At 36.4% G+C, this 136343-nt stretch overlaps 5 protein-coding genes across 8 annotated transcripts in view; 3 read left to right on the top strand and 2 right to left on the bottom strand.

Annotated features, from left to right (window-relative positions):
- Nucleotides 1-10936: 10936 nt before the first annotated feature.
- LOC127871432 (thialysine N-epsilon-acetyltransferase-like) lies at nt 10937-12182 on the bottom strand. Its single transcript, XM_052414348.1, has 2 exons — nt 12031-12182; nt 10937-11453 (listed from the first exon to the last, which is right to left on the bottom strand). Exons 1-2 carry the CDS (start codon nt 12106-12108, stop codon nt 11034-11036), a joined length of 498 nt encoding a protein of 165 aa, XP_052270308.1. The 5' UTR covers nt 12109-12182; the 3' UTR covers nt 10937-11033.
- Nucleotides 12183-14840: 2658 nt separating this feature from the next.
- Nucleotides 14841-76765, top strand: LOC127871431 (replication protein A 70 kDa DNA-binding subunit-like). The gene is made up of 15 exons (XM_052414347.1): nt 14841-14977; nt 21421-21468; nt 23895-23976; nt 33313-33421; nt 44742-44902; nt 47172-47307; nt 49668-49839; nt 50917-51109; nt 51821-51957; nt 55423-55636; nt 58721-58845; nt 60168-60281; nt 72512-72619; nt 73886-73972; nt 75986-76765. The coding sequence occupies exons 1-15, from the start codon at nt 14945-14947 to the stop codon at nt 76085-76087; spliced, it is 1821 nt and encodes a 606-aa protein (XP_052270307.1). The 5' UTR covers nt 14841-14944; the 3' UTR covers nt 76088-76765.
- A 6004-nt stretch (nt 76766-82769) lies between these two features.
- On the top strand, nt 82770-84702 carry LOC127871430 (turripeptide Lol9.1-like). The gene is made up of 3 exons (XM_052414345.1): nt 82770-82912; nt 83333-83474; nt 84547-84702. The coding sequence occupies exons 1-3, from the start codon at nt 82873-82875 to the stop codon at nt 84614-84616; spliced, it is 252 nt and encodes an 83-aa protein (XP_052270305.1). The 5' UTR covers nt 82770-82872; the 3' UTR covers nt 84617-84702.
- LOC127871429 (GPN-loop GTPase 1-like) lies at nt 84520-107916 on the bottom strand. Its single transcript, XM_052414344.1, has 11 exons — nt 107746-107916; nt 102665-102758; nt 100986-101025; nt 100590-100697; nt 98780-98858; nt 97858-97998; nt 90257-90403; nt 86932-87014; nt 86410-86531; nt 85686-85784; nt 84520-85299 (listed from the first exon to the last, which is right to left on the bottom strand). The coding sequence occupies exons 1-11, from the start codon at nt 107899-107901 to the stop codon at nt 85196-85198; spliced, it is 1173 nt and encodes a 390-aa protein (XP_052270304.1). The 5' UTR covers nt 107902-107916; the 3' UTR covers nt 84520-85195.
- Nucleotides 107917-128978: 21062 nt separating this feature from the next.
- Nucleotides 128979-136343, top strand: part of LOC127871421 (uncharacterized) — an 18708-nt gene continuing 11343 nt past the window's right edge. Inside the window, exon 1 of one of the 4 annotated variants that reach the window (XM_052414338.1) lies at nt 128979-129007. In XM_052414338.1, coding sequence (XP_052270298.1) covers nt 129002-129007 — 6 coding nt within the window. In that variant the 5' untranslated portion in view covers nt 128979-129001. Of the gene's footprint in view, nt 129008-132981; nt 133062-136343 lie in introns of those variants that run through there. The other 3 variants (XM_052414339.1, XM_052414341.1, XM_052414340.1) reach the window with 3 other exon arrangements.

Here is a 136343-nt window from a genome sequence, read left to right as displayed (position 1 = left end):
TAATTTTATTCATAAAATTACTAAATTAGTTGTATGGTGTATTTTGAATGTGTTATGACATAAATAATATAGACGTTTTTAATTGCAACATGTTTACGTAATTCTTAATTAAGGAATAATTGAACGTGAAACAAACATGTTTAGTTATTGTTTGACGATGTACATTGAACACATTTAAAAACATACTTTTCAATCAAATCTATTAAGTACTTTTCATATGAAAAATTCAACTCCCGATTTGGATGCTTTGATATGTAGATATTTAAAATCCATATTCCAGATTATAATTGTAATATGCGGTTGTCATCACGTAGGAATAATGGACCTCTGTTCGTTAAAGGCTTTCATGATCACGATACCACTTGTATATTTCAGTTTGTTCCAGTTCTTCAAATTACTAGAGTTTTTATTGCGTCCGAATTGTATATAAAATGAAATCATTTTGTACAGATCAAAATATATATGCACATTCAAAATTGCATACGTAATATAATAAGCATGCCGTTTTATTTAAGTTTAAGCACCTATGTGTTCTGTCTATATACACAAATAGTATTCATTAATAATTTAAAACATAATCTTTTCTAAACATAGATATTCATGTTTGCTATGACGACATTTTAAAATGGTTTCTTTTTAACGAATTCAAAAGGAAAAAATAGAATCATTGTCAATATGTTTATAAATTAATTTAACACATATTCCTTCCAAACATTCTAGCATACTTTTATTTAATGCATGTTTTTTCTTCAATTTATGTCGATGTATTAATCGCGATAAGCATGTACTGTTTAATCGACAATAACATTATTTTTCTATTATATTATGCTCTTATCTTTGTATATTTATCTTTGTTAACAAAGTAAAATATGTGAGCGCGAATTTCGCGAATAGTTGAAACTACTTTTTCGTGTTGAGTCGGCAACTTAATTGACTCTTCGGTAAACATTCACCCAACAATAAAATAAATTGTAATTTAATACAGATTTATGTGAACGAAACGGAGATTTCTCCCGCATTTTATGACTACCTTGTGGCTCTTAAGGCCCATATATCAATGTTTGGCAGGTTCGCAGCAGACATTACCAGGGTAGTCTGAACAGGTTTATTGATATTGCATAAGGGCTGGCGGTGTCTGTTTCTCGAAAGCAATACATAATTATGATCGTGATGATAGATATTTTATTACCGGTATTACAAAAATATTTTGTGGTTTTCTGTAACCAAGCTTTATTTATTTGACATTGTATAATAATTAAAGCAAAATTATGATTCAATTCAAAGGCAAATTTAAATAACGCTGCATGTATGTAAATGGGTAAAATATATATTAGCAAGGTGCACGAATAAATTGTAACGTGTAGTTACTGGTGACAGTCAGACAAAACGTTCGATTGGCCAATATTTATTTAATATGTTTGCAACTGAAATTAAAATAACAATAATATGCACATGGTAATCAAATATTGGTATAATCGATTCAGAAAATAATTTCGGTATCACCACTTGGCCGATAAATAACTCTAAAGCAATCATTTCTTGTATAATTCATAATTAATCTGATTATAATAATTTACTACACACATTATCGGATATGAATTTAAAATGTATATACCCAAAAAGCTTTGTATATGTGATACGTGTTTTAAAATGCTAGCCCTCTAATCTATAACAAAATCCATGTTTCTAGTCATGCGCCTTTTCACATTATCTTAATTTAATAAGATTCCCAATACTGTTTGAGTCATTCTTCATACAAGAAACCGGACGATAGGATTAATATATTTCTGCCTTTGGAATTATAGTCCAAAACATTATAAAGATATTACATTCATTAAAACATTTCCACACGCTAAACGCTGTTTTATGTGTCAAAATATCGTATTTTTCTGGGTTATCTGTGAAACAAAAATAGTATATTGTATATAGTTATATATAACATAACAATTCTAGTGTTATATTTTTCGTGTCAAATAATATTTTTCAAACAATACAAAGCTATATGCATATATTTAAGGTTATACATAAATTTAACCTGACTTAATTTAAAAGACATTCAATATGCAAATCACGCGAAATAAAGTCTGTACTAGTCGGAAGATATAGACCATATGAATTTATATAATAATCATACAAATACCAGATTCACTGATTCAATCTCGGTATGGATTTATCTTTCGGAATTGGTGGTGTTTAGCCTCAAAGCGGTGTTCTGACCGGTCCTTCATATTCGCGGATATGAATTGGGAGTTACTGATATTAAAAAGCCAATGAAAAACGCTTTAAAATACCTCCGATCTGAACATTACACATGCTCGGAATGTATTTTTGTTCATGGAACGATTTGCATATCACAAAATAAAGGAAAACAACATTTAAAAGCAATTATGTGTTCATATCCGCACTTTTCAGTCATATCCGCGGATATGAGTCATATACGCACTTTAGTCGTACCCGTATAATAGTTTATATTTATTGACATGTGACAGTCAAATAGCAGATCATTCGAGATCCTTCGGCTTTTATTGTTTAAGAGTGTCATTGGACATTACGTAATGAGCGCCGAAAGCAAAACTAATTCGAAATCATGGAGGATTTACACATTACAAATGCAATTCCTAATGGCAATAAGTAAGTTTTCAATCCTTATTGTCTTTCTGAGTTGTATTAAAAACAACGGTAGTTGATCCAGTGTGGCTGGAATGTTATTCAGGTAAATTTTGCATAATTTCGCGACCTGTCAAATTGTGTTCCTGCATAATGTTTCGTCTTGAAAGCTTATTTCGTCATGTATACTAAGTTTAAATGCTATCTTGTGATGCAAGGAACCACAGTGCCCAGTGAGAGAATCTTCTCCACAGCAGGAGACCTCGTCAGTGCTCATAGGGCTTGCCTGGACCCGGATAATGTTGAAAACAAACATCAAACTGTACGAACAGTGAAAAGTGTATATTAACGAGCAAACTATTAAGTGAAAAAGTGTTAAGGTTTTGTTTTATTTTGACATTGCTACAATGTTAAACAAGACATTTGTTATGTTTTTTGTTAATAAATGTTTAATGTTTTTTAGTCAAATTATACTTCTAAAACATTGATTTCTTTAATGTAGACAGCAAATTTTAATGTTCTCTTATCTGAGGGTTCCGGATCCGAAAAACTGCAAGAAACCATATTTGATTCGGATTCGGATCCGAACATTTTTTTTGGATTCGTTGAAGCCCTAATATATATACTCATACCAAGTTTCAATGAAATCCACCAAAGCACTTCCAAGATATGGCTCCGGACACAAAAGTGCCGGACGGACGGACGGAAGGACGGACGGACAACGCCAAAACAATATCCCTTCGCCTATGGCACAAGATATGGCTCCGGACACACAAAAAAGCTTTTTTTTCTTCAAAAATGACGTCATTATTTCAGCGAAATTCTTTAGTTAAACTCGTAAACAATGTATATAAACTATGAAAAAAAAAGCATAAAATAAAAAGAAAATTTGTTGGATTCGGTGGAATATCGATTTTAATCACTCCTGATCATAGAAAATATGTATTTTCACTCGTGGCTGCGTCACTCGTGACAATATTATTTTCTATGATCACTCGTGAATTAAAATCGATAATCCACCGAATCCAACAAATATGTCTATTTTATCTCGAATGTGTATTGTCCTTCAACATACGTTTTTTGCGTGCGCCAATCCTTATAAGAACCGCTGGTTAGTTTTGCTAAGTTATGTGCACATCCTTCTTGTTCTCAACACTATGTTTCACATTTTTACCTTCAATTTTGGTGTACCGCGACGCTTCGTTTAACAATCCCGTCTCTTCTCCCAATATGTTTCAAACTACCTCTGTGCTGTCAAAGTTACGCTGAAAACAAAGTTTATGTTTCCTATATTTGACATATGACCTTGAACTGTGACTTTGACTTTGGAGCTAGGGACCTAGTTCGTGCGCTTGTCAAGCTGAAGCACCATGCCTGTCACTTCTTCTAAGAAATAATATTAATTAATGCTTGACTATGATATGTGTTGCATCGAGTGTTGATAGTTCACCTTGAGCTTTGACCTTTGACATTGATCTAGGACCATTAGATTCGACCCCGTGTGTGATATACAAATGTGCAATTCTCGTAACCTGTGTTAATTTTTGAAGCAATTCAAGATGTAACAATTATGTTCCAAACAGTGTTTTGGTGATTACTTGTATAATTGAACTTGACTTGTGACCTAAGTTACTTATTCCAATTCATTTTCAAACTCAATCCATGCCAAATGAAGTCTTATGGGTGGATTGTTATTGTTTGACCTTGATCTGAGAGGTGAACTTCACCTTTAACAAAGGAGCCTGACTTTTTGCGTAGGACCCTCCGACTCATTATGTTCATCACTATATATGTGTATTTCATGTTTGACCTAGAACCAATTTTGAGCACGGTTCTTTCGCGCGACTTTTCATCCCAAAATTCTCATCATTTGTTCAAGTTATGTGTCCGTTATGCTAGAGTCAAAGTACCGGTATGATACATTTGTAGTATTGGTTTTGAATTGTTGCCGTTATATTGGACCCAGGAACATATGGTCGTGTGCAAGATACACAGAACCATTTCCTCACTTCTGTCGTATTATTATACAAATGCTTAGAACACATTGTTGAGGACTGATTTCTTATTTAAATGTTGACCCTTCATTATCAGCAGATCTTCGATCTAGTGACTTGATTAAAATTTGCCTTTATTTCACAGACACAGAGTAGTGTAATACAAAATTAATCAACTCCTTTTCCGTCTGTATTTGAAAAGTGTTGGCGTAATGAACTTATCTTAGTTAAGGCTTTTAAACATAAAAGTGACGCAGATTGTTCAAACGGTGTATTTTATTTTACTTTACGCTTCAATAAAACCAGAGTTTTCTTTTTTAATTGTATCCCAAATTGGAAATATGCTCATGACTTGAACTTTGAAAGAGAGACAATTTATTCTTAGTGGGAATTGCTCTATTTATTAATCGAATATGGCTACAGAAATAATTATTCAATATTTTATTTTTCAACCTTTTTTGTTCACCAATCTTTGACAAGTGTGAAAGACAGATAAATTACAGAAACAGCTACAATTGCAAAACGAAAAGTGCATTAATACTGAAGAAATTTAGTATTCTGTTTTTAAGGGACGTTAAAAACAAAAAAGAATAATGTAGGGTTTTTTATTAACACCATGTAACATGTTTAGTATAACTTAATATATCCTTATTTTTTATATTGGATGGTTTTATGGCGCGCTGTAATGCTTTCAATCGTTTATTGTTCTTGTTATTCAGTTAATTGTTATCCGTTCCATTTTGTGTCTAGCAATCTATGATCGGCATTCTGACTTGTAACCTGCAGAGTATAGAATGAGTTCCTTCAGGCACGAATTGTGCACTCTGCTGGCTTTCAGCAACAGTCTAATCTTTTGGTAACGTTGTCGAAAGAGACACAGACCGGACAAAAGAATTGTCCTCTCGAACAATTAGTCTCAAAACAATTAACAAACCGGAAAAGGCGGTTATGTACGAGCGGATACAACGGAGAAGAAAAAACATCGACGTATTTCTTATGAACCATTACATTTTTACTTCATGATTTATACTTGCCTGACAGAAATATACATAAGGATATTATTCCCGATTAAACATCAACAATCCGCTAAAAATAACCATCACGTGATCTATTCTCATCATCACGTGATCGGAACCTCCTTTATATACCATGCGTAAACCCCGTTAGTCAGTTTTATTTCCGGCGCCGTGTTAACATCAACATGCTCTTTTAGTAATTTGTTATGTGGAAATTTGACTTATTTTTACCGTTTATAGTGATTTACGGATTTATTTTCTTGAATTTTTTCAATATTATTCTTTCGGGAATAATTGGCATTATGGCTAATGCAGCTTTGTTGCGGGTAGAAGCTGAATTATCAAGAGGAGAACATGAAGATAACAGGTCAGTACGGTCAGTACGTAGCGACTCGAGTGAGAAAGGGAAATCTCGTACTCCTAGAGCCAGCCAGGCTGATTTTGAGAATTTGCGCAGAAATGTCAGCGAAATGGACAAGCGGTTTTGTTCTCTTGACTCGAAACTTGATAAATTGATGTCAGTTGTGTTGGATACTGCTGGTTCAGCCAGGCAGAGACCAAGTAACTTGAACTCTGTGCCGGGGGTGTCCAGAGCTGATACAGTGGTTCGCATACCTACAAATAGCATTCCGCCAGATATTTTGGGGCAGGAAGAAGACACTTTGTCTATTCAGCCTAGTAGACAGGAGAGATCGGACTTACTGGGCGATGACGATGATTCTAGCCATACGTTGTTGAATGGCAGTGATGATAGCGATGAAGAGAATAATGCACGGTTTACAAAATACTCTAGCAAGACACAGCAAGTTTGTTGCGGGATATGTTTGGAGAAGACGCAACAACAAAATCAGATAAATTTAAAGAAGGAATTTCTCTAGACAAAGCGCAGTGTGACGTCTTGAAAGAATCGTGGCGAGCTGAAAAACCAGTGCGTATTTCGGCTTTCAAAGATGCTTATCGCACTTCATTCCCAGTGGCAGAGTCAGCAGAGGAAATGTTGAGTGTGCCTAGCCTAGATACAATTGTTAGCAGTCTGTTGCTTAAGAGATTTGGTTCTAAAGCCACAATTAAGTCACAACATTTAGTGTCACAACCTTTGCGTGATATTGAGAAGTTGGCATTCCAAGGGCAGCATGCAGCTAGGATGGGCATTATTGTGAATTTGTACATGCAACAAGCCTTAGGAAATTTGTTGCAAACATTATCTAGTAAAGAAGCAAATCTTGACAGTGCTGTACAATGTGTACGTGATATTTTTGCCATGAACACTAAATCATTGGACCAATTGGGTCGAACAGGAGCTATTCATCATCTCATAAGGAGGAAATGTGCTATGGCAGATACTGGCCTTAATGAATCAAAGGACATAAGGAATCAAATATGGAACTCGTCCTTATCCCATGAAGGCGTTTTTTGGTCCGGGTTTAGAACAAACATTAAAGGATCGAGTTGAAATCAACAAACAAATTGCAGACCTTTTGCCCGAGGTTGATAGGAGGGGAAAGCGTAGGTCATTATCCACACCTGAACAGCCGTGGAAACGTGCACGGTTTGGAGATGAACATAGGAACCAGAACTACCGTTCCTTCAACAATTATGGTGGTGCTGTTAAGCAGCAGTACAAGCCGGCTACAGCAACTGCGTCTTACCCGCGGTTTCCAAAGACCTCGATGAAATCCACCTCTACGGTAGGTAGCAATTTTCGAGGTAAATATACAAAAAAATGATATGCTTTTGATCAATCCCGAGATACCGGTAGGGGGCAGGCTGAAAAATTTTGTAAACAACTGGGAACAGATAACAACAGATCAATGGGTTTTGTCAATCATTCGAGATGGTTACAAAATGGAGTTTCAAAACATTCCAAAATTCAACGGCATTATCCAAACAAAATTATCTCAAAACAATATGTCTATTCTGCAACAGGAGATAGACTCTTTATTAAAAAGAGGCAATAGAACCAGTATATCAAAAACTGAATCAAGGTTTTTACAGCACATTTTTCCTTGTTCCCAAGAAAACGGTGGGAATGAGACCAGTTATCAATTTAAAACCCCTCAACCGGTATCTACGGACAATACACTTCAAAATGGAAACACTAAAGTCAGTTCTCAATTTGGTTCAAAAAGGCGATTATGCAATATCTCTCGATCTGATGGATGCCTATCTACATTTGCCTATATTTCCAAAGCACAGAATGTTTCTCAGATTTTGTGTACAGAATCAAGTCTATCAATTTCGAGCTATGGCTTTTGGGCCTTAAGTTGCACCAAGAACATTTACAAAATGTGCGACAGTAATTGCAGCATATCTACGGCAACAAAGTCTAAGGTTGGCAGTGTATCTGAACGATTGGCTAGGTCTAAATGCAACCAGATTAGGCATTCTCCAGGATCGAGAGAAATTGATAAATCTGCTTGTAAATTTGGGTTTTATAATAAACATAAAAAAATCTCAGTTGGATCCAAAACAAAAAATTACATATATAGGCAGTGTGTTAGATCTCAAACAAGGCATGGTGTACCCTACACAGGAAAGGAAAAACAAAATAATGATAGCAGTAAAGAACATCCTTTCCTAAGAATTGTCAACTGCCAAAGAGTATCTACATCTCCTAGGCCTGTTGGCGTCGTGTGTAGAAATAATTCAGTTTGCACGCATTCATATGAGGCCAATCCAACTGTATCTATTGTTCTTTTGGAAACCAAGTTCCAAAGATCTAACATATCAGATCCCTTTAAAATGTCATTTAGTTCCACATCTGAATTGGTGGTTACTCCCAGCCAACATTTCAAGGGGCAGGTCTTTTCAGTCCCCAGTAGTAACAAAGACATTGCAAACAGATGCAAGCACATATGCTTGGGGTGCTTGTTTGGGAAATTTGATAACACAAGGTCGTTGGTCCCCATTAGAGAAACAGAGACATATCAATTGCCTAGAAATGGAAGCGGTTTTTCGAGCAATGTCTCATTTTCTTCCACAATTGAGAAATAAAGTTGTTCTAATTCGATCAGACAATACAACGGTAGTTCAATATCTGAACAAACAAAGGGGAACACGTTCAACATATCTATGTATGATAACATGGAAAATTTGGCAGTTAGCAATAAAAGAGAATATTTAAATCAAAGCAGCTCATATTGCGGGGAAACTGAATGTTCTACCCGATCAGTTATCAAGAATTCAAATTCAACCAACAGAATGGACTTTGAACAAATATGTAGTACATCAACTTTTTCAAATTTGGGGGTTTCCGTTAATAGACCTGTTTGCATCACATCTGAACAAACAGACACAGATATTTTGTTCATGGATTCCTCATCCAACAGCTTTGGCATTGCATGCGTTGACAATTTCATGGGAAGGGATGTTCGCCTATGCATTTCCCCCGATTTGCCTTATTCCGAGAGTGCTACAGTACATACAACAATTCAAATGCACAATAATTCTAATAGCCCCTTTTTGGCCCAGACGCCATTGGTATCCACAATTATTACAACTAGCCATAGCTCATCCAATAAAATTACCAGAAAATCCCAACCTGTTGTGCCAACCTCAATCTCAAATTCTTCATCCGAATCCAGGGGTGTTCCAATTAGTGGCATGGTTGTTATCGACAGACACCTTGCAACAACAGGGTTTTCAGAAAAAGCTAGAAAATTACTTAGATCCAGTTGGCGGTCAGGCACACAAGCTGATTATAATGCCAAGTATAAACGATTCTGTAGCTGGTGTGCACAAGGGAAAATTAATCCATTTGAAGCAACTATAATCCAGTGTGCGGACTTTTTAGCAGACTTATTTCATGATGGATTGCAATATCGTACAATTTCTGGCTATAGGTCAATGCTGCCTGCAATTTTACCACCTGTGGGAGAAAGACCCATAGGGCAACATCCACATATAATAAGAATATTAAAGGGTGTATTTAATGAGCGTCCTCCTGTATGTAGATTAGCTCCAGAATGGGACCTCCATGTTGTTCTTAAAGCTTTACAAAAATATCCCTTTGAACCAATGGCTAAAACAACACTTAAATATGTTACTTACAAGACAATTTTTCTTGTAGCAATCACAACGTTTCGCAGGGTCGGAGACCTACAAGCGTTAAAATTGGGAGAAGGTGCAGTTACAGTTCAGAAACAGGGCATAACTTTCTTACGTCAAGGTTTGGCTAAACAAGATCGACCTTCTCATCTAGCTCCAAAGATTTTGTGCCATGTTTTAAAGATAATAAGTTACTTGATCCAAAGCGGGCAATAACATGGTATTTAAAGAAAACAGAACCTTTTCGAGTTAAAGACAATAAGGATGAAACAGCATTGTTTTTGAGTATCAACAGTCCTCATAGGAAGGTGTCGAAACAAACTTTAAGTTCCTGGATTGTCAAGGTCATACGCCTGGCTTATGAAGATAAAAGTATGAAAATTAAAGCCCATTCAACTAGAGCAATTGGCCCTTCTTGGGCACTTTTTAATGGTGCTTCAATGAATTCCATTCTGGAGGCAGCAGATTGGTCTAGAGAAAGCACATTTATGAAATTTTATCTCAGAGATGTAAATACGTCAGTGTTACAATGATGGTTATAATGGGATAAAGAAATCCTTTTAAAAAAAAAAAATTGAACAATGATCATGGAATAAGAGTTCCAAGGAATAAATTGAAGAAACAGTTTATTTCCGACGGATTGTGTTGGAGAGACATTGAATTTTACTGAAATTCATATATTTGTATTGTTACCAAGTAGGTAAATTCATTGGATGTAAATACTTCATTTGGTGTTATGAAGAACAGTATCCAGTAGATACTTTTTAGTCTTCTAAGAAGAATTTAGAAGACGTGACAGATACTGAGGATATACACCGAAAATACAACCACAACCGAGGTAAGTATTGCTTGGTAATCTATCCTTATGTATATTTCTGTCAGGCAAGTATAAATCATGAAGTAAAATTATTAAATTTTGACAAGAATTTGAATTTTAAGAATGGATTTATACTTGCCTTACATATTACCACCCACCTCCCCTATATGTATTTTCGGTGATGATTTGTCGCCGAAATAAAACTGACTAACGGGGTTTACGCATGGTATATAAAGGAGGTTCCGATCACGTGATGATGAGATTAGATCACGTGATGGTTATTTTTAGCGGATTGTTGATGTTTAATCGGGAATAATATCCTTATGTATATTTCTGTCAGGCAAGTATAAATCCATTCTTAAAATTCAAATTCTTGTCAAAATTTAATAATTTCTAATATATGTTGTTGAAATTAAAAAAAGAAGTTAGGTGAACAATTAAATAATTAAGTCGCATTCTATAGCCCGTTATATTTTCCCGTACATACGATGTTACAATAAGACAAACAATTTGGTTAGAAAAAATTACTGGATGGTTCTTGTTTGCCTCGAATTACTGTATAAAAGCCCTTAATTTGTCTCCCTTGAGTCTAAAAAGATTCCAATCCTCCGTCTGTGTAAGATTTATGGCGCCTTTCGATTCATAAAAGTGAATGGACGGTGTGTTCCATCCGAGGACTACCCAGTCCAGACGATTGCATTTCCGGTCAACTGCAACGCGAGCCACTTCTTTCCAAAGGCCAATTCCAATTCCCTGCTGTCGATATGACGGTGTCACATACAGATCCTCCAGGTAAACGCTAACTCCTTCCCATGTCGAATAGTTGAAGAAATACAACGCATAGCCGACTATTTTCTTTTCAGCTTCAGCAACTAAACAACGAAACATACGCTCCTTTCCAAAACCATCTTGTCGCAAAGTTTCGGCCCCAATTTTGGGTCCATGTGGCATTTTTTCGTACTCAGCCAATTCCTGGATTAAAAAATCACAAGGCATAATTATTGATATTTAAAATATGAAAAACTGCGTAGCAAAACTTACTAATTATGGGATCAAGGATGACTTATTTCTGAATGTCTTAATGTGTTTTGACACATTAAAAACCCTTCTCAGTTGGAAGAAAATTACCGATAGAGCACCAAATATATCGTCGGATCTTTGCACGACACTCAAATATTTGTTTGCGGACGAAACATATCGAGGCCAAAATTGAGTCTTTCAAAAACTTAATAATTTTGAAAACTTCGAATATCAACAAGAACGCCATGGACTTTAAATGTCTAGTTAAATCATCCTTAATTTTAAACCCATCTTCTATAGTATTTAATTCTCACGCACTCATTAAGCCACAGTGAAACCCCGGACTCTTATCAGCTGCAATAATAAACTGACACAATGCCCCAAACCATTGCTCAGTCTAATTAGAGCGAAGATAAGTTAGATAACATGTCATTATTATACATACGATATAAGATAAAGACCCATAACGGAATGCCGCGTGGTTGACTTGCCAATCCTTAAACTTGGCATTAAACTCACGCTCAATTACCTTAATAAGAACTGCAATTCCTTCACAGTCATCTTCCTTAGCTTCTCTTATAACAACGTTGTCGCACGTGGTCGCCATTTTAAATGGTTCAGGCTAAAACGTGCATAAATCTACGCACAATATGAATCATATGCGATATTTTTATGTGGAGATCGCATGTATACATGGCTATGTTAAAATGCAAGACTGTGTACGTAATTAGCCGGGAACTTTTATTTACTGTACTACAGTAAATGATTTTGTCCACTAATGATCGATATTGAACAAATAATAAACAAAATTTATTTAGTTATTTTAAAGCAAGAGTAATATGTTTGTTTATCTTATTTCGTAAAGAATACTATTTATGTATTTGCTTAGACAGGTTACATGCTGACCGTAAATTTATATTCAATCGATCAAAGAGAGCTCACGGGGAGCTTTTAGGATACAGTGCTGTCCGTCGGTCGTAAGTCCTTGTCTTGCGACCGTAAACTGTTATAACAGCTTCTCCAGCACTGGACATATTGTAATGAAGCTTTACAGGCATTATCGTTAGGTGCCTCTTTTTGAAAAGTATTCAAATCCTTCCAATTACAGGACCTAAAAATACTTTTTAATGAAAACTTCAACATATTTTTCTCTGAATTCGTCTAGCTGTCTTCTACTAAGCATGTACAAAACATACCCTTTGTTGCAAAACCGGCCACGTCCCGAGGGTCACATGATTTTACAGACTTTCATTATACAGTAATTTAAATATATTTTATGCAAGGGTTCATATTTTGTGTGTAAAATCATATGTTTGCACGATAAAACTGCTGACTCTGGATCGGGTTGGACAGAAACAAAACGTTTATTGTGATGAGTGATAGAAACTTCATGATGGATAATTATGTTCTGCGTGTTTCAATAGTGTTTAAATTGAGCGAGTCTCTCATATTAGTTACTGAGCTTGTACTGCGAGATCGGTTTGTTACGAATCTGGCTGCGAGTCTTTGTACTTTTTCCATTTGCTTAGCATTAACTTGTGTATGTTGGTCCCAGACAGTGGAGGAGTATTCTAATTGAGGCCTGACTATTGCTTTGTAAGCATGATCTTTAACTTTTGATGAATTATTGTGAGGTTGCTATAAATTAATCCTGAAGCCTAGTTTGCATTATTTGTAAATGAATTTATGTGTTTATCCCATAAAGGTTACTTTTGAGTGAAAGACTTGATTTACCTTTTCAAGAATGTGGTTATGTAGTTTGTGGGCGAAGGTGATGTGATGTCTTGTATGAGTAATGCTAAAATGTTACATGTTTTATGATGAAATTGCATTAACTAGTCCTCCTCTAATCGACCAGCAGCTTAAATATCTAACTGGAGCTTTTGGGCGTCGGAGAGGTTTTTGATAGTTTTGTAAATAATGTTGTCATCTGCAGAAAAGTCTTAGAGTACTTTGATTGATGTAATTAGAAAAGTCGTTGATGAAGATCAGAAACAGGATGGGCCCCAAGACCGGTGGGACCTCAGAGGCTGCAGGTTCCTTGTCTGGCATGGTTTCCTCCAGGACGACAGTCTGCGTTCTATCTGTTCAGAAGTCAGAAATCAAGAAGAAACATTTTGATTAATTCCATAGTTTTTAAGTTTGTATAAAAGGTGCATGTGAGGTATTTTATCAAATTCTTTAGCTAAGTCCATAATGATGATGTCAGTTACGTACATTAAATAATAAAACTTATATTCCTTTGTAATGGTTTTAAATCTGTCAGCCGATTACGATAAAAAAAAAATGATTTGACTAAAACCGATGTTCATATTACATTTGTAGCCGATATTGTGTAGTTATAACACAATTAATTGGGTTATAGTCCAGTTGATTTTGATATTATAAATTATGGTCAGTGATCAGATCTAGAAAATCTATAATGAATGGTAAGTTACGAGGCAAATTGAAAATGTGTGCAACCCTTACAATGTCTAATAAAGAGCTGATTCAATGTTTATGAATAATTAAAAATCATATGGATGATTCGGAAAATATCTCACATTAAAAGCATGCACTGTTAAAACATCTCACCACTTATACACTCGTGCATACCACTTTCACACAGACTATCTTTCATCCGTCACTATTGGGTATTATTTAATAGTAGTAAATACCCTGCTACATATTCATTAAAAAAAAGAAATTTGCACACACGAAGACACATGGTAAAAATAACATTTATATATTCGATGGTGAATTTATACGATATTGCGCTTTGCTTGACACCCGATAACGTCATGGTTGTTAAACGATATGCATTGTAAAGCTGTGTAACAGTTCATCATACCAAAATAAAATATGTTCAATCTAAACGGAAAATCGGAAATATAAGGATTGTGTTTAATTGATATTCACTATTAAATTATGTATATATACTCACCACAATGAACACGTTACGAGCACATGACTTTATACTATGCTATGAATATTCTTTTAACAATTTTTGCATATTAATTTATTATTATTATTTAAATATTGTATCTGTCTATAGAATATGATCATGACGTTAAATGATGTCAGTAAATAGATTGTTCCAAGGACAAGGCTTCTAACTTACACCGCACAGTGTGGTGTGTGAAACACGGCAGTAAATGTATCTTTGGCTAAGCTACACTAATGCCCAATATTAACTTAATGACCCTTTTTAACCGTACACGGTCAGTTAAACCCCTTTGCAAATTATCAACGATGCTACTTATATGTTAAGTTGTATTATTATAATTATTGTTTTTCAAATAAATTGACATTTCTCAGTGGTTCGTCGTTCTCTATCTCAGCAGATTCCGCGACAACTTAATTCGATAAGAGATTTATATAACTTGACGCATGCGCATACGCATACACAACAATAAATAGCGGGAGTTGCATTTTCCGCGAAACAGATCGTAAAAGAATTAAAAATGTCTGTTGATCTAACCGAAGGTGCAGTTGAAGTACGTAAGCCGTCTGAAATGGAATGATTTTGTGTAAATAAATAATCAATCGCGTCTAAATACAATGTTTATGTATGGATAAATGATTGTATACATGATGATCACAGTTGTCGAGTTGACATTACTTTTCACTCAATTTTAAGCATTACCAGGCTTCCTGAAAAGTCCCAAACAGTGCCTGTAAACCGGACTGGCTGATGGAAAAGTTAGCCTGTCCGGACAAAAATTCACCTGACCGAACAGCGCGAGTTTATAACTGAACAATGAAGTAAAATTTAACTTGTATTTATTGCAATGTACTGCCTGTGTGTATCGTGTAAGTACCTGTTATCGAACAGCACCTAATATCGGACGTTTTGTTTTGGTTCTGTATGCACATGCGCAAAAGTGCGCATGACGTCACATTGATAACCTACTTGCCTACTTAGCTTGAAACAAATGCGCCAAAAACAGGTTAAAGGAATGCATTTATTGTTATTTACACCGTTTTGTGTGTTTTTTGCTATTACTTTTTGAATGCATTTATCAAAACGTGCATTTACACACCAAAAATCATATTTCCGTTTGCAATTTTTATTTCAGCAGACGCAGATTTTTTTTCGCCGAGTCCGGGTCACGTGATAGTCATGTGACTTTGTATATACTGGAGTAGTATTTATGAAGTGTCGGGTATTAGGTCATGTTTACATCGGCCGCCATTTTGTTTTGTCTGCTAGAGGTGACAATAATCAGGAAATCATTGTTATGAATTCTTGAAGGTAGTTTGCTGGAAAACTTTACAGATAAATCATTCAATGATTGAACTGTTAGTCATTAGTTAAAACAAAATGTTTTTGTCATTTTAAGTGTTGCAATTTTAAGGTAATTGAACGTAATTTCTTAGGTGTTCGATAACTGGTTCGTCCACCATAAGTACACTGGATAAAGTAAAACAAAACACTTGTTAGTGCTACTGAGAACAGTGTATGATGGACAACAGCTTTAAATTCTAGTTAGACTCAAAACAAAATCACATAACACGATTACAAATAGATTAGTAGACTTGCACCGTAAAGGATCATTTCCACATACGTCACAAAACATCTTGACATGGACTCGTCATACTGCAACCAACTTCTGTCAGACTTCCACTTACTTTGAAAAGTTCTTTTTTGCTTCATATTCTTTTGATTTTTGTTTTTTTCCTCATCGCTTATCTTTCTTTTCTGGCCTGGTCTATCGCCATTGAAGAAATTTAGCAACAACCTTTTTTCACTGCGACCATCTCGCGATTAAGATCAGCTGTTGAATCATCGCAAAACACAGCGAATCGCCGTGATTGGCGTTGACTACTATATTTAAATTTCAACTTATTAACTAATGTCATCAGGGCTTTCCTTTGACCCGAGCTCCCGGGTTTTGACGCTTGAAAATTACAGAATACCCTAGTTTGACTCTTGAGAAAATTACGTCATGCGTCACATTTGACCCGGGGGAATGTACCAACTTGCGTCAAAGAGATCAAAAGTTGTTAAGAGTATTCGATAATTGGCTTGGGGCGGAGTATCTTTTGGTAGACGCTAACCGTTATCGACCGTTTCCAATCATTGAAGCACAATTCCGCCCAGTAGGCGGAGTTTTACCCATTGAGAAATCTAGAAATGACCAATTAAAACACTGCTGGTTCGATGACGCGTGTATCAACGTTCCATTATTTATCTGAGCGTTTATTATCAGCTGTTTGCAGAAACGACATGTATTAAACCCACTTAAACAGAATGGACTCACCCGCGTCAGTTTTAATAATATCCAATGTATAATTATAACATCCATATCCACAATATTTTGAGAAATACTTCCACAATATGTCAGAATGTATTTTCAATGCTGAATACAGTGTACCCAACCCTGTTTTATTCCATGTTTGCTCCGTTCAAAGACGCGCGAAAGTTATGCTGGCATATGTACTGTCTACAATGTCAATTTACACGCTTTGCATCAGAGTTGCTAAAAATAACCATAGAACTGGTATAACTGACCGTGTGGCAAAGTGACAAATTTGGATGCTGCATGGGCTAATTGATTACAACATAGGTGTAATAATTGACCATTTGAGACGGCATAGAAAATCGGCGTGTTTGTCGCACGTCTTCGGTAAAGATGGCACATGAAATAATTAAATCAGGATTTGAGCCGTCCAGGGTCGATTTTGAGATAAATGTAAAATCGATTAGTAAGTTTAAAGAGGTATTTTGATGGTAAACGGCTGGCACTGACATGAGCAGTAACTGACGAAACATCTTCGCTACTTTCCGAAAACCGTACCATTCTACGAACGTTGCAAATGTCCGCCAACTATAAATTATCTATTAGCAAAGTAAAGCACTGCAATATCATACTTAAAACAATATGTCAACCGAATTATATATTAATTGCGTATTTGCTAGGTTACTTATTAGTTATTACTGGCTTTCATTTTCTGCAGACAAACAAAACACATTTTATTTCATTCGCAGACGACGTATCTCTACCTGTTTTCGGACAGTCGTTTTCGGATACAGTATGGTTCGTCGCTTTTAATTTATTTCCAACGATCTTGATAACATTTTTTATAGAATGACGAATACACATGCGGTGTTACAGATGGTCTGATTGATAAAATTTCGCATTGTACTCACAAAAAATTGCACATAGAAAGAAAATAAAGAATAACAATAAGCAGGGGCTCGAGGGGCTCTGTCCTCTATTCCCTTTATCCTACGGTCTCTGAATCTCTGCTTAATTTTCCGTATGTCGAATTTGGGACAATTGACACCCCTGATATATATTATGTCACTACAAGTGCGAGTGTTTTTTTCGTTTTGATTTCACTATGCTCACAATGTTGGTCACAATGTATGTTTACATTATCTCTTTTATTGACTGGAATATAAGAAATAAATGTTAAGATATTTGTAAATGTGTTGCTTTTTATATTATATCTCAGTAATTTGCTTAAAGTACAAAAGATCATTGACTCTCCTGCGTTAAAATTATGACTCATACAAATTTGATTTTGACTTGAAAATTTGGTCCTAAGAGTCATTGACTCTTGAAATTTGAGGTCTAAGGAAAGCCCTGGTCATTATTATTGACGATCACATTATATCGCAAAAATGTATTCCAATATGAAAGTAAACACCGTACTTGCTGAATGTCGAATCCTGATTTCCAAACAATATCTTTATTTGTTGAAATAACAATTGTACAGTACGGCTCACGCAAAGCCAACAAAGTTCGCGGCTACAGATTCTTTTGTTCTCGAAGTTTCTCCGCAGCCACAACGAGTATTCACTCCATATCACGCTGAGGCACTCCGCGATAATTCGCGGTTATAAGAAACAGGTACAGATAATAACCTGATATTTTTACTTCTACGCGATTGTTTCGTCAGCTTCTCTGCATACTTCATACAATTACCATCGGATGTCATCTGTCAATGATTTTGTAGGTCAGTAACCATATCGAAGAAATTTACATAGTTTAATCTCGGAAACGAGACTTGCTTTAAACGTTGAAATAAACGATATATATTTGCATAAAACTTGCTAAAATACACAGACGACACAAATATAAAAAATGTCGACCATTTGAATAAAATCAAATGGTTTATTTGTAAAATGAATACTTTCACTTCGTCCCTATTTTCAGAAAATGACTTTTACATGTGCATCTAAATTTAAATTTACACATTGCTTCAGATGATGTACACGTCTCCAATCCCGATTGGGCTGCTAGATCTATTTAATAAAATAGTAGCGTGTAAATTTCATGTGATGGAACAATAGTAAACGTTTGTCTTTACTATTTCTCGAGCAATGTTGAACGGCATATACTTTTGAAAATGGCAGCCGTGATCATTCGGAATTATTGTTATTTTACATGTTTCAAACATAGTTTGTTACACTTAAAATTAGGCGGTGAATCGTTTGATTTGGTGGCATTCTGTTTCATTTCGGACCTCGTGCAATTTTTCAGATCATAATCTCTGTGCTTTATTACTCGAACTTGTTAGTTTCTGACCACGTGTGCTACTGAAAGTAACCATAGGGCTGTGTGTTATGGTCCGTGGAAGTTGCTAGGACCCGTGTTGATAATCCCTAAATGTAAGATAAGCATGTGCACTATCGATTAAGTTGGTAAGTACAAAAGTTCTACTGAAAACCGCCGACTGCGTCTTTGTTTTATTATCCAATCAAGCCCCAAACATCCAATATCCTGTGTATTACCAGAAACAAACTTAAGATAAGCACGTGTCGTCTGTCAAAACAATGATTGTATAGCTGTTAACATATTGAAGTAGCTCACACAGTTAATTCCCATGTATGCTCTCGGAAACAGACTTGCATAAAACATTTAAAATAACGATATTTATTTTCATAAGAATTGCTAATATATATATAAGTTTGACAATTTCAATAAACAGATATTGGTTTATTTTCACAATATTAACTCCCTTTCTCGATTCCCAGAAAATGACGAGTGCATGTTGCATTAAATCTAAACTTAAATTAATTTGTTTATTGGTCGTTGAAGAATATTATGAACTGTACACGACATTTGTGTGTAGTCAGTACACAATGCAATAATTGTTTCAATAACAAAGGAACTGAAACAGCGTAACGGTTACAATACAGCGTGTTTTTATTATATTTTATTTAGAGGAAATGTCAATGCCAAGTATTTCGAGAGGTACCCCGATAATTAAGTTGAAATTCACAACGAAACTTTTAATGGAAATTAAAATTAATGATACCAATGTTTTACCCACTATGAAATGTTTATTTACAAATAAATACACACACGCCAATTTTCACGCGCTTTTTATCAGAACAAAGAAATTAATTTAATTCATTTGCACTATGTATTTGTGGCTAGAATTTGTTACCGAAAATAGCTGTACACGACGCGTGCAAACCGTGTCAGGTGATTTACGCATGTACAATACACCTGATCTGATTGGGCTCTTATTTCATCAAATCTTTAAATAGAAAGTTTGAAACATATGCCGAAATTCATTTGATAATTTCGAACGTTTGTGTATGACATTCTTTGGGACTCTTATTGTCAATATTAACCAGAATTCGCTTTTAAAATGGAAATCGGGCATATGGGGGATTATCGAGTAATGGATAAAGACGGAAGAAGTTGCATGTATGTGATTGAGACAGTTGAAACGTATGTATCCGGGAATCGAGAGACTCGGAAAAATACGACGATTACATTACAATTAGTTATGAGTTCTCCATGGCTTCAAACTGTTAATTGCATAATCAAAAATGCAATTATCACTCCTCCAGGTGCGGTATCATACAGCTAGGTGCGAACACTGTTTTGTTTTATACGCAGCATTTAAAAAGACAAAAAAAAACCTGTCAGGGACATGGGTGTGAAGTACATGTTGACGTTTTAAAAAGGATACTCAATTATATCTGCCAACAATGCTAATAATCCCATATTGCTATAATCTCTGTGAAGATTATATATGTACATGTAATGTAGGAAAATCGTTCTTCACCACGTTGACCGGGAACGCGGTGAATCACCGCGGAGATTATATTTATCGCATTCGCGGTGATCATGCTCGACCTAGCGTGATGAAACGCGTGAGATTGCGGTGATTTTTCACCCAAAATAAATAATGACCACCGCGTGTCAGTGATTTAGGCAAAAATCGCGGGCCGCGTAGTGTAGTCATAATTTGTTTGGTCTGTCACAAGGACCAGCGATATTACGGTAGAAACTTTGCCGGACCGTAAAGAATTTAGCTGGACAAGACCGGTGGTCCAGCCATTTCTGGAAGCCTGCATTACCAAAATTAAAAAAACAAAAAACCAAGAATTTTTACTGTAGTAATAACAAAAAACTTCACACTGTAATTCTCATCTATTACTACAACTGGCATTTCAGAGTTAAATAGTATAGATAAGATAATATTGTCCAGTCACCAGTTTAAGTTGGTCACCTTTTATAGTCTATCTTAGAATGAGCTCTATTTGAAATGACATAAGTTGCAATAATCCAACTCACAGCTATTGAACATTTGGGTCACTGGGAGTTTCAACTAATGATGTCTTTTTTCATGTTAAGTTCCATGAATGCAGGAGGCACTTAATTTAAATTGGTTGAACCAGCCACATAAATTGGCAGAAATAAACATGAAGCTAAAATTAACATAATCACTAATACTGAACTATTTTCTAGTATTGATAAACACATAAAGATAACTGACAGCGCAGCTCCTGACCAGACAAGCCTGAAGGCTTTGGCTATGCCGTAGCTAGCAAAACCCCTCTCATTTGAGGGCAATATACTTATTACTTCAAAGATATAATCAATTTTTGCAATGTGTATTTCATTTACTTTTGTAGTACAAGGTTAACAATTAGTGAATTATTATTAAGCTGTTTATGTTTTATTTTAAGTCTATGGTTGGAGGAGGACAGTGTGACTGCCCTGTGCTACAAATTCTTGTAAGTATTATTAAATTATAATAAACAATATTGTCATGCATTTATTCACATGTGTACATAAATATTTATCCTGAACCTTTGTATGCATGCATTATTGATAAAACAGGGGGTTTTTTGGCTCGAATCTATAGCCGAAATTCGGCTATATTCCCAATCGCAAAAAGTATACTTTTTTCCCAAAATTTACTAAGAAATTCCCAATTGGGAAAAAATCTTTAATGACATCGACTGTTTGGCTTTTAAACAAAGCGTAGTCTGATCCGGTCTCGTACGGGTTCTAGACTATACCTTGATTTGGATAACGTTGGCATTATTCATGTGCATGCAGGGGTTTTTTTACTAAGAAAGTGACGCCGATAATCGGCGTCTTCCCCTACCAGAGTTTTTCCCCTAAAACTACCATTTCCCCTCCAAAAATATAATTTTTCACCAAAATATAATATTTTACCCTCAAAGAAATGTTTTTTTCTTTCTTTTGGGAAGTCGACACTTATCCTATTTGTACCATGTACAACGATCTCGCTCTGTCTCTCTCCCGACGAACACTCAAATCTGGGAATCCCAGTGATTCTATATATAGCTCTTAAATTACGTCATGGAAACCGGGCAACTAATCGTATTAATCACGTGACTATTTTACTGGATTCCGGTCTTGCGCGAGAAGGGTGATTCGTCAATTAATTACCGGAAACCAGTCGAGTTTTCATCCGGGTTATGTGAAAGCCAAGATGGGTATAAACGTTAAAACAGAAAAAAAGTCTCACAATTGGTGTTCATACACGAACAATTTTAAAATAAAACGTTCGGACTCGTAAAATATTAATTGCGTTGACGCATTTCTTAAGAATCAATCATCAAAAACCGTTGAAACCCAGCAGGATTCGGAGGTACATGTAATCAACATCGATTAATACTGTCGGATTATTGTGAAAGTGAAAGTAGACAATCGGCAGCTGTCGCACCTTTCCCTTCCAATACTGTAGCAGATCTAGATCGTCAACCCATTCATCATGAAATTGAAATCACAATATTGAAATCGTTCCCCGGCCACATTTGCAAATATTTCCCATTATTAGATCTACCCCTGCAACCTCATTTAGGACTTTGACTTTAATATCATACTTGTTCATGTGTTTAAGAACAAAAAGGTCAGAGACATGTCTCTTTTTCTAAAAAAAAACCTGAAGTCTGTAGGCGAGTTATAGACATTGAAATGAACAGTTTTTATTTTTTCCCCAAATATGTCTTTTTCGCGCTCAATTTTCCCCTTTTACCCAGCGTCCAGCGTCTTCCCCTTTTTCTAAAAAAAACCCTGGCATGATATTCTCCATGTTGTTCAGGCGCTTATTATAATTGCAATGAAATTCAAGCGTTTTGTGATTCGGCTGAATGGAAACCAAACATGTAGCGCAATTAAAAATATTACGTGAAAAAGATTCCTAAGCAAAACACTGGCGGCAAAACAAAAACTGTTGATTTTTTTAAGCAAGCGCCATTAAATTAACAAACATCGTCAAGAAGTACAAGTCTTCCCATTGAAACTCCTTCCATTGTTAATGATAGTAATTTAATAACAAGTGATTCTTTTGCATCGTCAGCGTTGATTTCTGAAAGCAAAGTGCTGACTGATATTCAACATGTTGAAAGCAGTAGTTCTTCAGAAGAAGATGAAGTGCCACCTAATAAAATGCAGCCTGATGTGACTGAAGACTTTGATTGAGCTTATTATGTGGAAAACTGTTGATCATGGTGGTGTTTGTGATTAAAGATGCTGAACTCATTCATTTAGTTTTGAATCCCAATTGATTTTCCCAATTTCTTGAAAATGCCGATAAAATTCCCAATTTCAAAGCCATGGGCTATCTTCCCCAAAAGCTGAAAAAAAAAGCCCTGTAAAAATAGGTAATAACCAGAATTTCTTAAAAATGTATGATCAGTGTTCTTTTTCACCATCATAGGAATGGGGCTGGGTCCCTTTGCATAGCGAAAATTTGCGTCATTTTGAATCAATTTGGAAAATTATTATTAGTATTGCTCACTTTTAATTTTTTTGTTAACAAATACTGTCAATTGAGAATAAAAGTGATCTTAATATTTTTTGTTCTAAGGTTTAGCTGATATACATGTAGTGGGATGTGAGATTAATTAAATGTTGAGACTTATTTAAACAAAAATATTTTTTGGGAAATCGTTTGTCATGAGTTTTCTAGTCCCATTTGTGAAAAATATATACTTTTTTCCATTGAAAATGAAACCCTTCTATAGGACACTCATTTGAACGAAAAAAATACACTAAAGATGCTGCGTATCTAATAAATAAAGTGCTATTTTTTGCAGCAATATAAGTTTATTTAAAACATGCACACGTTTTTAATTGGTTTGTATTATTTTTGCTCTAACAATGTTTTCTTGTTACCAAAACTCAGAGTTCAAAGTTAATATCATCCGGCGGCAGTGGTACAGAAAGATACAGGCTCCTTGTTTCTGATGGCGTGCACAGTTATTCGCGTAAGTTGAGTTTTCAATTTCTGTTAGGGGTTAGATTTACAATCCATTCTTGTATTGTTCAGGACATTTGGTCTGAATGTTGAGAATTTTCTGTCAGACCAAAGAAAACTTGTGAAATAAAAAAGAGAAAACATCAGAAAGCGGAATCGTGTTTTATCATTTTATTTAAAGTCATTGTTTGGAGGAGCACATTATTATGTCAACATTGAATCCTCATCATTAAAATCACTAGAATTATTAATAGTAGCTATTTAAAAGGTGAATGTAATCGTCCACAGGTTTAACGACATCTTTATCTTTCTATCCAGACTTGGGCTTGTTTTTCACGTGGCATATCCTAAGGAAAGGAAAGATAAAATGTGCTTCTCATGTGATAAGAAACTATTAAAGCGGGTATAATAGGTCGCTGTGGTGTAATGGATATGGTGTCCGCCTAGCGACCGGGAGGTCACGGGTTCGATCCCCACCGTGGGAGCGTTCTTTAGATCTTCCCCAAAGACACCAAGTACTGGTTCTAGGCCCAGGAAACGGACTCGAGAGCATTTATATAAGCCTTAGGCTTTCGATGCAATCGAGCTAAAATAAATAGGTTTAAACTAAACTAAAGCGGGTATATACGATTTTGTCAAATATTTATGAATTTATATAAAATGTGTAAAAAACTTATTATATATATATTTCAATATAAATTAAAATAAAAGTTAAGAAGAACATGTGTCGAAAAATGCGAAATAAACCGGATATTTAATTCTGAAATTGAAAACGGCTGTACAGCCGAATTCGCCAGCATGTATACCATACATGTATGATGTGAATCTAAACTTAGTTTAACGGTTTATTTGAGTTCCTGCAATGATATCTATTCATACGACACACGAACACTTACTCCAATCCTAATACAAAGACGAATGCTTCAGTTATTGTAGGAAAATATGTACGTCACAATCGGCTCGGGGTGCTAATTTGTCTTTGCTGCATTTTATGAAATTCGGCTTTAATGTATTTTTTTTTGCCTATTTTGTGTTATGGTAACATATTTTATCAATATATTACAATTAAACACATATAAAAAATCGTATATACCCGCTTTAAACAAACTAACTGAAACAAAAGTTTTTACATTTTTTAAGTCAACATGGTTAGAATCTAACTGAGATCCCCCACCTCATACTATTCAGACAGACCATGTGTGTCATTTTGCCAGTTTCTGGAGTAAATGACAACCATGGTCTTTTTGTCTACAAAGACTCAATAAATTTACGAAGGGGCCCTTATCCTTGTATGTCTTCCTTTTGCTTACAGGCGTTTATACATTATTGTCTGCATGCCGTTTGGAATTTTCAGGCTTGTGAGATGGTAAAATATTTCCAAATTATGGATATATAGAGGATATTTGTTCATGTCAGTGTAAGATCGTTTGTTATTTCACAAGAGATTATAGAAAATATCGTGTCGCAGCCACGAGTGAAAATATATTTTTTAGCTCCACTGGCCAGAGGCCAGCGGGGCTTATGTCATGGTCCTCAGGGGTGGCGAAATCAAATGTCCGAGTTGCCCGAGTCGTACATTTGCTTGTCTGGGCAACTGATTTTTTTCAATTAAGTTGTCCGTGGACAACAAGTTTTTAAAAGTCGGGTCCAGGTATACAAAAATATACATTGTATTACAGCGATTTTCCTTGTCCAATTGGGAAAAGTACCCGTACCGGTCCAATTGGGAAAAATTGAGTCGTGAAAACCTCAAAATTGGGAAAAAATCGAGTCGTGAAATCCTTAAATTGGGAAAATCGTGTCGTGAAGTTTGGGTCTTATTGAATACATCATACAGTTCATACTTAATTGAACATACCCATTAAAAGAATCATTTGCAGGCATGCCTTAATGACCATTAAGTAATTAAGTTGAAATAAATAACAAAATATTATAAAGAACACACAAAATCAATTACAAGTTGTTTTAATCTCTTGTTAAGCAATGTCTCTGTCTTTCATTTTTTTGAAAATTTCAACAATCTTTGATGTTTGATCATCTATCAGTTGCTGGCATACCTCTCTGCACAGCATCATTAGTGCTGTCAATGTGTTGTGTGATAGACGGTCCCGATTGTTTGTGCAAAGATGGTTCATTAGACTGAACACCCTTTCCACAGAGGCAAGGTTACAAACCGACATAAAACAGTACGCTGGCTGCCTGACAAAAGAACCGGAAACAGTAACGACACTATTGATTGCACGCGCTGAATAATAAAACCCCAAATTAATCGAGCGCGTGGTTACACACAACTATACGATTTTCTTTGTTCGCTCGCCGAAAGTTGGGTTTTGTTACGAAAATTTCGGTCGTTTTGAGAAAAAATTCGGACGTCGATTGGGATTTTTTCAGATGCCGATTTGGGAATTTGGGAATTTTTGCTTGATTGGGAAAGTACCGTTTACCGGTACTTTATAAAGAAGGAGGAAAATCGCTGTATTAAAGCCGTAATTAATTTTACAACCGGATGTTGACACGCGATTACATTGTCAGTGCTATTTGCGGAGCAATCAAGCTAAAATACGGGCACTCTCCTGCGCAGTGATCCCTTATTCTATAAGAGACCGGAAGCATGCCGCATTTTCAACATTCGGCCCGACTGTTAGACAGTGTACAGACTGGTTTCTTTACTTTTACAATCAGACGGAAATAAAAAGTATCAAACTAAGATAACAAAACACGGTCTACCTTGTTATTTATGACGACTTTAATGGTAAAGATGGAACATTTTGTTTTTTTAAATCTTCAATAACGGAGCAGAAACCCGAAGCTTTGAGCAGTCCACCTCCCAAAAAAACTAACAAAGATTATTATAAAAAATAATATTAAGTAAACGCACCAGAACTTTTCAAGAAACTTGGCTAACAGATTTTCAATGGTTACCAGTTGATGATAATCAAATTACTACCAGTAGCGGTGCAGAGCCTCAGTCTGATGAGGTCCACATATTGGACTAGTTTAATTTGTTAAGATTACGATGTACTTATGTTCAACACATGTTTTAATAACACTAGCTTTGCAAGATTAAATGTTTGAGGAAGTCTTTATATTGTTTATAATATATTGCTATAATGAAGGTACCATTGAAATACAACGATAAACAAAACAAACAAATCATACTCATTTTGATATATTCCGAATTATTTTACATTAATCAATAAATGCGTTTATAATTTATATTAACACGGACAAGTGTAGTTCAGTAACGGAAAAGTTAAATTTCCTAAATGGTTGTCCATGGACAAGTATAGTTTTTTGAGATTTCGCCACCCCTGGTCCTGTGTCCGTCCTGCGTGCGTGCATGCGTCCGTGCGTTAACTTTTTCTTTAAACATCTTCTTCTCCTAAAGTACTGGTCCAATTCTGATGAAATTTCTCATGAATGAACCTTGGGTGAACCTCTTTCAAATTTGTTCAAATTATGCCCCTGGGGTCAAATTTGACCCCCGCCCCGGGGTCACAAAATTGAAAATTTGCTGTATAAGGCCTATTTTGTAAAAACTTTCAAAATCTTCTCGTCCATAACCATTGGGCCTAGGGTAATCAAATTGGGTATGTAGAGACATCTAATAGTCCTCTACCAAATTTCTTCAAATTATGCCCCTGGGGTCAAATTTGACCCTGCCCCGGGGGTCACAAAATTTAACAAATGCTTATATGAAGCCTATTTTGTGCAAACTTTAAAATTCTTCTTGTCCATTACCGTAGGGCCTAGGGCTACCAAATTCGGTATGTAGTGATATCTAATAGTTCTCTACTTAGTTTGTTCAAATTATGCCCCTGGGGTCAAATTTGACCCTGCCCCGGGGGTCGCAAAAATGAACATATGCTTAATATATCCGGGGCCCGCGAAATCTCTCCGCATTTTACACTGGTAGATTCTGCCTTAGCATTTTTAAAACGAGCGATATAATTGGCTGTCGTTTCCCAATCTTCCAATTAAAATCGGTTTCATAAAATGTGTTTGGTATTTCGTATGCAAATGGCGCCGTTGTGAAGCGAAAATTAAGATTATTGAAATGACAAATATCAATCGAATTAACGACTGACATCATATAGTTTGATAGGAATAATGAAATGTGTTTGTCTGTCACGGAAACCAGTGTTTCTGTTTGCAAATTGGGAGTTCAGTCTACTCGCGAAGTAAAACAATTTAGAAGAGGATCTTTCGAACATGGAAATAGACAAACATGATTTGATTTATATGATAGTGGATCTGTGTATAATCAGATTCATATGCATATTCTCATTATTCTGCTTTATTATGTTTGTCACGCTGTTCAGTTAATTGAAATAGCATTGAACTAAAGATGTGAAATGCAAGATATTGAAAGGTAAAAAAATTATATATATTAATTTAACTCAGTTTAATACATCATTAACACAAGAAGAACATCAGGGTTGGCATAAAACCCGGGTTTTATAGTATTGACTGGCCCAGGCGGGTAATACTGGGAAAACCCGGGTTTTACTGGGCAATAGTGGGCAATACTGGGTAATAAAGATATTGCATTTATATTGTATAACTTATACGATAATAATGAGTTTGTACATATTAAAAGAACATATCTATTAAAAAAAAAATAACTATTAGTTACATTGTCAACTTCTAATTCATGTGAAAACATATTCATAATTCCTTCTCATTTTCATGAAAATGGAAATTCTTTTTCTTTGTCTGTTTGGATGGGCATTACTTGGATATCGAAGATATTACACAATTATACAACAGCACAACTTGCATAATGATAATAATGATTTAGTACATAACAGAAAATAACTATTAATTTTAGCAATTCTATTCTATTATTTACACTGTTAACTTCTACTTCATGTGGATGCATATTAATAATTACTTTTTTTCTGCAAAAAAAGTGCAATTCATTTTGTGTTTGTTTTGAATGGTTTGGATGGGCTTTACTGGGTAATAAAGATATTACACAATTATATAACTTCTATAAGTATTAGTCTCTTTAAAAACATATCCATTAATTGTTAATAATTAGAAACTATTTGTTACTTTTTAACCAACTACATCATGTGGAAAGTTTGGAATCCTAATAATACTTTCTTATTTTTACATAAATGAAATTCAATTTAATGGTCTTTATGGACAATACTGGGTATAACTTAGTACAGTACAGCCAAAGCGGAACAAACGTATTTCGCGATCCGCGGCGGCAAGGCGAAACGAGTCGATGCCGCGTCAGTCGTTCAAGCCGCGTCAGTATGCGGCGGCAAGTCGCATTTCGCCGCGAAACTTCGCATCTGTCCGCCGAGGCATGCCGCGGTCCGCGACATGATGCCGAGTCGATGCGATCATGAAATAATTTTTTTTTAATTATTAGTTACATGTAGTTAACAAATTTTGAAAGAACAATTATAATAATAATTAAAATCATAATAAATTTTTTGTGCGCGGATTGTATTAGCATATACATGTAAGCATAGTAAATGTGTCTGGCCAATTATTAAGTTTGTTTCCCGCCCGTAGCGTATGTATTTCACACATAAACAAGGTTACGTAATTATGTTTTCGCACATACAAGTGGTCAAGGCTCCAGCATATGGTGGATTTATAAATTAATTGCATGTTGATTCCGCTATTATATTTTAGCTGAGAAAATTAGCAGTTTGAAGCCACATCAATAATCAAGACGGTGACGACGTATTTGTAGTTTTGTTAATTCTCAGCTTATTATAACTATTGTTTGAATATGCGTATATAAACACGTTTTATTTTGTTCATATCATACAGTTAATATCGCTACTTATTACCCGATAATCCTGTATATTCCAGTGTTAAAGCAAATGCTGGTAAATATTTACGATACACAAACATTCTCGATATTTCCTTAAGTATCAAATACATTTTGACATTTGTTACTATTTATAGAGATGATGAAATAACGTCTAATCGGGGCGTTTTTTTTCTCCACTGAACACACGATTTACGCCTGACGTGATGTTCATGTATTTATACAACACAAAATACACCCAAACTTTCCAAACGACGTTCTACATGTCTGCATAATTTTCGCGCGCTTTTTATGAAACAAAGGATATTTTAGCACTGTTTATTTGACGCTAGAATTTGCCAAAGGACGCGTTAGCATTAAAATTCGGAAGTGTGTTTCGGATTACAAATTTAATAATGATAATCGAACAAAACATAAACAGTTGCGCGTAATTAATTCTACGCTACACATACATGTATGTACATGTAGGTGGATATCTTTTCACTCGATCCGCCGCGTGCGTATGCGGCGGATTTACTCCGCGAAAGTACGCGAGGTTAATACAGACTCGGCGTCGTTGCGCGGATCGATGCCAAGTGCCACGGCGATACGCCGCGTGAACACACGATTCGGCCGCCGCGGACTAATAATCTGGCCGTGGCGTAGCCGCGGATTATGTTTGTGCCGCTTTGGCTGTACTGTATCTGTGTTTTTTCTGATTTACATTTTATTAACTCACTTAAATTTTTTTCTACAAATATGATATGATATGTAACAGAATGGTATTTATGAAGGAAAAGGGAAATGGGTAGAGACATGAGGGATTATACATGTAATATATCTTTTTGTTATCATTAAAATAATTTAGTTGATCTCATGTTGCATTAAGACTCATGCCCCAATTTAGTGTTTTAAATTATTGACACAGTTTTGTGTCATCATTGATGACCCTCACACAGTTTGTACAACTAACAATAACACTGGGCCACTTAGATAAACATTGGACCTATTTGGGCCACATAAGGGCCCTATTAGGGCCAGACAAAGGCCCTCTAACTGTTTATTAGGGGCCATAAAAGATACGCAGACTAGTGCCAATTAGGGCCCTCCCATTAACTGTGAAAACATGCTTTGATTGCTACAGTAAGTGACAGATCCCTGTTAATTGTGTTTCAATATAAAAAAGTATTTCTTCAATGATCCCTTATTATCAATTCTGACTTTAAAGTTTAATGACTGTTATTGTAATTATTTCTTCAATGATCCCTTATTATCAATTCTGACTTTAAAGTTTAATGACTGTTATTGTAATTCTTTTGTAATCTGCACAAACATGAAACCTAGAAATATTATTTGGGGATTTTATGATAAAGTCACAGAAGGAAATAAGGCTAAAACCAAGTGTATTGTAATTAATAAAACAACAGTCACTTTGAAGTCTGCAGTAAAATTTTATATGTCATACAGTGACAATATGTTACTTCTATTTCAATATTATTGCAAACAATTCTACAGCATTTGCTGACCTTTTTTTCTTTACAATAGAGGCTAGCAGAGTAGTAAGGATGATAAAAAACAATTACAACTGCATGTTTAATGAAGAAAAAATAGTATTGCCCAGTATTGCCCACTTTCAGAGTATTGCCCGGGGTGGGAAAAACCGGGTTTTCCCGGCGGGTTTTCCCAGGGGCGGGTTTTTCGTGCCATCCCTGCTCAAGTGTGTTTGTTTATATTTAGTCCATTAACCTTGTTTGTATACCGGTATAACATTTTATAAAAAAAAATTATTGTTTTGTTTGTTTTCACCAAATGGTTAGTATTATTCTTTTATGTTAACATTCTCAAAATTCTTGTTTTATTATAGGCCCTATTTATCAAAAAAAAAATTGAATGACATCATTTTATGATTTATAAACAGATTGCAAAAAATATTTGTTCAAGATAAACTTAACAACAAAGTAATTTTAATATTCAGTAGCAAAAAAGTAAGGAGTATCCAACTTAAAAAAGATGTATCTATTAAAAGTATATTCTACCAATGCCGTGAACAATCCCCTTGTTTATAACATGACTGCCGCTAAGTCTATTACTAGCAATCTATCAGAGAATAGGTCAGATACCTTATTTCAATATATGGCAATCCTTGTATTTTTCAAATACAAACATGACAGGTAACCAATGTCAGATGGAAAAAGTAAAGGAAAGTTAGGTCAAGCTAATTGTTTGTCATGATATCTCTTTAAACCTCACGCCATATGCAAGTAGTGTTGCCATGATCGCAACATCTTGATGAATTATAATTCAATTTTTTGTCTCATAAACATTTACTTTGTTTAACAAACAACCTCTACAAAGTTATCATTCCTACTGCCTTTCGGCACCCCATGAACCTGAAAAACTCGTAACTTTATGTTTCCTCAGGCAAATATCTTCTTTTTACAATAAACAATTTCTTCACCACGTTAACAATCCTGCTACACTCACTAATGCCTCAAGAATAAAGTAAAGTTCAGGTGATCTACGTCATTTGGTATTTTGCATATGTCATGAACTATATAATTAACAGAAACTTTGAAACCTACAAACACTTTTTGGAATTTTGGAAAAAGATTCATGATTGAATGAAGGAACTTTCATTAATCTTGTAGAACATGCGTAGATTTGATCTTCAGCATCTAAAAATATGTGAAATAGAAAGGACGACAAAATCTTTTGGAGAGGTAAATGTACCTACGCTATAAGCAAAGGACCTGTGCAACAATTCCCGGACTTTTTAGTCTGTTTAGTTAACACCGTAGTAACGTTTTCCATATATAAAAAATGCTCACCCTTCCAACTTTATGCGCCCAGTGGGACGAGGGATAGAAAGAGAAAGTCACATGCTTGAGTACATTTCAACCCATGCGCATTGCACGCTTTTTTCGCATAAAAAAACAGTGGAGCGATACAGGGCCACCATGGCCCTCTTGTTTATGAACACGAGTGAAATAACAAACGATCTTACACTGACATGAACAAATTTTCTGTTTCCTTTATGCATCTTTTTCAAGAAAATAATTAACGGCTGTTTCCCTTTTGCTGAAAAGTTACCCTTTCTCCCGTGGCGTGCCTCAATACATTTCAATACACAAAATGACGTCATTATTCCAGTGAAATTCTCCAGTTAAACTCTTACAATGTAAATAAATGGTGAAAACTGAAAAAAGCATGAAATAAAAAGAAAATTTGTTTGAATCAGTGGAATACCGATTTTAATTCACTCGTTATCATAAAAAATATGATAATCTTGATATGATAATCTAAAAATAGAAAAAGTAGTTCAGAGAATTTGTTATTTTCACCGGTGAAAGTAACAAATTGTTTATTTTCACTGCTGTTATTTCAATGCAGAAATGACATATTTTATCTTTACAGAAAATTTCTTGTTCCCGAGAAGAAAAATGAAACAAAATGGCCATAACGCTCTGTGGGAGTTTGTTTATATCTTGGGATTTTTACTGCTTTGAGCTAGATTATTAAGTTTCAATAAAGAAACATATTGAGTTTTCTGTGTCACTTACTTTTGTGCAGATGTCATGTTGGCCACACAGTTAAACAGTATGATGTCGGGTGGGGAAATGGACAACCACTGCGTCGTCAGAGTTAAACAGTATATATGCAATACACTTCAAGGGGACAGGTGAGTTAACATGAATATTTAGTCCTGATGGAGATCTTACTGAGGAATGCTTATATTTTCTCCAAAGGCTGTAGTCCAGGTGGTTTAAGCACAAGGGCACCGCGGTGCCATAACTTCTTAAGCATTGTACCAACAATGCTTGATTTTCCTATAAAATATATTTATATAAAATATAAATATAAAATATAAATATATATAAAATATATTCAATTTCACAAGGGCTTGAAGGCTGTGATCTGACTGTTGTTTGCATTCGAAGGATTCTGCTTATGACCAATCAAATCACAATAGGGGCCCTTAATTGGCTGTTTAATTATAGGCACCAACACGTTTGAGATTGATGGGTTGTTTTATAACTAAATCCTGTTTGGTCCAAATTTTCATGCTTTTATTGTGCCATTTTTATGCCCCCCCCCCCAAATTTATTTTGGGGGGAAGCATATAGTCGCCGCTTCTTCTGTCCGTGCATGTGTCCGCCCGTGCACAATTTTTGTCCGGGCTATTTCTCAGCAACTAATGACCGGAATTCAATGAAACTTTATGCAGGGTTCGCACAGACCTTGAAAAGTGCTTGAAAATCAAGGTTTATCTTGAAAAGTGCTTAAAAACGATATGGAGTGCTTAAAAGTGCTTATTTTCAACCATAGCCTTGAAAAGTGCTTAAAAAGTGCTTGAATTTGGCTGGAAAAGTGCTTGAAAAACGGATAAAAATATTTAATTTCCATGAGTCGGAAGTCGTAGTTTTTTCACGATTTATGACGGTTCCGATCTGTTCATACAGGCAGGTACTGGATCGGTACGGGTTGGTACGGGTTTTAGAACGCAAGGGAGGCAATTACTACTAATCTTCCGCCAATTGGTCTACTTCGGGGTTTTTTGTACGCTTTATGCCATTACGGTGCTGACAAGTTGAAATATGCCAGCGAATAAGTGCATTTTTCGGAAAGGGTGGCTTTTGAAGTACCCTTGGGTTGTTGACAATGCCGATTCTAAAGTCAAAGCATCTTGTAAAGAACGCAGAACAGGTATAGAGATCGACAGTATGGGGGAATCGGCGTTGAAAAGGCACCTAAAATGCAGTTTGTCTGTGAAGCAAATTGAAATTCATTCGGTTAACCCAATTCATTCAGACGTACTGCAAAAGACAAAAAAGTTGCACTTGACTGATTGTCAAGTAAATTAGATGATACCGTGAAGAAACTGCAATCTGTTTACATGAGTGCAGACTCTCAGTCTGAACATACACAGTATACATCTATTACAGATTTTACATGTACACGTGTAGCCTCAGGGTACCAATTCTCGAACGATTTTTTGCCGATTGTATTTAATTTGTCAAACTGTTACATGTTTTTAAAATAAATTTAAGCTGATATTTCAGGTAAAAGACTACTCTTTCTGAAACTATAAAATGTAAAGAAAACAAGCGTTAATAACTCGACCTTACCGTTGGTCAAATGAAGTTGGTTCTGTTTACATTTTGCAACCCATTTGGAACCAATTATCGAACGTTCACTAAAGCAAGCCATCAGACATTTGCAACACAAACATACACTGGTAAAATAAATGTATTTACATAGCAAATTACGTGGATAATAATTACTAATATATTTTGTTCATTTAATCGAAAGATACATATTGACTTTGGACAAACACTTTCCTTTTTTGACTTCTCTAACTGCTGCTAGTAGAGCACTGAGTATTTATTTGATTTTCTTCGTGTCATTTGTGGAAAAGAAATAAAAAGAAAATCTAAATAGATGTATTATATTTATGAATAAAATGATTCTTCAAAAATGTGGTTGAAAGCAGAATGTTACCAAGTTACGAGTTGGCTTTAGTACGAATTGACCATAAAACAACTTAGTTGTTTGCAACCTAATCCATCAAAATAAAAATAGAAAACAGGGCAAGGTCAAGGATGTAATCGCTTATTTTGACAGTTGTAAACAAAGTGAAAGGTAGTAAAAAGCCTTAAAGGGGAAAAAAACATCGCTCATATTGTTAGAATCTTATAAAACAAAACATTTTAATGACTTATAATGATCTAACTGAATTAACAACTCATTTATCTGGTCAAATATTAAAATTGTACTTGGTTCAATGAATCTTCGTCTGCAGTTGCATTTACGAAGAAGAGGCTGTCAAGTGGGAAGTTTGCCAATAGAATGTATTCATATTGGACTTACTTAGAATGGGACCTGATTTCAAATTGAACAATTCCACCAAAAGTAAATTTTATAATTTATAAAAATCGTTCGAGAATTGGTTCCGTTCGAGAATTGGTACCCTGAGGCTACCTGCTGTAGAAAATTACTTAATAAGTATAATTTTTACAAGCCTCAATTAATACATGGCATTTTATATTGCCGTTGCGAGATTCTGTACATTTGTAGTTTTCTATTTTTACTTCAGAATTAATTTGTATCAGTTGCATAATTGTCCTTAACATTTTGTAGCAGCTATATTATACCACTGGAATATCTGTTATGAACATTTAGATTACATAATGATATTCAATACAAATAACAGGTTTTTTTTGGTATGTGTAATGCCTTGGTCAATTACTATATCATAATGAAATATCTTACTTTTGATGAAACAGTTGTTACTGTAGCAGGGTAGTGCAGACTGTTGAAATTCACATAGAATGTTGGGCAAGAAGAGACCAATTTAGCGAAAATATTGTCAGTATTGGCCACAGAATAATATACAGTTTTCAGTAGGTCGGACTAAAAAAGTGCTTGAATTTGGATTTTTTCCCTTGAAAAGTGCTTAAAAAGTGCTTGAATTTCATTGGAGAAAATCTGTATGAACCCTGTTATGGGAAGCTTCACTACCAAGAGGAGATGTGCATATTATCAGCGGGTTCTGGTCGGATGATATTTCACAGAGTTATGGCCCTTTGAAATTTTCTATTAAAAAATTATTTCCCCCCCAACTACTGTGCCCTCAAGACATTTCCTTTTATCTGAATATATAGTGCAATGTTGTGACAAAAAAACTTTTGGGGAGCATCACCTGTCTCAGACGGTTTCTTGTTGGATATAATATTATTTCATATTTAATGTATTCACCTTTCAATATCTTCCTTCATACATAAATGCCATTACAGTAAACTGTGGAGAGTGACTTATAAAGCAGAATATGCATGATAATCTCATTATACACAGATCCACTTATGGATAAATCACATCATGTCGTTTTTTAGCTCGGCTGTTTTCGGAGAAAACCCGAGGTATTGTCATAGCCTCCTTGTCAAAGGCTCTAAAATTAAAGTTCTTCCACCTACAACTTTGAAACCTCATATGTACATGCACCTTGATGAGTTCTACATGCCACACCCATTTTTGGGTCACGAGGTTAAAGGTCAAGGTCACTGTGACCAGTAATATAAAACTAACTTTGCCTCTAAGTCATAGTCACTAACATCATAGTGCTTCCACCTACATAGTCACTAACATCATAACATCATAGTGCTTCCACCTACAACTTTGAAACTTCGTATGTACATGCACCTTGATGACTTCTACATGCCACACCCATTTTTGGGTCACTAGGTTAAAGTTCAAGGTCACTTTAACCTCTAATATCAGGGCTCGAAATTAACACTCCAACATTCGCAAAATGCGAGTGAAAAATACCGATTGCGAGTTAAGTTTTAAGCAACTAGTATTTTTTGCGAGTAAAGAAATAGTGAAACAAACGAGTAATATTGCTAAATGCGCACAACGTCGTGAACGCTAAATCGTAGGTCAATTTATAGAACGTTCGAATACCCGTATGCGGAAGCGCGCACCTTGTATTTAGACTGGTATACCTATAGTACAGATACAATGTATTGATACAAAGAACGTGAAACAGTCGACTATTCACACGTGTTCATTATAAAGACATTAAACTTGAACAGACTTGGCGTCGAAGCGAAAAATAACTAGTTTCTTTTTGCCCACAGACAGAAATACCAATACGAAAGATAAAGCAAAGTTAACTGTTGAGTTAGAAAAAAAAACGGAAATTTAATTCTTCTTCGAAAACATTGAAAAAGTGGGAAAAAGAACTTAACATAAAACTTAAACTTGTTGTTAATGTCATATTTTATTTTGTTTTAATAGTACTAAACTTATGTCCGAACTTGCTTTTATTTATGTTTCCAGCAAAATTTGCGAGAATGTTTTTGATTTTGCGAGTTGGTATTAAAGCTGCAATGTTTTGCAAGTAGAAACAAAAGTTAAATTCGAGCCCTGAATATAAAACTTTCACTTTGCCTCTAACATCACAGTGCTTCCACCTACAACTTTGAAACTTCATATGTACATGCACCTTGATGAGTTCTACACACCACACCCATTTTTGGGTCACTAGGTCAAAGGTCAAGGTCACTGTGACCTCTAATATTAAACTTTAACTTTGCCTCTAACATCATAGTGCTTCCATCTACAACTTTGAAACTTCATATGTACATGCACCTTGATGACTTCTACACGCCACACCCATTTTTGGGTCACTAGGTCAAAGGTCAAGGTCACTGTGACCTCTAATATAAAACTTTAACTTTGCCTCTAACATCACAGTGCTTCTACCTACAACTTTGAAACTTCATATGTAGATGCACCTTGATGAGTTCTACACGCCACACCCATTTTGGGTCACTAGGTCAAAGGTCAAGGTCACTGTAACCTCTAAAAAAAAAAAAATCTGACAAGCTTTCGCAGCCGAGCGTGGCACCCGTTTTTAATATCATAAATACATACCTGTTATCTCTAGCTAATCCCTTTCCAGGGAGTTAATTATCTGGAAAACTTTAAGCGCTGGGAATCATCCACCTCTAACAAAGAAAACCTAGTCAGGTTAAACATAGTACAATGTAACCTAACCGGTTTTCAAGAACAACAACTCATCTTTCCTTTCCGGACAACCACGAGTGCACGCCTATTTTGGCTCAGGACTTTTTCGTTCTTTTAATCGTGTTTATTGTCGGAGTTTGAAGGATAAATTTTATTTATCTTTTCTGTATATTATTTGGTTTACTTTTTTATACTTTTTATTGCAGTTTTTGTTATAATTCTACTTTTGCTGGGTATCTTTGTTTATAGTGCTCATGTACATGAGCACGTGCACCACGAGGTTTTCGTTCCATTTCCTTCTATAGGTAATCCACGAGGACTTCGTGCCTTTTTCCTCAATAAATAATTGAGGGCATTTGTACAGCGTTTGTTTATTTACATTGTGGTTTAAATTTAACAATTTTTTTTGTCTGTTGTATGATCTTTCTGTTTCATTTGTATTCAGAAATGAACTTACAAAAGAGAGGTTCGTGTGGTCACGTCAAAGCCAGGTGGGATTCTCACGACACTTGCCTGGCATGTACCGGTTGTACTCTGCTTAAAAAATGTGCGGTGTGCGATTTATGGTCTTACGACACATGGACACAAGCTGGTCGCCGTCAGACGTCGATCAGCCGCAAACGCCACGAACCTCTAACGGACGTTGATGATCCGGTGACTTCACTGGTCACGGATGACCAGCTGACATTTCAGTCACCGGATACCGGGCACGATGGTGGTGTTGTCTGTCGGTCATCATCTGACAGTATGACTCCCACCATACATACCGGCGACATTGATCGTGGACCTAAGGATCGATCAATGTCTGACCAAATGGCAGCCGCCATTCTACGGTCTTTGGCCAGTGACGTAACCGGTCATGATATGACCGGCCGGTCACCGGTCCGGTCATGATATGACCGGCCGGTCACCGGTCCGGTCATGATGTGACCGGCCGGTCACCGGTCCGGTCATGATATGCCCGGCCGGTCCAGTCATGATATGACCGTCCAGTCCGGTCATAATATGACAGGCCGGTCACCGGTCCGGTCATCAGTGACTGGTCCGGTCACCTTCACCGGTCCGGTCACTGGTCAACAGTCGGAAGAAGGCATCGATCTTCATCATCGGATGACTTCTTCCTACTCATTATCGACGAATGAATCTTCGTCATCAAGGAGTAGACATCGGATACGCTCATCTTCGTCGAGAGATTCTCATCGCCGCTACGCGCGTAAGCGATCACGTTGTTGTTCACGGAGACGCTATTCCAGAAGATCCCAGTCTCATCGCAGCCGATCTACATCTCGACATCGCAGCCGATCCAGATCGCGACATCGCAGGAAACGAGGACGTCGACAAACCTCACGTAGACATTGTACCTACCATTCGGTTAGTCGATCACCGTCTTATTCCTTTATGGAATCACATGTTTCCTCACCACATGTGTCGGCTCCCATGATGACAGCCACACATGTTGGAACTTCAGGAGCGCAGCTTACAACTACTGCTACATTATCAGCACCACGGGTGTCTTCGACCGTATCTAGACGTGTACCCCCTAATGCTACCCATTCGAATTCTGATGTTCTATGGGTACAGAATGCGTCTGGTCATTTTGTACCGGTCAATACTGATAAGCATTATCAAATTGCTGACGTCGTGGATGGTAATTCATCTTTACCAGACAATCTGGCACAAGATAGTTTCATTCCTGTTCCTGCTGTTTCTCTACACACCTCTGTTCCTGTAGAGAGTGAAGCTGAATAGGATGCGGACATTGATACGGATAAATTTTTGGCCTCCAGTAATTAAATTTACGAGCTGATATTCCAGACTCTGGGTGAAGAATTGTGTTCACAACCTGTGGAGACTTCTTCTTATTCAACGATCTCGATCACTGAACAACTCGTTCTTATGTTTGATCCCACCATGGTTACTAAAGCGCGTTCTTGCTTGGATACACGCCTTCCGATTGGAACTACTGTCTTATCTGTTTTTCAATCGTTGTAATCAGTGAATAAAACGATTCCTAAACGAGGAGATATGTGGAAAGTACCGAAGGATTTTGCGGAGTCTAAACTTCAGGAACGTAACTACAAACCACCAGTACCCAATCCGATTTCCGGTTTAGATTTTTCTAAATAACCATCGCAGGATCCAGACATCAATAAGCTTTTGCTTACGATGCCTAGTTCATCTACTTCAGTGTCTGTCCCTTTTTCCATGATAGAACATTTGGAAAGTAGAGAGCAAAGATCTTTAGGTCTATCCAACCAGGTAGACTTAATGCTAGCAACCTTGTTACACTTGGTTTGTGATTGGTCTGATTTTGTTCCGGAAGAACTTCGGGATTTATTGATCCACCTATCACGAACAGCATTATCCCTTTCACATAATGCTGCTTCTTTAATGTCTGAGATGTTAAGGATTCGTAGAGATCTTATCCTTTCATCTTTACCTAAAGATTTTCTCTTAGAACCAGGTATGAACTCGCTCAGAACGGCTCCACTCACATCAGGTTTCCTTTTTGGTGGAAGGATACAAGAAGCAATAACAGCTGACAAGGATGACCAACTTCATGCTTCTTTAGCTAGAAACAATTCTGAACAACGCCAAGGAGCCTTTAAGCAGCCTTCTTCTAGGCCACCAGCAGTTCCAGCACCCAAGAAGGCTAAGAGAAACGAATCTTTTCTCTAAAAGACCTGCTGTTAATCCACGGTCGGGTCCTAACAGACCTTCTTTTTCTAAGAAGTTTTCTGGTAGAGATTCTGGTAAAAAGAACAAACCCAAGCCGGATCAGAGGAATTTCAAACCTTCTGCTGGCAAGGGCGTACCACCTCCTTATCAGCCCTAGGTCCCTACCCTTTCTACCTCCACAACCTCCGATGCCGGAAATACCAGTCGGGGCCAGACTTTTCCACTTTTCAGACCGATGGCTTCAAATTACTTCGGACGCATGGGTTCATTCTCTGGTTACAAAAGGCCTGACTTTTCAATTCAAAAAAAGGCCTTCACTTTCTCGCGTTCCGATAGAACTGGTATCTCAGCATCCACATATTCCGCAGTCAATTCTCAGGCTCTTGGAAAAACAGGCGGTAGAAAGGGTTCAAGATCCTTATTCTCCACGATTCTACAGTCGTCTTTTTCTTGTTCAAAAGAAAAATGGTTCCTGGAGACCAGTAATAGATTTAAAAGTGTTCAACATATACCTTCTCAAACCAACTTTCAAAATGGAGACTCCTTCCTTCATACGGAACTCCATCAAACCCCTGCACTGGGGGGTGTCTTTGGATCTGGAAGATGCGTACTTCCATGTTCCTATACATCCCAACTTCCGGAAGTACCTTCGATTCGCCTTTCATGGCCAAGTCTACCAGTTCCGACCATGCCATTTGGTTTGGCGACCGCCCCACGAGTTTTTACCAAACTAATGGCTGCAGTCGGAGCTCACCTCCGAGTTCACGGGATTGTTCTTCTTCAGTATTTCGACGACTGGCTCTTACACCAGCTCGATCGTCATTTACTTCTGACCAACCTAGAATTCTCTTGGAAGGAACTCCTCTCTTTAGGACTCCTCAATGCAGACAAATCAGACCTCATTCCTTCTCAGGACTTCACTTTCGTGGGAATGAATTTCTTGACACACATCAATCGGGTCAGAGTGTCTTGTCAACGTATATCAGACCTTCTGGTAAAGGTCAACTGGGTTTTGTCCCAATCTCATATAACAGCTCAAGAGTTCCTCTCTCTCAACAGTATCCTGAGCTCAGTAGCAGACTTTGTGCAGTTGGGACGTCTATTCCTACGTCCTCTTCAGCATTATCTCTCAGCTTGTTGGAAATGGTCTCCGGGCAATCTGTTAAAACAGATTCCAATCCATCCTTCCCTAGTGTCTCATCTTCAGTGGTGGCTAGACGAGGAGACTCTCTTAGCAGGAGTACCACTTCTTCCTCAGCAACCGTCACTACATCTAATCACGGATGCGAGCAAGGAAGGATGGGGTGCTCACCTGGAACCTCTCAGTCTAATAGTTTCAGGGTTGTGGTCTCATCAGGAATCCTACCTTCATATCAACAATCTAGAAATGCGAGCAGTATTTCTAGCTGTATCTCATTTCCAGTCACATCTTCAAGACTCTTGTGTGATGGTGTCAACAGACAACACATCGGTGGTGGCTTACATCCAGGCACAGGGGGGAACACATTCTCAATCCCTGTATCTGGAAACCAGGAAATTACTTGTTCTTTGCAAAAGACTCAACATTTACATTCTGGCCAAATACATACCAGGTCGCCTCAACGCCCTGGCGGATGGGTTGTCTCGCAAACACCAGATACTTCCATCGGAATGGACACTTCATCAAGAAGTGACCATCCAGATCTTTTTCAAGTTCGGTTATCCCCTGGTCGATCTAGTTGCGACCAGACACAACTACAGACTACCTCTGTATGTGAGTCCAGTTTACGATCCAGCAGCGTGGGCAATAGACGCGCTTTCATTCACTTGGGACCAACTGGAAGCTTACGCCTATCCCCCACCCATTCTAATTCCCCAAATATTGGCGAAAATCAGGGTGAGCTCATGCCGGATACTCCTGATTGCCCCTTGGTGGCCCAGGAGATCTTGGTTCAACGATCTTCTCAGTCTCCTGTATGATTATCCCAGGAAACTTCCTCACAGGTCAGGTCTTCTATCTCAAAGAGGCAGACTACATGCGGATCCAGTAATGTTCCACTTACACGTCTGGCCGTTATCAGGCAATCTCTGCAGAAGAAACGTTTTTCTGTCAGGGGTTCAACCCTCGTTGCTTCTGCAAGGAGAAATCCACCAGAGCAGTCTATGATGCTCGCTGGAAACTCTTCTCTAATTGGTGTATTCGAGGGAAAATTGATCCCCTAAATCCCTCTGCTAGACGCATAGCGGATTTTCTCATCTATCTTTTTTATGATAAGAAACTTTCTCTTAGCTCTATCAAAGGATACAGATCTATGATTTTGCATACATTGGCTTTTACTAAGTCATCACAAATCTGTGCTGATCCAGCGATTTCGGAACTGATTAGAGCTATGGAACTTAAACGTCCTGTATCACGAACACTGGCTCCTAAATGGGATTTAGCTTGTGTGCTTAGTTCGCTTACTAAGGCTCCTTATGAACCTCTTGATCAGGCTTCTTTACAGTTCCTAACCTGAAAGACCGTTTATCTTCTAACTATGGCTTCATCCAAACGGAGAAGTGAATTTCATGCTCTTTCTATAGAAGATAACCATCTTCGTTTTGATGCTGTCGATGGATCTGTTACATTATTATGTCAGCCAGGATTTCTTGCTTAAAATCAACTTCCCTCTATGGCTTCCAAACCCTTCAAAGTTCCAAGTCTTTCTAGAACTTGTGGACAAGAAGATGATGATAGACTCCTTTGCTTGGTAAGGGCTTTGAAGTTCTACCTTAAGAGAGTAAAGTTTATTCGAGGTTCTCGTAAAAGACTTTTCATTCCATTAAAAGGGGGGGGGGGCGATGTGTCTGCGGCTTCTATTTCCCGTTGGATAGCCTTGACAATTAAGAAGGCTTATTCTTCTCTTTCATTCAGTGATTTATCCCTGTTTAAGATAAGACCGCATGAATTAAGAGCTCTTTCGGCTTCGTGGGCTTATATTAATTATACCCCACTGTCTGAAGTGCTTCAAGCTGCTTTCTGGAGGAATCCTACCACCTTCTCCTCTTTTTATCTTCGTTCTCTTGAGTGCCAACAAGACAATTTGTATATGTTGGGTCCTCTTGTTGTGGCTCAAACTGTAATTTCTTCTATGGCGTAAGTACTCTAGGCCATCCGAGAATTAAGTACGTACAATATGGTACTAACGAAGATAATCTGAGGACATGATCTACTATCTCTGGCTGAAAACCCTAAATATGGGTTCTGCTGTGATGGGAAAAAATATGCGAACCTTCCCGCCGCAGCTGCAAAATCAGCTAGAGATAAAAGGTATGTATTTATGATATTAAAACAAATTTTTAAAGTAAAATTCATTTTAATTATTAAATACTTACCTGTTATCGGTAAGTCCCACCTCCCACCCCGCTCATCGACATTTTATGTTTTTGTAAAGGAAAGATGAGTTGTTGTTCTTGATTTCCGGTTAGGTTACATTGTACTATGTTTAACCTGACCTGGTTTTCTTTGTTAGAGGTGGATGATTCCCAGCGCTTAAAGTTTTCCGGATAATTAACTCCCTGGAAAGTGATAAGCTAGAGATAACAGGTAAGTATTTAATAATTAAAATGAATTTTACTTAAAAAATTTGTATTCGGTGCTCTTGTTATCATTAAAGACAATCTTGTAAAATGTATTTTTCTTTAAGAGAAGACTGAAAAATCGACAACCACTTGTTCTCGTGAAATACATTCACTGTGCAATTTTTTAATAAAGATTAGTTGTAAGGCCCAGAATATCGCATATCATTGCAAGATATTTATGTTTTCTTCAACAGACGGGTCATGATACTGCTTGAAGTGGAAGTGCTTGCCAAGGGTGCAGATGTTGGTGGTCGTCTAGGCAACCCCCAGCCCTTGAAACCAGGACAGCCATCAGAGTCTGCTGTCCCTCAGACCAGCAGTGTGCTTAAAAACACCTCAAATAATTTAAATACTGGTACTTACTATAAAAGTTCTTTTGAATGCTAAGTTTGACATGTCATGATCTTGGATCTCTCTATTCCTCAAAGGAGATAAGAATAGATTATTGGTACTGATACACAAACTATGCAACCTCTTGCAGTATTTTTATGCCCCCAAAGGAGGGCATATAGTGATCGCACTGTCCGTCAGTCTGTCCATTACACTTTTGCGCTAAAGTTTCGAAAAATACTCCTAACTTCTATGTCGCTTCAGATGTAACCTTCATATTTGGAATGCATGTGTAAATGGACAAGGCCTTTCCATATGCACAGAAATTTTGACCTCTTTGACCTTGATCTTGAACTTAGGGTCCGCGTTTAGGTTTCGAAATCTGCGTTTAGGTTTCGAAAAAGTGTTTTTCGCTAGCATATGTCTTCCGATGGAGACAGCTCTTGTTTGATGACCTATTTTGTAGGACTTTTTGCGGCTCCAATCATGACTTTAAAATCCTCCCCTTATGTAAGATTTATAAGGAAACAAGATAGACTAAATTTGAACAACTCTTTATAATGTTTAAGGCATTTTTATCCAGGTTTTCTGAAGGAAAAAACTGGTTTTTAGATTGGCGAATGTCGGCGGGCGGAACAAACTTGTCCAGGCCATAACTATGTTGTTCATTGTGAGATTTTAAAGTCATTTGGCACATTTGTTCACCATCATTGGGCGGTGTGTCGCGCGAAAGAATTGCGTCGATATCTCCAAGGTTAAGTTCACACTTTGAGTTCAAAGGTCAAAAATGGCCATAAATGAGCTTGTCTGGGCAATAACTATGTCGTTCATTGTGAGATTTTAAAATCATTTAGCACATTTGTTCACCATCATTGGACAGTGTGTCGCGCAAAAGAATAACGTCAATATCTCCAAGGTCAAGGTGTCACTTTGAGTTCAAATGTCAAAAATGGCCATAAATGAGCTTGTCGGGGCCATAAATACGTTGATCATTGTGAGATTTTACAATCATTTGGCACATTTGTTCACCATTATTTGACGGTGTGTCATGTGAAAGAATTACATCGATATCTCCAAGGTCACACTGAGTTCAAAGGTGATAAATGGCCATAAATGATCTTGTCTGGGCCATAACTATGTCATTCATTGTGAGATTTTAAAATTACTCTGTACATTTGTTCACAAACATTGGACTGTGTGTCATGCGAAAGAATTACGTTGATATCTCCAAGGTCAAGGTCACACTTTTAGTTCAAAAGTGAAAAATGGCCATAAATGAGCTTGTCCGGGCAATAACTATGTCATTGATTGGGAGATTTTAAAATGGCTCTGTACATGAATTTTGTTCACAGTCATTGGACGGCGTGTCATGCAAAGAATTCAACAGTTCAAAGGTCAAAATGGCCATTAATGATAATGGCATAATAATTCTTAAAAATCGCCATAAATTAGCTTCTCTTGTTTTGTGAAGACAGCATGAAAAATATTTTGTGTCTATGCAGTATGTGGGGTTATACGCCACGTCTGTGACAAAGCTCTAGTTATTAATATATTTTTTGGAAAACCTGGTTTTGTGACAATTTTGTCCCTTGTTGTTTATGTTCCCAGCTATTGAAAACAGTTGAGTTACTGATTTTGTTTACCTTCACACTCTGCTTCAAGGACAAGGTTATATTACAGCTGATGCAAAGTTGTGTGGGTTTTCAAGGAAAGTGCATTTTGTAAGAAATATGTCTTATAAATAAAGGTTTTGTGTACAATTATAGGTTAACTATATCACACCAGACTTGCAAGTTACTCGCAGACTGTTCTGGTTTTATGCTGGTTGCAAAAGCAATTTTCTCTTAGCTTCTTGGAGGAAAGGGATAAAGAAAGAAACAGTGCTAGTTTGTGCCTAATTGAGTGTTATATAATTGTTACAAAGTGATTGATTAATGTTTCAAAAAAATGGAATATAGACATTTAATAATTCTTATGAGCATAAATAAAATCCCCCTTTTGTTCTAATTATCCCCCATCTAAAGTGCCATGCCATCTTACTCTCATAAAGTGAAAACATCTCTGTCTAGGATCAAAATTATTTGTCTTGCCATTTTCAAAGTAGCAGTGATTTTTGGAAGTTCTATTGTGATTTTTGTTACGACAAAGAAGTTTTTAACAAATGGAACCATTTGAGTCAAATTTTGAAATGTGTAGCAATTGGAGCAAATCTGATTCACGGCAGACTTAATTTCTGATTTTGGTTGTTAATTATTTGATCTTTTCTTGATGCCAGTTTCAATCTGCTCTGCTAGCTCCTGTGGTGAATGGGAATGCTCACAGCCCGCCATCGCGCAAGCCTTTCAACGTGCAGTCCAAGCCAGCCACACCGGGTACACCAGGCAGCAACCGCATACACAGCATTGTCAGTCTCACTCCGTATCAGAACAGGTAGGCCTTTAGGAACCGGTGAACAGCTTCATTATATGCCCAGGGGTCGACAAATGTTATTTCCGCAACTTGCCCTGCAGGGCGAGTAGTTAAGAATTTTCACTTGCCCTGCTGAAATATGTACTTGCCCTGCAATTTATTTTTTAAAAATGCAATAAATCAGTAACTTATATGTTTTATTGTGATTTTCTTTCGGTTATCATATAGAACTGTAAACTCATGAACTTCAATAATGTTTATAAACTGTTCTAACACACTTTTAACTTGTTTGTTTTTCATTTTGTCCTCATGGTCACAATTATTATGATTACACTTAAGGAGCATTGGAGAGTCCGAAAGGCATTTTGTTAAACTCAAACTCAAACAAGCCTCTGTGTGTACACAAGGCAGTTTTATCTTTGTCATTTTCGTCCATTAAAACTTGCCAATAGCTTTTCTCTAAATCTAAAGATGTGAAGAATTTAGACGATTTTTTAGCAGTATCAAAAGACCGTACTGTATACCATACTGTATAGGATACATTCACGGAACATACCGTTTTTCGGCGCGTAAAGGGAACAGGACTAAATATAGCGCAGTGTGCAATAATTAACATCTGGTAAATTGGCGGTTAATTTTTAATCGCCAATTAAACGTTGTTTTGTTTGGTAAAGATGTGTTAAAACTTGAAATTGTAATCTTTTCGGCCAGAAATGCCACTCGCCCTGCAGGACGAGCGCTGCCGGAATATTCACTCGTCCGGAGCTGATTTTTACTCGTAATTACGAGCGGGCGAGTGGATTTGTCGAGCCCTGATGCCCACTGTGTAGATTAGTTAGCTTCTTCTGAGGGTCAGTCCAATGGATGCAGGTCCATCAAGCACTGTTCAGCGTTTCATGGCCAAAGTGGCCGTTGTCCACAAGTTATATAAAGATTTTCGTTTGGGGGGAGATCCAGACTGATCGTTGTCTGCAGTTGACTGTTATTCTTAAGGTCAGTTTTGACTGTATTTTACAAAAAAGCTTTGTAAAATTATTTAAAAAGGCTATGAATAAGAAAACAAGAAAACACTAATAATACTCCAGATTTTTCTTATTAGAACTGGTATCATTTCCAATAAATAATATTATGGAATATAATTATTCCCTACAGGTGCCAATGTATATTGTTTCCTCTGGTCTTTTCATGTGTAATCTGTTCACCCCATTCTGGTGTTGTTATATCACAAAAGGTTAATAAGATATGTAGATATTTTGATCAAACTCCGGTTGATGATAGATGGCTATATGTGGAATATGATGTAATTTCAGTACTTTAGTCAGGTCCAATTTGGTTTGCTATGTTACAGAAATACAAACGATATAAAGGGCATTTAAGCAAGGTTGATACAACTTGGAATATACATGTAGATGAAAAGAATTTTGGGAAATATGTACATTATTTTAATTTTATCGGTTCACATGTCCATAAATCCAAAAAAAAATTGTATGTTGACATAAATCTAAAATACTTAAGCTAATTTGATGAAGCTCGATCGTTATTTCATTTGTTATGACAAGAAGGTGTCTATGATTACATAAATAAATTAAAATTTTGATATTACGTCAGCTCTAAACGTTGAGCTAGATTGATAAAACGCAGTAAGAAGATTGGTGACAGTATGGTGAAAAAGCATATTGCATGTTTTTCAGTTTTTTAATCAGACCAAAATTGTGTTTGCTATGATGACATAAATAGTATTACTTTAAAGTAGTTTATTGAAAAAATGTTTGTCAAGATCTTGTTCTTACCAGGATATAATAAACATATAAGGGATTGCTGTTGTGTCTGTGACAAAGCCCATGTAATAAATGAGCCGCGTTCTGAGAAAACTGGGCATAATGCATGTGCGTTAAGTGTCATCCCAGATTAGCCTGTGCAGTCTGCACAGGCTAATCAGGGACGACACTTTCCGCCTAAACTTAATTTTCGGCAAGGAGGGACTTCCTTGAAACTGAAAATACCATAAAAGCGGAAAGTGTTGTCCCTGATTAGCCTGTGCGGACTGCAAAGGCTAATCTGGGACGACACTTTACGCACATGCATAAAGCCCAATTTTCTCAGAACAAGACACAAATGATGATTATCATAGAGTATGTTCTGTAACACATGTATAATGTGAAATTTGTGCAGATAAATCTTGAAAAGCATTTCACTGAAATTTCAAATTTTGAGCAACATTTCTTCCAATTAGTTTGTTTAAGACTCATTTGATTCAAAGTGGAAGCTTCTAATTGGTTGTTTGCTTAGTATAACTAGTTTCTATTGCTAATAGTTACAAGTATAATACATTTGATTTTGGTACTATTTGGTTTTAGCATAGGAACGTTGTTTATCCTTAGATGGCGTATCCGTGCCCGTGTTACACAAAAGAGCAACATCCGAACCTGGAGCAATTCTCGGGGAGAAGGAAAATTGTTCAGTGTGAATCTGATTGATGAGAGTGGAGAAATCAGGGCCACAGGCTTCACGGATACTGTTGACAAGTACTATGAGATGCTGGAGGTCAATAAGGTAAAACATGAACGCTTACTTGTCAGGGCCCTAGTTTTGCACTTTTTACCGCCGAATATCGGCGGCTTCCCCCATGAAAAAAGTATACTTTTTTCCCCTTTTTCAGCTAAAAATTACCCCTCAAAAAAAGAATTTTTTTTTTTATATACTTTAATACCTATGTTGCCAGCTGGTATCGTGCTACTAACCTTTGATTAAATGTATGTTTATGTAAATCACATTAAAATATAGCAATTTTAGGTGTTGAATGGTTGGTGAAAAGATCTTCTAAAATTCCCCTTTTCGCCCTAAACAACGCAAAATTCCCCCTCACCAGTGATGTGGGAGCTTCCCCTAGCGGCAAGAGAGGGCCCTGCTTGTTGCTGTTGAGACTATTTCTAATATCAATTTTGTCTATTGGTAATATTTTAACAAAAGTTTGATTTTTTTTAATTCCATTTATTTTAAATAACATAATGCCTATTTTGTCTTGTATTGATCATACACACTTTTTTAGCCTCACAATTTTGGACATAACTGTATGCCATTTAACATATTGGCATACATTTAATTTTTATGCTCCCCCAAAATTTGTTTAGTGGGAACATATAGTCGCCGCTTCGTCTGTCTGTGCGTGTGTGTGTCCGTCCGTCTGTGCACAATTTTTGTCTGGGCTATTTCTCAGCAATTAATGACTGAAATTAAATTTAACTTTATGGGAAGCTTCACTACCAAGAGGAGATGTGCATATTATCAGCCTGTTCTGGTCGGATGATTTTTCACAGAGTTATGGCCCTTTGAAATTTTCAATTAACTGTACATGTAGTGCAATTCTTGTCCCCCCAACTACTGACTGGAATTCAATGAAGCTTTATGGGATCCATCGTATTATTTTGTCCAAAGTTATGCCCCTCAAGACGTTTCCTTTTATCTGAATATATAGTGCAATATTGTGGAAAAAAAACAACTTTGGGGAGCATCACCCGTCTCCGACGGTTTCTTGTTCATTCTGGCCTCTTTACGCTGTAGCCTGTATGGTATGCCTGCATTCTCAGTGTTTTCAAATATGTAATAGTTCCAATAAACATGTTTGCAAAGGTGTACTACATCAGCAAGGCTACCCTGAAGACTGCCAACAAACAGTACACGTCTGTAAAGAACGATTATGAGATGACGTTTAACCAAGACACGCTTATAGAGCCATGCAGTGAAGAGACTGACCTGCCAACAATAACTTTTGATTTTGTGCCCATCAATTCCCTCGATTCAAAGCAACCTCAGGCTGTTATTGGTATAGTATTTGTTTTTGAGTTGAATGAACTTAAAAACTTTCTCAGAACATCAGATCAGATTTTGTCTTCAGTACAGATGAGACATCGATTTTTAGATTTCTTTAGTTCAAGGCATTAATGTTAAAGGAAAAAGTAATGCAATGAAACTTACTGTCTTATTTTTAGCGAGGCTGTTTTAGGAGAAAACCCGAGGTATTGTCATAGCCTGCTCGTCGTCCGCCGTCAGCTGTCCGCCGGCGTCGTGCTAAAACCTTTACATTGGCTCTAAAATCAAAGTGCTTCCACCTACAACTTTGAAACTTCATATGTAGATGCACCTTGATGAGTTCTACACGCCACACCCATTTTGGGTCACTAGGTCAAAGGTCAAGGTCACTGACCTCTAAAAAAAAAAAATCTGACAAGCTTTAGCAGCCAAGCGTGGCACCCGTTATGCGGTGTTCTTGTTAAAACTGAATGGATCAAATGATTTAACAAATGGTAATAAGTCTTAGTTGAAACCCAATTATATAGGCTCTTGTGCATAAAAACCATCTGGCTGTTAAAGTTATAGACATTAAGAGTTGTCTTACAAACTAATTTTGAGGTGTCCTTAGAACGCCTTCTCAAATTACTGAGCACCTCCTGGTAACAAGTTGGTGGACCTCTCCTTTTCACTGTAGTGAACTCTGAATATTGTATAATTGTATAGAACTTTGTGGATGTTTCAGATGTGATCGGAGTGGTGAAGAGCATGTCTGACGTGACATCGATCACCACAAAGCAGAATAAGGAGCTAACTAAGAGAGAAGTGCAGCTCGCTGACCAGTCTGGCATGGTGGTCAACCTGACCCTCTGGGGCAATGATGTGTGTATTAATGTATTAAGAGTCGTGTTCTGAGAAAACTGGGCATAATTCATGTGCGTAAAGCAGTCTGCACAGGCTAATCAGGGACGACACGTTCCGCCTAAGTTGGATTTTTGCTCAAAAAGACTTCATTTAAACAAAAATATAATGAAAGCGTAAAGTGTTGTCCCTGATAAGCCTGTGCGGAAATCTGGGACGGCACTTTACGCACAAGCATAAAGCCCAGTTTTCTCAGAATGCAGCTCTTATTCTAAAATGGACTTGATATCTCAGTTGGTAGCTTGATATCTCAGTTGGTAGCTTGATATCTCAGTTGGTAGCGTGTAACACTACAAATCTGGAGATGGCTGGCTTGATATCTCAGTTGGTAGCGTGTTAAAGGCTTGATATCTCAGTTGGTAGCGGGTTAGACTACAAATCTGGAGATGGCTGGTTTGATTCTGGGCCCAGCTGGAGATGGCTTGTTCGACTCTGGGTCCAGCAACATAACTATTGTGGGATTGACAGAGAAATTTATTCATCACCTGATTAAAAAAAGAGTAGCTGTCAGTTGCTTCATGAAATCCAGCGTTTTCATTAGGATTTTTTGTAGCAGGCTTTTGAGTTATTTGAGGGGGCCAACTTGTGTGAGCACTGAAGGGGCATGCTCCCCCTGAATTTTTTTTAAATGAAGGTGCCAAATCATGGCCTCTGAGCGATTTTGAGCACATAATGAACATGATTTTGCTCATTTAAACTAGAGGATATTTATGTGAATGGGAAAGAAAAAATAAAGTCCTCAGTTTACATCAACTCTGCAATTATCAAGATTTTAATAAAAACATATATTAATGTATAAAAAAAAACATTAAAAAAGTAACACCTATTCGACTTTTAATAATTAATTTTACAAATAAAAGAGAGTTTAATGTGATTCTAATCTAGTTGCCACAAAAATCATCATCCGATGATTCACTATCTGAATCTGGGTCATATTCCTTTGATGCCAGGTTAAGTTTTTGTATGGCTATATCTTTATCCGGCTCAGCCCATCATTCCCCTCAGTAACATCGGTTTGGACCCCAGCATCCACAAGTATAAGAACTGGTGCTGATGCTGAGGCCCTCGGCTGCTTCGGGCGAATCTTCCGCCTCTATTTTATGTCAAGCCACAGCTTGACTGCTGGAATAATCAATATGGAAATGTAGCATGTACTTTTTAGATTGAATTTTACTTTTGAACTTCAATTCAGATTAAATTTTACTTTTGATCTTTATTTGTTTTTAAAGAAGAGTATAAATGGCCCAATAAATATAGAAGACAATTTGCAAGACCATGGATGACATTAATATTTTGTCAGAGGCCCCCTGGAAAAGATGCATAAAATTTGGGCATAGGTTTTCCTAGCATAGCAATTTTAAGAAAGATTTGGCAGTTTGGCATTGCAGATTTTCCAAAAAAAAATCGAGCATATATGTTTGCCCCAGCTTAGGCAATCGTAGGATTTAAATATGTTGCCGAGGAAGCTTCTTTTGGTCAATATTTTCCAATACAAATTTGGACATAGCTAAACATTTCAGTGCCAATTCAATATATTTAGCAAACTCAAGCCTTAATCATGACAATATCAGGAGAGTTTGGGGCTCGAGATTTTCATTTATCCTAATGAAAGACTCTTCTCCTGTAAAATGTGGTTATGAATAAATCCACTTACCATTCGGAGGTTCAAAACTCCGCGGAGAAACCAAACATCGGCATGATCGGAACCATCAACGAAATTTGTCGGAAATAAAACCGAAATGTAACAGGAAAGTGCATTCATCCGGATGTGCCGGTAAATGATAAACGTTAACAAAACTGGAACAAAATAACTTCAACAGAGAACTATTGTTCTTACTTGAACTACAAAAGAAAAAATCATATTTTTTTGTTTTTTTAGACATGTTGACATTGTCAGTTCGTGACCTGTAATCAAAGTCGTACACTCATGTTTCCCACTTCGCGATTTGACAATTATACCAAAACGATCGAGAAAACAGTTAACATATATATCGGTTACGGTTGTTTACTTCGTTTCAGACAGTTAGTTTATAAACGAATACTAAATATCTCGTCAACGTCGTGAGCATTTGCAGATTTTTTTTTCTGAATTTGAGCCGGCCCAAATAACCTTTGAGGCGGTCAAATCGGCCGCCGCCCGCCTCCTAATGAAAACGCTGGAAATCCATCATCCTATTATTTGATTTAAATAGAGTAGCTGTCAGTTACCAGTATAAAGTGTACTTTATAACCAGCTAACCCCAGTCCTGCAGATATGCATTAACAGGAGGCGACTTAAGGTTAAACACCAGTCTGTCTTGCATCAGTTAAAAATAACACTTGCTCTTGCGATAACTCAAGAACGACTGAAGTTTGGTTTATTTACCATGGCAGTTTGTGTTTTATAATTGTAAGACAATCATTGATGATGCTTGGTTACAGAAATCACTGAAAAACCATATCTGGATTTTGTGGAGACTCGTGAAGTCCTGAATCTAGGTTAATGAAACTTGGTACATTGTTGTATTTTGCTAGTTGGCTATATGGGGCATATGCACATTACTTCAGTTTTACATCAGACATAAATTTGGATTACTAGTTACAGAATAAATTGAAACCTAAAGTCTTGTTTCTACTCAACAAGTAATAAAGCTAGTTTCATGATAATTTTAATGAAGGGCCATATGAATGACATGCATATTATGTAAGTTTTTCGTCATATACATACACATATTCATCATAAACATTATGGTTGCTGTTGGTACATTTATCTTGTGTAAGTAAAATATGATTCATGTGATATAAATAAGAAATTATTTAGTTAGGTTCATCAAATTTGGTACATAGATAGAGGGACATGCAGGGAATATTCATGTAATTGCAGTCTTTTTACATGTGTCTGAAAAGTCTGAATTCTTTGATAATTCATAAGAACTTAAGCTACACTGATTAAACTCAGTATGTGGATTAAGCATGTCATTTCACTTGTTGTTTTTTTCGAACCCAAATTTTGCTTATAATTGTTACAGAAATATTTAAAAACTAAAATCTGGATCAGGTTTTAACATAACAGTTTTTGAACATGAAGATTCTGTTTTTACCTGACATAACCAAGTATGGGACGGCTGTTTTGTCTGTGACAAAGAACAAGTATTTCTTTATTAGTTTAATGATTAGACACGCTTTTTTTATGAAAATGTTGAAATGAACTTGTATCCATGAACTGCAAAAATAGAAAAATATGTGTTATGTATGGTATTCATGAACTGTAAAAATAGAAAAATATGTTTTATGTATGAAACAAAAAAGATTATTTTATCCAGGTGTGAGATGTTCTTAATAGAATTCATATTGAAAGGTTGATGCGACAAGTGATCACTGTCCTGACAGGCGGAGATTTCAAAGATAATCTGATATTCTACATAGAAATGAAAAATTATCCGACAGGCGGAGAATTTCAAAGGTGAGGACAACCCAGTGCTTGCCTGCAAAGGTTGCCGCCTGTCTGACTGGGGTGGGAGATCCCTGTCCCTGCTGGGCAGCAGTCAGATGTTGGTGAACCCGGACATGAGGGAGGCAGCGCTGCTGAAGGGCTGGTGGAAACGGGAGGGGCAAAACCTTGACTTCCAGGGGTACCGCTCTGAAGGGGGTGGAGGGGCAGGTAGGGAGTTGATCAATGACAATAAGCTAGGCATACTCATCAGTTTTTATGCCCCCCTTCGAAGAAGAGGGGGTATATTGCTTTGCTCATGTTGGTCGGTCGGTAGGTACGTCCGTCCACCAGGTGGTTGTCAGGCAATAACTCAAGAACGCTTGGGCCTAGGATCATGAAACTTCATAGGTACATTGATCATGATTTGCAGATGACCCCTATTGATTTTGAGGTCACAAGGTCAAAGGTGACGGTGACCCGAAATAGTAAAATGGTTTCCGGATGATAACTCAAGAACGCATACGCCTAGGATCATGAAACTTCATGGGTAGATTGATCATGACTCGCAGATGACCCCTATTGATTTTGAGGTCACTAGGTCAAAGGTCAAGGTCACGGTGACCCGAAATAGTAAAATGGTTTCCGGATGATAACTCAAGAACGCATACTCCTAGGATCATGAAACTTCATGGTTAGATTGATCATGACTCGCAGATGACCCCTATTGATTTTGAGGTCACTAGGTCAAAGGTCAAGGTCACGGTGACTCGAAATAGTAAAATGATTTTCGGATGATAATTCAAGAACGCATATGCCTAGGATCATGAAACTTTATAGGTAGATTGATCATGACTCGCAGATGACCCCTATTGATGTTCAGGTCACTAGGTCAAAGGTCAAGGTCACAGTGACCCGAAATAGTAAAATGATTTTCGGATGATAACTCAAGAACGCATAAGCCAAGGATCATGAAACTTCATAGGTAGATTGATCATGACTCGCAGATGAACCCTATTGATTTTGAGGTCCAAGGTCACGGTGACCCGAAATAGTAGAATGATTTTCGGATGATAACTCAAGAACGCTTTTGCCTTGGATCATGACACTTCATAGGTAAATTGATCGTGACTTGCAGATGACCCCTATTGATTTTCAGGTCACTAGGTCAAAGGTCAAGGTCACAGTGACAAAAGTCGTATTCACACAATGGCTGCCAGTACAACGGACAGCCCATATGGGGGGCATGCATGTTTTACAAACAGCCCTTGTTTAGAAAAGACTCAGATTTTCATATTGCTTTGTACAGGTCAAGTACATTTTTTGCTCAAAATGAAATATCAATGATCACATTTTGATTAGAAAAGCCGCTAATTAGTCCCCTTATGGTGAAACAGGAGTGGGACTTAAGGTTTGCGCTCTGTGTGTCTGTCAGTCTGTCGCACTTTTCTGGATCCTGCAATAACTTAAAAAGTTCTTATTATGCCCCCCCTTCGAAGAAGAGTGGGTATATTGTTTTGCTCATGTCGGTCCGTCCGTATGTATGTCCGTATGTCCGTCCACCAGATGGTTTCTGGATGATAACTCAAGAACACTTAGGCCCAGGATCATGAAACTTCATAGGTACATTGATCATGACTCGCAGATGACCCTTATAGATTTTGAGGTCACTAGGTCAAAGGTCAAGGTCACAGTGACCCGAAATAGTAAAATGGTTTCCGGATGATAACTCAAGAACACTTATGCAACTAGGATCATGAAACTTCATAGGTAGATTGATCATGACTGGCAGATGACCCCTATTGATTTTCAGGTCACAAGGTCAAAGGTCAAGGTCACAGTGACCGGAAAAAGTAAAATGGTTTCCGGATGATAACTCAAGAACGCTTATGCCTAGGATTATGAAACTTCATAGGTACATTGATCATGACTCGCAGATGACCCCTATTGATTTTCAGGTCACTAGGTCAAAGGTCAAGGTCACGGTGACCCGAAATAGTAAAATGGTTTCCAGATGATAACTCAAGAACGCTTATGCCTAGGATCATGAACTTGATAGGTAGATTGATCATGACTCGCAGTTGACCCCTATTGATTTTCAGGTCGCTTGGTCAAAGGTCAAGGTCACGGTGACCCGAAATAGTAAAATGGTTTCTGGATGATAACTCAAGAACGCTTATGGCTACGATCATGAAACTTCATAGGTACATTGATCATGACTCGCAGATGACCCCAATTGATTTTGAGGTCGCTAGGTCAAAGGTCAAGGTCACGGTGACCCAAAAAATTAAAATGGTTTCCGGATGAAAACTCAAGAACGCTTATGCCTAGGATCATGAAACTTGATAGGTACATTGATCATGACTGGCAGATGACCCCTATTAATTTTCAGGTCGCTTGGTCAAAGGTCAAGGTAACGGTGACCTGAAATAGTTAAATGGTTTCCATATGATAACTGAAGAACGTTTATGCCTAGGATCATGAAACTTGATAGGTAGATTGATCATGACTCGCAGATGACCCCTATTGATTTTCAGGTCACTAGGTCAAAGGTCAAGGTCACAGTGACAAAAAACATATTCACACAATGGCTGTCACTACAACGGAAAGCCCATATGGGGGCATGCATGTTTTACAAACAGCCCTTGTTTGTTCATGAAATTTGAAATGTGGACAGATGCCAATATGGAGATTATGCATGTTATTTCGTTTTGTTATAAGTCAAGAATTCTGGTTGCTATGGCAACACATAGACTAGAAATATTGCTGAAAATGGTGGATCCTGCGATAACTTCAAAAGTTCTTCTTATTTTTTCATGAAACTTGAAACATGGATAGATGGTAATATGGCGATTGTGCACGTCATTTCATTTTGTTTATTTTGTTCCTCTCTCTAAAATAGCTACCAGTAGGAGACTTATTGCTTGGCAATAATCTTGTTTTTTATGCCCCGGGATCGAATGATGGGGGGCATATGTTTTTGGCCACCCTCTGTCTGTTATTGTATGTCTCTGTCTGTCATTGCATGTGTGTGTCTGTCCCAAAACTTGAACCTTGGTCATAACTTTTGCAATATTGATGATAGCAACTTGATATTTGGCATGCATGTGTATGGAGCTGCACATTTTGAGTGGTGAAAAGTCAATGTCATCCCTCAAGGTCAAAGGTCAAATAAATGGCTTCAAAACGGGCTAGTAGGGGGCATTGTGTTTCACAAACACGGCTCTTGTTTATAACTTTGCTGAGACAATTTAACCCAATTATGAGCACAATATCATGGTACATGTAGTTAAGTATATTTTTGCATCCCCACAGGAGCTGGCACGAACTGGAAGTTGTTTTCTCAGCTGAAGAACGAGAACATAGGCAATGAGAAACCAGACTACTTCACATCCAAGGGCACAGTAGTGTTTATGAGGAAGGAAAATTCCATGTACCAGGTTAGACCAGCAGTGTACTATTGGGGGTCACGTGTGTCATGCTTAGAGCATGTATATATCCTGTATGTGGTGATAGTATAATAGGGTGAGGTTTTTCATAGCAAATAAAAAAAAAAATTAACCATTTTAATAATTGTGTCGAGGGTTTAAATTTGAAATGTATCTTTTCATAGAGCTTTCAATAACTATTAAAGTTCATAGCCATAAAATACTTAAACATGTATGAATAAACATTATTTATAACATTTAAATGTTAGTTTTTCCAAAATATGATTGCAAATGCTTTATGTAAAAAGTTGTTTTAGCTTATTCTACATGACGAAGTTTATTTAAATCTAATTTAGCCCCTATCACTAACTTACTTACTTCTGTTATTGAAGATGTTCACTAAAAAATTAGTACATACATTATTTAGTTTCAGTACAATAAGCACATTCCAGTTACTGCAGGGGTATTTTGAAGTGCAAAATACTACTTAAACAATCAGTTTTCTGTTAATATATACAATTGAGGATCGTTGATTATAAACATTTGAGATCAGCAAAAGATTGATGGTGCTAAAACTTTTTACAAGGCCTTAAATAGATATTAAGCTTCATTGCAGTTGTGAGATAAGCACTTATTGTATGTGAAAATGTAGGTGTGACTAGAATTTTAAGTCCTGATCAAAACAAATTTGAAATAGCTTTGAAAAAGCTTATTAGACAGATATTAGTCCCCTACCGTAGAAACCGGAGGGGACTTATGGTTTTCCTTTAAGTCCGTCACATTTTTCTGGATCCTGTGTTAACTTTGAAAGTTCTTCATATTTTTGCATGAAACTTGAAACATGGATAGATGGCAATATGGACATTATGCACATCATTTCATTTTGTTCCTACATCAAGAATTCTGGTTGCTATGGCAACAAATAGATTAGAAATATTGCTGAAAATGGTGTAGTTTCACCGGTTGGTGACTTTTATTGCTTGGCAATAATCTTGTTATTTCTATTAAACATTGTTCAAATTAGCAGTGTTCAACTGTATTTCCGCTTGATGTTTTTATGCCCCCACATCGAATGATACTTTTTGGCCTGTCTGTCTGTCGTATGTGTGTGTCCCAAAACTTAACCCTTGGTCATAACTTTTGCAATATTGAAGATAGCAACTTGATATTTGGCGTGCATGTGTATCTCATAGAGCTGCACATTTCGAGTGGTGAAAGGTCAAGGTCATTCTTCAAGGTCAAAGATCAAATATATGGCTTCAAAGTGCAGTAGGGGGCAGTGTGTTTCACAAACACAGCTCTTGTTTTAATGGATGATGTAATGTGTTTGGCAGGCTTGTCCATCAGAGAGCTGCAACAAGAAGGTTGTGGACCAGGGGAACGGCATGTACCGCTGTGAGAAGTGTCAGACAGAGTTTCCAAAGTTCAAATGGAGGATGATCCTCTCGGTAAGTTATGGAACACAATTTAATATCAGGACTGTACTAATACTGGTCTGGTCTTGCTAGCTCACCTGTGTCTATTATGGCTCAATTGGTCATCGTCGGCTCTGGTTCTACTTACATGTAACCCGGGTTCTTTTAAGTACACTTACATGGAACCCTTGTATGGTAATTGTACTAAAACGTACAGGGAAATGTTATGCTAAATCGGTCATTATTGGCTTAAAAAAAAAAAAATTATATTCACATATATGTCAATTTGCTGTTAAATTGCCTCTATATTATCGAAGTTCATACTAAAAAAGCATGTTATGAAGTTGATTTTCAGGGCTCGTGCTGTCGTTTGCCATTTGAGCCATTTGCGAAAATATTGAGAATTTGACTCAAGAAAGTTCTGATTTGCAAAAATGCTAAAATCTCATAAAATTTCATAAAAAATATCTGGCATTTAAATCCAGACTGATTTTCTATATTTTTCTCATTGTCTCTCTTTGTTTGAAAGTGTTCGCAATTTGAACAATAAACGAAAACTGGTCTGCACCAGAACATAAGACATCGCTTGACCTTATTGTTATTGAAGCTCACGTGGTAGCTGGCCAATCATCATTGAGTTTGCTCACACATACTATTTGGTCATAATGCGCAGACACTGTATACTGGGAATACACAGTTAATACTCAGTTGATATTGTCGTCTGCCAAAAATATAGCAGCAGATGGCGAATGTCGTATTAAAAGATAAACACATGAAAAAAGAAGCGCAACAATCATTAATTTGTAAGCTGATCACTTTACACCTTTCTACTGACTAACGATATGAATTAAAGGATGATAATTAGTTCTATGTTGATGATGTTAAACCTTTCTGCCGATTATCGTTTGAAATTAAATGGTGATAATTAAGTTGTTTTTTACCCACAAACTATGCTATTGTAAAGCAATATGTCATCCAAATTGTATATTAATAACATTTTTGCTAGGTTACTGGTTTTCATTTTCTGCAATCAAACGATATGCTCATCTTATTTCAAGTTCAAAACGAAAACAATTTTTCGGACTGTCATTTTCGGATACATTATTTTTCGTCAATTATAATTTATTTTCGAAGTTCTTTATAGAAGAAATAGAATGACGAATACACATGCAGTGATACAAATGATGTGGTTTATATTATTTTGAATTGTATTCACCTGAAATTGCAATTGAATAGAACAATTAGTAAGGGCTCTGGGTGGGGTGGGGGGCTCTTAGTGCTGCAACAATACGCCAAAAACCGTATTGCAATATATTGTCAGTTCAAAAACCCGTATTGCAATATATCGCAATATATTGCTAACTTGTACCAAAATTATAACTTGCCAATTACCCGATAATCCCATAAATTCCAATTTTAAAGCAAATTCTGGTAAATATTTACTATAAATGTGCTCAAGAATAATAAGAAACACAAACATTCGCAAATTTTCTTAAGTATCAAATACATTTTTGCAATTGTTACTATTTAAAGATGTGATGAAATAACGTCCAACCGGGGCGTTTTTCCCACTGAACACGCGTAATTCTGAATCTGAATCTGAATCTGAATGGATACGTTGAAGTGACCAAGTTTGGCTTTTATTCAATTCAGCTGACGTGATGTTCCCGTTTGTATACAACACAAAATACACCCATACTTTCCATGCGACGTTCTACATGTCTGTATAATTTTCGCGCGCTTTGAGACAAAGGATAAAGCACTTTTTATTTGACGCTATAATTTTTTATTGTCGCGTTAGCATTTAAATTTGGAAGCGTGTTTCCGAAATTCGGATTACAAATAATGCTCAAATCAGAATCGAACGAAACATTTACAGCTGTGCGAAGTTAATTCAACGATAATCTGTTCAAAAGCATCGAATGAATGCTCCCATGTAACAACGCTACTCCGTATAATACACTTTTTATAATGCTATTTTTACGTAAAAAATAATTTACACTGCTTTGTTTTGTTTACCTTTTTATCATTATTTCGGATGGCTTTTCTGGACGAAATGTGAATGAATTTTTGTAAAATTTTCGTACCGGTATGATGAAAATCATATCGCAATACAATATGCGGATTGCGTATTGCGATATATACCGATATACCGGTATATTGTTGCAGCCCTAGGGGCTCTACCCTTGGGTTCCTACGGCTTGGGTTCTAAGACCCCTGGCCTAATTTTCAGGATTTCAAATTTGGGACAATCGACAGCACTGTTAAATGAACATGTATAAAGTAACATGTTTGTACTTTGACAAGTGCCTTAATAATTATTTCTATATTAAAAAACTGCATGTTATATTATGATATTTGATATGCCCTAGTTGTCATTAAAAGAAATATAAACAAGTTGATATTATTATTTGAAAACCAGTTTTCGCGCTTCGAAGAAAACTGGTTGGCTCAAAGAAATATTGGTCAGCGCTAGCCCTGTTTTTAAAAAAAGTTTGTTTAAGATCAACAATATCGTTTTACAACATTGGATTTTGGGCAGGAATTTGACTTTGGTACAGTGTAATATGAATCCAGTATCTTTAAGTATATTTACCATACCCGGGGTACATGTAAGTATACTTAAAGAGTACCTGGGGTACATGTAAGTATTTTTAGAGCTGACAACGACCAATCAAGCCCTATTATGATGATTTTGAGCTGTTGGGATACCATTAAGTCTGCCATATAGTGTGTGCGTGTGTGATTCAGTCATTTTTATGCCCCCAGTAGGGTGGCATTTAGCAGTTGAACTGTCCATCAGTGTGTCAGTCAGTATGTCAGTCTGTCCGTCTGTCTGAAAACTTTAATGGCCATAACTTTTTCAATAATGAATATAGCAACTTGATATTTGGCATGCATGTGCATCTCAGGGAGCTGCACATTTTTGGTGGTGAAAGGTGAAGGTCAAATGTCATATATATGGCGTCTGTCCGTCCGAAAACTTTAACATTGGCCTTTTTCTTTAATGGCCATAACTTTTTCAATATTGAATATAGCAACTTGATATTTGGCATGCATGTGCATCTCAGGGAGCTGCACATTTTGGGTTGTGAAAGGTGAAGGTCAAGGTCATCCTTCAAGGTCAAATGTCTAATATATGGCGTCTGTCTGTCCGTCCAAAAACTTAAACATTGGCCATAACTTTTTCACTTTTGAAGATAGCAACTTGATATTTGACATGCATGTGTATCTCATGGAGCTGAACATTTTGGGTGGTGAAAGGTCAAGGTCATCCTTCAAGGTCAAATGTCAAATATATGGCGTCTGTCTGTCCGAAAACTTTAACATTGGCCTTAACTTTTTATGCCCCCGGATCGAAAGATCGGGGGTATATTGTTTTTGGCCTGTCTGTCATTGTATGTGTGTGTGTGTCCCAAAACTTTAACCTTGGTCATAACTTTTTCAATATTCAAGATTAGTGCTGCAACAATACGCCAAAAACCGTATTGCAATATGTTGTCAGTTCAAAAAAACGTATTGCAATATATCGCAATATATTGCTTACTTGTTCCAAAATTATAACTTGCCAATTACCTGAAGGCTGATAATCCTGTATATTCCAGTTTTAAAGCAAATTCTGGTATACAGGCTGTCAAGCGGTCATACTTTTTCCTACTTTTTCCTACTATTTCCTACTTTTTCATCAGGATCCTACTTTTTCCTATTTTTTTACCAAATCTTCCTACTATTCCTACTTTTTATACGCCCGTATAAAATACGGGACGTATTATGTGAAACCCCTTGGCGGCGGGCGGGCGGGCGGCGGGCGGGCGGGCGGCGGGCGGCGGGCGGAAGGCATCACTTTGTCCGGACTCTAATTCAAATTGTATTCATCCGATCTTCACCAAACTTGGTCAGCAGTTGCATCTAGTTGATATCTAGGCCAAGTTCGAATATGGGTCATGCCGGGTCAAAAACTAGGTCATAGGGTCAATAAGTGCATTTTCAAAGGGGCCACTTTGTCCGGACTCTATTTCAAATTGTATTCATCCGATCTTCACCAAACTTGGTCAGCAGTTGCATCTAGTTGATATCTAGGCCAAGTTCGAATATGGGTCATGCCGGGTCAAAAACTAGGTCATAGGGTCAATAAGTGCATTTTCAAAGGGGCCACTTTGTCCGGACTCTATTTCAAATTGTATTCATCCGATCTTCACCAAACTTGGTCAGCAGTTGCATCTAGTTGATATATAGGCCAAGTTCGAATATGGGTCATGCCGGGTCAAAAACTAGGTCATAGGGTCAATTAGTGCATTTTCAACGGCGCCACTTTGTCCGGACTCTAATTCAAATTGTATTCATCCGATCTTCACCAAATTTGGTCAGAAGTTGTGTCTAGATGATATGTAGGTCAAGTTCAAATATGGGTCATGCCGGGTCAAAAACTAGGTCACGAGGTTACTTAGTGCATTTCAAGCATTTAGCATGGTGTCCGCTCTCTAATTGAAGTAGTTTTCATCTGATCTTCACCTAATTTGGTCAGAAGTTGTGTCTAGATGATATGTAGGTCAAGTTCGAACATGGGTCATGCCGGGTCAAAAACGAGGTCACATAGTGCATTTCAAGCATTAAGCATGTTGTCCGCTCTTTAATTGAAGTAGTTTTCATCTGATCTTCACCAAATTTAGTCAGATGTTACATCTAAGTGATATCTAGGTCAAGTTCAAATATGGGTCATGCCGGGTCAATAACTAGGTCTTGAGGACACTTTCAAGCATTGAGCATGGTGTCCAAAACCTTCGAACGGGCGTATCTTGTGACAGTTTGGCACTCTTGTTCATTTTCAATTAAGAATATTTTTTTTAAGAGTTTATTTAGTAAACTTGCAGGATGAATGAATCAATGGCATGACTGTATCCCTGGTAATGTGCATTCATCTAGATGAGACCTGACAATTAACCCATGCTGACTGTCTTCTAGCACCTCTTCAGGAAGCATAAATATTTATTTCTTATGTAACTTTTGAAAATATTGACAATTTTTTTAAAGTAACAATAGTGCCTTGTTTACTTCCTTAGCATTTGTACACTGCAGACTTCACATACCTTTAATACACAGTTCCCAGTGATGCAAGAGCTGAGGGCACCCATTGTTTATTCCAGTTTTATTTTGTCTCTATTGACAACAATTTGACAAAACCTTATGCATATTTACATGATATTGCTGTTTGGAATGTAGAGATATAGAGATACCATGTATTGTATGAGTGGTTATGAAATATGGAATTTATTACACAAGTTATTGGAAAAAGATAAAACTGATGCTTTGCTGAGTTTTCATCATTTAAAAATATAATGTAATAAATTCTGTATTACATGACAACAGATATGATGTTCTATTGATATCATAGGCACATCATGTTTAGTAATTAAAAATAAATGCACAGAGCCTAAATGTCCCGATACATTTTTATGCTCCCGGTAGGGTGGCATATAGCAGTTGTACTGTCAGTCCGTTTGTCTGTCTGTCTGTCTGTCTGTCTGTGTGTCTGTCAGCAAACTTTAATATGGGCCATAACTTTTGCAATATTGAAGATAGCAACTTGATATTTGGCATGCATGTGTATATCATGGAGCTGAACATTTTGAGTGGTGAAAGGTGAAGGTCATCCTTCAAGGTCAAAAGTAAAAAAGTACAATCCAAGGGAGGTAATAAGCTTTAAAAGGGAGATATTTTCTAAACCTGCCAAATGATATATTGAAATTTTATTTCAAAGCGGCGCAATAGTGGGCATTGTGTTTCTGACAAACACAGTTCTTGTCTAATGATGCCATAGTTAGTGAGGTAACTTCAAGGTGTTACAGCGTAGTATTAAAATTATTTAACGGCATTATTACACTCCGGCGAAGTAATCAATACCGTAATGAAAAAACCATTATTTGAAACTGGAATAAACAATGTAGTGCAACTGTTCCAATCAATGATGTCATAAAAGATGTCAGGTGATAAGGTCCTATCTCCAGTTGCGTAATCTGCTCTGCAATGACCAGTGAGTTTGAATGTAACTTAAGTTATTATAACTGCACCCTATTGTCAATTTAAAGGTTTCACAATGTAGCTGTAGCAGAGCATTGACACTGCTTTATATACTAGTATTAATCTTGTTCAACAAGTTGGTGTATCACTAAATAAATTTGGTCTTCTGCTTAAGGATATAACATGCACACTATATTACCATTTTTATTGCACAATATATTACCATTTTTATATCGATACACAGAAGACCTCTAACCACTTATTGGATGATACACCAAAATGAACAGCATCTACTTATACTTCTTTAACAGGGTAGCTTTGCTTGAAACTTAATTATCATAGATGCACTATAAGTGCTAAAATGCCTAGTGGGAAAACAAAGTTTAACCCTTCATGGATGGAGAAGTTGGACAACAGTGGAAAAACACTTGGATCATGGTGCAAGAGAGATACCGGCAATGAGTTTGCAAGATATTGTACTGTCTGAATGAAGTCCATCTTGTTGTAATTCTGGTGCTAATCAACTGATAAGTCATGCAGATGGATAAAAACACAAGGAAAACATGAAATACATGCATGATAATTCACAAAAGCGTGGAAGTGCCCCAAAGCCAAGCAGCTCTCAGGGTGGTGGGGATAAATATATCTGTATGCAAGTACAACCATCACACAAGAAACAGATACAAAAGGCTGAAATCCTCTCGGCCCTTAAGGTAGCTTCAAGTGGGTATCCATAAAGAACATGTGATGGCACTCCTGCTCTGTTTCAAGCTATGTTTCATGGACCTGTGTCTAAAAAATTAGTATTATGTATTCCTACTTTTGAGGGAAAAGTTCCTACTATTTCCTACTTTTTTCCTACTTTTCTTGCAAAAGTAGTTCCTATTTTTTCCTACTTTTTGAAAAAAGGTCACTTGACAGCCTGGGTATATATTTACTATAAATGTGCTCAAGAATAACAAGAAACACAAACATTCGCAAATTTTCTTAAGTATCAAATACATTTTGGCATTCGTTACTATTTAAAGATGTGATGAAATAACGTCCAACCGGGGTGTTTTTTTCCACTGAACACGCGTAATTCACCTGACGTGATGTTCCCGTTTTTATACAACACAAAATACACCTGTACTTTCCATGCCACGTTCTACATGTCTGTATAATTTTCGCGCGCTTTTTATTGAGACAAAGGATCAAGCTCTTTTTATTTGACGATATAATTTTTTATTGTCGCATTAGCATTTAAATTTGGAAGCGTAATTCCGAAGTTCGGAATACAAATTTAATAATGCTCAATTCAGAATTGAACAAAACATTTACAGCTGTGCGCAATTAATTCAACGATAATCTGTTCAAAAGCATCGAACGAATGCTCCGATGTAACAACGCTACTCCGTATAATACACTTTCAGAATGCTATTTTTACAGAATTTTTTTTTTACACTGCTTCGTTTTGTTTACCTTGTTATCATTATTTCGAATGGCTTTTCTGGACGGAATGTGAATGATTTTTTTTTAAATGTTCGTACCGGTATGATGAAAATCGTATTGCAATACAATATGCAAATTGCGTATTGCGATATATACCGATAAACCGGTATATTGTTGCAGCACTATTCAAGATAGCAATTTGATATTTGGCATACATGTGTATCTCATGGAGCTGCACATTTTGAGTGGTTAAAGGTCAAGGTCATCCTTTAAGGTCAAAGGTAAAAAAAACAAATTCAAAAACTTAAACCAAAACTTTAACCTTCTTCATAACTTTTGCAATATTGAAGATAGCAACTTGATATTTGGCATGCATGTGTATCTCATGGAGCTGCAAATTTTGAGATGTGAAAGGTCAAGGGCATCCTTCAAGGTCAAAGGTCAAATTTATGGCTTCAAAGCAACGCAAAAGGGGTCATTGTGTTTCTGACAAACACATCTCTTGTTCAATATTGAAGATAGCAACTTGATATTTGGCATGCATGTGTATCTCGTGAAGCTGCACATTTTGAGTGGTGGAAGTTCAAGGTCAAGGTAATCCTTCAAGGTCAAAGGTAAAAATTTTTTAATCAAAGCAGCGTTCTCATGAAGCTTCACATTTTGAGTGGTGGAAGTTCAAGGTCAAGGTCATCCTTCAAGGTCAAAGGTAAAAAAAAACCATTCAAAGCGATGTTCTCATGAAGCTGCACATTTTGAGTGGTGGAAGTTCAAGGTCAAGGTCACCCTGCAAGGTCAAAGGTCAAAATAATAATAATAAAAAAAATTCAAAGCGACGCAATAGGGGGTATTGTGTTTCTGACGAACACATCTCTTGTTTATCTTTAAAAAAATATCTCTTCAGTTTTGTAGAATTAAGGAAAGTTTTAAGCAGTAGTCCTTGTGTGGTCCTCTATGAAGATTGTTTAAATTGTTCGAAGATTGTTTAAATTGTAAGGGTGTAACGGTACTCCGTGGGACAGTATATCTTAATAGTCTCCCTCGGTACGGTTCATGATGCGCCCCAAGTCCGAACGGTAAGGCATTTTCCATGACGCATTTCAAAGGAAGTAACTGTAATACGCCCAAAAAAATGGCGGAAGTTGTATTGAAATCAACTCCAGCGAGCTTCAAATAAACAATATGAAAGCATTTTGTGTTATCAGTAAGAAAGTGGTAGGCGTTTAACATTTGCTTTATATCAAGACTTTAGTTGCTACGAATTTCCTAAGCAGGAGCTGTAATTTTGTGATTCCGCTGAGAATTTCGCAAATTCTTTGAAACCATTAAAATTAAATTTCAACCACTCAAAAATGTCGCCTTTGTCACGAAACAAGCTGCAATATTTGACTGGTTCTAAGAATTGCGCTTAGAGTTTTTACGGCACAAGCAAAGATAGCCAGTTTGACTAGTTGGTAAACACGTTTAATTTTATGTTAAATAATCTATCAAAGTAAAAGAAACATTAAGCAGTCTGTATTTGTAAAACATATTAATAGTTTCATGTTTAATCAAAGTTTTAGATTTGTAAATAATAATAACTAATTGTTAATGTGTGTACTTTCATGACATTATATGGTATTTTGTATATTGTATGACACATATGTAGAGGTCTTAAAAAAAATTAAAAAATGGTTTCAAATGGTTTGTATGTTGTTTTCATCTGACAATACGTATCGCAATACGTATTGTATCGTTCACACTCTACCGCGCTACGTATCATATCGTAAGGTGAGCAGATCGTGACACCCTTATTCAATTGTTCTGATCCCTTGATTTATGACATGATTGGGCTCAAAAAACTTGTTTTATGCTCCCGGAAAATTTTGCCAGTTTGTCCTTACTTCCTTCTATCACACTTTTGTTACAGTTTCTCATAGCGCCTTCAATATTTTACCGATCTCTTACATACAAATGTATTTGGCATGGACCTCTACCTTTTGATGAGGTTTAAAGTCACTGGGGTCAAGGTCAAGGCAACTGAGACTAATAATAGTTTTTTCGTCACACTTGTGACAGTTTGTCATAGGGCCTTCAATATTTTTCTGATCTCTTACATATTTGGCATGTAGGTATTTTGCATTGACCTCTACCTTTTGATGAGGTTTTAAATCACTAGGGTCAAGGTCATGAGGCTCATAATAGATTTTCTCAAGATCAAACATGGGGAGCATCCATCGTTTTCAACGATACTTGTTTTGTGTATGTTTTTTATTACAATAAGATATTGCAAGGGCAAAAGGTTTTATGCATGGTATTTGGCATGGTATTTTGGTCCTCTACAAAGTTTATTATCCCCCGCCAGAGGCGAAGGGATATTGTTTTGGCGTTGTCCGGCCCTCCGTCCGTCGGGCACTTTTGTGTCCGGAGCCATATCTTGGAAGTGCTTTGGCGGATTTCATTGAAACTTCGTATGAGTTTATATATATGCATAAGAGGATGATGCACGCCAAATGGCATTGTACACCATCTGTTAAAATCAGAGTTATGGCCCTTTGTATCTTGAAAAAATGCTTTTTACTATAGGCACTTTTGTGTCCGGAGCCATATCTTGGAAGTGCTTTGGCGGATTTCATTGAAACTTGGTATGAGTATATATATGGATAAGAGAATGATGCAAGAGTTATGGCCCCTTTTATCTTGAAAAAATGCTTTTTACTATAGGCACTTTTGTGTCCGGAGCCATATCTTGGAAGTGCTTTGGCGGATTTCATTGAAACTTGGTATGAGTTTATACCCCGCCAGAGGTGGAGGGATATTGTTTTGGCGTTGTCCGGCTGTCCGTCCATCACTTTTGTGTCGGAGCCATATCTTGGAAGTGCTTTGGCGTATTTCATTGAAGCTTCGTATGAGTATATATATGCATAAGAGGATGATTCACGCCAAATGGCATTGTACACCATCTGTTAAAAACAGAGTTATGGCCCTTTGTATCTTGAAAAAATGCTTTTTACTATAGGCACTTTTGTGTCTGGAGCCATATCTTGAAAGTGCTTTAGCGGATTTAATTGAATATTGGTATGAGTATATATCCCCCGCCAGAGGCGGAGGGATATTGTTTTGGCGTAGTCTGGCTGTCCATCCGTCACCTTTGTGTCCAGAGCCATATCTTGGAAGTGCTTTGGCGGATTTCATTGAAACTTCGTATGAGTATATATATGGATAAGAGGATGATGCACGCCAAATGGCATTGTACACCATCTGTAAATAACGGAGTTATGGCCCTTGGTATCTTGAAAAAATGCTTTTTACTATAAGGTTATAGCATCTCCATTAACCCATTCAGCCATAGCGTCGTATAAATGCGTCCAATTTATCTACAGTGGAGTTCCTAGCGTCGTATATAAATGCGTCCAATAATCTATACTCTACAACACTCTGAAATTGAGTGTATATAAACATTGAATGTTTTTTGTGGAAAACACACGACTTATAAATTCACCTAAATAAATTTTGAAGGCTCAAGAACCTTCCTCTGTCATAGTTTTGAGTAATTGTCCTCCGTCCGGCCATCTGTCAGAATGTTCATCTGTCCGAATTGCACCCATCCTCAAACAAAGCATATGTTGCGGGGTATATCAATTCTACGAATTTGCTTGTTCTAATTGCCTTGGGGTCACTAGTTTTAGATTTATAAATAATACATTGGAGAAACCTCTTATATTCCTCTTGTCTGAAACCGCATAGCCTGGGGCTTTGATATTTTCGTATCAAGAATCATCTTGAGGTCTTTTTCTCAGATACACGTTCATAGAATATTCTGAAGGACCTCTTATGTTTTGAGGGATACAGTTGAATTCTCAATTGTTGTAAACTAATGTCTATGGGAGTTTATTTGTATTGCATGTTCACAAAATGCTTGAAAATATTTTGTTATTATCAAACATCAAGTTTTTTTTAAGAAATCGTTGTTCATTGTTTTTAATTAACTAGGATGATGTAATATTAGGATAGTTGTGTTTTTTTTGGTGTCTCTCAATTCTGATCATTATTGTTAGCTCATCTATTTATTTATTTTTAAATGAGCTATTGTCATTACCTGAGCGTCTGCTTCGGTGCTGGTTAAGTTTTGTGTTTAGGTCCCCTTTTCTTATAAAAAATCAAAGCTATTGCATTCAAACATGGCACACTTACTTACTATCATGAGGGGACTTGGCAGGGAAAGTTATATAACTCTGGCTGGCATTTTGACAGCATTATGTGCCCTTTTTATACTTAGAAAATTGAAAATTCGGTTAAGTTTTGTGTTTAGGACCACTAAATTCCTAAGGTATCATACTTGCAACAATTACCAACAATCATAAGGGAACTGTGCAGGCAAAGTTATGTAACTCTGACTGGCGTTTTGACAGAATTTTGTGCCCTTTTTATTCTTAGAAAATTGAAAATTTTGTTAAGTTTGGTGTTTAGGTCAACTTTATTCCTAAAGTATCAAAGCTTTCATACTTGCAACACTTACTAACTATCATAAGGGGACTGTGCATGCAAAGTAATGTAACTCTTACTGGCATTTTCACAGAATTATGACCCCTTTAATACTTAGAAAATTGAAAGTTTATTCCTAAAGTATCAAAGCTATTGCTTTCATACTTGCAACACTTACTAACTATCATAAGGGGACTGTGCAGGCAAAGTAATTTAGCTCTGACTGGAATTTTGACAGAATTATGGCCCTTTTTTTACTTAGTAACTTTGAATATTTGGTTAAATTTTGTGTTGAGATACCATGTACAATAGTGGTTTTCTTTGTAATGTCGTGGGCGTTGATCTGTCTGCAGGTGAACCTTGCTGATCACACGTCTACACAGTGGGTGACCTGCTTCCAGGAGTCAGCCGAGTGTATCTTAGGAGTCAACGCTGACGAACTGGGCAACATGAAGGAAACCGTACGTAGTGGATTAGTGTGGATCTCTTACAATATTTGATTGTCTTCCTTTTCACAGTGGAACATATTCTTCCCTTTGAAACAATATTTTAAATAATGTGCTTTCCTGTTATTAGACTTAAATATTTGAAATTTACACCCCTGAACATAACACGCATACAATTTACCAATACTTCAGCATGATACTTAAGATAGTGTGTGGCAAATTAAATGACGTGATTGTTTTGAACACAAATTGAAGGACGCTCTTAATTATTAATGATTTGGTCGTATGCCAGTGTTTATTTACCCAGCCTATAAAGCTCACCTAGAGCACTGCAATATGTAACAAAAATTTAAAATCTGCTGGTTTCCAATATTTGTATTTTCAAAGAGCTTGTTTATTTCCCTATGTTGTAAATGTTCTTCATAAATATTTCAATTTTGTGTCAGAAATAATTTTTGAAATCAGTTTTTCTTTGGTATGAGATGAACTGTGTGAACATTGTTTAAATATATGGTTTATATGTTTTCAGAATGAAGTGGCCTATGATGTAGTTTATATGTATTCAAAATGAAGAGGCCTATGATGGTGTTTATACGTTTTTATGCTCCCCGAAATTTTCGGGGAGCATATAGTTGCCAGTTTGGGGTTCCTTACTTCTGTCACACTCTTGTTATAGTTTTTCATAGCGCCTTCAATATTTTTTTCCAATCTCTTACATATTTGGAATGTAGGTACCTTGCATGGACCTCTACCTTTCGATGATGTTTGGGGTCACTGGGGTTAAGGTAAAGGTCACAAGGGCTAAAAATAGATTTTTCTGTCACAATTTTGTTATAGTTTCTCATAGCGCCTTCAATATTTTTTCGATCTCTTACATATGTGGCATGTAGGTACCTTGCATGGACCTCTACCTTTTGATGAGGTTTGAGGTCACTGGTGTCAAGGTCAAGGTCTTCGAGGCTAAAAATAGATTTTTCTGTCACAATTTTGTTACAGTTTCTCATTCGGCCTTCAATATGTTACCGTTCTCTTTCATATTTGACATGTAGGTACCTTGCATGGACCTCTACCTTTTGATGAGGTTTAAGGTCACTGTGGTCAAGGTCATCGAGGCTAATAATAGATTTTTTGAGGTGGTTATTAACTCATCGATTGACAAAGCACATCATCGGGGAGCATCCATCAGTTTCACTGATATTCTTGTCAAAATGAAGTGGCCTTTGATGGTGTTTATATGTTTTCAAAATGAAGTGGCCTATGATGGTGTTTATATGTTTTCAGAATGAAATGGCCTATGATGGTGTTTTTGAAGCAGCAACTCACAAGACATACATATTCAAACTGAGAGCAAAGGTGGAAACCTACAATGTAAGTGCAAATAATCAATGAATGATTTTCTTTTTTAAAGTAACATAAATAATCAAAAGTAACGAATATTTTCACAAAATATTTTGTAAAATAAAATTAACCAAAAAAAAGAGTTTTCTTTTTAGCAATAGCTTTAATTAAAGCAATGTGATATGCTCTTTGTTATTTGTTTGTGGCACAATATATTCCATTAAAATTTCCCACAACTATATCTTTTCATACGCCACACGTTCACTAACTTGGTACATGAACATTTGTTGAATATATTGTCCCACAATTAACACACACACAATAAAGAGCAGTTTGTATATATGCTTTAATGCAGGAAAAATAAACACAAAATAAAGCATACACAGTGTTTTTTTTATGGCAATTTCGGGGCCGATATTCGGCCCCATTCCCCTCGAAAAAGAGTATATATTTTCCCCAATTTTGTACAAAAAATTCCCTCCAGAAGTAAAAAAAATAATTTTTTTTTTTTTTTTTTTTTTTTAGAAAGAACTGTCTTATTATAAATATATGATCTCTAATTTATAATGCTCCCCTTCGAAGAAGAGGGGGTATATTGCTTTGCACATGTCAGTCGGTCTTTCCGTCCGTCCACCAGGTGGTTTCCGGATGATAACTCAAGAACCTTAGGTTTAGGATCATGAAACTTCATGGGTACATTGATCATGACTCGCAGATGACCCCTATTGATTTTGAGGTCACTAGGTCAAAGGTCAAGGTCACGGTGACCCGAAATAGTAAAATGGTTTCCGGATGATAACTCAAGAACGCATATGCCTAGGATCATGAAACTTCATAGGTAGATTGATCATGACTTGCAGATGACCCCTATCGATTTTGAGGTCACTAGGTCAAGGTCACGGTGACCCGAAATAGTAAAATGGTTTCCAGATGATAACTCAAGAACGCATATGCCTAGGAACATGAAACTTCATAGTTAGATAGACCATGACTCGCAGATGACCCCTATTGATTTTGAGGTCAGTAGGTCAAAGGTCAAGGTCACGGTGACCCGAAATAGTAAAATGGTTTCCGGATGATAACTCAAGAACACATATGCCTAGGATCATGAAACTTCATGGGTAGATTGATCATGACTCGCAGATAACCCCTATTGATTTTGAGGTCACTAGGTCAAGGTCACAGTGACAAAAAACATATTCACACAATGGCTGTCACTACAACGGAGAGCCCATATGGGGGGCATGCATGTTTTACAAACAGCCCTTGTTCAATTAAATGTTGTAAATATTCAACCGATGCCTGCCACATTTTTGTTGATGATCTCACTGGGTAACATAGTGGGTGGGGTAAACATGATGACACACGCCGGAATAAGGAGAAGAACATTTAAATATAAGGGTTTATTGTATGAACCTGTATTAATTTTGTAAGGTAAGATAAGATGATTAAACTTTTCAACTCAAAACTACATTGTTTGTATTCGTCAAATATTCGGTTCGGGAGGTGGCGAATAACGAATACGACTCTTCCACAGCCGTATTAGAGTAATTTAAATATTCAAATGTATCGTAACAGCCCTACTGCTAATGAAACCATGTTACTTCATAGAAGACAGTTAAGTTCCTGATCAAATTGCTTGATGCTATCCTTCTGGCATATGGCTTAAGACCCATTTTTATGCCCCCGGATCGACTGATCGGGGGTATATTTGTTTTGGCCTGTCTGTCATTCTGTCTGTCTGTCATTATGTCCCAAAACTTTAACCTTGGTAATAACTTTTGCATTTATTGATGATAGCAACTTGATATTTGGCATGCATGTGTATCTCATGGAGCTGCACATTTTAAGTCGTTAAAGGTCAAGGTCATCCTTGAAGGTTAAAGGTCAAATATATGGCTTCAAAGCTGCACAGTTGAGGGCATTGTGTTTCACAAACACAGCTCTTGTTGCATGATGTAATGATGTGGTTAAGCGACCCAGTTGTTCAAATTTGATCAAAGCATGATGAGTGATATCTTTCTGAATGAATGTTTATTTCAGGGGGAGAGCAGATTGAAGGTCGTGTGCATGAATGCAAACCCGCTGAATTTTGTTGAGGATGGAAAACGGCTGTTGGACGAAATCAACAAACTCATGATTTGAACATCTGTTTGACCAAACTTGAACTAACTTGTAATTATCAAAGTGACTGAGGGTAACATAACATGGGGAAAAATATAAGATTTGCGGTACTGTAAAAATAAATGTAAACCCAGCATTGTTGATACCTTTCTTTACATGTTTTGAAATCATTTTGTGGTTGATATTTATTGTTGAATTCGCTGAGAATTTATGGAAAATTAACTTTTACCTTCTCCTATTTTCTATGCACACGTTGAAAACGTTTTGCATGAAATAATGTGTAAGTGGCTCTAAACATGTGTCCATTTTGATATAAGACAATATTTTCCATTACAATAGTGCTCACTTAAACAAATCATGTATATTTTGAGGGTTAAGGTTTTGATAGGAATATGTTTAAAATACCATTTCAAGTTTTACTGTTTACTGTATGGGGGGCAGATACATGACGTGTCGATGTGTATAGACATCAGAACCTGAGGAACTGGAACATTTAAAGTAATTTAAAATTCTGCTCGGCCTAATTCAGGTAAAATGTTACAAAATTAAAGATCAACCAATAATTTATAATCTTAAGTTGCTTATTTACATTTATCTCAGTTGTTTTCCTGTAAATGCTATGCTTATTGTCTTGTAAAAGTGCTGATGTTTCATGGTCAGATGTACATGTTTACAATTAGAAATATATCTAGATTTAAACTTTGTTTATGTTTTCAATGAAGGACAGAGTTCTAAACTCTGCAAACCACAATCTAATTTAATATGGGCACTATGTTGAAACAGTTAGTGAAACTTCCTGGTGTTTCTGTACCTTGAACATATTAAATTAATGCTTTGTTGCTTGCAGTGATAATAATAAATGCTAAATTTATTTGCACTCTCGATGTTTAGCTCAAAATGAACTTTTGAGATTGCCTTTTGCCAATGTGCTTCATGAAGTGTCAACATTAACCTTGAAAAAGTAGTTTGGGTCTGGTAGAAAATAGTGCTACTGCTGGATATATAATTTTATTTTCTAATTTTGGGCTACAGTGTAACCTTAGCTTTAGTTGACATTCCTTCTTTTTATGTCCCCCACTGTAGTAGTGGGGGACATATTGTTTTTGCCCTGTCTGTCTGTCTGTTGGTCTGTCTGTTGGTCTGTTTGCGCCAACTTTAACATTTTGCAATAACTTTTGCTATATTGAAGATAGCAACTTCATATTTGGCATGCATGTGTATCTCATGAAGCTGCACATTTTGAGTGGTGAAAGGTCAAGGTCATCCTTCAAGGTCAGAGGTCAAATATATGTGGCCAAAATCGCTCATTTTATGAAGACTTTTGCAATATTGAAGATAGCAACTTGATATTTGGCATGCATGTGTATCTCATGGAGCTGCACATTTTGAGTGGTGAAATGTCAAGGTCAAGGTCATCCTTCAAGGTCAGAGGTCAAATATATGTGGCCCAAATCGCTTATTTTATAAATACTTCTGCAATATTGAAGATAGCAACTTGATATTTGGCATGCATGTGCATCTCATGGAGCTGCACATTTTGAGTGGTGAAAGGTCAAGGTCATCCTTCAAGGTCAGAGGTCAAATATATGTGGCCCAAATCGCTTATTTTATGAATACTTTTGCAATATTGAAGATAGCAACTTGATATTGTGCATGCATGTGTATCTCATGGAGCTGCACATTTTGAGTGGTGAAAGGTCAAGGTCATCCTTCACAAGGTCAAGGTCATCCTACAAGGTCAAACATCATATAGGGGGACATTGTGTTTCACAAACACATCTTGTTGAAGATAAATACAACCTTTAAGAAATAATATGATAATGATGATGGTGCTGGTAATGGATTCACAAACATTAACAAAAACCTTAAGTTGGACCACTTAGCATTCATCTATGAGGACACCAGTTTACAACTTAGCATTCACCTAGAAGGGTACCAGCATAACACATAATGATAGCTTTCATCTATAAGGGTACCAGTTGACCATAGCTTTCATCTATAAGGGTACCAGTTGACCACAGCATTCATCTATAAGTTCAGGGGTGTGATTTTTCCGCGGATTTCTGCGGATCGGGTTGTCCCGGATGTCACTTCTGAGATTTGCGTAAATTCGTTTTAAAAAATGTGGGGGAGAGGGGCTACCACCGATTCCGCGGACGTATTTCATAAGCGGCCCGAAATATCCGCGGCCCGCGAAATCTCTCCGCATTTTACACTGGTAGATTCTGCCTTAGCATTTTTAAAACGAGCCAAATAATTGGCTGTCGTTTCCCAATCTTCCAATTAAAATCGTGTTCTTAAAATGCGCTCTGTGATTTGTTTACAAATGGCGCCGTTGTGAAGAGAAAATTAAGATTATTGAAATAACAAATAGCAATCGAATAAAACGACTGACATCACCTAGTCTGATAGGAATAATGAAATGTGTTTGTCAAAAAAGACTACGTTTTAGATACAAGCAACACATATTTTGTTAAGAAATGTGCCCACTGAATTTTTGTCACGGAAACCAGTGTTTGCAAATTGGAGTGTAGTCTACTCGGGAAGTAAAACAATTAAGAGAGTATCGTTCGAACATGGAAATAGACAAACATGATTTGATTTTTGTATGTCTGTGGGTCTGTGTATAATCAGATTCATATGCATATTCTGCTTTATTATGTTTGTCACGCTGTTCAGTTAACTGAAATAGCTTTGAACTGAGTGAAGATGTGAAATGCAAGATATTGAAAGGTAAACAAATTAAATATATTAATTTAACTCAGTTAATACATCATTAACACCAGAAGAACACTCAAGTGTGTTTGTTTATATTTAGTCTATTAACTGTCATTCAATACATTGAAAAACTGCTGCTATTGATCACAATAAATACTTACTTAACTGTTTACTTTGCATCCTCAGTATGTTAAATGTGAAGTTTAACAGGTTTTTATAAAGAAATATTGTTATGAAGTTCGAAAAGTTGTTTATTTTTATGTTTGTCATTGCGTTATGCGGGCCATTCGCAAAGTCAAAATCAGTCAACAGAATTTTCCTCCCCTCTGACTTTGCCTCAATCACACCCCTGAAAAATTAAGAGTACCAGTTGACCACAGCATTCATCTATAAGGGTATCAGTTGACAACTAAGAATTATTCTATAATGGTATCAGTTGACCACAGCATTCATCTATAAGGGTACCAGTTGACCACTAAGCATTATTCTATGAGTGCCAGTTGACCACTGCATGCATCTATAAGGGTACCAGTTAATCACTTAGAATTCATCTTTAAAGGTACCAGTTGACCTCTTAGCGTTCATCTATAAGGGTACCAGTTGACCACTAAGAATTTATAAGGGTACCAGTTGACCACAGCATTCATCTATGAGGGTACCAGTTTACAACTTCGCATTTATCTACAAGGGTACCAGTTGAACACATAGAATTTATATTAAAGGTACCATTTGACCACTTAGCATTTATCTATAAGGGTACCAGTTGACCCCTAAGCATTCATCTATAAGGTTACCAGTTAACCACTTAGAATTCATCTTAAAGGTTACCAGTTAACCACTTAGAATTCATCTTTAAAGGTACCAGTTGACCACTTAGCATTCATCTATAAGGGTACCCGTTGACCACTTAGAATTTATATTATAGGTACCATTTGACCACTTAGCATTTATCTATAAGGGTACCAGTTGACCACTAAGCATTCATCTATAAGGTTACCAGTTAACCACTTAGAATTCATCTTAAACGTTACCAGTTAACCACGTTGAATTCATCTTTAAAGGTACCAGTTGACCACTTAGCATTCATCTATAAGGGTACCAGTTGACCACATAGAATTTATATTAAAGGTACCATTTGACCACTTAGCATTTATCTATAAGGGTACCAGTTGACCACTAAGCGTTCATCTATAAGGTTACCAGTTAACCACTTAGAATTCATCTTAAAGGTTACCAGTTAACCACTTAGAATTCATCTTTAAAGGTACCAGTTGACTACAGCATTCATCTATAAGGGAACCAGTTTACAACTTAGCATTTATCTACAAAGGTACCAGTTGACAACTAAGAATTCATAATTAAAGGTACCAGTTTACCACTTAGCATCCCTCATAAGGGTACCAATTAACCTCTTAGTATTCATTTTTAAAGGTACCAGTTTACCACTTTATATTCATCTACAAGGGTACCAGTTATATAACGGCACCAGTTGACCACTAAGAATTCATCTATAAAGGTACCAGTTTACCACTTTAATTAATTATAAGGGTACCAGTTGACCACTCAAATTCATCTTTAAGGGCACCAGTTAACCACTTAGAATTCATCTTAAAGGGTACCTGTTAACCACTCAAATTCATCTTTAAGGGCACCAGTTAACCACTTAGAATTCATCTTAAAGGGTACCTGTTAACCACTTAGAATTCATCTTTAGGGGAACCAGTTATCCACTTTGAATTCATCTTTAAAGGTACCAGTTCACCACTTAGCATTCATCTATAAGGGTACCAGTTGACCAATAATAATTCATCTATAAGGGTACCAGTTGACCACTTAGCATTCATCTGTAAGGGTACCAGTTAACCACTTAGAATTCATCTTTAAAGCTACAGGATCATGTAAGTTTGGGGTTCCCAATTAAAAGTTAATGGATGTAAACGCCAGTAAGTGGTGCTTTTAATTTCAAATAACTTTTTTTTTTAATCTGAAGAATTTCAACTAGTGCATTAAAGACAGATTTTTATGCTGGTTATGGCAATGCAAAATACATCAGACTTACTTTATTTAATAAGCCTGTGTTCTTGTTAAAAAAATAATATTTGTGTACTGCACTGTTATGCTGACACAAACCAAAGACCTATAGATAACATATTCTATAGGTCTTTGATAAGTTCTAAACGGTGTGTTTTCATTTTGTCAAGCCCGTGCGAAAAACTCGTTGATTCTGCTCCCGGATTGCATTCATCTATTAAGGCCCGGTCACACCGAGGGTAACGGACGAGAAACGGACATAAAATCATTTTATTCCTTCGTGTCTTTTCTTATCCGGTGAATCCACTCCTTGTTCGGCGATGTCCGGTGACATCCGTTCCGTCCGTTGTGAAGTTTTGAGCTTGTTCAAAATTTTCCACCGGATAAAACGGGCAGAGACCTCCGTTTGATGTGCGGTCTTCATACGTTAGTTTGCGGTCTTCATACGTTAGTTTGCGGTTTGTTCGGAACTCGTGCGTTACACCTCCTGTACGTAGCCGGTTTATGTCCGTTAATGTCCGGTTGCCCTGGTCCACCACCGGGCAACTACCGGACTAATATTAGACTTGCAACGGATAAACAGCACTGTTCCGGACACCTAACGCATGCTCAACAGATAATAACTGACAACTAACGTATACAAAAGTGCGATAAGTGTGGCGGAACAAAACTGTTGACATACATTTAACCGTAATTAGCCTGTGGGTCGAAGTATCATTAAATTTTGGTACGCCTTGTGAGAAGGGCATGTGCAATAGAGTGTCGCGCTCGCATTGAAAATAAGAGTGTCAAGCCATCCTCGTGCAGGTCCATATTGGTTTTTTGGATGCATATCTGGCCATGCATCGTCTTGCTCAAAAGAGAGCAAGGAGACGGAGGCAGCGCAGATGGTGGATCAGGGCTTGGTTTGGCCCCGAGCGGAAGCGTCAGTTCGGTCTGTACGACCAACTTATGGTCGAACTACGACGAGAGGACCAATGCGCATTCATCAACTTCAACTTGTCTATGAACAATTGGGCGAACTCCGCGCATTTATAAGTAAAGACGATCTCAGAACACAGTTTATAACATCGCAGGACTATATATTCTATAGGTATTAAAAATACAAAGGGTCATCATTCTGCCTTTTTATCATTTTCATCACTTATGTGGTCACAACGAGTCCGACGCAAGCGTGACGTTGTAGTTAGTGTTTTAATTAAACAAGTCTTGCTTTACCTTTTTCGTTAATGTAACATGGCGGCAACGAGGCTAGTTTTAAAACGTTGAGTATGCAGCACTACTAAACGAAGATGTGCTTAAAACTTGCTGACACTGCGCAAGGTCGATTATGGTACGGTCTATTTGCGAAGCTGATTCTAGACAGTGAAGTTATGTTCGTTCAGACAAAATAAATGTATTTGCTGGTAAATTAATTGTAATTTATTTTCTTGCCCGTTTTCGGAGACCCGAGGTATTGTCATAGCCAGCTAGTCGTGTCGTCCGCGGACGGCGTCGTGCTAAAACCTTTACATTTTGCTCTAAAATCAAAGTGCTTCCACATACAACTTTGAAACTTCATATGTAGATGCACCTTGTTGAGTTCTACACATCACACCCATTTTGGGGTCACTAGGTCAAAGGTCAAGGACACTGTGACCTTTTTAAAAATCTGACAACCTTTCATTTATTCAAAACTGCACCCGCAGCCGAGCGTTGGCACCCGTTATGCAGTGCTCTGGTTAATTTAATTTTGAACATGCTTAAAAATACCGTAGTGTTGGTGATTTTGATTGTCCACATAGAGATATCGTCACTTGTAAAATGTTTGATTATAATACATTGATCGATCAAAGTCATCGATATATACTGTATAAAAAATGGAAAGCATTAAACAAATGGTTACGTTAGTTTGAGGTTCACGTTTGATTATCATTTTGTTTGCGTTCCAATATTGCTTACTTCTTCCCATCATTTCTGATAACGTGTTGTCACCATTTCATTAACTTGCGGTATCTTATCAGTGAAAACCAGTTTTGATTCTGTGTCCTCAAGTCACGCTATTTTAAAGTGTGAACATGAAGCTTGTGTGTGCGATTCTGTTATGTATTTTTGGAGGCAAGTATGATTAAGCACACTTTAAACAAATGACACTTCGTAATAACGTCATTTAGCGGATATGTGAAAGGACTGTTAATGTATACCGGTAATGCAAGGCCGATTAGGTACAACGCATTTACGAAGCAGCTGTAATTCAGCAAACGACAATATTAATTGCGTTTCAGACTACCGGTAAATTTTGCCTAACAAGACTACTTACCGGTATATCTGAGATCAATTTAGAATGCGTGTTTATCGTTGATAACATGTATTAAGAATGTTCTTGTCTGAATCCGTAAGAGCATTAAGGCTGTCAAGATTGCTACAGAAAATTTTGTGCCGTATTTCCTTTTCAATAATAAAATATAATTTTAAAACAAAACGGACAGAACACAATAAGCTTTTTTTTTTAAATATTCGTTCGTATGTGTACATCAGCTGCAGTATGCCTACCAAAGCGATTTATTGACTGCACGGACTTCATGTGCGATGAAGTGTACAGCCCGGTGTGCGGCACGGATGGCCGCACGTACGCCAATGAGTGCCAGATGGACGTTGAGAACCGGAAACGCCTTTGCTGGTAAACCCACCAAACAAACAGTCTTATACGACTACAATGTGTCGTTATACGGTGGCGGTTTTTATGATAAAACTAGTTTTTGCAGTACACTTCCCGGGGGGGGGGGGGGGGAGGGGTAACTTCCAACATTTTAGGGTAGGGGTGTCCCACTTAGACTTCTAAAATGTTACCCATTTTTAAACCGGAAATCTGATAAAGTAGACCCATTTTGATACAACATTTTTGAAAACAAAAACAGACCCATTTGTATACGAAAGATTTAATTGAGAAAGTGGACCCATAGCTTTATTTACAAAATCTAGAATTCGATTTAGCATTTGAAAACTTTTTGATACTGATACTTTCAAATCTATATGCATTTATATACAAGCAAATTTCTGATTTCAATACCAATATCTATACTTAGATGCTCAAACCATACCCATATCTATAATTTTAGTCGAAAAACACACTCCATATTTTTGGCACACCCCTATATACCCGTATATAGGAAGTTACCCCCCCCCCCCCCCCCCCCGGGTATATTTATCTGGGGAAATCGAAGATTTGGTGGACCGTTGCAAGTTGCAACGTTTCAATTATCAACCCAATGAGAAGCCAGATCTTATTAACCCTTTGCATGCTGGGAAATTTGTCGTCTGCTAAAATGTCGTCTGCAGAATTTCTAAAATTAGCATTTTCTTCTTTTTTTTTTTCAAAGAATACTATCAGAATAGCAAACAGTTTGGATCCAGATGAGACGCCACGTTCTGTGGCGTCTCATCTGGATCCAAACTGTTTGCAAAGGCCTTCACAACTCGGTTCCCGCACTGTAAGGGTTAATACTTTAATGCGATAAAAAGGTTAATACATGTAAATTGTGTTATCTCTGTAGAGATAATAATCCATTTCAACTAAATGCCACAAGGCCTCCAGTTTAGGTTTTACAGGGGAGATGTCAACACATAAATTTGCAAATAAACACCAACTTAAAAGGTCCTTTTTTATCATTAACGTTCATATATTTTATGATATATTAAATGCGTTTCATACACATAACACTATATTCTGATTTGCGAATCTTTATTTCCAGGATGGGCCACTTCAACATGGTCAGCAAGGTGCACGAGGGCCCGTGCAGTGACGTCACACTCGCACCATAGCAACACATGTGCTTTGTGTCATTTGACTATTATGTGCATAAATAACATTTACAACTGAACATAAAAGATCTATTATTTTAAACATACTGGAAAAGTTGCCTTTTTAAACATACAAAGAAGAGTTACACAAATGATGCGGTATTATTTAAAAAGAAATTCCCTACTGTCAGGATGATCACTGTCAGGATGATCAAGTCCAAGACAATTTCATACATGCCACTTTAACAAACACATATCTTCTTAAAACAAAAAAACAGAAGATGGAATCATGTGGCAAACATGTACTATATTATATGAACAAAAAATCCTTAGTAGTCCACTATGCTCACATTACTCCATAAAATCCTCTAAAAAACAGATTGTAGACGAGCCCAATGCCATCTTATATTTTCAGTATTGTTTCAATCTGTTTAAACTCCTTCACAAGTCAGATGATTAACAGTAACAATAAACACAGACTGCAAGCATTGTCAGTTGTTTCAAGTGTCAGTGTCTTTTTACAGTAAGCAATGTCTCTAATTCCCCACTGTAAGTCCATTTAATAGGTATTTTTTATTGGAAACTCGCATGATGGGATGGTCATGTGTTGTCAGGTTTCTGTGTCTCATATTTCTGCTGCTGTCTGGATTTCTGCATGTCCAAGTATCTTTTAAAAGATTCATACTCCCTTGCCTCATCAACATCTGAAAACATATATTCTACTGATTCAATAAATAAATAATCAAAACAAATAGATATCAAGCATTGTATATGTAATTTTAACCATTTTAAATGGTTCCGATTTTTACATAAAAATGTGTATTAATGAAAGTGCTGGTAAAAGAAATTGAATATTTAAAAAGTAAATTTCAAGACACGTAAGCCATTTGCTAAAAGTCAGACCACTTTCCAAAATAAATCACATGAACTGTTTAACGCTGATTTCAATAACAACCATTCAAAGAACACTACATAATATTTTTACAAGGCTACAAATCAATTCATACATTAGTATACACTATGTGAAATCAACCATAGAAACTACTCTTTAAGTGAAACTGCAAGTCATTTCCTCTATGGCCATTGTTACCTATAGGTTCATCATGTCTAAACTCATCGTCGCTGTCTTCATCGTCTCCCATGGCAACGGAAGGATTGATAGAAAGCTTAGAGGTCTGCTGTCGCAAACCTGGACAGAAAATCATAAACATCAAATGTAATTTCTAAACTGAACAAAGATACATCAAATTGTTTATTTTAAGTTTCTAGATTGCTTTGCAAATCAAAATTTGAAAAAAAAATCAAATTATAGCTTGATAAATATTTGGTTGTATCAGTTTTGCATGAACTGGGGTTTTTCATTAACATTAATAGCAAATATTATTGTACAGAAAATCTTAGCTTTGTAAACATATCATACAATATGTTTCTAGTGAAATATTTAACTAATTAAATCAGTGCACAAACTTTTGGACAGCCCTCACACTTGTCAGATTAAACACAATTATCTCAAGTTTAAAGTTTATTCACAAACCTCACTTGGTCCAATATAACATGTGTAAAACACAGACAAGCAATTCTAAATCTAAGAAGGCAAATTCTGGTGTAAATGTCTAAAAAGCACCATCAACAATTGACTAATTTTTTTTTAGGTTTTAGACATATATGTTTGGTTCCTAAGGAGATCATCTCATTTAAGTCTTGCAGAGAGTTCAACTTGTAATCCACTTGTGATTCTGTCATTATAACAATGTATCAAAATACACGAGACACTTCCGACAGTTAATTGACTGTCTGTCCAGCTTGGTTCTTACCCTCAGTCTCCGCCAACTCTGCCTCTCTGTCCTGCACCACCCTAGACAGCTCATCAGCCTGTCTCTCCACTCCTTTCTTCTCCAGATCTTGTTTCCTCTTATCCAACATTGGCTTGTACTCTCTTGAAAACACATTGATTGTTCAATTCAGCATATCGATTAGTAAGTATAGATAGTAAACAAAACTTTTACCCAATAAATGTATGAATTGCAATAAGGGTTTGTGTAGTGTGTAAATGGTATACAACTATGTAAGCAAATTATTAATGTGCTAGATGCATCAGTTTGCTCAAAAGTGTTAATATTGGAAACAACCTAAAATGTATAAAATACGAAATTTCTTTATCATCAACATATAATTCAACTTTAATTGGCCAGTAGTTCATCTATATGTATAGAAATTGTGTTCATAAAAATAAACATCTTGATTTAATCTTCATATTGTGGATGTGCAAAAATAATATTGAGTTCAAAGAAGCTTGGTGGAAATGTATAAATGCATCCCAACATCTAAGAGCTTACTTGCGATATTCTTCTGCAGCCTCATCAACGAGTGTGAAGAACTTCTCCACCCCCTCACCTGTCACTGCGGATACACCCACACTCTGAAAGGTGTTATAAACTATGTAATATAATATGCTATTTTTATAACAGCCCACTTCCTTATTTCCCTCCTCAATGCATGTAAAATGCAGTAAGAAATATTTTTTAAAGTCTCCCGGCAATGTCTCCCTCTACAGCAATGTCACCCATGTGGATTGAAACAAATGTTATTACTGTGAAACCATTATTATTTGTCAGACATTAATTTTCTTCTTTTTCGTCCTTCGACCGATGGACGAATTCAAGATCCTAACGAACAATCATGTCCCATATTTGAAACAAATAAGACTGAATTACCGTAGGCATACGGCATTTAAATCCAGCGTAATCCACGCATATACACAGGGCTCGAAATAAACACTCGCACACTCGCAAAATGCGAGAAAAACAGATTGCAAGGTAAGTTATAAGCCACTAGTATTTTTTGCAAGTAAAGAAATAGTGAAAAAAACACGAGTTATATTGCTAAATGCATTCGACGGCGTGAACGCTAAACCGTAGGTCAATTTTATCAACGTCCGAATACCCATATGCGGAAGCGCGCACCTTGTTTGTAGACTGGTATACTTATAGTACAGATACCCGGATGGTATTGATACAAAGAACATGAAACAGTTGACTATTCACACTCAAGTTAAATCCGGTTTTGACACAAAGGGGTGTACATTTTACAGTGTACTGACAACTGACATTTCCTGTAAAACGTGAATGCAATAAGGCTGTATCGAATGCGTCGATTTCGTTTAGGTATAATAGTGTTGATTAGCGCTAATTGTTAACAACTTTATTACACATTGTGTGTATTGTGTTTTTCAGGGGTGTTGCAGATTATACAGCCAACACGCGGCGGATCCGGATTAAAGACAATACTTTTAAACGCAATTAAAATATGACGATGTGTGATCAACACCTGACTGAAATATATTCTGCGCTTTTATTACAAATTATTAAAGAACGTATTGATTTGTGTTTGGTTGTCCGTGATTGTAAATACGCGGTTGCGAAAAAATCGTGCTGGGGAAAGAGGGGTGACACTTGGTAGTCACTTGCAGGAGGTGGGCCTAATTGTTTGGCATATGCCAATTAACAAGTCTGTTATTTCAGGTGATAGTAACTGTCCTTTATTATTTTATGTCATTGACACGTTCTTTGTTATGATTAGCGGATAAGTGGGACTGAATAACCGTTAACGAGTGTTTTAAACAACGAAGCCAATTGCCAATTAGTCTTTTTCCATACATGTATTACAAACATTACAAACACATCGGACGCTTTTTTTTCAAAACCAGAAATGGACGAATTTAAGTGCTGATGAAATAGTCATTTTTTTTAAAAGGACGAAATTTCGTGCTGACGAAAATAAATGGTTTCACAGTATATCACAAGATCAAAAGGCTTTTGCCAAACTGTGAGTAGATAAATATATGTCATGGTACAAATGCCTTTGTTTTGGCAATACATTGCTTTCTGTTGCAAATTTGCTATTTAGAAAAGTTTATACACACATAATTTTAAAATTCAGAGTAGTTAAATTCAATTTTGTGCCCATCATTTCCCAATCGTGTTTTCAAAGCAACATTATGAAATCAATTAAGATTAAAATTTCTAAATCAAACGAGAGGACAAAACATTAAACCTCATCAGCGAAATTCCCTTTAAGAAAAATCTTTTTCATTTAATGAAGCAGCTGCGGCCCATTTGTACTATAGGTAAGGCCAGAAGCAAATCTGATGTAAATATTCATAATCATGGAACGTGGAACTGGCATGCTGATTTCTTAACCAAATTACTACAGAAAACATCAGGGAGAAAATATTACTAGAATAATTATCTAAAGAATAAACAAGATTCATCAAGATAAACATTCTGATCAAATTTCATAAAGATTGGATGAAAACTGTGACCTCTATTGTCTACACAAGGTTTTTCTATTATTTTACCTAGTGACTTAGTTTTTGACCCCAGATGACCCAAATACAATCCCAACCCAGATTTCATCAAGATAAACATTCTGACCAAATTTCATAAAGATTGGATGAAAACTGTGACCTCTACTGTCTACACAAACAAATTGTTGACGGTTTTTCTATTATTTAACCTAGTGACCTAGTTTTTTACCTCAGATGACCCAAATACAATCCCAACCCAGATTTTATCAAGATAAACTTTCTGACCAAATTTCATAAAGATTAGATGAAAACTGCAACCTCTATTGTCTACACAAGGTTTTTCTATTATTTGACCTAGTTTTTTACCTAGTGACCTTGTTTTTGACCCCAGATGACCCAAATACAATCCCAACCCAAATTTTATCAAGATAAACATTCTGACCAAATTTCATAAAGATTGGATGAAAATTGTGACCTCTATTGTCTACACAAGGTTTTTCTACTTTTTGACCTAGTTTTTGACCTAGTGACCTAGTTTTTGACCCCAGATGACCAAAATACAATCCCAACCCAGATTTTATCAAGATAAACATTCTGACCAAATTTCATAAAGATTGGATGCAAACTGTGACCTCTACTGTCTACACAAGGTTTTTCTATTATTTGACCTAGTTTTTGACCCCAGATGACCCAAATACAATCCCAACCCAGATTTTATCAAGATAATCATTTTGACCAAATTTCATAAAGATTGGATGAAAACTGCGACCTCTATTGTCTACACAAGGCTTTTCTATTATTTGACCTATTATGTGACCTAGTTTTTGACCTAGTGACCTAGTTTTTGACCCCAGAAAACCCAAATACAATCCCAACCAAGATTTCATCAAGATAAACATTCTGACCAAATTTCATAAAGATTGGATGAAAACTGTGACCTCTACTGTCTACACAAACAAATTGTTGACAGACACACACACACACATATGGACGCCGGACATAACACGGTCACATGAGCTCACCATGTCACTTCGTGACAGGTGAGCTAAAAAAGTGTTTTTTGTTGTTGCTTTCTTTGATTTTCCCCAATAAAGTGTGCAAATGTTCATATCCTCTTTCTCCCAAGAGCTTGCAAAAATATTTTTCTCACATTCCTGCAAAACAACAATTCTGGGTATGATCCCGAAAACACACACCACATTTACAGTAAACCAACCAAAAATATTGTTGCACATGGTAAAGTTGATGTTACCATTGGTAAAAATATTATATATTATTCAGTTGATATTTTAATTCCATCGCTTGAAGGTTTAAGATAAAGCTTAAGTCATAATACAGAGCCTTTTGTTGAGTACCTTTAAAGTAGCATAGAACTCGTCCAGTACCAGACTCATGGAGCGTGTCAGGTTGGAGGTATAGGATGTCTCATGCTCCAGGGCATCTTGAAACGACTCAAAGTCTGTCATCCACTCCACTGCAAACTTGTTACTCACTATGTCAATCTGCAGGAAACAGACACAAAGTGGTTGTTACTGTAAACAAGAGCACCGCATAACGGGTGCCACGCTCGGCTGCGAAAGCTTGTCATTTTTTTGTCAGAAACACAATGCCCCCTACTGCGCCACTTTGAAATAAAATTTCTATTTATCATTTGGCAGGTATAGACATCATCTCTCTTTAAAGCTTTATTACTTCCCTTTGATTTTGTCCAATCCAACCGGGAGGGGGCGGGGGGGTCTGTAGACAGTCAAAAATGACCAAGTCAGACATCACTGACAACCAAGGCCTGTGTTTTATCAAAGAGATCATAGCCAGAGTTCATCATGTATGTATGGACATGTCCACTGGTAATTAATGAAAACTAGCATTCACGAACAGGTAAGAAATAATAATTAAATCAAGAGATGTGTTGGTCAGAAACACAATGCCCCCTATTGCCCTGCTTTGAAATAAAATTGCTATTTATCTTTTGGCAGGTATGAAATCATCTCCCTTTAAAGCATATAACTTCCCTTGAATTTTGTCCAATCCATCTGGAAGGGGAGAGGGGGGAGGGTCTCACAGTCAATTATGACCATGTCAGACATCACTGACAACCAAGGCCTGTGGTTTAAAAGAGATCATAGCCAGAGTTGATCATATATAATGGACATTAGTCCACAGGCATGATCATGAACAATGATCAATGATCATGATCAATGAACATCAAAGAAATTATAAATATATCATTTAAATAAAAAAATTGAAAAATCATTCATTTGAGTTATAAATAATCAAAATAATAAATCTGTACAGTAACTGTGAAAAGAACTTCAATTCTTGGTAAGGAAATATATAATATGAGATTTATAATTATATAAATTACTTCCCTTAAATAATTGTCTCTAAAAAATCTCTATTTTTAGTAGCAAATAATTAAAAGCCGCTATCGTGAATGTGATTAACCACTCGAAATGTGCAGCTCCATGAGATACACATGCATGCCAAATATATAAAGTGGCTATGTTCAATATTGAATAATTTTCTCCCTTTTCAAAGCTTATTACTTCCCTTGGATTTGTATTTTTTACCGTAGACCAGTACCGTAAATACCGTAAATGATGACCTTGACCTTTTACCACAATGTGTTTGTCAGAAACACAATGCCGACTTCTGCACCGCTTTGATTTATTTAACAAAAATATATACGTAGGCAGGTCAGATAACAATGTCCATTTAAAGCTTATTACTCCCTTTGAAGGAGGATGTTCACCTTGAAATTTTACCACTCAAAATGTGCAGCTCCATGAGATTCACATGCATGCCAAATATCAAGGTGCTATCTGCAATATTTAAAAAGTTATGGCCAATGTTAAGGTTTTAGCACGACGCCTACGGCGGACGGCGGGCGACGAGCTCGCTATGACAATAGCTCGGGTTTTCTTCGAAAACAGCCTCGCTAAAAAATCAACAGATACACAAATGTTGGTTGTCATTAGCAAAGACTTACTCTGATTGTTAATAGCAACAAATACACAGTGTTTTTTAATAGTAAAAGATATACATTGATTGTCAATACCAAGAGATCCACAGTGGCTGTAAGTGAGGAGAGCGGTACTGTGGTTTGATGTACATGTAGTTTCAGAAACACAATAATTGTCGATACCAACAGAAACACAGTTGCTGAAGAAAGTAATAGAAGCACAGAATTCGAGGGCTGAACGGAAAACTGCAGTATCTCCTTCTTTATTTAATATGAGTTACAACAGTCTTCCGTTCACCCCTCGAGATGTTGTCAATAGCAACAGATGCACAGTAGTTGTTAAAATCAACAATTGCACAGTAGTTGTTTAAATCAACAATTGCACAGTAGTTGTTTAAATCAACAATTGCACAGTGGTTGTCCATTGTATCTGATACACAGTGGTTGTTAATAAAATGAAATGCACAGTGGTTGATTTTCGCAACATATGAACAGTGATTGTCAAGAGCATCACTCACAAAGTGGTTCTCAATAACAAGAGAAACATGGTGATTGTTAACAGCAACATATGCAAAAATGATATTAATAGCAACAAATGCCACTGGTTGTCAATAGTAACAGATACACAGTGGTTGGAAGTAGCATCAGACACATAGTGGCGTCACTACAAATAGACTAAAAGTGAGTGGTAATGTTAACAGCCACATGGTGCTTGTAAACTGTTTACAGTGATATGTGCACCATGGTTGTCAAAAGTAACAAATACAAAGTTGTAGTCAATAGCAAAAATTCACTGTATTTGTAAATAGAACAAGAGGGCCTAAAAGGCCCAAAGTCGCTCACCTGAGATAACAAGATATTATTACGACAAATCTCCTGACCAAGTTTCATGGAGATCGGAAAATAAATGTGGCCTCTAGAATGTAAAAAAGGTTTTACTATAGCCATATAAGGAGAAATGTCCCGCCCCCTGGCAGCCATGTTTTTCAACCAACCAGCATCATTTTTAACCTCTTCCTAGATATTATCGAGAGATGAATCTTCTGACCAAGTTTCATGAAGATCGGACAGTAAATGTGGCCTCTAGAGTGTTTACAAGATTTTACTTAAACCATACAGTATAAGGAAAAATGCCCCGCCCCTTGGCAGCCATGTTTTTCAAGCAAACGTAACCATTTTCGAACTCATCCAAGATATCATTAACATCAATCTTCTGACCAAATTTCATGAAGATAATATGACAATAAATGTGGCAACTAGAGAGTGAACAAGGCAAATGTTGACAGCGCACAACGGACAAAAGGCAATCACAAAAGCTAAGCTTTTTTAAAAGGTGAGCTAAAAATGCCCCGCCCCTTGGTAGCCATGTTTTTCAAGCAAAGGTTACAATTTCAGAACTCATCCATGATATCTTTGAGACAAATCTGCTGAGCAAGTTTCATGAAGATCAGAAAATAAATGTGGCCTCTAGAGTGTTAACAAGGTTTTACTGTAGCCATATTAGGAAAAATGCCCCGCCCCCTGACGGCCATGTTTTTCAACCAACCGGCATCATTTTCGAACTCATACAATATATTATTGGGATGAATCTTCTGACCAAGTTTCATGAAGATCAGACAATAAATGTGGCCTCTAGAGTGTTAACAAGATTTTACTATAGCCATATATATAGCCATATAAGGAAAATTGCCCCGCCCCTAGGCAGCCATGTTTTTCAAGAAAACGTAACCATTTTCTAACTCATCCAAGATATCATTGAGACCAATCTTCTGACCAAATTTCATGAAGATTAGACAATAAATGTGGCCTCTAGAGAGCTAACAAGGCAAATGTTGACGGCACACGACGGACGACGCACCACGGACAAAAAGCGATCACAAAAGCTCACCGTTGTGCTCAGGTGAGCTAAAAAGACCAACAGAGGTTGTAAACAGTAACAGACGCACAGAAGTGTTTTAAAGTAACAAATGTAAAGTGGTAGTCAATAGCAACAGATAGTAACAGTATTTGACGTCAGTAAAAGATGCATAGCATTGTCAATAGCAACTGGTGCAAAGTGGTTGTTGAAAATTTACATTTTATAGGCCAATATACATGTATTTTTTATAGATAGATGTATTGACAAATTTGCAAAACGATTTTTACAGACCAGCGATGTCCATGAGAAAGATGTCTTCTGCGTAACCCTAACTATAACTTACATCGGATCATTATGCAACTTGGTAAAAATGCTAGTGGATATTATACCTCAACATGGTTTGATAACCTGAGAGATTAATAAAAGCACTTCTGAACAAGAGATGTTTGTAAAACATGTACTGCCCCTCAAACTTATTTGAACAACCACAAGGGGAAAATAAGCTTGTCTTACTCACCAAAGTTTATAAAGTTATTTACTATGTAAGCCTATATCCATCAGGGAACCCTAGCCATTTTTTACCCTGCAGCATGATTAAAGCACTAAAATTAACCCTTTGAGACTCACAGTTCTATCATTATTTTTTAAGTTTCCATTCTTCAAATCTAGTTTTTGATCTGGTGCTCATATGCAGTAGACAACAAGAGATGTGTTTGTCAGAAACACAATGACCCCTTACGCGCCGCTTTGATTATAAATTTTTTACCTTTGACCTTGAAGGGTACCCTTGACCTTCCACCACTCAAAATGTGCAGCTCCATGAGATACATATGCATGCCAAATATCAAGTTGCTATCATAAATATTTTAAAAGTTATGACCAAGGTTAAAGTTTTGAGACAGACACACAAACGCACACGCATACAATGACAGACAGATAGGTCAAAAACAATATACCCCCAATCATTCGATCCGGGGCCATAAAACGATATGAACAACTTTGAGAGAGGATCACCAAAGAAAATTCGTGAAAATCTGTCATTAAATCTGCGCAAAAAAAACACCACTTTTTCGTCATTTTATCAAAAACTAGATTTTTCCCCGAAATGACGAACATGCCATAGAGTAGATCGCATTCTGGTCCATATACATGTCAAATTTCAGCAAACGTGTTGGGCCAGTTTCCTAGAGGATAAAATCGCTGCTATACGCTGGAGCTTAATTAATTTTAGTCGCCATTATCATTTGTTCAATTGAACGTCATCAAATGATGACGTCAATATATCACTCATTTCATATCTAAATGATCTATAGGAAAAGTTTGAACATGGGCCATTCAGGGCCTAAAACTAGGTCATGGGGTCACTTAGTGCGTTTTTTAACATTCAGCATGGTGTCCGCTCTCTAATTCAAGTAGTTTACATCCGATCTTCACCAAACTTGGTAAGAAGTTTTATGGAGATGATCTTAAGGCCCAGTTAGTACATGGGCCTTTTTGGGTCAAAAACTAGGTCAAGGGGTCACTTAGTGCGTTTTAAAAATTTAGCATGGTGTCCGCTGTATTTTGTGAAGACGACATGCAAAATATTATGTGTCAATGTGGCATGTGGGGGTATTCGTCACATCTGTGACATGGCTCTAGTTTGTTTTAGACCGACGAATGGTCAACGATGTTTCATAAAAACATTGCATTGTGACACCACTAAAGTTATTTCACTATCGGATAAAAAACAACCGATTTTTCGAGATTTTCAACCGATGATATGGATCGGTTTATTATGAAAACACTGAAATTGGGATGTATTTTTAATAAATATTGTGACATGTCATTGACGTCACGTACAAACAAATATAACAGCGGATTTGCTGTCATAAACGGAAAGTACAGTATAACTGTATCGTTCTAATAAAATGAAAAAGACGCAAAAATCTTTATAAAAATACAACGTTTATTATAAAAGTTGCAAATCAATGGATATTTTTCTTAAATAGATGGTCCCTAATCCTTTAATTGCCTTCTTATTACAACACTCGCCAGCTTAGTTTTGTTTTTAATACCTTATCAGCAAGAAAGATCTATTGACATTTTCACGCACTCATGCGTTGTTGTTATGAATGCAGACCATAATTGCTTCTAATTCACATTCCTTTAGTTACATGCACCGTTTTCATTTGTGTTTTTAATTCTTACGACTCGAAATGACTGATGCTTGTCAGTTGTTTTCAGTTCAACCATGACTTTTGGAGTGAAATATACTGGCCGGCGGTTATGGACAATCTACCATTATTCTCAATTGTAATATAGAGTGGGAATTCAGTCTGACTGTTGTCTGCAATTGACCATTATTCTCAAGTGACCATTTGGTCAGTTTTTACTGTATATAGTTTATAGAATGTGCCCTTTTTATACGCCTGTTTTAAAAAAACAGGACGTATTATAGTTTCACCTTGGCGGTTGGCGGGCAGGTGGGCGGGCTGGCGGCGTCCACAGCAGTTTCCGCTCTCTAATTCAAATAGTTTTCAGACGATCTTCAGCAAACTTGGTCAGAAGTTTTATCTAGACAATATCTAGGTCAAGTTTGAATATGGGTTATGCCGGGTCAAAAACTAGGTCACAGGGTCACTTAGTGCATTTCAAGCATATAGCATGGTTTCCACTCTCTAATTGAAGTAGTTTTTATCCGATCTTCACCAAACTTGGTCAGAAGTTGTATCTGGACAATATCTAGGTCAAGTTCGAATATGGGTCATGCCGGGTCAAAAACTAGGTCACGGGGTCACTTAGTGCAATTCAAGCATTTAGCATGGTGTCCGCTCTGTAGTAGAAGTAGTTTTCATCTGATAATCACCATACTTGGTCAGAAGTTGTATCTAGACAATATCTAGGTCAAGTTCGAATATGGGTCATGCAGGGTCAAAAACTAGGTCACAGGATCACTAAGAGCATTTCAGGCATTTAGCATGGTGTCTGCTCTCTAATTGAAGTAGTTTTCATCCAATCTTCACCAAATTTGGTCAGAAGTTGTGTCTAGACAATATCTAGGTCAAGTTCAAATATGGGTCATGCCGGGTCAAAAACTAGATCACGTGGTCACTTAGTTTCGCAACTCTAGTAAAACTTGTGACCGAGTTTGGTGAGGATTGGATGAAAAGTACTTGAATCAGAGAGCGGACACCATGCTGAATGTTAAAAAACGCACTCGGTGACCCAGTAACCTAGTTTTTGACCCAGCATGACCCATATTCGAACTTGACCTAGACACCATCTGGATACAACATCTGACCAAGTTTGGTGAAGATCCGATGAAAACAACTCGAAGTAGAGAGCAGAGCGTACACCATGCTGAATGTGTTAAACGTACTAAGTGACCCCGTGATCTAGTTTTTGATCTGGCATGGCCCATGTTCAAACTTGGCCTTAAGAACATCTAGATAAAACTTCTGACCAAGTTTGGTGGAGATCAGATGAAAACTACTTGAATAAGAGAGCAGACACCATGCTGAATGTTAAAAACGCAGATCGGGTGAAAACAACTTGAATTATAGAGTGGACACTTAACACGGACCGAAAGACAGACCGACCGACAAGCTCACTCCTATATACCCCCCTTAACTTCGTTTGTGGGGGGTAAAATAAATTATTATTAAATTTAAGCAAACATGTGGCAATGAAGTAATCATTTTGCCTTTATCTTTATTTACTCATAACCTTTAATATACTGTGTTTCTTTATATGAATAGAAAGGTTAAACTCCACTAATACACACTTAAGTTCGGTCGTCTGCAATTAATTATATTTTTTTAATGAAATATAATTAAATCAAACACAATAACACTATGTTAAAGACATAATCAAAAGTGAAGCAGGATAAATCGAATACATGGTTAGTGCCGCGACAGAGAAAGTTTATCCGTTTTGGCCTGAAAAAGAAAATAGGGCAAGCTTTATTTTCTTTTTCTCAGCCTCATCGGATAAACTTTCTCCATCTTGGCACTAATCATATATTCTCTGTGTCATTGCATGTAATTTTTAGTGCTTCTTTTCTACAACTTATCATATATAACGTGCTTTTTAAAAAAGCTAAATGCCACATAAAACAACATATCTACTAAAAAAGTCCCTTGTCTAGAATTTACCTTGTTCATGGCAACAATGAAAGGCAGCTTAGTCTTGTAGAGGATGCTGCAGGCATATGTCATGTTGGACATAAACGTGACAGGACTCACACTGCGGGACGTGTCCATCACATACACAACCACAGTAGGAAAGGAAGAAGCCTAGAAAGGAACCATTTTCAAACTGGCTGGGTATTTATTAGAACAGATTTTCCTGTTACTATAATTTATTTCATTTTATTTCCAAATTATTCTTAAAAGTTTTAAGTAAAATTGTATTGTAATGAACACTTGAAAAGGAATAGAAAGTGAGCTGAGCATATGCTCTGTCTACTTGAAGAGAGCTTGATTCACATTGAAAAGATAGGAATCAGCTGAAAACTGATGAAAGTGAAAGTAAGTGTAGTTGTTAGATTTTTTATTTCCAATTTGTGTCATAATTACCTAGTTGTTGTTGTCCAGTTCAAAAGAATGATTTAGGATATGCATAACAAGAGATGTGTTTGTCAGAAACGCAATGCCCTCTTTTGCGCCGCTTTGAAGCCATATTCAAATGTATTTGACCTTTGACCCTGCAGGATGACCTTGACCTTTCACCACTCAAAATGTGCAGCTCCATGAGATACACATGCATGCCAAGTTGCTAACTTCAATATTGCAAAAGTTAATCATTATTTCAAAAGTTTAACCAATGCTAAAGTTTAGAAACAGAATGACAGACAGGCCAAAAACAATATACCCCCGATCATTCGATTCGGGGGCATAAAAATATGTAAATTTGCTGCTATGCAATTTTTTATGCTATAGACTTAGATATGATAAGCAAGATGACATTGTTTATAAATTATTTTTTTATTAATTAGTTAAATTCATATTTGCATAAATATTGGGTAAATATTAATTCAACTACATGTACTTAATAATGTTATAATTTACAGAATACCAATGCTTCTGTAATGATGGATCCAGATGCAGACCATGTGAATACTTCAATCTGCCCCGGAGTGTCAATGATGATGTGTCTGAAATGAACACCAAAGAAAAGACATTTGACAGAGAACATGTGCTATAAATAACCTACAAAGCTTTTCTTCTGATTGGTGAAAAAAAGGTACCATGTGACACTGAAATTAGCAGGCACATGGTACTTTTTTGCACCAATGGTGCGATTTAGTTATTATAAATGTGCCCTTTAGGTATTGTACAAAGTTCTGCATTTCATGTCAGTATTTTATTGATCCAAATGTAATCTAATATAATCAACCAAAAGATGAAGAAAGTCAAAGTATTAAGATATATTGTAAAATATTACCGTATACGTGCGCTTATAAGACGCCCTTGCTTATAAGACGCACCCCAACTTCGGACTTTATAATGGGTGGATTTGAGACTGACCCGCGTGTAAGACGCGGTCAAATTTTGCCGTATTCATCGGCCGGAAAATGGCCGAAAAATGGCAGAATGTAAAAGAAAAATCATCAATTAGTAAAACATTGAGAATTTTTCAAACTCGCGCTGCATACAATTAGTAATTCACGCAAGTCTGAAAAATAAAACAATCAAACAACAAAGTAATAATATTTGTTTATTTTATGATATATTAGTGGGTTTTAATTTATTTTCAAGTATTATTCATGCAATAAAAATAATTATCAAATTGACAAAATTTCTAACAATTGTGTATTAATCATTTGCCTTAACAATTGCAAACATATTACGTTCGTAATATCAATGCACAAGCAAAATTGATCGTGTCAGTCATCTTAATTGTATTGTTTGACAGGTATTGAAATCTAATAGGCAGATATTTTGAAAGCGTTTAGTTTTATTACCTAGATTATGCAAATTTTACGCCCATTGTCTATCAACAATAGGTAACGCCTACTTTCATAAAATTAGCCAATCGCGTGATAGAGTGATAGACTCCGAAGCGCAGATCGAAATCACGTGTCAAGAAGAAAGCCATATGCGGATAATTGCATCCGGTCGCTCTTTGCTCCCGTCGTTGTTGGCCCCTAATAAATAATGTGTCATCGGCATTAGTGGGTCGTCTGAATAAACGTGTTTTGTTTAACAATTGACAGTTGCAAACTGGTAACTTATTTCAGAGCATACCCTAATTGCCAATTATGTCTTAATTGAAAATCAGCGACATGGAACAAAGACGATCAGGTGATACAAACTTGTCAAATAGCATTTGTAATCGGCAGCATGTTTATTAAACAATTGACAGTTTCAAACTGAGAATTGATTTTGCTGTTGTTTCAAGCATGATGGCATCGTGTTTCCGCTTACACACGTAAACTATAATGGCAAATTTATATGGCATTTTACGACGTCGCGCGCCGACAATCAGGTGATAAAAACTTTTCAAGAATAATCACGGACAATATAACGTCTTACGCCCCAAAAATAACAAACTTCAAATTAAAAATAATAGACAACAAAATCAGTAACAATACATTTTATTACAAATAAATCGGTAACTGAACATAGCGTTCCGATACACGGTACGGGCCAATACAGACTTTAGAGAAAATGCAAATGGCTGCCGCGATGATTCAAAACAACTGACAAGTGTCCAACTTGGCTAGCATAAGCCCAGTAAACTCGATATTTTGATTTTTTTTGTTTATTTTCACCAGTATCTCGCTTATAAGACGCGACCCCAACTGTAACTTATTAATTTAAGTCTCAAAAATGCGTCTTATAAGCGCACGTATACGGTAATACAAAGATCTCTTAATACATACTTGCATTCTGACTTCTTTTTCTTGTCTATAAATTGCATAACCTGATCAAATCGTGTTGCAAACAAATTCAAAGAGGTTACAATTCCACCGTTTGGGCCTAATCCATACCTAGAAAAATGTCAAGGAAACAATCGAAGAAGTAGATATTCGATTCAGATCATCATAAATCACAACACTGTATTAAAATTAATCAGTTTCAAGAGCAAATATCTCTGAGGTGCTTTTTTTGTTCAAACAAATAGAGAGAATACATATTTAATAGCTTATCACCTTAATAAATATTGCATTTTCTGCTCAGTAAGTACCTTTCTACCTTTCTAAGCATGGGTTTAAAGGGGCATTTAAATATAAGATTTAATAAACAATGTCTGAATATGTTTCTATCATAAAGGATACTGTTTCATGACTTCTTTGTAATTGACTGTGTCCCGAATATCTGAAAGAAAGTTGACATGATATGTCAAAAACTTGAAATGACATAAAAATGAATTAATTAAACAATTACATTAAATCATTATTGCATTATTCTATTTGACCAACTGAGTATCTGACAGCAAGTGCCAGAATGATAACAAGTTACAATCATGGTTGTAATGGGAGACTTAACAGATTTTTCATACATGCCAGACATCCTGATCTCGGCGGGACATTCTCAATTTTGGGGTGTTTGTATGTTTGTTTACTTGCAGAAAATGGGGAACATTTGAATTCCTGAAATTTTTAAACAAATGTTTCGTTGATATTTGCTGCAAATAGAGATTCTGTAAGTAATATACTAACAACTGACTAAACTAAGGTGGAATCATTGATTGTTTTAGGTTTCTCTGCGGGACAATCCTGCATTATAGTCAGATGCCTTGACAATTTTCAATGAATGACCCAATTTGGACATGCAAAATTATGGCATGTATGGATTTTTATGTTTGTCACAGTAAATGGTCTAACTAAACATAACCCAAATATTATTTTAAGGATTTCAAGTAAACCATTTTAACATATATAAAATACTTTCAAGAAGAAAATATATTTAAGTTGTATCATTAGTTATTAATTATATGTTATAGTTATGACAAAAGTCAGATGTAGCCATTCAATTGAGCAGTTTAACAACAAAAGCCCAAATTTTTACAGGGCAACAGATAAGTTTTCATCACAAGCTTTTTGTAACAGTTATTTGCTTTTTTCCCTAAACACTATTTGTCTATTAGTTTTTGATGATTTGTATATTTGATATTATTTTCTTATTTGCATCCTTGAGTTCAGTACTATTATTGTGCTTGACTATTATGTCCTTTTGAATATTGCATGATTTAGCCCTTGCCCACACTCTTTTAACATTACCTTTCACACCAATGTTGCACTAAAGGTGCATTTCCAAACCCTCTCCATCAATGACAAGCTAGGGAAAATAATTTTTCCACAGTATTATTTGTTTTTCAGAAACTGAATCACTGCAGTGTTTTGTGACAAAAATTTTACAATCTATCACCACTTGTGCAATTTAAACTGAGAGTATACTCTTCATCATGTCTTTTCCAGACAGTTTGACTAGAGTAAAGAATTGTAAATATATTGGGCGTGTAAGCCGATAATGAACGTGTCCTAGCAAGTCTGTGTTAAGCAGCCAATATTCTCCAGCATTTTACCAACATAAGCAAATTTTGAATAGCCAGCCAAAACCTATATAAACTTACTACCAGTATTACAGCCTGACTAAAGGTCACAATATACTTTTTCAAATCAAATAAGATACTGAGCGAAATGGCGCAACTTAAAAGACTAAGAATCAACGGCAATTGTTTTTTCCATTTTCATAATGGTTTTATGAACAATTGATTTTTTTTAAATTAGTTGTTTTATGTAAAATACAAAATGTAGAAACGATCCCTCTCTGTTGCACTGCATAAGTACTTCTGTCTCAGAAAATACAACAAGTCTTCGTAATTAATCAGAGAAGCCTGGTTCAAAATTTACTTTACTAATTTCAATATTGAACAATACAATCTGAAACGTTAAAATTGTGTGAGACAATCACATCTCTGATATATTTAACTGTCAACTTTTTGCTTTCTTACCAATATTAGCAGGAAATGGTACTTCATGTACAGCTGGGTCAAGGTTGATTACGTAGGGCGGGATTCTGTTGGTATGAAGTTGTGCAACAATTCTCTGAAAATGACGCATAACAATTCTGTATTATTAGAGAACCAAAGCCCTAATGTTTAGTTTGGATATCAAAAGTACTTTACCAATTGGAAAAAAAATAAGAGCAATAAACCCTTAAATTGGCAAAATTATAGTAAAATCTGTTCATGGCAATTATCTTGTCTTTTCAATTTCTTGGTATTAATTGAGCCAACCAATAAAAATATTCATTTACATGCCTTTGGGTTGAAAATATCATTTAACGTGCTCATTTAATTTGTTCACTTGCAGATAAATCACTTAGAAACAAAGTTGACACAATCTGCACCTCAATCGAAATGTTGTAGGGCGTTGTAGGACATAGCTAGCAATGGGAGAGAGATTAATCCAATAGTGCATTATTAAGCGCAGTCTTGAAACCTTTGAAGGTAAAAATAATGCTGTCGCCAAGTTATTTCCCGGCCGCACAAAATTGTTCAAGGAAAAAAGAGCTTTTAAATTATTATTGACATTAAAAAATCGCTTTCAGTCAACTTATGAAATATACAACCTTTTATATGTGAAAGAAAGATCATAGGGAATTATCGAACATATGCAAAGACTTAAAGAGTAAACATATAAATCATTTCCAATAAAGAATAAGCAAACGATTATTCAAAGAGGACAAATCGGCTAAAACACTTTTGTGTTTGATTATTCACTATTATGGGCAAAAGCCCGCGAAGCAGGCGTTGACCGTTCATACATATGGGAATTTAGACATAAACTTACATAGGAATACCACATATGGATACGTCTCAAAAAAATTTGCCACGCAACATATATTTTCGCGATGCTATTTATGAACTTTAACAAATCAAAAACACTTTGACATATGCTAAATCACATGTAAATACATACCTCAGGAAAAGTTATATCAATGACATCATAATTGTGTAGCGAATCGCACTAAATATTCTCGCATCATTTGTTTTTCTTCGCAACCGTTCCAGAATTAAGTCATTACTAAATTATCTCCCCTGAATGCTCTTCTTCAGTGGGTATAAGCCGAAGACTGGTTCACTACATATAGTGACAGTCTTTACCAAACACAATTTAGGTGAACATAACCCGTCTTTCATATATTGCCGAATCTCAGATTTCTGTCGAATTTATTTGCTTTGATCTTTTCAATATCTTATTGTTATTATTATCCTGACAAATCACAAACGCTTGTTAAAAAATTATTTGTTTTAAACATTATAGTTGGCATCTCTATTCTTCCAGTATTCTCGCGGAATTTCAATAACGACACCCTACTGTTTATTTGTCAGAATATGTGACGCATTTTCCATTCGCTCTCAGAAAGCATTCTATACATAGATGGTGACGTCACTTCATTATCAGTAAGACCGGTGTGTACACAATGTCTCAGAAAGAAGTTTAACGTGTGATCATGAGCAATATTCTGGCAAGTTGTCGTTGTTATCCACCAGAAACACATTTATTCACAAAATTTAAAGATATTCCGATCTAACTTTTTAGTCTTTTAGCTTTAATTTTTAACTTATTAACACCTCGTCTGCTCGCACTTTACCGAAATCCCCGAATGGTTACATATCACTATAATAAGTTCATGCCTAAAACCACAAAATCCGATACCGTTGGATGTTCGTACCACAATCTTACGTAAAAAATCTCCCAGATTCGAAATCAACAAAAAACAAGACATTTATAAATTGTCTGCATTATTGATCAAATTTTAAGATATTTGTTGGTTTTCTGTTTTTAGAAGCTGTTCTTCGAAGGCAAGAGCTGGGCATCATAAAAGCCATTCTATCCAGCAAAACTGACAGTTTTGGTTTACAGAAATCAACAAAGGAGGGATTCCTGAACTATCAAATTTCCAAGCTATACACACAGTTATTATCTGTGGTGATCTTTATTGGTTCTGTTTGTTTACTTGGATGGAACATGTGTGAACTTTTATAGAGCTTTAAAAAGTCTATATATGTCTATCTATAAACAAAAATCAGCTATTGTATAATAAGATCAGATGTGCAAACAATGTCAAAGGGTTGTTAAATTAACAAATTGAAGGCAATTATGCTGAAAAAATATGAGAGTTCCCATGCAAATTTTGTCTGTATATCAACAAGTGTCTGCCGATAATTGTCAAACTAGTAATACAAAACTTACCACAAGTATGTAAAAGCACTAAGTACCTGTGATCATTTTTAGTAAGATAGTGTAATTCTAAACAGTAGCAAATAGCTTGTTTAGTAAATGCATAATGCAATTAATATGATTTCCGTTCTATTGTGTAATTAATAAATTGGTTGTTACTTTTTAATCCATGATAAATGTTTTATGGCTAGTACAAAACCAGCAATGTTAATTTAGTAAAAGGTAATACAATAACACCACTTTGTAATTTCATATACGTAAATATTCTTGAAATGTAGGTTGATGACAGTGTTTTAGTTTTACTTATTTTGTAACTATTATTTTATGTGCAAATAAATGATGTGAAGTGTTTTGTATCTCCACACAATACCACATACCTTTTTATATATGTACTGTGTTATGTGTAATTTGAATGTTTAAATAAAAAACATGGATGATATAACATGATGCATTCTAATATTTGCATTCAAATTGTAACTATAGAGCTAAGTGTATGCAGTTTAGACTGGTATTTTAGAATTGCTACAAAATGGCTAATTTTTTAGCGGCGACAAAATTTAAACTATTCAACAATAGTTTGCGAAAGAAAATTAGAAACCTGCAAGATACCTGTATTTATTAAATATTTTAATTGCGAATCAAGTATGTTGTTATGCTGTTACACATAATTATACATTGATAATATATAAGAAGACAATTAGTGGTGTTAACGTTTCCCAACAGTAGAAATCATTCTTCTGATGAAGTCAGTGATATACAGACGAAAGCTCCAGGTATGGCTTTCAATACGTAGTGTGTGTTATTTGACAGTCTAAAACTTATTGGATTAAAAAAAAATCCTGTCAAATTTGTCAATCAAAATTGATTTGACACATCACATGATTTTGATTATGTTAAATCAGTGTACTGTATGCTAAATGCAACTGCTTTAGCAAGCTGTCAAGTTGAATTGAGACATTTGATGAAACAAACTGTTTCCTGGGTAGGACCAGTACTTAGTTTCTATATGACGTACCATGACGTCGAAAGAGTACAAGACCTACTAAGTAGAACGAGAAATGTACTTCGACGTACAATTTTCACCGACCCTTGAGTGTTAGCCAATCAGAGGACACCTTACGTCTGTTGTTTAGAGATTTTTGACATTGAACATTATTGTTATTATTATTTATACCGAATTATGCGACTATCAACCGCTTACTCATTGATATTGTGCGTATTTATTAAACATTATTATTATTATAATTTATACCAAATTATGCTACTATCGACCGCTAACTCATAGATATTGTGCATATTAATTGACCTGGCGTGGCGGAATTAACCTCTGACTTATGCTAGTTATGGTTATCACAAAATACGACCAACGGGGAGTTTATAATAAAATATTTATCCCATTAATGCTTGGTAACTGGTTACCGTTGGGAATTTCCTACACAGTAATGCGCTGGGCGGTCGTGATACTCCGCCCCTCATGATCATTTCATTCACACAATATGCTGAATAATTTTAATTTTAAAAAGGTAGCAATTGAATCTTCCTCAAATTTGTATATAATCTATTTCAATGCATTAAATACTTGAAACTTCTATGTGTTGTTTTTTTCCATTCTGATATTTTTATTCATTTTGTCCTCAACCAAAAAAGAGATTTTAAACATTTATTATGAAAAAATCTGAAGGAAAAGCGGCTCAAGAGACTAATGTTTTGATTGGCTGTTCAGAAAATGTGTACGTAGAAGTACAAACATGTATGTCGAAGTACAAATTGTACTTTGACGTACAAATATATACCAGTGGCCCAGATAATTATTTGGGAAATAGGGTTTTCACCCTTTGATTTTGAAAAATAGGGTGATTTCATTCTTGAAATAGGGTGAACTGAGTTATAAAACGACGGATTAAGTCAGATTGAAAACGCATGTATGTCGTCGTAAATTATTTGGTCAGACTCTTTATTTTACTATGAAATCTAGTCCGCAGAGCGTTTTATTTAGTTTGACTGTTTCTTGCTCAAACATCCAGGTGCTTGCTGAATGAAAGCATCGCCTCGTTACGATAATACTTCAAAAGAGAAAATACCGAAGATGAGAAAAGCATTTTCGATCGAAGCCATTGTATTGTACGCATCCCATTTGACGAGTTTGCGTAAAAGTCAAATTGGTTGCGTTTTCAATACGCATGATATTGTATTTCTTTGCTTTTTTAAACATTTTAATAGGGTAAAAGACGCAGATACGCAGCTTATCTGGGGCACTGATATACTTCGAAGTGTATTTTATATTCATGTCGACGTACAATTATTGTACTTCGACGTACATTTCTCTTTTTAACGTGTAGGTCTTCTTGACTTTCAACCCAAATGGTACGCCATAGTATGTCTTTAGGGTTATTTAAAGAATGCTCCCACTTAAAGGATCAATACAGAGACCTCCACGTGACTAAGCCAGTTAGCAGACACCCCATCCACTATACCACAGACACCGAACCAGCTATAAATTCCTGTGGCAAGAAAAAAATAAAAATAAGATGCTAGATCTTTAAGCTTCGAACATGTAACTCGTTTTAAGATTGATTTTTTTGGATGCATTACTCAATTATTGCAACAATTATCATATTTTGAACACAATCATGTCCATATATTTATTACAAATACATGGTTATCAAAAAAACTTAAAAAGCTTTTGCCCGTAAATTAGGTAGCACCTATAATCATATTAGAACTTATCTGAGGTCGACTCACAAAATTTCGATTTCCAAAAGTGACATAATTGAACAGGCTTTCCGAAATCTAAGATATCCGAAATCTTAGCAATTTATGATGCAAACAATAAAGGCCCACCAACTTGGACAAATGTTGTTTTGCCGGAACCAGCCATTCCAAGGACAATTATACATGTTGGCTTGTCGTCTGATTGTAAATCAGAAACTGACGTGTCATTTTCCGTGTCTGTAACCTTGTTTTCAAACACACGTGAAATTCCGTCGTCTTGTTTGGCCATATTGTTTTTGTTGTTGTTGTTACACTGCAGTTCAGGTTACATTACACTAAATCATTTTGCATCCCTCCGTGGTCCATGAAAGTAGTGCCTATTTCTAAAGAGTTCATTTTCTCTTCGGTATTAAAAGCAATTTAGCGATCGCACCCATGCTTTTTGTGATTATTTTTTGCATTCTGTGTGTGTCTGCCACATTTTGACGCATTTCATTGGGGATTACGTTGAAAGATGAATGTTTGGGGTGCGTTTATTGAAGTACGGGGCTTTTGTCGAAATTTCACTTTCGAAACTCTGTTTTCCGAGGGTGTTTGCCTTTGGGCGAATTTTACTTTCTTAGAAGTTGCGAGACCATATATTTTTGACTGCATTTATTGAAAGATGACAGATTTCTCTTTAAAATGATAACGGTCTTGCAAAATGTGATATACATGTATAGGAGATACCAGAAAAATGCTTTGAAAGTTGGAAGTTTTATAATGGGACCCTATGGGAAATGGAATTAATGTAATATTACCTTCACGACAACTCTGCTAGGAGAATGGTTGGCGGCCTCTGGTAGTGTCTGATGCTGTCCTACAGAATCAATCCTCACAATCACAAAATTATATACATACGCGATAAAGCATGCCTTTGTACATGATATCAGATAGACGGATGTTTAAAAAGTGTCCATCATGATAAAATGTAAAATAAATCCGGTACAACGATTTAATAGATAATACGGAACGATGGATTGGCACAATGGAATAGATATATACAGAGTTTGTCGACTAGTGTGCCTCCGTAAAAGCATAGTAGTAGCTAACGCATATGGGGTAAAAGTAAACAGCAAATACATTAAAAATATAAAATCGCGAGTAGCGACAGATATGCGTTAATTAGCATTACCCTTAATGTGATTATGGCCCCCTTGCTAGATCACGGCACCGAAGTAGATGGAGACTCCAGATGTACTCTCTGGACAGCAGCTCTATGGATTCTATCTCCTTTTCTGAGGGAAGGTGTCCGTTGTTTGACACTAGGATGTGTGCTGTTAAGCATCAGCTGTGTGAAACTATCTGCGTTGTTCACTAGCTCAATCGATTCTTCTTTTTTGTGTAGGCACAAGCACTCATGGAGACGGGCGCTGTATTTGTCTCTCACGGCATCAGTCGTGGGGCACTTAGCTATAAAATGCACTATGCATTCAGATTCTGTGTTGCAAAATGTGCAAGTTTTGATTGCTTATTGATGGAAAACTGCTCTGTTGGCTTGCAGGGTGTAGGTTCCTGTCAACAGCTTTGCTCTAGTTTCTGCTCTTAGGATGTCAATTCTGTTTTCCTCACGTAGGTGTACAGGTGGTGGGTTTTCCCGACAGAGAGGGCATCTGTATTGATGTACCTTAAGGAAGGTTTTTCTTGGATTTCTTCCTGCCAGGTCGTTATGAATTGCCGGTCCACCGCACTGTTTAGTTTGGCCTTCCATACCTCTTTGCTAAGCGGGCTCTCAAAGAGTTGGTACGCTTTCAGTAAATTATAGGTATGGAGCTGTCTGCGGATACTGGAGAAGGAACTATGATCTGTTGGAAATTTCATAGCCAGCTGTCTCTCAGCCACATTGTATTCAACTGTCCCTGGTGTCTGGATTATACGGTAGTACAGATTTAGTGTGTTTTTGTGTAGTTGAGCTCGAATAGGCAAACTACCTAACAGAGACAGACAGCAACGTTAGAGGTCCTGTCTAGATGTTGCACCTGCTTTGAGGTTTTCAACTGAAATGCTTCTAGGGCTTTGAGATCGGCCTGACTGTAGGGTAGGACCTCCAGGGCGTATACCATTCTAGGTACTACGAAGGTGGACCAGAGGCGGGCTTTTACAGATTGTTTCAGTCCGTTCTTTCTTTTGAAGCCTGCCCCAATGAGCGAGTAGGCTGTGTGCCTTGCTAGCTCTACTTTATCTTTCGTATTCACTTTGCACTTGGTATTTATGTGTACTCAAAGATGAGTAGTGGACGTATCTAGTGGGATGCGAGTGCCTTCTAGTATAAAGTCAGTACTTGGGTCGGGGCTTTTCGGGTTAACCCTGATGCAGCTGCTTTTGATGTGTTGATGTCATACCTGTGTCTTCGACTGAACTCGTTTTGAGCATGAGATTCATCTCCCAGTCCGAGTGGAACAGTAGCGCCAGGTCGTCCGCACAAGTAGTATGTGGTATGTCGATAAGGCCGATGCTAGCTCCCCTAAATCTCTCTTCTAAGTTGAGGAGTAGAGTGTTATTGAATCTCTTGTAGTGTTCTGTGGAGAGGACACCCCCTGGCGCTCACCTTTACATATGTTGAATTGCCCGGACAATATGCCCTGCCACTTCACACACGAACTTGTGTTTGAGTAGTTGTGTTTGAGTAGATATTGCAAAGAAGTAACCATTTAGCTGGATCGATTCCATCTAAAATCAAGTTGCGTAATAGGATATTATGATTAACGACGTCAAAGGCTTTCCGTGTGTCCAGTGGTATAAGGTTCAGCTGGTTATTCCTGGATTTAGCTTCGAGTTGGCATTCCAATACTAGGAACGCTGATTTGATGGAGGAAGCGCCGCGCGTAGATCCCAATTGTAGGAGAGACTTTAGCATTTACTTTTCTTCTGGATAACTTGTTTTTTGAATTTAATGGTTAAATATTTAAACAAATTATCGGCGTTCCTATGGGTACTAATTGTGCGCCACTTATAGCTGATCTTTTTTTATATTGTTATGAAAGCGAATTTATGTTCGATTTATCTAAAACTAAACAACTAAACAACTAGATTTGATTCAATGTTGTAATCTTACTAGTAGGTACATTGATGACATACTTAATTTAGATAATCCATTCTTTGAACAATATATTCACAAAATCTACCCAAACGAACTAGTCTTAAATAGATCGTGTCAATCCAATACAGACGCTGCGTATTTAGACTTACATCTTACTATTAATAATAATATGATTAAAACTAGTTTATACGACAAATGGGACGACTTTAACTTTGAAATTGTGAATTTTCCGTTCCTAGATGGTAACATCCCTAAAGGTCCATCCTATGGTATTTACATTTCGCAGTTGATACGTTATGCCAGAGCATGTTCATGTATTACAGATTTTAATGATCGTAATCTTATATTAACGAAAAAATTGCTAAAACAAGGTTTTTGTATCATAACTTAAGAAGTAAATTCGCTAAATTTCACTCAAAGTATGGTGATTTATTTTCAAAATATAATGTTTCTTTAAAATGGCCTTTAACTAATGGAATTTCCCATCCATCATTTTATGGAGATGTTTTGAAACGTATTCGCAAATTAAAATATGTTAAAGAAAATGTTTATATTAAACTTTTCAATTTAATTAACTCGTTTATAACAAAAGGATATGATACTAACGTACTTAAAAACACGTGTTTGTTGGTTTTCGATTCACTATATCATTCTTCTCTTAACATTTGGAATCATTAAAGTGATATTATGGGCATTTTTCACTGTTGAACATAGTTGTGTCTTTGTGTCGTTTGAACAAATCTGCATGAAAACTACATTTAGACTCACATCGTACATCGAATCATGAATTTCATGGGCGTCTGTCTATAACCCAATTTTGATATGCGTAAATAAATAAATACAAAAAATAAAACGACACATAACTGTAACAAGAGGGTCATGGGTCCTAGGGCGCTCATCTGAGACCCAAAGGAACTAAACTATTCTGGGAAGGTGGAGTTCAAAATAATAAAAGTACTTCATAAAGACGGGCGTACATACTTAACTTGCGCTTTATAGTTCGATTATTTAGTGTAAAATCTTCAAAAGGGGACGAGTGCTGAGCAGACAGGCGGTAGTACAGACTTAGTGTGCTCTATTATTAAAATACGTTTTCACTGTTTTTTCCATTCAAAGTTATTTAGAACAATGATACTCTGATTTTCAAGTAATACTGCATTTCACATATCATACATGACGTACGTCTGTATGTAAAATTAATTAGAATAATGGTATTTCTGACTTTCACATAATACTGTATTTCACATATCATTCATGTAGGCCTACATGACTTTTGTATATCAATCTGTATTTATGATTTAAAATGAATTTCATACTTCATTTAATTTTTGTTAATTATTCACATTTGTAAGTGTTGTTTGTAAATAATTCCTCTACGATTCTACTTTTTATTTACAATAAATGCAAAACTAAAATGCATTTTAATTGTGAAATTTATTCTCAAATTCAAGCTGCATTTAATATCATTAGTATCGCAAATAGTTGGTTTTAAGTACATTTTCTCTATCTCTTTAATTCTTGAACAAAGTAAATCTGTGATATGATATGTGTACATGTAGACACGATAGTTTTTTGTCAATAAATGTTCAACAGTAAAGTTGGAGAATATTTCAATCTATTTTTTATTGATCAATATAATTGAATTTTGACAACAGTTGTTGCCTATGCTGTAAAGGATATTTTTATGTACATATCTTTACTTTTTCTTCTTGATATTCATAATATACACTGGGACTTCGTGATAGTTATCAGTTAAATAATAGCCAGTAAGTTCAATCAGGCATCACTGTACTTAAGGTAGCGCACCTCTAATGGGCACATATCCAAATATAATCTAATTAATTATTTTCTTAATCAGCATCATTTCACTGAACTACATGCAAATTTGTAGGTAGGCTTTCCGTGCTTTTTTTAAAAATATACCGATTTTTTCAAAACCACCCCCACGCTCGGCTTTTGTCCAGTTTATTTTCACCCCTGGGGTATATAAAAGTTCCATAATTCATTCAAATTTCCAAATATGGGCATGCAGTTGGTGTGTACAGATGCTGTAAAGGTGTTTAAAGTTTAAACAAGATGAAATAAGTATTCTTTTACAGACATTTATTTTTTACAAATTTTTATCTATGGAAGAGCGCCATGAAATGTAAGTGATTTCAGCCAAGTAAAAATTGAGTCGGTTAAAAACAAAGTGTCATACAATTCAAAATAGTATCATTTAAGTCATATTTTTAACTTAGTTTTTATAGAAACACTTTATACAGCAAAAATACCAAGAACTAGATAGATTTACCGTTTACTTTTTGAAATAAAAATAAAAATGCAACATGCATGGTTCGTATTTTCAACAGTAAATCACCCAATTTCGCCATAACGTTGTTTTAATTTTAATAATTGAAGAATGTGCATAAAAATTGCAACATATTTAACAATAAATATAGCTTATATGCCATATTAAATCAAATTACGTTAGAAAATAAATAAAACGCGTCGCAAAAAAAGTATACGTCGTCGGCAGGATTCGAACCTGCGCGGGAATATCCCAAAAGATTTCTAGTCTATCGCCTTAACCACTAGGCTACGGCACCTAATAGTAGGCTCTTCAACCTTCGAAGAAATCGCGGGAAATCATTAGAGGTGCGCTACCTTAAAGCTAAGAAATATGAAATATCACGCCCATTAAATTTATATATATTGTATAAGCCTTTCTTGGAAATATATAAGTACATAATTTTGCTATTTCAAGAGCTTGCTTCAATGTTGTAATCTGTTCTTTTTATGCAGTCGGCATGCTGATTTTTATACGAAAATAAATGTCAGACAAATGTATTTATGTGTTTATCTCTATATTGATATCACTGTATAGCAATTGCTGTTCCATGCTGTTCACTTCAAAGGGCTGTACAAAAGGGGTTAGGCATCAAGCAACTATAGTTTCTGTGAAATCAATATTACTACTTAAAATTTTGAGATTATTTAATAAAGGGTTTTCAGATGGCAAAAATACCTTTATTGCACTTTATCCCCAACCAATAATCAACATAATAATCCTCTGTTATTATGGATATGTTTTTCAAATGTTCACGACTATTTTCAAACTCGTCCGAGGTATCCACATAACCAATGTTTTGACCTGTTTTCATGATTAGGCAAAAAATGTTACTTCTAGTGTGTTCACAAGCTTTTTTACTATATAAATATAAGGAAAAAGACACCTACCCTGGCAGCCATGTTTTTTTTACCGATCCGAACCATTTTCAAAGTCAATCGTCGTATCCAGGAAACAAATGTTCTGCCCAAATTTCATGAAGATTGGACTAAAAATGTGACTTCTAGAGCGATCACATGTTTTCACTATTTACATATAGAGAAAACTGCCCCGCCTCCTGGCGGCCATGATTTTTCACCGATCTGGACCATTTTCGAACTCGTTCGAGATATCAATAAAACCAATGTTTTGGCCAAGTTTCATGATGATTGGGCAAAAATTGTGACTTCTAGAGTGTTCACAAGGTTTCTCTAAAGCCATATAAGGAATACTGCCCCGCCCCCTGGCGGCCATGTTTTTCAATGGACTGAAACCATTGTTGAACTCAACCAACATATCATTTAGACAAACATTTTGACAAAGTTACATGAAGATTGGGCATCAAATGTAAATTCTACAGTGTCCATAAGGTTTTTCTCTTTTTTTGACCTAGTGATCTAGTTTTTGACCCAGAATGACCCAGTTTCAAACTCGGTCGAGGTATTATTGGGACAAATGTTCTGACCAAGTTTCATGAAGATCGGACAATAAATGTGGCCTCTAGAGTGTTCACAAGGCAAATGTTGACGACGGACGCACGACGCACGACGGACAAAAGGCGATCACAATAGCTCATCATGAGCACGTTGTGCTTAGGTGAGCTAAAAACAGGACTGAATGCCAAAAAGTTAACCTTAATTTTTACAATTTCATCAATATAATAAACACCGCGGGCACCAGCCTAAAGCACATGGCATAAATCAGCGTTAAGTTGTTTCCTGTGGCTGCAGGTTTTTACAAGACAATGGTTCTATTGTGCATTCGCACTGGATAAGCTTTAACTCATATCTGTATACAGCCCTTAAGAAGTCATACGACCAACTTTCACAGTTGTAATCTACATGCATAGGTCATTGGGTTAATAGCGTTCTATTTTCATTTTATTTTCTCTCTGACAGGCGTTTCTTGTCTTATATTATTTTTTTGCAGTCACATAAACAACCAAGCAATGTAATATGGAACTTTTACACCCATTATTGTTGCTTCTTCCTGTATTTGCGCGATGATGTTCTGAATTATTAACTCTATGATGCTATATTCCTAAATCTTTTTCTATGAAGAAGGAATGTAGTTGACACTTGTTCGTAGTTTCATTTCATCGTTCCCCAAAAAGTTGTAGCTCTGTTGCTCTGGTCTCTTTCCTGCCATTGAGTAATTAAATGGTAATTAAATTGAATACGTTTTTATTCCCTTTTATTATTGTTTAATTTGAGTTACAATGCTATGAGGTTAAATTGTATTTACACTTAAATGTATCATGCATATTGCTGGGCCAAGTGTGAGGTTGAGCGCTTTAAAACCGTTTTAAACCCCCAATGCTTTGCATTGACCGTTCGAAGGCGGTGACCCCAGCTTTATTCATTTATGTGTTATGTATGTTGTTTTGTATTGTGCTGTTTTGTGCTTTTTTGTGTTGTTTTGGCAATTGGTCACTTGCCTTGCCTTAAATAAAGGACTTACTAATTGTGTATTATGAGAATTCAATACTGCTCCAGCAGCTGGAGTTTCACTTCTTTATATTGAATTGCACAATAGTTTGATGTGTGCTGCGTTGATGCAGTAGCATGTATCCCCGTACACATCTTCGATGTTGTTATATTTTCAGCCTTCAGAGGCTGGAAGCAGTATTGTTATTTTTATTATTTTTAGAAACTTGTTTAAGGCCTTTCTTTTACTAAGATTCTTATACATTCTCTGTATTTATAAAGTAAACTTGTTGTTCATCAATTGAGAGTTCTGCAGGTTTTACTGAATTTTTACAGACCATTATCTGACAAGCTGCCTTTTACTCTTTTATGTATTTTAAATTGGCAATGTGTTTTAATGTAACTACAAGATTGGTGGTTTCGCCAAACTATATAAATATGGACAAATTGATAACAAAACCCCCTAAAGTTGTTCTCTCCCCATTGAAAATTCCAATTGCACGCAGTATTCATTTGCCTTTTAATTATAGACAATTACTTTTTTCTAAACCTACAGTCAAAATAAGTTTACTTCGAACGTCTTACATTGGAGATACTATACAACTAGTTTCTAATTCACATCGTAATCAGGCTCCGTGTAATCGGTATCCTACAATAAATAAGTGCAACTCCAGGAAGTGTTTATGTTGCAAGTATTTAAATAGGTCCTCTTTTATTCGTTCATCTGTTAATAACCGCAAATTTTCACTTAATATTAAATCCGATGTCTCATGAAATTCTATGCATGTAGTGTATGTCATTACTTGAAATGTACCCTGTTATGGTGCGCAATACGTTGGACAGACTGGTAGATCACTTAAAACACGTTTTAGGGAACATTTTTATAAAATAATATATAAAAAAAATACAACTTTATTTACCAGCACTTTAATAAAACGGGTCATAGCATAACAAATATTTCTATTCAACCTGTTAAGCAACTTATTTTTGATAATAGTACTTCAAATCAGTACCAATTTAAAGCAAGGTGCGTGTCGGAATTTGAATGGATTAAACGTCTACGAACAACCTACCCACTTGGATTAAATGATAATATATTTAATGTTGGAACTATTTCTAAAATAAATTGATTAATTCATTTTCTCTTTTTAGTACACGTCATAGAAATAAACGTTCACACGGCATAAGGAAAAATGGTAACATAAGGCGTAAATTTACAAAAACTTCTTTCTTTAAATGACTGTTACACATTATTACAAAATACAGGTAAACATAAATTACTAAGTGCACTTTGCTCTCTTTCTGTTTCTTCTTTGGCGCATCTAGATAAGGACTGTAAACTTATTTTACTTCAATCTAACCCACTGTACGTATGTGCTTGTATTTTTGAATCTTTCACTGACTATTATATTTAACCTTTTATTGAAAGTGCACATAATAAAACTAGAAATCGTATCGAAATTGAGTTTTGTAATAAAGGTCTTGATTTAATTGACCTTCCTAAAATATTCAATGATACAAATGTGCGTCGGTTGATGCCCCCTTATTTCCGCAATACCGAATCACCACTTTTTGCTACAACTATAGTAAACCTGTTAGAAGTATCGTTTTTAATTATAATTCTATTTCCACGGATATTAATGCAATAAGAAATTGTCCTACATCATGTGACTGTCCTAGTTCAAAATATATATATATGGTCCAGTTGGACATGTAATTACTGGGGACCTTAATTTCATTCAAAATAAAAACCTAAGAAATTTACTACGCAGAGGCCCTAAGTATAGGTTACCTATTCCTGTTGATTTTGATGACTGCATGAAGAAAATCGAAACATCCTTACAGGAATATTGTACTAAATGGTGCAGGAAGTAAAATGCTGAAATTACTGCACTCAATGAATGGAAAACAAAAGTATTATACATGGCCATGAATAAGATACATTTTTATAATACAAATCCTTTGGCTTACCACATTCACCTAAATTTAATAAACAAAATCTCTATAAATTGCTTGAAGACTTAAAATCTAAATTCGTCATAGTTCCTGCTGATAAGGCTGCTAATAACGTTATAATAATATGACGAGTGTTTTATGTTCAAACTATTTCACAAGAACTTTCACAAACTGCATCATATTGTGATTACAATAAGCAACCTAATGAAATTATAACCGACCATATTGCCGAATGCAATAAATTAAATGTAATAGTTAGCATTACTGACAAGAAATTGCGATCACTTTACTGGATACCTAAATTTCTTAAAACGCCATATAAAAGTCGTTTTATCGCTAATTCTGTGTCTTGTACCACCAAGCAATTATCAGTGTATCTTACATCTGCATTGAGTGCTATTAGATATCATATAGCTAAATATTGTAATTAAGTTTATGAAAATAGTTATATTAACCTATTCTGGTCAATAAAAAACTCCTTCTGGGTAATTGATAAAATTGAAAAGAAAAATATCAGGTATCACAAATAAGCACTTATGATTTTTTCTACACTATATATAACGCTTCCTCACACTTTAATAAAATCCAAACATGTTTCTTTGATTGAGAAAACATTTGCTAGAGAGAAATGTACATTTCTGGCTTTAAACACTAAAACAGCTCTTTTTTACTAATCAGATATTAGATAATTACATCATTTGGACTTGTCTTGACTTTTGTGCAGCACTTACTTTTCTTCTGGATAACTTGTATGTTGATGTTTGTTACCATGTAATGGTAAAATATTTAAACACATTAACGGTGTTCCTATGGGTACTTATTGTGCGCCACTTATAGCTGATCTTTTTTTTATATTGTTATGAAAGCAAATTTATGTTCGATTTATCTAAAACTAAACAACTAGATTTGATTCAATGTTTTAACCTTACTAGTAGGTACATTGATGACATACTTAATTTAGATAATCCATTCTTTGAACAATATATTCACAAAATCTACCCAAACGAACTAGTCTTAAATAGATCGTGTCAATCCAATACAGACGCTGCGTATTTAGACTTACATCTTACTATTAATAATAATATGATTAAAACTAGTTTATACGACAAACGGGACGACTTTGACTTTTAAATTGTGAATTTTCCGTTCCTAGATGGTAACACCCCTAAAGGTCCATCCTATGGTATTTACATTTCGCAGTTGGTACGTTATGCCAGAGCATGTTCATGTATTAAAGATTTTAATGATCGTAATCTTATATTAACGAAAAAAATGCTAAAACAAGGTTTTTGTATCATAACCTAAGAAGTAAATTCGCTAAATTTCACTCGAAGTATGGTGATTTATTTTCAAAATATAATGTTTCTTTAAAATGGCATTTAACTAATGGAATTTCCCATCCATCATTTTATGGCGATGTTTTGAAACGTATTCGCAAATTAAAATATGCTAAAGAAAATGTTTATATCAAACTTTTCAATTTAATTAACTCGTTTATAACAAAAGGATATGATACTAACGTACTTAAAACACGTGTTTGTTGGTTTTCGATTCACTATATCTTTCTTCTCTTAAAATTTGGAATCATTAAAGTGATATTATGGGCATTTTTCACTGTTGAACATAGTTGTGTCTTTGTGTCGTATGAACAAATCTGCATGAAAACTTCATTTAGACTCACATCGTACATCGAATCATGAATTTCACGGGCGTCTGTCTATAACACAATTTTAATATGCGTAAATAAATTAATACAAAAAAAAAAATAAAAAGACACATAACTATAAAAACAGGACTGAATGCCAAAAAGTTAACCTTAATTTTTACAATTTCATCAATATCATAAACACCGCGGGCGCCAGTCTAAAGCACATGGCATAAATCAGCGTTAAGTTGTTTCTTGTAGCTGCAGGTTTTTACAAGACAATGGTTCTATCGTGCATTCGCACTGGATAAGCTTTAACTCATATCTGTATACACCCCTTAAGAAGTCATATGACCAACTTTCACAGTTGTAATCTACATTCATAGGTCATTGGGTTTATAGCGTTCTATTTTCATTTTATTTTCTCACTGACAGGCGTTTCTTGTTTTATTTAATTTTTTTGCAGTCAAATATTAAACAACCAAGCAATGTAATATGGAACTTTAACACCCATTATTGCTGCTTCTCCCTGTATTTGCGCGATGATGATCTGAATTATTAACTCTATGATGCTATATTCCTAAATCTTTTTCTATAAAGAAGGAATATAGTGGACAATTCGTTCGTAGTTTCATTTCATCGTTCCTCAAAAAGTTGTAGCTCTGTTGCTCTGGTCTCTTTCCTTCCATTGAGTAATTAAATGGTAATTAAATTGAATGCGTTTTTATTCCCTTTTATTATTTTTTAATTTGAGTTACAATGCTTTGAGGTTAAATTTTATTTACACTTATATGTATCATGAATATTGCTGGACCAAGTGTGAGGTTGAGCGCTCTAAAACCGGTTTAAACCAATGCTTGGCATTGACCGTTCGAAGGCGGTGACCCCAGCTTTATTCATTTATGTGTTATGTATGTTGTTGTTTTGTGCTGTTTTGTGTTGTTTCGGCAATTGGTCACTTGCCTTGCCTTAAATAAAGGACCTACTAATTGTGTATAATGAGAATTAAATACTGCTCCAGCAGCTGGAGTTTCACTTCTTTATATTGGTCTTGGTCTTCATGAAAACTGGCGTGTGGGGATATGTTCAACAACCTTGAGCAGAATGGACGTCACGGTAACCCATCTGTAGCTATCACGGTTTTGCAGACCCCATTTTTGTGTACTGGGGAGTTTACACCTTTCTTCAGACCATCCGATTTTGCTTAAAAATTGTGTTGATTATCTTTACAAGCACAGGGTAGATTGCTGCTTCACCATACTTGATATTTTCGGCGGTTAGGGTCATGTACTCGGCTTCCTTGTTGTTGTTCTATTGTGCCACGGCACACTCTACTTCGGGGACATCTGTATCTGCTATTGTAATAACTCTTGTCTGGAAGGCTATTTGTAGGTGGTTCAGGTCTTCAGTAGCTTGTTTCAAATAAGTGCTTTCATATCTTTTATCGTTTATTGGTGTTGCAAACGTCTCAACGTGTTTAGCCCACCCATCAGGAATTTCCTGAGGGGATGTTAGTTTTCTTCCTTCGTGCAGGAAGCAACTGTTAAGATGCCTACTTGTGGATCTCTGTTGGCGGCCTAGTTTGTAGAAGGTAGTTTCTTCAGTAGCGTTTATGATGCCTTCCAGGTCGCTACACCTCTTCTTGGCATGAAATTTCCTCTGGGCTTTACGAAGGTTTTGCTTTGCTTTTTTCATCTATACGGCTGTTTGATGGCTGTTACCCCGGGGCGCTCCGTCACACTTCCACACCCACCACGCATGCTGACTGATTCTCGCTGCAGCTTAGATGCCTGGTCCTCTAGCTTTAGAAGGCCTCTCCTTATTCTTCGCTGTAGGATTGAATCTGGGTATACTTGCGACTGTGGCTTGTGTGAGTGTTACCCTGAGTTGCTCAATGTCCCTCTCGGGGCTGAATATCGGCTGGCAGCATATATGCTTGGTCAATTGCTGTCATTATTTCAGTTGACACCGGAGTGTGATCGGATACATTGGAGTGTTGTTGTCCATCAGTAACTACACTGGAGGGGATCTCTTATCACAACGTGTTTTTTTAAAATGAAGTTTATCTCGGCAGATTGCTCGCCGCTTGCGTTAAAGAAGGTGGGCTCACCATCCTGGTCTGTTTGGAGGTTGTGCTTCTTTACCAGATCTCTGAGAATTTGGTCGCTGTCGTTGGGAGGTTGCCTAGACAATGAGGAGTTGAAATCTCAACAGATGAAGAGTGCATGGGTGTCGTTGTATTTATCCAGCAGATCCTCAATTTCTAAGATGACCTCACAATGACCTTATCTTTGGTGTTTTTTCCCCGACAGGGTAGGTATACACTGATAATGCAGATATCTGGATGATGACTATTCTATCACTGCCATCATCAGGGAGATCAGTCTTTAGGTCCCAGATCTTCTTCATCAGGATAGCATTACCTCCGTAGCCATGCGGTATCTGTAGGGGGATATGGGGTCTCTACAATCTACTGCTTTAGCAAGAGAGATAAAAAATTCATCTAATATGCACATGTTCAAGAGAGTTTGGTATCCCTGTCTGGTATGTTTCTGTACTGAAGCATTGCACGCTGGAAGGCATCTGAGTTTATGTCACCAGTGGAAGTTGTGTTAATATATAAGGAGACGCTTCACTGTCTTGACACCAATTTCGGCCCTACAGTTACTGTGTAGGAAGGCTACGGTGGATAGGCGATGATGTTCACCCCAATCACTTAGGAATCGACGTGTGGTTGCATCAGTGAATTCAGGGCCACCATCAGAGGCAAGTTCATCTAGTATTCCATATGTCACAAAGATACGTCTAAGACATGTCATCAGCCCTTGGGTTCCGTTAGCTGACTGCTCTACAATGGGCCAGTTGGAATAACGGTCCACTACAATATAAAGAAGTGAAACTCCAGCTGCTGGAGCAGTATTGAATTTTCATTAAAAACAATTAGTTGGTCCTTTATTTAAGGCAAGTGACCGATTGCCCAAACAGTACAAAACAGCACAATACAGCACAATACAAACCAACATAAACACAAAATATGAATAAAGCTGGGGTCACCGCCTTGGAACGGTCAATGCAAAGCATTGGGGGTTTAAACCTGGTTATAGAGCGCTCAACCTCACACTTGGCCCAGCAATATTCATAATACATTTAAGTGTAAATAAAATTTAACGTCATAGCATTGTAACTCAAATTAAACAATAATAAAAGGGAATTAAAACGCATTCAATTTAATTACTATTTAATTACTCAATTGCATTGAAGATACAAGAGTAACAGAATTACAACTTTTTGACGAACGATCAAATAAAACTATTAACAATTGTCAACTACATTCCTTCTTTTTAGAAAAGATTTGAGAATATAGAATCATAGAGTTAATATCTCAGATAATCATCGCGCAAATATAGGAAGAAGCAGCAATAATGGGTGTTAAAATTCCATATTACATAGCTTGGTTGTTTATGTGACTGCTAAAAAAATAAAAATAATTAAATCAAACAAGAAACGCTTATCAGAGAGAAAATATAAATAAAATGGAACGATATAAACCCAATGACCTATGCATGTAGATTAGAACTGGGAAAGTCGGTCGTATGACGTCACAAAAATCCATAATGACATAATGACGTGAACAAATTCCAAGGGCAGTACTAAATAAAAATATTAATGGGGCTGTGCTACTAATAAAACAAGTTTAGGTGATTTAATATTAAGAAGCAAATGAATAAAAATGGTAATTCCATTAAAGCGACATTATTGGAATCAAACAGTATATAGGTGTTTTGACAACTGAACACAGAAATGATGGAAATGATGCCCTTGGTAGCTGAAATAGTCAGCACATAGACACTGGAATGGATACTCTGGATTCAATTGAAGTACTGGTGGTGCGCTAGGATTTGATGGTGCACTACGGTTCATTTTTGGCAACTGGTACGAAGAGCCGTTATGGCAGATGTTATTCCTGGCCAAAAGACTGATGTCTCTGCCCTAGCAACCATGGAGGTGACACCTTGATGAGCTGCGTGCAGAGCCTCGAGTACTTCGTCTCTCAGTGATGGTGGTATTACAACACGGTCTTTGTATAGGATGACGCCATCGACTGTAGATAGACCTTCACGGTACTGAAAGTATTATCTGAGCGATTCTGGCAGCTTGTGACGGTGCTCCGGGATACCAGATTCGATGATCTCTGTCAATGCTAGCATGTCTGTATCGCTAGCTGTGGCTGTGCGAACTCTGTCCCAGGTGACTGATCGAAGGTTGATAGCATTTAGGGATGAAACGACACCTGCAATGACCCCTTCATCTATGGAGTCTTCCTGATCTTCTTGCATTCTCAAACCAGTCATGACAGAGCTGTGGCTAGCAGAGGTTGAATTGATGTGTGTCTCGTCATCCGTCAACATCAGCTTTTCTGCATCACTGGTTGGATGACGTGATAGGCAGTCAGTGGCGCGATGTTTGACACCTGGAATGTGGACCATACGGAACCTGTAGCGTAGCGTTTTCTCTTTAAAGTTTCTAAGACGAGTATTAGAGATTTCCTTAAGGGATCGATCTGTGAATATCTTGAGAAGAGGTTTATGGTCAACAGCGATGATGAGGTCTGCGCAGGTTAGGTCGAAGTACCTGGCCTTGTTAAGGGAATCTGCGACGGCAAGTGCTTCACCCTCAACTGATGCATAGCGAGACTCTGCTGGATGAGTGAATCTGCTGCCAATGGGTGTGACCTTCCATCCAGATGGGCAACAGAAGGGTTCCTTCTTTGGGCATGTGCAGTGCTTTTGAAGGAGCCAGTTACCAATACCAGATTTTGACCAGTCGGTCGCCAGACATGTGGGTCTTTTGGGTTCAAAGATACGAACACCCTCTTCTATTTCGCTGGCGACCAGTAGTTTTGACTCATCGAAGATGGCCTGAAGATGTTCATTCCAGTTAAACGGAGTGCCAGGTTTCAAAAGTTCCCTAAAGGGTAGCATTCTTTCGGCCATGCTGAAAGCATATGATACCTGGCTTACTCGGTTTTTGGTGTGGGGAAGTTAAAGATGGCTTGTAGGTATCTCTGGTACGGTCTTACATCGTTGCGCGTTATTTCGAATCCTGCAAATTCCACAACATCAGATCCAAACACAAACTTTTCTGGATTCATTGTTATGCCATTTCGACCGCAAATGTCTAGCCAGTGTACCGCTTGAAAGAAACTGTCCTGAAGATCATCAGCCCATAGCAAAGCATCGTCAATACATTTGGTTTTGTGAGGGATGTCGGCAACAATCTCATCATAGCGTCGGGTGTATCCATCACCAGAAGCAATGTAGCCCTGCGGTGCAGTTTTGTAGCGATATCTTCCCCAGGGAGTGATGAATGTGGTCAGATGGCGGTCTTCTTCACACAGGGGTACACTAGCTGTGATAGCCGTTCCATGCATCAAAGACTGTTTTCTTCTTTCCATGGGGGACTGATCGTGCTTGAAGAAAAGGTGATGGTGTGTGATGTGTTTCACTTGTGGCATGAGCATAAAGGGCCTGCAGATCAACAGTGCGTCTTTGCTGTCCATTTTTCTTTGCACGCACAACAATTCTATGGCACCAAGTGACAGGCTCCCCAATAGGGACTGGCTCAATGACGCCCAGTCGTATGTCTTGGTCAAGACCTGCCTTGACTGCATCTCGCCAGTGAATTGGAACTTGTACTGGTGTGTGGTAAGCAACTGGTTTTGCGTTGGGATCTACCAGAAGTTTCATTGGCGGACTCTCCATCAGTCGAAGTGTTTGATGTTCACATGTGTTAAAGGTACTTGCTTTGTAGAACTCAAGGAGGTACTGTTGCAGTTTGACACGATTCTCTTCTGTCGGTGAGCATGGTAATGTAATAGGTGGTGTTGGCGGTAGTTGACGGGCAGGGCATCCACATGGAGCTTTGTCTTCACTATTCAATGCGGCAGCACTGTATTGTTGTGAGGCGTGGATTTCCGGAAATTTGTCTGTGATGATACCAAGATTGATACAGGCTTCTCGACTGAGAAAAAGTTTATCCGATGAGTCGGTAATATATGTCATCTGCCTGGTTTCAACTACTTGACCACTAGAGTCCTTGCTCCACATCCGCAGTAATAGGGCACCGATAATTTTAATGCCATCATTGTTCGCTGTGTGCATGCGCATTGTCACAGGTATGAGGTCAGATTCACTTAATCCAAGGCGATGTACAACTTTGAGACCAGCAAGGCAGCTCTGGCATCCGGTTTCAGCCATAGCCGGTGTCACTGTAGCTAGAGACGGTTTGGGATGATTGATGCCAAGTGCCAAGTAGTCCTCTGGAAGAGCCTGTATACACACTTTTACGAATGGTTGAGGCTTAGAGCTTCTGCGAATCCAAGTGTCAGACAGGTTGTCATAGACATGATGATCAAGCGGGATGCTGTGTTTATTATTGTTTATAGTGTATACACCCTGATGTTGTATTTGAGATGATTCTACAGTACATAATGAGTCAATCAGAGCACTTTCCTTGTCAGAGTTTTTAGGCTGAGTGTGTGAAAGGCAAGCTTCTTGGGTGTCTCTGCTGGACTGTTGCTGCTTCTTGTAACAGGTGGCAGCTCCAACAGCATGCGAGTCTAACAATCTCGAAGCTGACCTTTTTCCTGCCTCCTTGGCTTCCACGAATTGGAACGCTTCCTCTAGCGACATGTTCTGGTTTTTATCACCAAGTAAGTCAAGTTGAACGTCAGGGTCAGAAACACCTCTTGTGAGAACATCACGCATGATTGCTTCAGTGTAATTAACTTTGGCAGCACAATTGTTGCAGTCAATGCAAAATTTACAAATGTCAGCCTGTCCTCTCAGACGTGCACCAAAGTTGCGGACAGATTCATCGCGCTCTTGTCTCATGTTGTGGAGTGTCACTCTTGCCACCATTGTGTTTTCTTCACGCACTGCTAGCTTACGAATTGCTGCCAATACATCGTCAACCGATTTGTCAGTTAGTTTGCCACCTGTTGTGCTTGTTAGGTCTCTTCGAAGATGTTCATCGCTACATTCTAACAACTGGATCACTTTATCTCGACCATTCAATTTGGTGGCAGCAACATAATCATTCCAGCGTGAAACAAAGTAAGCCCAGTCCTCGCTGGATCCAGCGGCGGTAAATGTAGGACGCTTGACTTTCTCAACTCTGTCTGTTTTGGCAGGTGCCAATGTGTGAACGGCGCTGTGGGCAGTTATGAGAGCCGTAACGATGGCCGGATCTAGATCGTCTGCTGTGTAAGCACAATCAGGGAACGGACACTTCACTACAGGCGTGGTGTCGTCTTCACAATCTTGATCATAAATAAGTATCAACTATTTGCTTCGGGATCTTTATTTCCATCGACAATTATCAAGATCTGAAATTAACAATGATGATAATTAGATCTTTAAAATGATAATTAGAGAACTGATGCTATACTATCCTCTACTGTTCACGAGCATTCGAATGGAATATCTTAAGCATATTGTGCATTTGTTTATTTATAAAAAGATGGACCTTATATGTTCATTGCAATGTTCACATTTCTCCCCCTATCAATATATGTTGTATTAGAAATGCTGTTGTTGTTGTTGAATTATAAGCCATACATTTTACACTTGAAGTCGCTAGCTGGCTAAGCCGCATTACAATCACCTGTTTGTTGTTTTTACTTTAGTTAAAACAATATTTAAGTTTACAATTTATAATGATTTCCCTTGTTTATGATCCACAGAAAATTAATATATAAATGGAAAAAAATCAATTTATTTTATTTTCGTGTGTACAGTACCTAACAATGCATTTATGTTCCTTCATTCTGAGATCCGCGCAACATATACTGTCATGTATTAATTATCGACAATTATGCTAAGATTATTAACTTAATTAGCACGTGTGGCTATTGTTATGTTACTCAAACTGCTTAATAATATTGTGCATCAAACAGATTAACACGTTTTATAGAACACACACATGTTGTGGTCAAACTATGTATTGTGTTTGTTTTCTCATTACTCGTTCATATGCTCAAGAAATAAACTACAATAATGACCTTTTATAAAGTATGTATAGCACATACAATTTTGAATAATGATCAAACAGTAATTATCAGGCATTTGATATAAAATCTGTGTAAACTCTTAAAAATTCCATATGTACGATACGCTTTGTTTGTCGGACAAAATGGCGGCCAGATAAGCGTTGCTGGGTGTGTGTGAAAAAATAGATATCTGATTGGCTGATTGGAAAATTTGATTTACAGGGGGGACTGGTTAATTAGTGCATGTCACTAAAAGTGTCATCAGTTCACAGAACAGACTCTGAAGTCAACACGGGCTTATCAGGGACTCTTTCTGCTTTCATTGAATTTATCATTTAGAGTAACCCTGGGTTATATCGGGCTCCTCCAGGAAAAGACAGCGTAATCTCGGTGACTCACTATTTGAAGCGGAATGCTTTTGTTTTCTTTGTACAGTAGCTCAAAGACCTACAGAATACACAATTCAACCGCATTCTCGCCGCGATTTGGAAATTCTTATAGCGCTATTTCTTTAACCATCGCTGCATTATAAATTCTTATTCTAGCTAAATAAAATCGTGATTTTATTAAAGCATAAATACTAATGTTTCTATTAAACTTTATTTGATAAAAATCGGAGCATTATTGAACAAGGTAAACAATCTGAACGCTTCGATAATCGTATACATTGCTACTGACGCTATCTTATCGGTTACTTGAACACGTGACCCCGCCGCGAGATATAGAACGATAAAGCGCGAAGTTTCCAATCTGTGTATTTTATAGGTCTTTGAGTAGCTTTAGTATGGAATGTTAAAATCTATTTTAACCTTTTAGTCAACCAATGAGATTGCACTTTATAAATATCGACGCATCAGGGTAAAACCGGACGTCCCAAGGCTTGTATCGGACACTAAGAAGGGTTGAATCAGACAAATGTTGTGGTGTACGTATTTACATTGTTGATGTTATTTAAGCTGTGAAAAGTCTAAATATCGGTGAATTTGTATTTTGTATTTTGTAGTAATACTTAACGTATATATTTGCGATTTGTTTAGCAGTGTGATTGTTATAAGACATATTTATTTAATGTATAATTATTTTTACAATACTCTTGTTTGAAAAATGTTTAACAATAAAAAAAAATCATATGCTTATCATTTCATCTTAAATAAAAACACGATATATATTTTAGAAGAGCTCATTCATAAAACATTTTAATAGTGGCTGTCTAACAACAACAGCTGTGGGCGCTGTTCACCAATATGGCGGATAAACACATGCCGAAACCATTCGACCCATACGCTCTCCTCCATCCACGCAGCCCTTAGTTTGATACGTCTATATTGTTCCAAAGGGACCCTCTGCCACATGAAAGCATTGAGAGCTTTTTTGTCTTGCCCTTAACGACAACCATTGGCGGGATGTCTTGACCGGCTGCATTCACACAGACCGTCACAGTTATAGACTCCGCGAATTGCCGACTTTACTTGGTACATTTCTGTCCTCTTTAGCGTCTAGGAAGCGTGTTGGCCTGTGTGCTAGGGAAACGGACGTTTCATCCATATTCCACGCACAATTCGGTTTTTCGTCCAGTTTCAGAGAAGTTAATGTCTCTGTCAGGGCGTCGAAATATTTTTTGGTGACCGTCGGGTTTAACATTCTACTCCGAACAGTCGGCAGGGCATTAAGCTTAATTTATGGCGTTTCAAAAAACCCATTAACCCAATCATCCCCATGGATACCATTTTTAAATGGGGTTTTCAGGCGCATGCTTATCGCTAGTCTTGCCGCTTTTGCTTTCAATTGACCAGTCGCCAAAGAATTTGATCGCTCCGCCCACATTTTTCGATCAGCCAATCAGATATCGATTTTTCACACACCCCTCAGCAACGCTTATCTGGCCGCCATTTTGTCCGACAAACAAAGCGTGTTGTACATATGGAATGGACGTAAGTTTTAAGAGTTTACACAGATTTTATATCAAATTTATGATCATTAATGTTCGATCATTATTCAAAATTGTCGGTGCTATACATACTTTATAAAAGGTTATTATTTTATCTTTATTTCTTGAACATATGAACGAGTAATGAGAAAACAAACACAATAAATAGTTTAACCACACCAAGTGTGTGTTCTATGAAACGTGTTATACCGTGTGATGCACAATATTATTAAGCAGTTTGGGCAACATAATAATTGCCACAAGTGCTTATTAATCTCGGAGTAATTGTCGATGATTAATAAATAACAGTATGTTGCGTGGATCTCAGAATGAAGGAACATTAAGGCATTGTTAGGTACTGTACACAAGAAAAGAAAACTATTTAATTACTTAAATGATTTCCAATTATATATTTATTTCCTGTGGATCATAAACAAGGGAAATCATTATAAATTGTAAACTTAAATATTGTTTTAACTAAAGTAAAAACAACAAAAAGGTGATTTCAACGCGACTTAGCCAGCTTAAAGCGACTTCAAGTGTAAAATGTACGGCTTATAATACAACAACAACATTTCTAATACAACATATATTGATACGGGGAGAAATGTGAAAATTGCAATTAACATATAAGGGTCATCTTGTTATAAATAAGCAAATGCATAATATGCTAAATGTATTCATTTCGAATGTTCGTGAACAGCACCGTAATACCAACATTTCATTTTTTGATAGTGAAATGTAACAGGTTCGCATTTAACATAAATGAAATAAAATGCATTTATATATTAGACTATCTGTTAATGAAACCACGAAATAAGGCCTGTATTAAATTATGGTTACAATCAAAATTTAATTCATATCTAAATTTAAAAAATCGGTGTCTTTTTAAAACTAACACAATAAAACAAAGATCTAAACATTTTTAATAAACAAAAAAAACATCATGATATGGATATGTCATTTGCATTTTATAAAAATATTTTCAAAGTTATATGTGAATAGCCACCGGGTTCACTGTCAGACGGTTGAATACAAGTTCAAAATCAATATGAAATAAATGCTCATTTTTACAACGGATTTTTCATCAACTCACCATATAATATGTATAAGAAACGTTTCTAATAGTCAGTCTGCCGTTAACTCATTTATTTTGATTACGCCATTTCTCTCTAAAGTATTTATGATTGTATTAACGTTTTACAAAGCAGTTTAGTTTAGAGTGCGGCTTTAATAATTTATATTATAGAAAAGAGCATAATACATCATTACAAATATAGAATTTCCCTCACGTAATCCGCTATAATTGCGATCTGCTTGTCGGAGTTTTCTAATCACTAGACCACGTGACTATGTGGGCGGAGCGATCGATAATTTTGCGACTGGTCAATTGCTGGCGCATCGTCGGACACCCCCGGTCTATTCATTACGTTACTCTCCATTCCTAATGTATGGGCGGAGCGTAATCAGCAGCCGTGGGTATCCGACGATGTATGAGCGGAGCGTAATCAGCAGCCGTGGGTATCCGACGATGTTGCTGGCGGTCAATGCCGAAGCCAATTTCGGCCGCCTCTTTCATCTTGAGGGCCAATAAGTGTTCTACTCTTGCTGGGAAAACGGTCTGTTTCCCTGACGTTGCATGAACCTCCACCCTGTCGCTGATGCGGCCATGTAATGATGACCTGGGCACATTAAATGTCTCAGCAGCTTTTCTTTTATTTTAGTTGCAAAGTCTCACATGCGCAACTGCTTTGGCCATGTCATGTAAGAAAATATTATATGCTATGTGTTTCCTATAGGGTCGGAATTAATGCTCACTCTCGGATAACATTGTGTATTGGCTCCATCTGATTACCGATTACTTCGACAGATTCTACCTCGTTGAACTACCAGTAGGATCCATCAAGTAATTCCCGGGAAGTAATTTCCCTGCCTCAATTTATATTTTAGTTAATGTTCCGTTTCTTCCAATTTCTCTATTTTGCAACGTTGCCATAATGGTTCTTGAGCTCATCTAATAATAGTATAAAAACACACCTAAGATCTATAGGTCTTATCATAGTTTGGTGTCCGATCAACCCAGATAGCATTTTACTATACTAAGCCAGGGACGTTCCTGAGGCTATTTCAGCTATACGCACGAACGAGCAGCGAAGCTGCGAGTGGGGGATTGGTGCGGGAGGGGGTCTCCCCCTGCTGCTGGGGAGGTTTGGGGGGTCTCTCCCAAGAAAATTTTGGAAAATTCATTGCAGATGGTGCAATTTGGTGTTATCTTTCAGCCACGTTTTGGCAATTTATTTCATCAATTTGTTGCTTGAAAATGACCAATAAAAGGAAATATTTTATTAAACTTTGTCCACAACAAATATACTTTCGACCATAATTTATTTGCTAAGTTTAAGTGTCAATGCATAAAAATCAAGAAACCATATTGCGAGGGAGAATGGATCCGTAGTTTCATAGGTGTACGAGGGTGTTCAAATCCATTGCTGGCGGGAGTATGGGGTCCTCCCCTAGAACATTTTGGAAATTTCTTTGCAAAAGGTGTAATTAGGTGTTGCTTTTCAGGCACATTTCAGCAATGTTTATCCTCGAATTTTAGCTTAAAACAATTTTGAAAAATAAATATTTTAATAAATATTGCCAACTGCAAATGTACTTTTGACACTAATCTATTAAGTTTGAGTGTCAATGCTATAAATCAAGAAGTCTATGACTGCGAGGGAATGAGTTCGTAAATATGAGGAAATGTTTGACTCTTGCTTCCCAGAAAATTTTGGATTTCATTGCAGAAGGAGCGACATTTGGCAATTTATTCCTCAATATCTTCATCAACAGAAATGTATTGGATTTAACATATTTTCCATGGACACCTTTCCCATGTCCGTTTAATTGTTGCGACTCTGTAAAAATGTAGTGCCACGGCCACGGAGTGTGTATTTGTTTAGACGAGTCGTCAAACCTGGTAAGACGTGCGCCAAAAACTAAGCCTGTCATTAAGTTCTGCTGAAACTGATATAGTTTGGAGTAAATGGTAAACAGAAAATTAAATTCGTTTTCTATTAAACTGTTAAAGACACGCTCTTTGAATGAAACAACAGCATACTCGCTGAGTCTGGAGCGAGCATACTAAACTTTTATTTAACTCGTAGATCTTTAAATCGACTTGCCGTAAGGAAAATGTAAATCTGTGAACATTTTCCCACTTATCTGCCAAAAGAGCTAGCTTCTGAATATCATCTTATAAACATGTTTCGCTTACACTATCTCTAAAACATCTGGATTAATCGGAGCGTTCGCCGACATTTTGAAAATGTGCGCCGTGTAAACATAATCTGGTACCAGCGTCCGAATATTGGTTCCTAAAAATTGAAGGGCGATAACACAGTCGTCGAACGAGTAAAGTCTACACAGTCATTAGTCATTTCTATCCCTCATCAGTGAAAAAAGACTTTTCTTCGTATGTTTGGAGTTAAGACTGTGTTGTGTTTTGTACACGCTGTTATTTTCTAAAACCGGACGTCTTGTTTGCTTGTTACATAATTATACCCCTAACCCCCCTTAGCCCTTACTTTTTATTGCATTTTTCGAATTTTAAGAGTTTTCTTTTTTTATAGTTTGAAACTGAATTATACGCACGGGCGTACTGCCGTATGCCTAGGTACGCCCCTGTAAGCATTGATCAACTATCAGAGGATTATCGATCGGACAGTTTCAGTTTTCTTATTTTTTACAATACATGTATAAATGTTTTTAATAGTTTTATTATGTTTTACAGAGGATAAATATATCAATTTAAATTAATGTTTCGTTTTCTCGCAACTGTATTTACTCGCTTAACAACGTACCGTTACTTGTACAAAATTACCGTTTCAATGTTCCCGCCTCTCGGATTTTTGCCATGGTGAAGAGGGGATGTCACTCCAAACGAACTCGCATCTTCCAATCAAAATCGCCGATTTATTCAATCACCCAATCGGATGATTGGTTACATAATTCTATGAAAACGTATTTGTAGAATGTAAACAAAGATCAAACGGTGATTGCAAGATCGTTTTGTATGTAAAAATTCGACTTTTTGTGGTTGTCCGATAAACCCCGTGTGTCAGATATAACCCAGGGTCTAAGCAAGTCGATTCTAAACAAAATCTAGCTTATGCACTTTAGCAGGGACCTATACAAACATTGGTTGTATAGGTCCCTGACTTTAGGAACATGCATTTTACCCAAAGACTTGTGCATTAATGTTGTGATATTCTATTTTATTATAATATTTAATACACTGATGTTGGCTTTCTATACCTTATCTTACATTAACTTAAATAAGTATAACTTTAACAAGTCTCAACAACAGTTTAATTTTTGAACGCCTGTTTAAAAAAAACATGGAATATAATGTGAACACCTTTGGCAGGTAGTTGCAATAATTCAACTCTAAGCTTCATAGCCCAATGGGCTGCTTTGAGCGGCCATAGCAAAAATCATCAAAGGCTCTGGGAGTCCATTTATATGGACTACTTTGGCAGGAGGTGAAAAGCAAGTTGTCAGGGGGCGGGGCAGCAAGTGGTCGTTTAATCGACGTCCAAGAAAATGTTTTTAATAGCTCATTAACATAAACAGTTTAAAGCGGATTGATCATGAAACTTTGTGATAATGTTTATAGGAATAATATCTAGACCAAGTTCAATTACCAGCCAGGTGGCTTAAAGTCATTCTAACTAAGGTATGGCCTTTGTGGTCGCTACTATGGTTTGTCACACAGTGGGATAGAAGGGGAAATGGAATGGGTGGTTTTGGCCGCTGGACAATTTGTACCATCAGGCTTTTTTTCCTTCTCTAGCAAGAGAAATGCCCCATTCCCCTCATTAATCCCCGCCTGCTTCTGATAATCGTTCAATGATTGTATAGCAGTACCATGTAGATGTAGATTAAAATGATGCATTTTTTACCCCAAATTTCAAGCTTAGCTATACTGCGGCAAATGTATTCCCTTTTTCAGTTTAAAGATTTTTTTCCCCGAAAAATTAAAGGTCGGCCCTTTCCCCACGTAAAGATTTTTTATATTGTTTCAGCTATTCTCAATATTATATTCTTTTGTGTATATTTTTATGTTTTTCTTATCTGAGATGCAAAAGCTTTAAACTCAAATAATGAAGGTAACATCAGAACAGAACAGAATTTTATTACACATAAATTTTCAGTTTCTAGTGTTAAACAAAAACAATAACACAAAATACATGAATTTAGTAAGTGGATTTAGTAGAAATGTAAAAATATAGTTATGGATGAACTTTACAGATACTTGAACAAAACTCGTTATAAATCACGTTAACAGTGTATATTTCTACATATGGATGCTTTTTACTACTTTTATAATCATTAAGGTAAAACATTAATTGTAATTTGAAGGAGTATAGAATATAATAGTGCGCATCCAAACCACATAAAATTTAAGTAGCAACCGCACAATTACAAATAATAGTTGAACTTGTATAATAATACATCAGCATAGTCTATAATCAGTAAAATATATCAATAATTTTAATTTCGAAATATAACAATAATTATACTTTGGAAGGAGCACACATTATACATTCGAATCGCACTCACAAAATCAGGTATCGAAACAGTACTGGATAATACATATAATTAATATGAATGCAACATCTGTATCATCATATACAATACATGTTCAAATATAACATATAACACGATGTCATATAGTATTTAATATACATTTTAAACTATAAAACTAATACATTGAATAAATCATACATTATTATTGGTATAGCAATTGCAAATCTTGAGTGCTTCTGAAATCAACTTCCCTAAATTAAGCATTTCATTTTTATTTTCTGTAGTTAATAATATTGTGAGTTTGAACATACTAGGTCTGACTATAATAGGTTTTAATGTAGTTTTCTCTAATTTGGGCAAATTTAGAACATTTCAACAAAAAGTGGTATTCGTCTTCTATTTCATTACTATCACATAATTGGCAGAGTCGCAAGTTTTGTTCTAATCTATCATATCTTCCAGTCTGTATTCTCAGGTTATGTGCACAGATGCGTATTTTTGTAATCGCTTTTCTAAAATTTCTTGAAACAATCGTCTCTAAATATTGTTTAAAAGAAAATGTTGTTTTAATTGCTTTGTATACAATTAGTACCCTATTATCATTAATATCTCGATTCCACTCTTGTAAGTATTCGTCGATAACTCTCTGTTTAAACTAAGACAATAAATTAATCTCATTGCTTTGTGAGTTATTAGACCAAACATAATTAAATCCGTATTTAGATAGTAATTCCCTAACCCTCCCAAACCAGTTCAATTTATTATCATTTACGGCTATTAGACCATCTTCCAATATGTATCGTAATATAATGTTTTCGCTTCTAGTTATTTTAAACCAATACTTTACAATACGTACATATCTGTACATATACAACGGGTATCTACCAAGTTCACCGTAAACGGCTACACTTGAGGTTGATTTTCTGATACCAAGAACAGCTTTGCAGAATTTAAGGTGCAATTTTTCCAACTCGCTACACTTTGAGAAACCCCATATTTCACACGAGTATGTGATAATTGAAGACACAAAAGCATCAAATAACTGCAAAGCTACCTTTGGTTTACAACTATAAGTTTTCAGGTTGGATAACAATACGTTGAGTGCTTTTAAGCCCTTACCTTGCAAAGTATTAGTATTGAGATTAAAGTTCCCTGTATAATTAAGTGTTACACCCAGATATATTAAATCGTTTACAATGTCTATGTTTTCGTTTTCTTATAAGCAGTCGATAGACTGCTGTAGATCTTCCGGCGTTTCACCTATGAACACCATATCGTCTGCAAACAGAAGTAGAATTAAACATATGTCTTGTATATTTATTCCAGCATTTTGTCTATTTTGTAAAAATATTTCAAGATCGTCCATGAAAAGAGAAAAAAGGATCGGCGATGTTATCTCCCCCTGTCTTAGTCCGATTGCTATATTAAAATACTCCCAATATGTGTTACAATGTCTAACACATGCTTTGACCGACTGATACATATTGCGTATTATGCGCAATATTTTGCCGTCCAAATTGGACTTGTATAACTTTAACCACAGTGCATTTAAATATATAGAATCAAAGCAACGTTTCATATCTATGAAACAACAATACAATCGTTTATTCATATTAACATATTTTTGAATAATTGAATGGAGTATGAAAACCGCATCTATTGTTGACCTGCCTTTTCTAAACCCAAACTGCGCGTCAGATATAACATTGTTTATTTCACACCATGTTGTTATTTTTCGCTGGTTGAGTACACATGTAACAACT

This window comes from Dreissena polymorpha, chromosome 3, assembly GCF_020536995.1.
Source record: "Dreissena polymorpha isolate Duluth1 chromosome 3, UMN_Dpol_1.0, whole genome shotgun sequence".
NCBI lineage: Eukaryota > Metazoa > Mollusca > Bivalvia > Myida > Dreissenidae > Dreissena > Dreissena polymorpha.
The sequence above is the reverse complement of the archived record's forward strand: the minus strand, read 5'-3'. Positions and strand labels throughout refer to the sequence as shown.

What these genes read in the sequence shown, in the direction of transcription:
- LOC127871432 (XM_052414348.1), bottom strand. Translation starts at nt 12,108, where the DNA reads ATGGCGACCACGTGCGACAACGTTGTTATAAGAGAAGCTAAGGAAGAT. An exon ending in GAATTGCAGTTCTTATTAAG is followed by an intron (nt 11,454 to 12,030) that starts GTAATTGAGCGT and finishes TTTTTAATCCAG; the next exon opens with GAATTGGCTGAGTACGAAAA.
- LOC127871429 (XM_052414344.1), bottom strand. Translation starts at nt 107,901, where the DNA reads ATGGCCAAACAAGACGACGGAATTTCACGTGTGTTTGAAAACAAGGTT. An exon ending in GCTGCAGAAGAATATCGCAA is followed by an intron (nt 86,532 to 86,931) that starts GTAAGCTCTTAG and finishes TGTGTTTTCAAG; the next exon opens with AGAGTACAAGCCAATGTTGG. An exon ending in AGAGTTGGCGGAGACTGAGG is followed by an intron (nt 85,785 to 86,409) that starts GTAAGAACCAAG and finishes TTTTCTGTCCAG; the next exon opens with GTTTGCGACAGCAGACCTCT.
- LOC127871431 (XM_052414347.1), top strand. Translation starts at nt 14,945, where the DNA reads ATGTCTGTTGATCTAACCGAAGGTGCAGTTGAA. An exon ending in TAACCGAAGGTGCAGTTGAA is followed by an intron (nt 14,978 to 21,420) that starts GTACGTAAGCCG and finishes TTTTATTTTAAG; the next exon opens with TCTATGGTTGGAGGAGGACA. An exon ending in GCCCTGTGCTACAAATTCTT is followed by an intron (nt 21,469 to 23,894) that starts GTAAGTATTATT and finishes ACCAAAACTCAG; the next exon opens with AGTTCAAAGTTAATATCATC.
- LOC127871430 (XM_052414345.1), top strand. Translation starts at nt 82,873, where the DNA reads ATGAAGCTTGTGTGTGCGATTCTGTTATGTATTTTTGGAG. An exon ending in TCTGTTATGTATTTTTGGAG is followed by an intron (nt 82,913 to 83,332) that starts GCAAGTATGATT and finishes TGTGTACATCAG; the next exon opens with CTGCAGTATGCCTACCAAAG. An exon ending in AACCGGAAACGCCTTTGCTG is followed by an intron (nt 83,475 to 84,546) that starts GTAAACCCACCA and finishes CTTTATTTCCAG; the next exon opens with GATGGGCCACTTCAACATGG.